The sequence below is a fragment of the Bubalus bubalis genome, chromosome 14, assembly GCF_019923935.1.
Source record: "Bubalus bubalis isolate 160015118507 breed Murrah chromosome 14, NDDB_SH_1, whole genome shotgun sequence".
NCBI lineage: Eukaryota > Metazoa > Chordata > Mammalia > Artiodactyla > Bovidae > Bubalus > Bubalus bubalis.
Window position 1 is genome coordinate 71,070,512 of NC_059170.1, and position 144,179 is coordinate 71,214,690.

Here is a 144,179-nt window from a genome sequence, read left to right on the forward strand (position 1 = left end):
TGTGCAGGCTGGGCTGGGGGAGCTCCCAGCCAAGTGTGTGCCTCAACCCGACCCTCATGGAAAAGTTCCATCACAGCTTTGCATCCTCTGCTGAGATAATGACTATTCAGACCTTACTGCACGTTTTGCAAACGTTAAGTATGAGTTCCAAAATTCTGGCCCCTTCCATCGATCAGTTCCTCTTGATGACTGTAATCTGGTATTTGGAACGACCTTAGGACAAGTCAAGCTAAGAGCAGCCTGAGCCAGGCTTCTCTTTTTATGCTGATGACCTATCTCCAAATTCCAAGGTCATGAAAAAAAACTCACCACGTTTGCTCTCTCTTGCCATCCAGAAGTGCCAGGTTCCCTACCAGGGCAAGTGTGTACCCAGGTCATGGGGTCCTGCACCTGGGCTCCTTCCACTAGCCTTGGGCCTGGGTGGCTGTCACTGGTGAATGGAAGGTATCCATTGGTACCTTCCATTGTTCCTTACACAGTCTGGATTTATATGGAAATCGCTACCACAAATGCTGCAGGAATATTCACTTCCATAGATGTAAGAATCGGTAGGAAATCTAAGAGAAAAAAAATTCAGTACATTAAATAATGTTTAAATAAAAGAATAACTCATTTATTGCCCAATGAGAATTCTCAGGAACATCGATACACTTGGGTTTGTGGCTCTGAGAGTAAGTTTTGGTAGCTTAGATAATGGTGTCGCGATAACCATCACACAATTACAAAATCCAGTTTTATTTCTACCGTTGTGAAAGAGTATACTTTTAAAAGTCTAAAGTTAAAAGGTGATATACCTTACAAATAGCTGTATCCGATCCTTACCTGCTTGTTCAGATGGGGTGTGATATGGACCAGGTCTGCTTTCTACACGTCTTTGAACTTAGATGCCTTTTTTAATGATAGTCAGGTTAAGATATTTTGCATTAGGTTCTTCAAGGATTATTTTTCTTAAGTTTCTCAAGATGCTACTATATCATTCTGTCAGGTCTTTTTTCTTCTCAAAAAATACACCCATCTGAATGCAGAGTTCAAAGAATAGCAAGGAGAGATAAGAAAGCCTTCCTAAGTGAATAATGCAAAGAAATAGAGGAAAACAATAGAATGGGAAAGCCTAGAGATCTCTTCAAGAAAATTAGAGATACCTAGAGAATATTTTATGCAAAGATGGGCACAATGAAGGGCAGAAGAAGAAGATATTATGAAGCGGTGGCAAGAATACACAGAAGAACTCTACAAAAAAGATCTTAATGGCCCAGATAACCACTATGGTATGAACACTCACCTAGAGCCAGACATCCTGGAGTGCGAAGTCAAGTGGGCCTTAGGAAGCATCACTAAGGATAACAAAGCTGGTGGAGGGGACGGAACTCCAGCTGAGCTCTTTCAAATCCTGAAAGATGATGCTGTGAAAGTGCTGCACTCAATATGCCAGCAAATTTGGAAAACTCAGCAGTGGCCATAGGACTGGAAAAGGTCAGTTTCCATTCCAATCCCAAAGGAAAGGCAAAGCCAAAGAATGTTCAAACTACCACAACAATTGCACTCATCTCACACACTAGCAAAATAATGCTCAAAATTCTCCAAGCAAGGCTTCAACAGTACATGAACTGAGAACTTTCGGATGTTCAACCTGGATTTAGAAAAGGCAGAGGAACCAGAGATCAAATTGCCAACACCTGTTGGATCATAGAAAAAGCAAGAGAATTCCAGAAGAACATCTATTGCTTCTTTATCGACTATGCTAAAGCCTTTGACTGTGTGGATCATAACTGTGAAAAAATCTTAAAGAGATGGGAATACCAGACCTCCTTACCTGCCTCCTGAGAAACCTGTATCCAGGTCAAGAAGTAACAGTTAGAACTGGACTTGGAATAACAGACTGGTTCTAAATTGAGAAAGGAGTGTGTCAAAGCTGTATACTGTCACCCTGCTTATTTAACTTATATGAAGAATACATTATGCAAAATGCCAGGCTGAATGAAGCACAAGCTGGAATCAAGATTGCTGCAGTCCCTGGGGTCGCAAAGAGTCATACACGACTGAGCGACTGAACAACAACAAGCCTAAGTGTGGGTTACTGTAATTTGGGGACAGAACATAAATTTCAGAAGAAAAATGTTAGAAATTGATAGAGCTTGCATGAGCCAAAAATACAAAGTTAGAGTGTGTGACGCGTCATACTTAAAAATTTTTTTAATTTTATATTGGAGTATAGTTGATTTACAGTGTTGTGCTGTTCAGTTGCTCAGTCCTGTCCAGCTCTTTGCAACCCCATGGACTGCAGCATGCCAGGCTTCCCTGTCCTTCACCATCTCCTGGAGTTTGCTCAAACTCATGTCCATTGAGTCAGTGATGCCATCCAACCATCTCATCCTCTGTCGTCCCCTTCTCCTCCTGCCTTCAATCTTTCTCAGCATCAGGGTCTTTTCCAATGAGCCAGTTCTTGGCATCAGGTGGCCAAAGTATTGGAGCTTCAGCTTCAGCATAAGTCCTTCCAATGAACATTCAGAGTTGATTTCCTTTAGGACGGACTGGTTTGATCTCCTTGCAGGCCAAGGATTTCTCAAGAGTCTTCTCCAACACCACAGTTCAAAAGCATCAGTTCTTCGGTGCTCAACCTTCTTTATGGTCCAACTCTCACACAATGATGTTGTGTTAGTTGGAGGTACACAGCAGAAGGATTCAGTTATCTGATTCTTTTTCAGATTCTTTCCCCATAAAGTTATTACAGAGTACTGAGTAGAGTTCCCTGTGCTATACAGTAGGAATAAATCAAGAGATCCCAACACCAAAATGGACCTTTAAAACTATGTCTGGGGGACTTCGCTAGTGGTTCACTGGTTAAGACTCTGTGCTTCTGATGCAGGAGGCTCAGGTTCAATCCCTGGTTAGGGAACTAAGATCCCACATGCTGCACTCCCCTCTCCCCTAAAAATTAGTCTTTGTTTAAAAAGTAAAATCAAATAAAAATAAAACGATGTCTGGAGCACATGGGAAAAAATGAAGAACACTAGGCCTGAAGCCAGGGAAAATAGAGTAAAGTCAACTAGGAGTTTATTTACCTTGGCTTTTCCTTAGAATGGGACCATCAACCAGGAGGAGCACAAGCAATGGATTAAGAGGGAAATAAACCCGGGAGGAATGTGGTGGTAATAAGGCTGCACTGCACTAATTCAAATTAACCATGTCTTGGCCCAGACTAAGGGCCAAGGGAACCAAAAGAAGTTTCAGAGAAACAGCTTGTAAAGGATTCCCATTGGGTTCCCTCCATTTCCAAAAAAGAAGACGTTTAGATGCTATACATTATAGGTTTCGGAGCTTGAGGTTGATTTTATTTTTATTTATTTATTTTATTAAAGTTTTTTTCAGTGTGGACCATTTTCAATGTCTTTGCTGAATTTGTTACAATACTCTTTCTGTTTTATGTTTTGGTTTTTTGAGGTATGTGGGATCTTAGTTCCCCAGCCAGGGATCAAACCTGCAACCCCAGGATTGGAAGATGAAGTCTCAACCACTGGACCACCAGGGAAGCCCCTTGAGGTTGATTTTATTTTGGGAAAAAAAAAAAAAGCCTGAGTGAATGAAACCATTCAAACAAGGGTTTAATAACTAGAAAAGGGAGCAGTCTGACAAGGTTCTATGTGTGTGGAAGAGGTTTGATGACTAAGGCTCCCTAGATTCTGCAGGGCAGGAATAGGGCGGGAGGCACACGGGGTGATGAATCAGAGTGGGATTCAGGGGGTGGATGGACGAGAGAAGGCAAAGCAGGCCAGCCTGAGGTCCGAAGTCCTACGAGGCGGGTGCACAGGAGGCAGAAGGGGATCTGAAGACCACGGGAAGTTATGAGTGCTGTAAAGACCTTCTCAAGGGTCAGGAAGCAGGAGGGACCAAGCCACCTTCAGGTGAGTGCTGGCGTTGGCTGGAGGCCAAACCAGAGGCGAGGGCCCAAGCCTGGCCAAGCACTGAAGGGCCATCCCTCCTGTCAGCAGAGCCAGGGGCTGGTAACACACACATAATCCATTAACACGATCATGTATCATAGCCTAACCGTCCCCCTTGATTTGTGAGTTCGTGGAAGGCAAAGAGCCATTTTCTGCCCTGCCTAAAGGATTGCTGATGATACAGTGCTTGACTGAACTAACTTCAGATCTTTTTATCCCAATGTTTCTACACTGGAGACCCAGAGTTCTTATAAGCACAAATGGATTCTAACATGCTTATCATGGACGAAGTGGAAAATGAAAACGAATGAGCTTTCCAAGCCTTCATTACGGAACCTGTTGTCTGAACAAACCCAAGCAGAAAAGCTCTGATGAGTAGATTCATGTTAACATGAAGGAATAGATTTTGTGGCGAGAAAAAGAATTGTAAAACTCACGGAACCTGTTCAAATAAAAGAAACTTGACGTAGAAGGGGATTAGCAGCAAAGGGGGTGCTAACTTTACGACATGGAAACATCATGACTATGTCATGACCGTGGTATGATTATACAACTCTATATATTTGTTAAAATTTATCCAACTACACACTTAAAATTCGTGAATTGTATTGTATACACACTGTTGTTCTTTAGTCTCTCAGTCATTTCCGACTCTCTGCGACCCCATGGACTGTAGCCCAACAGGCTCCTTCATCCATGAGAGTTCCCAGGCAAGAACACTGGAGTGGGTTGCCATTTCCTTCTCCTGTGTATACGTTATATCTCAGTAATAACGCTGATTGAAAAAACAAAACAAACAAATACACAATTGAAGTAGACTTGAATGAAATGCTGGACGAAATTTCAGACAACAAGTTGTTGGAAAGGGTGCCTAATATTTTGGAAGACAGGTTGAGAATTCAAAGACATCTTGACAGGCAAAAGTAAATTGCAGTAAATCAGGGCATTCTCCAGTGTAGACTCTACCTGGAAAATTGCATTCAATTCTGAACAAGATAGCATGATGGACTCTAAGAAATTAGAGATAAACTACTGGACGGTAGTCAGGATTGTTAGAGATTTGAAAACTGGGTCATATGAAGCATAATGCTATACATAATTTAGGAAAAGAGCTGCACAAAAATGATAAGTGGAATGGGTATGACAGCATCCAAGTTTGAAGCCCCCTGGCCAAAGAGGAGGTTCATTATGGGGTTATAGTTCTACGTAGATACCAAAGCACAACAGAGGGAAAATTCAGAAGCCAGACAAAGAATCTGTAAGCTGGATGGAGCCGGGCAGGCAGCCAGTCTCTGTGGCAGGAAAATGAACAAGACCAACCCTGCTGGGAGGCTGTGGTGGAGAGAATGGAAAAGTGAGGAAGAGTACATTATTTAGATGTTTATGTCTGGAAATGACATATGTCATTTCCGTCCACAGTTCACTGGCCAGATGTAGGCACACAGCCAGGCTTCATTTCAGTGGGGCTGGGAAAGGCAGTCTTTCTCAAGCCTCAGATGGTAAAGAATATGCCTGCAATGCAGGAGATCTGGGTTCAGTCCCTGGGTTGGGGAGATCCCCTGGAGAAGGGAATGGCTACCACTCCAGTATTCTTGCCTGGAAAATTCCACGGACAGCGGACCCCAGTCCGTAGAGTCACAGAGATCTGGGCACCACTGAGTGACTAATACTTTCACTTTCTATGCCAGGAAGTAGGAGGAAGCTGCGTTTTGGTACCAAAAAAACCAGCAGAGGAAAGGTAGAACCGAGACTGGGGGTTCAGCAAGATGAAAAGCAGATGCTACCATAAGAATGAGACATAGAATTTGCAGAAATTTGGGGAGGCTCTTGTACCACACATGGAACCACACATTCCAACAGCATTTACGTCAACAGCAAAGTGTGCGGCGGACAAGAGGAGAGCAGGCCTCAGGAATCTGCATTTTCCATCATGCCCTGCAGCTGCCCTTAGGCAGCCAGCAGCCCTGCTGACTTTGCCAGAAGCCGCTGCATCACATAGTGAAGGAAGGAAATCTCTGAGATCCTATGATAAGCAGGGTGGTCTCTTCTAGGACACATGGTGGGGGCGCAGTATTTTCAATACAAAGCTGCTGTACAGAATCGGGGACACCAGGCTGGGAGAGTCTGAAAGAATGATTTTAGAGCTGTTGCTTAGTGGGGGAAAGATTCTGATTTTATTCAAAGTTTCTGTCTTTACTGTGATTCCTAAGTCTATCCAAAGTGGCTTTTAGATGGTGTGGGTCTGCAAATCCAGGTCAGTAAATCACTGGAAAAGCCCCTGCTGCTGGGAAAGATTGAAGGCAAAAGGAGAAGGGAGCGGCTGAGGATTAGATGGTTAGAGAGCATCACCGACTCAATGGACATGAATTTGATCAAACTCCAGGAGATAGTGGAGGACAGGGAAGGCTGGCATGCTGTAGCCCATGGGGTCCTAAGGAGTCAGACTCTGCTAAGCGATTGAACAAATCACTGGAAATTTTTTTTGTGTAACTCCACTAGATGGCGCAAGGTGCTCACCTATTTTGAGCTGATACACCCATCCTTGTTGGAGAAGACTCTTGAGATTCCCCTGGACTGCAAGGAGATCAAACCAGTCAATCCTAAAGGAAATCGATCCTGAATATTCATCGGAAGGACTGATGCTGAAGCTGAAGCTCCAATACTTTGGCCACCTGATGTGAAGTGCTGACTTGTAAGAAAAGACCCTGATGCTGGGAGTTTCAGCTTCAGCATCAGTCCTTCCGACGAATATTCAGGACTGATTTCCATTAGGATTGACTGGATGGATCTCCTTGCAGTTCAAAGGACTCTCAAGAGTTTTCTTCAATACCACAGTTCAAAAGCATCAATTCTTCAGCATTCAGCTTTCTTTATAGTCCAACTCTCACATCCATATTGATTAGACGGACCTTTGTTGGCAAAGTAATAATCTCTGCTTTTTAATATGCTGTCTAGGTTGGTCATAGCTTTACTTCCAAGGAGCAAGTGTCTTTTAATTTCATGGCTGAAGTCACCATCTGCAGTGATTTTGGAGCCTCCCAAAATAAAGTCTCTCACTGTTTCCATTGTTTTCCCATCTATTTGCCATGAAGTGATGAGACCAGATGCCAAGATCTTAGTTTTCTGAATGTTGAGCTTTAAGCCAACTTTTTCACTTTCATCAAGAGGTTCTTTAACTCTTCACTTTCTGCCACAAGGGTGGTGTCATCTGCATATCTGAGGTTATTGATATTTCTCCTGACAATCTTGATTCCAGCTTGTGCTTCATCCAGCCCGGCATTTCACATGATATAAGTTAAATAGGCAGGATGACAATATACAACCTTGACGTACTCCTTTCCCCATTTGGAATCAGTCTGTTGTTCCATGTCCAGTTCTAACTGTTGCTTCTTGATCTACATACAGATTTCTCAGGAGGCAGGTCAGGTGGTCTGGTATTCCCATCTCTTTAAGAATTTTTCACTGTTTGTTGTGATCCACAGAGTCAAAGGCTTTGGCGTAGTCAATAAAGCAGAAGTGGCTGTTTTTCTGGAACTCTCTCGCTTTTTTCGATGATCCAGTGGATGTTGGCAATTTGATCTCTGGTTCCTCTGCCTTTTCTAAATCCAGCTTGAACATCTGGAAGTTCATGGTTCACGCACTGTTGAAGCCTTGCTTGGAGAATTTTGAGCATTACTTTGCTAGTATGTGAGATGAGTGCAATTGTGTGGTAGTTTGAACATTCTTTGGCATTGGCTGAAACTCCAGGACTTTGGCTGAAACTCCAATAATTTGGCCACCTGATGCGAAGAACTGACTCATTGGAAAAGACCCTGATGCTGGGAAAGATTGAAGGCGAGAGAAGGGGACGACAGAAAATGAGATGGTTGGATAGCATCATCGACTTGATGGACATGAGTTTGAACAAGCTTTAGGACTTGGTGATGGACAGGGAAGCCTGGCGTGCTGCTGTCCATGGGGTCACAAAGAATTGGAAATGACTGAGACTGAACTGATGCTGGGGAAGATTGAAGGCAGGAAGATAAGAGGATGACAGAGGACAGGATGGTTGGATGGCATCACCGACTCAGTGCACATGAGTTTGAGCAAGCTCTGGGAGATGGTGAAGAGTCGTGTGAGATGAGTCAAACATGACTGAGTGACTGAACAACAACAATGGTCTTTGTGGGTTTCCTTGATGGCCCAGCGGTAAGGAATCTGCCTGCAATGCAACAGACACAAGTTCGATCCCTGGGCCAGGAAGATCCCCTGGAGAAGGAAATGGCAACCCTTCCAGTATTCTTGCCTGGGAAATCCCATGGACAGAAAATCCTGGTGGGTCCCTGTCCATGAGGTCAAAAAAGAGTCAGACATGACCTAGCAACTAAATGAGAACAACAAAATGGTCCTCGTGCAAAATAGGGGACCAAGAACTTTAAAGTAAAACATTGACCAGGCAGTAGGTAGACAGGAACTCCTGTATCATTCTAGAATAATCACAGGAGCTCTACTTTAGTGGCATTGCATAGCCACACACCTAATATCACCAGAGTCAACGATGCAGCGTTCCCTTCAAAAACACTGGCTTCACCACACATTAAAACTACTGATTCCGACATACAACACATAAAACTCATGAATACAGAGGACAGATTCACTTCTAAGTCTTATTCAGAAGCTGCTCTTATGAAACGGAAACAGTGGATAAGTACGTACTATAAATAATCAGCCAGTCGAGCAAGCGGCATTCACGAAAATACCTTCTATACACCAGTATCCTGACTGAGGCAGGGGTGGGGGGAGAACTCTGGGAGGGGGCTGGTTTGGTTTCCCTTCTGAATAGGCTGCTGGCATGCTTTCCCAGGGCTTCCCAGGTGGCACTAATGGTAAAGAACTCGCCTGCCAATGCAGGAGACATAAGAGACTGAGGTTTAATCCCTGGATCAGGAAGATCCCCTGGAAGAGTAAATGGCTACCCACTCCAGTCTCCTCTTGCCTGGAGAAGCCCAAGGACAGGGGAGCCTGGCGGGCTACAGTCCATGGGGTCACAAAGAGTCAAGAGTACTGAAGTGACTTAGCATGCACTCCGCTGGGGTTACCTCCAGGTGCAAGTGCCTTGGCAGAGGCCTGTCTGTCTGAAGATGCTCAGTGGCTGGCTCAACTGCTGGCCTCCTGCCTTGTGGTCCCTCCACTGGGTCCTGTTGCGTGTCTCTCCGTGCATGGAAAGCAAGTGATCCCAGGCCAGCCGCCTCCAAGGGATGCCCACACCTCCTGAGAATGTGCCCACGTGCACGGACCACATATAGCTGACCCCTCAGTCTGCCCTCTCCCCTCATAGATGGCTTCAGCCAGTCTCTTGGGGTGGGGAGGTGCCAGAGACCCCCAGCAACCTTCCCCAAAGAGGTCCCTGACCTCAGTCTTCCCAGCATCGGCCCTGGAGGAGGTGATGGCTGAGGGGGCACAGAAGTGGGGTGGGGATGCATCTCCCTAAGACCCGCCCGGGGGCAGCACACGTCTTGCAGCATGGTACGATGTATCATTTTGTTCTTGATCTTGGGGTGTCTGCAGAAAGAGCCTTTGTAGAAGACACATCTCTCCTCTCTCCTTGGAAGTGAAAAGCACAGGCTTTGGGTTGTTGTTGTTCTTCAGTCACTCAGTTGTGTCCAACTCTTTGTGATCTCATGGACTGGAGCTTGCCAGTCCTCTGTCCATGAGATTCTCCAGGCAAGAATACTGGAGTGGGTCGCCATTTACTTCTCCAGGGGATCTTCTGACCCATGGATCAAATCTCTGTCGCCTGCACTGGCAGATGGATTCTTTACTGCTGAGCCACCAGGGAGAGTACCAAGGAAGCCTTCTGATGGTGTGGTAGGATAAATAAGAGCCCCAAAGATCTTCAGATCTGAATCCCCAGGACCTGTGAATGTGTAACTTACCTGGCAAAAGGGATTTTGCAGCCGAGATTAAGTGATCTTGAGATGAGGACATTATCCCAGGTTATCTGAGTAGACCCAAGGTGATCACTGGGATCCCTGTAAGACAAAGTGGAGGATGATGGGTCAGGGTCAGAGAGGAGGTGTGAGGCTGGGAGCAGAGGCTGGAGGGATGTGGGCCCGTGAGTCAGGGCAGCCCCGTGTACCCCCGGAATCTGGAGAAGACAAGGAAACAATTCTCCCCCGCAGCCCCAGGAGAAATACAGCCCTGTCCACCCTGTTCAGACTCTCAGAGCTTTAAGAGACTGCATTTGCGCCATTAAAGCCACTAAGTTTGTGGTCATCTATCACAGCAGCCACAGGAAACCAGTCCAGATGCTCACGGAGCATCCATCAGGGATAAACATCATCGATGCGTAATATAAATGCATGCGTTGGTCACTCAGTCATGTCTGACTCTTTGTGACCCCATGGACTCCTCTGTCCATAGGATTCTCAAGGCAAGAATACCGGAGTGGATTGCCATTTCCTTCTCCAGTAATACAAATCCATCATAGCAAATGATACTTCCCTGTGGTGATGACATTATCTCAACAAGAGTCTTGGTACAAGGGGGATAATAATGGTATTCCTATTGAAAAAATGGTAAAATCATGGCAATATAAGTTGGTGGGAATGCAAACTAGTACAGCCACTATGGAGAACAGTGTGGAGATTCCTTAAAAAACTGGAAATAGACCTGCCTTATGATCCAGCAATCCCACTGCTGGGCATACACACTGAGGAAACCAGAAGGGAAAGAGACACGTGTACCCCAATGTTCATCACAGCACTGTTTATAATAGCCAGGACATGGAAGCAACCTAGATGTCCATCAGCAGATGAATGGATAAGAAAGCTGTGGTACATATACACAATGGAGTATTACTCAGCCATTAAAAAGAATACATTTGAATCAGTTCTAATGAGGTGGATGAAACTGGAGCCTATTATACAGAGTGAAGTAAGCCAGAAAGAAAAACACCAATACAGTATACTAACGCATATATATGGAATTTAGAAAGATGGTAACAATAACCCTGTGTACGAGACAGCAAAAGAGACACTGATGTATAGAACAGTCTTATGGACTCTGTGGGAGAGGGAGAGGGTGGGAAGATTTGGGAGAATGGCATTGAAACATGTAAAATATCATGTATGAAACGAGTCGCCAGTCCAGGTTCGATGCACGACACTGGATGCTTGGGGCTGGTGCACTGGGATGACCCAGAGGGATGGAATGGGGAGGGAGGAGGGAGGAGGGTTCAGGATGGGGAACACATGTATACCTGTGGCGGATTCATTTTGATATTTGGCAAAACTAATACAGTTATGTAAAGTTTAAAAATAAAATAAAATTAAAAAAAAAACAACAGTTATGCCCCCCCAAAAAAATAAAAATAAAAATAAAAGGAGAGTCCATTCCAAGATCATACTACATAATTGGTGGCATTTTCAATGATGTATTTCATGACTTTAAAATTTTAGAGTGTAGCAAAGATGGCTTTCCTTGTGGCTCAGCTGGTTAAGAATCTGCCTGCCATTTGGGAGACCTGGGTTCGATCCCTGGGTTGGGAAGATCCCCTGGAGAAGGGAACAGCTGCCCACACCAGTATTCTGGCCTGGAGAATTCCACAGACTGTGTAGTCCATGGGATCTCAAAGAGTAGGACACGACTGACCGACTTTCACTTTCACTTCCAAGGTGGAATAGTCAACAAAAGCACAGAAGCCTTGTGAGGAAATACCAGCTATGGAGCTGTTCTGAGGGTCAGATGGTCATGGATTTATGACTTCTTAGCTCCACCATTTCCAACTCTGTCACCTGGCAAAGGACCTCGCCATCCTGAAGTCACTTTTTTATCTGTGTGTTAGAGATTGCCCTGAGGAAGAAAGAAGCCATGTACAACACTCAGCGTCAACTGGCAAGTGGCTGCATTAAGTGAGACAAGTTGGCTGTACCTCTTGAATTCAGTTACAAAGTTATCTTAGCAAGACTCATGATAGAATCATGATAGAATCATGAGTCTTAGCATGACACTGGTATTTCATTTAAATGATGGTAAAAGCATGACTATATATATATATATATATATATATATATATTTTTAAAGATACTCCACTAGAAAGATAAATGACATAATCAGTGGCAGAGCTGAGAAATGACCCCGTATAGTAGGATTCCATTGGCCAACAGTGTTCTCTATTAGATATGATGTCATGCCTCATTGATAAGAGTAAGCCAAGAAAGAATTATTTTGTTCATTTTTGATAACGAAGATCAAAAATAAAGGTGGTGACTACGGCCAGAGAGGAGCATCCCTGGTGGCTCAGAGGTAAAGAATCTGCCCGCAATGCAGCAGACCTGTGTTCTTTCCCTTGGTCGGGAAGATCCTCTGGAGAAGGAAATGGGTACCCACTCCAATATTCTTACTTGGAGAATCCCATGGACAGAGGAGTCTGGCTGGCTACAGTTCATGGGGTCGCAGAGAGTCTGACATGACTGAGGGAGTTTCACTTTCAATGGTAAAAGGAGGTACAAAATGACCACACCCCCCACACACAGATGAACAGCAGGAAAAAACCTTCCCTTCTCTCCCTACCTCTTCCTCCACCTAGAGTCCCAAAGATGTAGGATACAATAAACTTTCTTTTTAAACTTTTGTTTTGAGATAGTTATGGATTCACAGGAAGTTGTAAAAATAATACATCAGGTCCATGTACCTTCCACTTGACTTCTCTGTTGGTAACATCTCACATAATGATAGCATAAGGTCAAAATCAGGGAAACTGTCATTGGTCCAACCCATAGACTTGCTCAGATTTCACCAGTTTTATATGCATTTGTGTGTGTGTGTGTAGTTAATTCTATGTAATTTTATCACACGTGTAGACTTGTTTAACTACCACCGCAGTCGATAACAGGACAGTTTCATCACCCTAAGGGTGTCCCTGGAATTGTTAGCCTGTATAGTTACTCCCTCCATCCCTCCATCCCTCAGCCCCTCCCTGCATCCCTAAACCCTGGCAATCAGATGGGATGATGCAAGTGCCAACATAAACAGATGTATCAGTCAGCTCAGGTTACTGTAACAAAATTCCACAGATTGGGGGCTTAAACCACAGAAGTTAATTCTCAAATTCTAGAGCCTGGAAGTCCAAGATCAGGGTGCCAGCTGTTTCGGTTCCAGGTATGGGTTCTCTTCCTGGAATGAAGAGTCACTTCTCACTGTGTCCTCAAAAGGTGGAGAGATGGTTCTGGTGTCTCCTCCTCTTCTTATAAGGACACTAATCCCATTATCTGTGAAGAAAGCTGAGCGCCGAAGAATTGAGCTTTTGAACTGTGGTGTTGGAGAAGACTCTTGAGAGTCCCTTGGACTGCAAGGAGATCCAACCAGTCCATTCTAAAGGAAATCAGCCCTGGGTGTTTTTTGGAAGGAATGATGCTAAAGCTGAAACTCCAGTACTTCGGCCACCTCATGCAAAGAATTGACTCATTGGAAAAGACTCTGATGCTGGGAGGGATTGGGGGCAGGAGGAAAAGGGGACGACAGAGGATGAGATGGCTCGATGGCATCACCGATTCGATGGACGTAAGTTTGAGTGAACTCTGGGAGTTGGTGATGGACAGGGAGGCCTGGTGTGCTGCGATTCATGGGGTCGCTAAGAGTCAGACACAACTGAGTGACTGAACTGAATCCCATTATGGAAGCCCCACCCTTAGGACCTCATCTCTCACTGATCACCTCCCAAAGGCCCCAACTCCAAATACCATCTCACTGGGGGTTAGGACTCCAACATATGAATTTTAGGTGGTTGCAAACATTCAATCCATAACACAGGTGATGTCTGAGAACCAGTGGCTCCTCCCTGTCTATTCCCTGATGACTTTATGTAACTTAGGACCCAGCCAACAGAGAGGAAGAAAGGCAAAAAACCCTAAATTGACTAAGAAAACAATGATCATTTTAAAGATCCACATGCATCGTTTAGGGGGCTTCCCAGGTGGCTCTGTGGTAAAGAATCCGCCTGCCAATGCAGGAGACACGGGTTTGATCTCTGGGTGGGGAAGATTCCCTGGAGAAGGAAATGGCAACCCACTCCAGTATTTGTGCCTGGGAAATCCCATGGACAGAGAAGCCTGGTGGGCTACAGTCCAAGGGGGTCACAAAAGAGTCGGACACAACTTAGTGTCTAAACAACAGCAAAGCATGGTTTATCATGAACGGGCAAGAGTGAAGTCCATTCTACACAGGAGAATGGTAACCCTGAGATACGGGGACAGGATTACATATTTGGATCAGCGAGTGTGCACCTGAGGCACGTGTTACACAGATAAGACAGTTTCTCCCTCACCAGCGAGCCTGTGAGCCTCAGAGAAAGAACTCGATGATAGCTCTGTTGTTAAGTCTTGATTTCAAGGAGTGTGATCTATCTCTTGGCATCAACCACAAAACCAACACTGTTTTGCTTGAGTCAAAACCCTTCCAAAGAGACACCTGCAGCTTTCAGTGAAGGTCTCTGGACACCTCCCAAGGTCTGTCTGGAAAGGATCTGGCAGGTCATCAGGGAGAAAACACATGCTGTGGATGAACTCCAAGCTTTGTGGGCTTCTCCATCCTGCATGCCTCAAGACAAAGAAAAAGCCATGCGGGGCACCCACAGTCGGGCACGGAAGTGGGTTGATCCCTCATCTCTGTCACAGGATAGGCAAAGACTCTGTGCTGTTGCAAGTCTTCTGTGGTCCCAGGCTGAACCCCAGAAAAGTAGGACAGCTCTTGTGGTTCTAGGCGTCCTTCCAAAAGGTAAGTTGTTGTTGTTCAGTCGCTCAGTCGTGTCTGACTCTTTGAGACCCCAAGGACTGCAGGAGGCCAGGCTTCCCTGTCCTTCGCTATCTTCTAGACTTTGCTCAAACTCATGTCCATTTGAGTCGGTGATGCCGTCCAACCATCTCATCCTCTGTCACCCCCTTCCCCTCCTGCCCTCAATCTTTCCTAGCATCTGGGTCTTTTCCAAAAGATAAGAGTAATTCCTAAGTTTTCACTGACCTTGTTCAATGTTTAGTGAACACTTCTATAGGTACAGACCATTGCTCAACCAACAAATATTTCTTCAGAACCATTTGCATGGCTTTGACATACGCGTTAATGCAAACGCAGGAAAGGAAAGACAGCATCTACAGATAATGCTGAAGAGTGAGGAGCTGGCTTTGATTTTGTGTGTGTGTGTGCATTTCAGGAATAAGGCAAAACTCATGCTCACTGTGCCTCTGGATGACCTCAGGAATATTAAAAAAATGTATGACTACCTATAATCCTTAACATTTTCAAAAGGTTAAAAAATGATATAAATGAACTTATTTACAAAACAGAAAAAGATTCACAGATTTTGAAAACAAAGTTACAGTTATCAAAAGGGATAAACTCGAAGTTTGGAATTAAGATACCCATACACTTCAGTTCAGTTCAGTTCAGTTGCTCAGTCATGTCCGACTCTCTGCAACCCCATGAATCGCAGCATGCCAGGCCTCCCTGTCCATGACCAACTCCCGGAGTTCACCCAAACTCATGTGCATCGAGTCGGTGATGCCATCCAGCCATCTCATCCTCTGTCGTCCCCTTCTCCTCCTGCCCCCAATCCCTCCCAGCATCAGGGTCTTTTCCAATGAGTCAACTCTTCGCCTCAGGTGGCCAAAGTATTGGAGTTTCAGCCTCAGCATTAGTCCTTCCAATGAACACTCAGGACTGATCTCCTTTACGATGGACTGGTTGGATCTCCTAGCAGTCCAAGAGACTCTCAAGAGTCTTCTCCAGCACCATAGATCAAAAGCATCAATTCTTTGGCACTCAGCTTTCTTCACACTCCAGCTCTCACATCCATACATGACCACTGGAAAAACCATAGCCTTGACTAGATGGACCTTTGTTGGCAAAGTAATGTCTCTGCTTTTTAATATGCTATCTAGGTTGGTCATAACTTTCCTTCCAAGGAAGAAGCGTCTTTTAATTTCATGGATGCAGTCACCATCTGCAGTGATTTTGGAGCCCCCAAAAATAAAGTCTGACACTGTTTCCACTGTTTCCCCATCTATTTCCCATGAAGTGATGGGACCAGATTCCATGATCTTCGTTTTCTGAATGTTGAGCTTTAAGCCAACTTTTTCACTCTCCACTTTCACTTTCATCAAGAGGCTTTTTAGTTCCTCTTCACTTTCTGCCATAAGGGTGGTATCATCTGCATATCTGAGGTTATTGATATTTCTCCCAGCAATCTTGATTCCAGCTTGGGCTTCTTCCAGCCCAGCATTTCTCATGATGTACTCTGCATATAAGTTAAATAAGCAAGGTGACAATACACAGCCTTGACGTACTCCTTTTCCTATTTGTTCCATATCCAGTTCTAACTGTTGCTTCCTGACCTGCATACAAATTTCTCAAGAGGCAGATCAGGTGGTCTGGTATTCCCATCTCTTTCAGAATTTCCCACAGTTTATTGTGATCCACACAGTCAAAGGCTTTGGCATAGTCAATAAAGCAGAAATAGATGTTTTTCTGGAACTCTCTTGCTTTTTCCATGATCCAGCAGATGTTGGCAATTTGATCTCTGGTTCCTCTGCCTTTCCTAAAACCAGCTTGAACACCCATACACTACTATACATCAAATAGATAATCAAGAGGGACCTACTGTATAGCACAGGGAAGTCTACCCAACACTCTGTAATGACCGATATGGGAAAGCAATCTAAAAAAGAATATACGTATAACTGAACCACTTAGCAGAAACTAACACAACATTGTAAATGAACTATATGCCAATAAAAAAAATTTTTTTAAGAGAACAAAACTCAGAAAGATGAAGGTGAGTAGATGAGATGAAACTCAGCCACTGCTGACCCCAAGTCTGAGTTTTAGAAGACACTGTGCTGGTAGTTTTCCTTGCCCATCACACACACCTTGAGAGCATTAAGTTAAAAATGAACTGATCTCACTCTACAGCACCAGGAACTATGCTCAATATCCTGTGGCAAACCAAAACGGAAAAGGACGTGAAAAAGAACACACCTGACTGACTCACTTTGCCGTATGGTAGGAACTGCTGCTGCTAAGTCACTTCTGTCATGTCCAACTCTGTGCGACCCCATAGACCGCAGACCACCAGGCTCCCCGTCCCTGGGATTCTCCAGGCGAGAACACTGGAGTGGGTTGCCATTTCCTTCTCCAATGCATTAAAGTGAAAAGTGAAAGTGAAGTCGCTCAGTCGTGTCCGACTCTTCGCAACCCCATGGACTGCAGACTACCAGGCTCCTCCGTCCATGGGATTTTCCAGGCAAGAGTACTGGAGTGGGGTGCCATCACCTTCTCCAATAGTAGGAACTATCGCACTGTAAATCAACCAGACTTCAATAAAATGCATTTTTAAAAAGTATACGTGTTCTTCTCACATGCGTGCGTGCATCCCATGAAATGTTTATTGAACCCAATTTACACTGAGAATTTTGTGGCTGTGTAAACATTTCCATCAGAATCCTAAACAAGGTAACCAACCGATCAAGACAGCATCTGGCAACAAGCCACTTCATTTAACTCGAATGGTTTCTTAAGAACAACTTACTTGATTTATCACTGCTTGCTCACTTTTACATGGCTGCATTGAAATTTCAAGTTTATTTGATTTGCAGTTGTACTTTTTGCTTGTATTAGGTTAGATCACTTACATTTATCAAGCAAGAATTACTTTTTAAAGTTTTATTAATGGAAAAGACTTGTTCAAAACAGCATATTTAATTACTCTATAGTATTAATAACAGCAGTAAGTATGGGTCACTGAAATAGTAGTAATTTTTATACCACCTAGGCATACGGTACCATGTTTGTGGGGGATGTGGGCAGAATTTTGGAATCACCCGGGCATGTTTTCCTCTCAATGCCTTCCTGAGGCTCTGGTTCACCACCTCCTCCACCCACCCCATTCTCCTCAATGTATATACGGCCCCCCCGGGAACATACTCCTCTCATCCTCCCCCCAGGGACCCAGAGAGACACACCATCACTGGTGGGAGTGACAAAACTCTTGAAGTAAAGGACAGTTCTTTTTAAAAGTTAGCTTGATGGAAAAAGCTGGCAGATTTGCACTTGGGGACTACTCGCTCAAGAACATTCTACAGGTAACTCCCCAAACTTGGACCTTTCCCCCAGCATTTTGTGAATTTTCCACGATGTCTAATGCCTTTTCCATGCTTGCACCCTCTCCTTCTTCTTTCTCCTGAACATCCTGTCTTCTCCATCTGGCTTTCAAGTCTGATTCATGCAAAGAATAACTTTTTCTTCCTCCCCGAAGCCTTCTCTAATTATCCTAGACCACAATCATAATCTCCACCTCCTCTCCACTTAGCATCTCACCCTTGAGCTCAAACTACACTGTAAGTTCCAGCTTCATATCTAAATGGTTAAATTCTTCCAGCATCATGTCTAGAACTCCTGTTATATCATGGCACACAGCTAGCACAGGGGTTCATGACACAGATACAGTCTTCCAATCCATCAAACACACTGCATGCTGACTCTATTCCAGGCAGACTGGAATAGAGATTCCAGGGGATATTTTTATATTCCAGGGGATATAAAAATGAGCCTGAGACAATCCTTGCCCATGAACAAATCAAGTCTAGGGTCTCCAGGCAAGAACACTGGAGTGGGTTGCCATTTCCTTCTCCAATGCATGAAGGTGAAAAGTGAAAGTGAAGTCGCTCAGTCGTGTCCGACTCTTAGCGACCCCATGGACTGCAGCCTACCAGGCTCCTCCGTCCATAGGATTCTCCAGGCAAGAGTACTGGAGTGGGAAATAGAATATGCTGTGCTACACTTTTTGAGTGTTGACATATTTAGCAAATCATCAATCAAAAGAAATAGGAAAACTGTATTCTCTGCTTCCTCTCTCATAAATCTCTCTGGGTAAGAGTCACCATCGGTAAACTAGGTGAAAATTGGCTTTGACCAACTCTGGGAGATAGGGAAGGACAGAGAAGCCTGGCGGGCTGCAGTCCATGGGGTTGCAAAGAATCAGACATGACTTAGCAACTGAGCAACAACCACATGACTCCCAAGGTACCAAGGGCCCCTGAGAAATCGTGGAGGCAAAGCCAGAGGAATCCATTTTCTCTTCCTATCTTTTTGATCAAAAAGAAAAAAAAAGTCACTAAAAAAACGAAACTGTCGTGAGTACACAAAGCTGTCAAGGGTTCAGGAGAAACACAACACCATATAAGCAGATAAAAAGGTGAGTCGGAGGAGGTGGGAAAGAGCTGGCCCAGAATAGAACAGTGGCCTTGCAGATGTTCAGAAAGCAGCTTGGGTAAGGGGGCCTCTGGTGGGGAGGCGCAGAGGAGGAGCTTGAGTATCAGAGCGGCTAGATAGAGGGACCAGAAGGTGACCAAGGGTAAATTCGAGGGAGAAGAAAAGAAACCAACGGCAGAGCCTGCCTTCCCTCTTCAGTCTCTCTGCCCTGGCTACGCTGGCCAGGCCCATCCACTGGTGGTCTCACGTGGGGGACCAGGGGAAAGCCCCTAACTCCAATGAGCCTGATTCTAAAATCTTGGACCCCTTGCCCCATCATTTAGTCACGCACGGGAGCCACTTCCTGGCAAGAGCTGGCACAGGGGCCTCCCTGACCAGCAGATCCTCTTCACTCTTGTACTAAGACACCCTTGTTGCTGAGCCCTGCATCCAGATCCTGTCTTTGAACACATGGGTCCTGACTGGAGCTCTGTGTCTAACTAGAGAATGGGCCCTGCAAACCCCTTACAGGTCTCATTGGAAAAATCAGGACTGGATTTTAGGTCTTTTCCAGCTTTGAGGTTCTTTGAGCTTGGTGGTTTCACACAGCAAAACCAGTAACTCCTGACATCAAAGGACATATGTGTGGGGATACCTCGGCTCCTTTGAAGGGGGATCATTAATTTATTCATTCTGACTAATAAGGCTAATAGAAATAATCACCTATGCTTACGGAGAGTTTTGGAAACCTTTCACTGGGTTTTATTTGTATGACACCTCCCTAGGTTTAAAGACCATCTCCTCTTGGTCACACAGACGCTCTGATGTCACTCAGAAGCTTAGGAAGTTCTGTAAATACTGGTAAGTTCGGAAACTCCCAAGTTGCGTAGCTAGAAAGGGACCAAGTTTAGAATACAGCCCAGCAGTCTTCCTTCAGCACAGCTAGCTCCCTGCCCCACCAGGCCTCTTGTCCCCTAATTCCATTCATCAAATGGTCCTTAAAGGCTAGGCATGCATTGAGCACAATGTTACAATTTGTGGAAGAAAACTTGGGGCCCTCAAGGAAGTTCTGATCCCTTAGGTCAAAGGTGCCATAAAACAAATTTAACCATGAACCAGCACCACCACTTAGAGTAGAATTGGAGAGTCCTAGCAGATGGAGAAAAGAAAACTCATTTCCCTGGACGACTTGACCTCTGCAGAAACCAGCTGGGACACAATGGGACAAAGGGCAGATATAAGGTCAAACAAAACAAGAGTTGAGTAGGAGAGGGGAGAAGAGAAAGACCAAGACAAGGTCCCCAGTGTTGCTGGAGGATTGACAGATTGAAATAACAGTAGCTGTTAATGTTTACTTTCAAATAAACCAGTTTTGTCCAAATTCAACTTTCAGTTTTTAAGCAGGCATTTCCTTTTAGAGGCAAGGAGGTGGTGGGGGCAAAACTCCAGAAGATTTGGGGCTCTCCTCCTTTTTATTTTATTCTATTGTTTTTCTCCCCCTTAGTTTTAAAATGAGGAAGGGACTGCACATACTTGGCATGCTGTGAAGTTTCTAAGTGTGCCCAGGATGCACCTGTAATTCTTGGTTAGTAAAGAACTAAGAATAAAAACCCTCTGATTACTTCAAAGTTCTCCTTTACCGGTGCTTTTGTTGTGGAAACCTTGTTGTACCAGCTACTGTCACTCCATGGTGGGGGCATGTTTTTTAAATTAGCCCATGGATAGGCTATTACATGTTTAATTGCTAATGACAATGATTTTCCTTCCATTTATTTCACCAAAACAACACTCCCCCCGCCCCTTAATGTCTTTGTTTAACAATCAACATTTCAACAAGAGAAAACAAAATATTTTAAAAAGAGATACTGCCATAAGCTAACACACCCACTGTTTTCATTCTTCCCTAGTTCTAATGACCACTCATATGTATTTTTACCTAATTAAACTCATACTTTTGATATGGTTATGTGATCTGATTTTTCCTTTAAATTACGCTGTAAACATTTTTCCTGTTTCCATGCACTTAATGATTGTTATTTAACAACTTCTGTCTTTTGAGTTAACCATTTCCCTGTTTTTGGCCACTGAGATGGATGCCAACTGATTACTCAGTGTATTGGTTTATAAGGAATTTTTACAGAGACATAAAAAATGTCTTAAGGTGAAAAATTCAGGAGATGCATGATGGTAAAAGTTGCATGATAATGTGAACATACTTAGTGTCACCAAACTGTACAGGTAAATAGGGTAAATAGTTAAAATAGTACTTTTTATTTTATGTGATTTTTATCACGACAAGGAGAAGGCAATGGCAACCCACTCCAGTACTCTTGCCTGGAAAATCCCATGGACGGAGGAGCCTGGTAGGCTGCAGTCCATGGGGTCGCTAAGACTCGGACAGGACTGAGCGACTTCACTTTCACTTTTCACTTTCATGCATTGGAGAAGGAAATGGCAACCCACTCCAGTGTTCTTGCCTGGAGAATCCCACGGACGGCGAAGCCTGGTGGGCTGCCATCTATGGGGTCGCACAGAGTTGGACAACTGACGCGACTTAGCAGCAGCAGTATCAAGACAAAAAAAATTTTTTAAGTGTCTTTGAGGTGATTGCCTTTTGGAAACAAGCAGCTCCAGATCACTGTGTATCTGCCAGGTACAAAGATGGATCCCAGACTCTAAAAGGCCCGTGGGTGAATGGTTGGCAGGTTATTAATAATTCTTCCTATGAAAGGACAGAAACATGACCAATAGTCTGTAACTATGATAACAGTGACATTCATTTTTATGATTAATAACCAAAAAAATCAGAAGTACTACGACGTGGTGCCAGCTCTAGCTTCCTCCTTTCTGTTCCCTTATGCCAGAGCCATATAAAAGGGGACCACATTGCTGGTACTTTCTGCGTTAGACCACGTAGCATTCCCTCAACTGGGCTTGTAAGCATCAGTGCTGGATGTCAAGGGGAACGCACTATTTCCCAGAAGAAGGTCTCCTGATGCTTTCAGGTGGCAGGTGTGGGAATGGTGGTGGTGCATATAGCAGGTGGGAGGTGGTATATATTGGAAGTGGGCGGGCGGTATACATGCGGCGCGGGAGCGAGGTCTGTATAGCAGGTGAAGGGGGCGGACTCTACATGGAGGGTCAGGTTGGCCCTTACCGTGTCCTCCTGCGACAAGAATGGTGCGAGTTCACGAAGGAGCGGGAGAGGGGCATGCAGGTGGTGGCAGGTGCCCGCAGCGCTGGTTGGAGAAGGCGAGGGAGGGGCGGGGCAGGAGGGGGGTTGCTGAAGGTACTGGCGGGAAGGCGACGAGCGATGGGGGGCGAACCGTGCGCTCTGGGCTGGGGGCACCCGGCGTGGATGCAGCGGACCTAGAGCGGACCTCGCGGGAGTGAGGAGTCTGAACCCGCGAGGAGTGAGGAGCCGCGACACGGCGCCGGGGGCAGGGCAGGAGGGGCGCAGGGCCCGGAGGGGCTAAGGGGCGGGGCCATAGGGGCGGGACCGAATAGGCGTGGGGGCGGGGCAGAAGGGGCTAAGGGTCGACCGGAGGGTTCGGGGGCGGAGCCGGAAGGACGGGGGCGAGACCCGAATAGGCGTGGGGGCGTGGCCGGAGGGCTAAGGGGCGGGTCGGGAGGGCTCAGTGGGCGGGGCGGGGCGCGAGGCGGGGCAGCGCGCGTCTCCAGTTCGGAGCGCAGCCCTGAGTCCCGCGCTGTATCAGCGCGTCCCGCAGCGTCTTGGTGCAGCCGCCCGGCCTCACCATGCTCCCGCTGCTCGGGCTGTGCTTTTCGCTGCCGCTCTGCGCCGGGTTGCTGGAAGAGGCGAGGAGCTGGGGGGACACATCGGATCAAGTAAGTGGAGTTCTAGGGGGCCCCGGGTGGGCCCCGGGCGCCGGCTTCAGTCTCTTCCCACCGCCGCCTTCGGGCGCGTGGCTGCGGGACAGGCTACTGGACGCGAAGGAGGGTGGGATCACCCCCATGTCCTGGCACACCGTCCCCTCTTCTTCTCTCCGTCCCTGGTCTTCTGCTTGGGAGCTTCCTCATCTACTGTTCCCTCGAGGAGAGAGTCTGGATGACGAAGTTTCTTGCAGAACTGTGTCTGCACTTCAAGGTCCTGCGGAACCAAACCTCTTCGGCTCCTGTTACCTGCGCGGGTTTCTGCTGGTTTTGTTCATTTCTGAGCCAGTACCCTAAGTTAACTGCAAGGTTCTTTCAGATGCGCCTGTGGGGTAGAGTGTTGGCAGGTTGCTGTTGGTTTCCAGTTGTTCGAGAGAGAGAGCACGTCTAGGAAATGTTCTAAACTCGTGGAAGCTTCCACTTTTCTCATCTGAAAACCGGGAGAACACAGTTTTCATATCTTATAGCTTTAGTAGCTTAAAAATGGCCAAATGATGGGCGGAGGACGAAGAACCAAAGGGTCTCAGTTCCCCTGGTTAATACTCTGTGTATCTGCCAGGATTTTTTAAATGTCTTAACCTCACAAGTGAATGAAACCTGCAAATATGAACTCTCAATACAATGTCTGATGGATAGGAAGGCTCTCGAAAGAATATAAAACAGGTTCCCACAAATATCAATGCATAGACCTTATAGGGAAAAAGGGCTCTGTCCTGATAAACGTAGACGGTGCATTTCTGCATCTTCTGGTGCTGTTTGCACACATGTATTTAAATTGTTTAGCTGAAAGCATGCTTTTGCAGGATGAGAAGAAGAGATAAGCAGGTATACTTTCTGACCCCTTTCCCAGCGCCTTGGTTTGAAGGTAGATCTGGAAAACAGAATCTGCCTAAACATCCCATGGTTACTTTCACGTCAACTCTGCCTTAAGGATGTGCTTATCTACAAAATGGAACGATTCTTGTAGGACTGCCATGAGGAATAACCCATAAAAATTCCAGGAGGCTGTGTGGTGGAGGAGGAATGTGCAAGCTTGGCATACAGAGAGCAAGGCTGGTCTCTCCTTTGCCCTTTCCAGCTGTGTGGCCTGGACAAGCTCCTCTGTGCCTATCTATGCCTTCTTTTCCTGTCCCTTACAGCAGGGCACACACCTCCTCCTGAGCATACTACAGGATCCAGCTGCTAGTTTGTGTAAAGGACCTCGTATACTGTGGTATATGAAATGGTAGATGTTTTGGTTAAGGACGGGGGCTTGACGCCGGCTACCGGGGCTCAATTCCTGATTCAGGCACTTTTCAGCTCTGTGATGCTGAACACAGTCCTGAGTGCTTCAGTCTCCAATTTTGTACATAGTGGGAAAGAACAGAGTTATGAGGGTTGGGTAGGTAATACATCTAAAAGTGCTGGGAATGGTCAGTACTTGATGTTGGAGCCTGCTGTTAGGCTTGGGCAGCTGAAGTGCTGAGGGAAGGAATCTAGGGTAAAGATCCGAAAACTTTTAACGGGGCGGAGGGAGAAGATGTGGGAAGCACTGAAACAAAGATTCTGTTTATGAGTTAAGAGGAGGGATTAAAGCTCTGACATCTGCAAGTCCAAGTAGGCTTAACACTGAACTTTCCTGCTTATAAGAACATGGGTTTGGCCCATGTTAGTGATTTCATGCTGTCGTCAGCCCAAGGCACCATTTATTCTTCTGGAAAATGACTAAATCAGGAGAAAACTCTGAATATAAAAGTTTTGTGAAAATTGGTGATTTTACCTTCTTATCCCTATCCTCTTAAAAAAAAATTTTATGTGTATAAGATGTAGGACTTGAGAGCACAGCCTCCAGAACCAGACTTCTGGGTTCGAATCCTGTCTCTGTGCTTACTGGAGCGTTAGTTCACATCTGTGTGAGTGCTAAGTCACTTCAGTCATGTCTGACTCTGCAACCCTATGGGTCGTAGACCACCAGGCTTCTCAGTCCATGGGCTTCTTCAGGTTTGCATAGTGGAGTGAGTTGCCATGCCCTCCGACCCAGGAATCGAACCTGTGTCTCCTGCATTGTCGGGCAGTTTCTTTATCACTAACGCCACCTGGGAAGCCCTAATTCACATCTACGAGCCTCTATTTACTCATCTTGAGGATGGGGGTGACTAGATTACTTAATTAAAGGATTTTGAATATTAATTAATATGCTTTGAACAGTGCCTGGCAATGCAGTTAATGCTGTGGTCTCAATAATTATGGCCTTCAAAATTATATGTGAACCATTTTTTAAAATTTGTTTTTATTGAATTGTAGTTGAATTACAATACAGTTGTAGTTGTATTAGTTTCTGCTGTATAGCAAAGTGATTCAGTTATATATATGTACATTCTTTAATTTGATTGGGTCACTGTACTGTGACTTATTTGTATTTTACTTTTTTTTTTTTTTTTAATCTTTTGGCCACACCACAAGGATCCTAGCTCCCCAACCAGGGGATCAAACCCACACTGCCTGCATTGGCAACACAGTCTTAACCTCTGGACTGCCAAGGAAATCCCGTATTCTTCTTCTGTATTCTTTTCCATTATGGTTTGTCACAGGGTATTGAATACAGTCCCTGTGCTATGCAGTAAGACCCGTTGTGTATCCATTCTATAGCTAATAGTTGGCATCTGCTAACCCCAAACTCCCAATCCAACCCTCTCCCAACCCCCTCCTCCTTGGCAACCATCAGTCTATTCTCTATGTCCCTGACTCTGTTGGTGTTTCATATAGACAGGTGCATTTGTCATATTTTAATTCTACACGTGGTATTTGGTGAACAGCTGTCAGAGCTTTCCAGGTGGCTCGATGGTAAAGAATCTGCCTGCCAAAGTAGGAGATGCAGGAGACTCGGGTTTGATCCCTGAGTTGGGAAGGTCCCCTGGAGTAAGAAATGGTAGGAATGGCAACCCACTCCAGTATTCTTGCCTGAAGAGTCCCATGGACAGAGGAGCCTGTTGAGCTACAGTCCATGGGATCGCAGAGTCAGACATGACTGAGCAACTGAGCACAAACAGTTTTTAGATGTCAGTGAACTTGTAAATTTTAATGTACCTGAATTTTCCTTTTAGCCTGCATTATAATTCCTATTACTTATCTTTAACTGAAAATATTACTAATATATGCTAGATTCAAGATGCTTCTTCCCCCACACCTCATCTATAAACAGTATTACCCATAGTGTAATAAATCCATTATCTGCAGTGGTTTTCAAACTTCATCTTGCAGAAGGACACTCAAGGGCTCTTTAAGAATTCAGATCCCTGAGCCTTTACTCCCATCAATTTCCATCCACTAGGTTTGGATGGGACCCCAGTGGTCCTGATGCGGGCAATGCATGGACCACATTGAGACTGATACAGCTTTGAAAGCATCTTTCAGGAAATTAATATTAAAAAGCAAGTCTTGGTCTTCCCTGGTGACTCAGTGGTAAAGAATCCACCTGCCAATGCAGGAGATGAGGGTTCCACCCTTGATCCGGGAAGATCCCACATGCTTTGGGCCACAACTATTGAGCCTGTGCTCTACAGCCTGAAAGTTACAACTCCTGAGCCCATGTTCTGGAACTAGTGAAGCCCGCACTCCCTAGAGCCCATGCTCTACCACAAGAGAAGCCAGCACAATGAGAAGCCTGCGTACCGCAACTAGAGTCGCCCCTGCTTGCTGAAACTAGAGAAAAAAGCTTGTGCGGCAATGAAGACCCAGCGCAACCATAAATAAATACTTTTTAAAAATAAAATTAACTGCAATTTTTTTTTAAAAAGCAAATGTCTTGTATAAAATCAGTCTGCTTTCAGATTGATATGCTTTCTTTAAATAAGGATGGGGCTGCATTCCCATTATTGCAAAAACAGTTTTTAATTTACAGAGTAATAGTAGCTACCAGGTATTGAGTGTCACAGAGAGTTTTCTAGGAGCTCTATGTAAAAATTATAAGAAGTAATAAAGTATATAGTTAACAATATTCCAAGTGGAACCAGGCTGCTTGGGTTCAAATCTGGATCCCACTGCCTACTGGCTGTGTGTACTTGGGCAAGTAACTTAACATCTCTGGGTCTGTTTCATCATCTGCAAGATAGCATTGTTAATGGTTCCTACCTCATAGGCAGGGGTGGATCTAAATTTTTTTTTTAATTTTATTTTATTTTTAAACTTTACGTAATTGTATTAGTTTTGCCAAATATCAACATGAATCCGCCACAGGTATACATGTGTTCCCCATCCTGAACCCTCTTCCCTCCTCCCTCCCTATTCCATCCCTCTGGGTCGTCCCAGTGCACCAGCCCCAAGCATCCAGTATCGTGCATCGAACCTGGACTGGCAACTCGTTTCATACATGATATTTTACATGTTTCAATGCCATTCTCCCAAATCTTCCCACCCTTTCCCTCTCTCTCAGAGTCCATAAGACTGTTCTATACATCAGTGTCTCTTTTGCTGTCTCGTACACAGGGTTATTGTTACCATCTTTCTAAATTCCATATATATGCGTTAGTATACTGTATTGGTGTTTTTCTTTCTGGCTTACTTCACTCTGTATAATAGGCTCCAGTTTCATCCACCTCATTAGAACTGATTCAAATGTATTCTTTTTAATGGCTGAGTAATACTCCATTGTGTATATGTACCACAGCTTTCTTATCCATTCATCTGCTAATGGACATCTAGGTTGCTTCCATGTCCTGGCTATTATAAACAGTGCTGCGATGAACATTGGGGTACACGTGTCTCTTTCCCTTCTGGTTTCCTCAGTGTGTATGCCCAGCAGTGGGATTGCTGGATCATAAGGCAGTTCTATTTCCAGTTTTTTAAGGAATCTCCACACTGTTCTCCACAGTGGCTGTATTAGTTTGCATTCCCACCAACAGTGTAAGAGGGTTCCCTTTTCTCCACACCCTCTCCAGCATTTATTACTTGTAGACTTTTGGATCACAGCCATTCTGACTGGTGTGAAATGGTACCTCATAGTGGTTTTGATTTGCATTTCTCTGATAATGAGTGATGTTGAGCATCTTTTCACGTGTTTGTTAGCCATCTGTATGTCTTCTTTGGAGAAATGTCTATTTATTTCTTTGGCCCATTTTTTGATTGGGTCATTTATTTTTCTGGAGTTGAGCTGTAGGAGTTGCTTGTATATTCTCGAGATTAGTTGTTTGTCAGTTGCTTCATTTGCTATTATCTTCTCCCATTCTGAAGGCTGTCTTTTCACCTTGCTAATAGTTTCCTTTGATGTGCAGAAGCTTTTAAGGTTAATTAGGTCCCATTTGTTTATTTTTGCTTTTATTTCCAATATTCTGGGAGGTGGGTCATAGAGGATCCTGCTGTGATGTATGTCAGAGAGTGTTTTGCCTATGTTCTCCTCTAGGAGTTTTATAGTTTCTGGTCTTATGTTTAGATCTTTAATCCATTTTGAGTTTATTTTTGTGTATGGTGTTAGAAAGTGTTCTAGTTTCATTCTTTTACAAGCGGTTGACCAGATTTCCCAGCACCACTTCTTAAAGAGATTCTCTTTAATCCATTGTATATTCTTGCCTCCTTTGTCAAAGATAAGGTGTCCATATGTGTGTGGATTTATCTCTGGGCTTTCTATTTTGTTCCATTGATCTATATTTCTGTCTTTGTGCCAGTACCATACTGTCTTGATAACTGTGGCTTTGTAGTAGAGCCTGAAGTCAGGTAGGTTGATTCCTCCAGTTCCATTCTTCTTTCTCAAGATCGCTTTGGCTATTCGAGGTTTTTTGTATTTCCATACAAATTGTGAAATTATTTGTTCTAGCTCTGTGAAGAATGCTGTTGGTAGCTTGACAGGGATTGCATTGAATCTATAGATTGCTTTGGGTAGTATACTCATTTTCACTATATTGATTCTTCCAATCCATGAACATGGTATATTTCTCCATCTGTTAGTGTCCTCTTTGATTTCTTTCACCAGTGTTTTATAGTTTTCTATATATAGGTCTTTAGTTTCTTTAGGTAGATATATTCCTAAGTATTTTATTCTTTCCGTTGCAAGGGTGAATGGAATTGTTTCCTTAATTTCTCTTTCTGTTTTCTCATTATTAGTGTATAGGAATGCAAGGGATTTCTGGGTGTTGATTTTATATCCTGCAACTTTACTATAGTCATTGATTAGTTCTAGTAATTTTCTGGTGGAGTCTTTAGGGTTTTCTATGTAGAGGATCATGTCATCTGCAAACAGTGAGAGCTTTACTTCTTCTTTTCCAATTTGCATTCCTTTTATTTCTTTTTCTGCTCTGATTGCTGTGGCCAAAACTTCCAAAACTATGTTGAATAGTAATGGTGAAAGTGGGCACCCTTGTCTTGTTCCTGACTTTAGAGGAAATGCAATTTTTCACCATTGAGGATAATGTTTGCTGTGGGTTTGTCATATATAGCTTTGATTATGTTGAGGTATGTTCCTTCTATTCCTGCTTTCTGGAGAGTTTTTATCATAAATGGATGTTGAATTTTGTCAAAGGCTTTCTCTGCATCTATTGAGATAATCATATAGTTTTTATTTTTCAATTTGTTAATGTGGTGTATTACATTGATTGATTTGCGGATATTGAAGAATCCTTGCATCCCTGGGATAAAGCCCACTTGGTCATGGTGTATGATCTTTTTAATGTGTTGTTGGATTCTGATTGCTAGAATTTTGTTAAGGATTTTTGCATCTATGTTCATCAGTGATATTGGCCTGTAGTTTTCTTTTTTTGTGGGATCTTTGTCAGGTTTTGGTATTAGGGTGATGGTGGCCTCATAGAATGAGTTTGGAAGTTTACCATCCTCTGCAATTTTCTGGAAGAGTTTGAGCAGGATAGGTGTTAGCTCTTCTCTAAATTTTTGGTAGAATTCAGCTGTGAAACCGTCTGGACCTGGGCTTTAGTTTGCTGGAAGATTTTTGATTACAGTTTCAATTTCCGTGCTTGTGATGGGTCTGTTAAGATTTTCTATTTCTTCCTGATCAAGTTTTGGAAAGTTGTACTTTTCTAAGAATTTGTCCATTTCTTCCACGTTGTCCATTTTATTGGCATATAATTGTTGATAGTAGTCTCTTATGATCCTTTGTATTTCTGTGTTATCTGTTGTGATCTCTCCATTTTCATTTCTAATTTTATTGATTTGATTTTTCTCCCTTTGTTTCTTGATGAGTCTGGCTAATGGTTTGTCAATTTTATTTATCCTTTCAAAAAACCAGCTTTTGGTTTTGTTGATTTTTGCTATGATCTCTTTTGTTTCTTTTGCATTTATTTCTGCTCTAAGTTTTAAGATTTCTTTCCTTCTACTAACCCTGGGGTTCTTCATTTCTTCCTTTTTTAGTTGCTTTAGGTGTAGAGTTAGGTTATTTATTTGACTTTTTTCTTGTTTCTTGAGGTGTGCCTGTATTGCTATGAACTTTCCCCTTAGGACTGCTTTTACCGTGTCCCACAGGTTTTGGGTTGTTGTGTTTTCATTTTCATTCGTTTCTATGCAAATTTTGATTTCTTTTTTGATTTCTTCTGTGATTTGTTGGTTATTCAGCAGCGTGTTGTTCAGCCTCCATATGTTGGAATTTTTTATAGTTTTTCTCTTGTAATTGAGATCTAATCTTACTGCATTGTGGTCAGAAAAGATGCTTGGAATGATTTCTATTTTTTTGAATTTACCAAGGCTAGCTTTATGGCCCAGGATGTGATCTATCCTGGAGAAGGTTCCATGTGCGCTTGAGAAAAAGGTGAAATTCATTGTTTTGGGATGAAATGTCCTATAGATATCAATTAGGTCTAACTGGTCTATTGTATCATTTAAAGTTTGTGTTTCCTTGTTAATTTTCTGTTTAGTTGATCTATCCATAGGTGTGAGTGGGGTATTAAAGTCTCCCACTATTATTGTGTTATTGTTAATTTCTCCTTTCATACTTGTTAGCATTTGTCTTACATACTACGGTGCTCCCGTGTTGGGTGCATATATATTTATAATTGTTATATCTTCTTCTTGGATTGATCCTTTGATCATTATGTAGTGACCATCTTTGTCTCTTTTCACAGTCTTTGTTTTAAAGTCTATTTTATCTGATATGAGTATTGCTACTCCTGCTTTCTTTTGGTCCCTATTTGCATGGAAAATCTTTTTCCAGCCCTTCACTTTCAGTCTGTATGTGTCCCCTGTTTTGAGGTGGGTCTCTTGTAGACAACATATGCAGGGGTCTTGTTTTTGTATCCATTCAGCCAGTCTTTGTCTTTTGGTTGGGGCATTCAACCCATTTACATTTAAGGTAATTACTGATAAGTATGATCCTGTTGCCATTTACTTTATTGTTTTGGGTTCGAATTTATACACCGTTTTTGTGTTTCCTGTCTAGAGAATATCCTTTAGTATTTGTTGGAGAGCTGGTTTGGTGGTGCAGAATTCTCTCAGCTTTTGCTTGTCTGAAAAACTTTTGATTTCTCCTTCATACTTGAATGAGATCCTTGCTGGGTACAATAATCTGGGCTGTAGGTTATTTTCTTTCATCCTTTTAAGTATGTCTTGCCATTCCCTCCTGGCTTGAAGAGTTTCTATTGAAAGATCAGCTGTTATCCTTATGGGTATTCCCTTGTGTGTTATTTGTTGTTTTTCCCTTGCTGCTTTTAATATTTGTTCTTTGTGTTTGATCTTTGTTAATTTGATTAATATGTGTCTTGGGGTGTTTTGCCTTGGGTTTATCCTGTTTGGGACTCTCTGGGTTTCTTGGACTTGGGTGATTATTTCCTTCCCCATTTTAGGGAAGTTTTCAACTATTATCTCCTCAAGTATTTTCTCATGGTCTTTCTTTTTGTCTTCTTCTGGGACCCCTATGATTCGAATGTTGTAGCGTTTAATATTGTCCTGGAGGTCTCTGAGATTGTCCTCATTTCTTTTAATTCGTTTTTCTTTTATCCCCTCTGATTCATTTATTTCTACCATTCTATCTTCTAATTCACTAATCCTATCTTCTGCCTCTGTTATTCTACTATTTGTTGCCTCCAGAGTGTTTTTAATTTCACTTATTGCATTATTCATTATATATTGACTCTTTTTTATTTCTTCTAAGTCCTTGTTAAACCTTTCTTGCATCTAATCCTTGACTCCAGGCTATTTATCTGTGATTCCATTTTAATTTCAAGATTTTGGATCAATTTCACTAGCATTATTCGGAATTCTTTATCAGGTAGATTCCCTATCTCTTCGTCTTTGGTTTGGTTTGGTGGGCATTTATCCTGTTCCTTTATCTGCTGGCTATTCCTCTGTCTCTTCATCTTGTTTAAATTGCTGAGTTTGGGGTGTCCTTTCTGTATTCTGGCAGTTTGTGGAGTTCTCTTTATTGTGGCGTTTCCTCACTGTATGTGGGTTTGTACAGGTGGCTTGTCAAGGTTTCCTGGTTAGGGAAGCTTGTGTCGATGTTCTGGTGGATGGAGCTGTATTTCTTCTCTCTCCTTTCGAAGAGTTGGGTTGCTTTTCTGGGTGCCTGATGTCCTCTGCCGGCATTCAGAAGTTGTTTTGTGGAATTTACTCGAAGTTTAAATGCTCTTTTGATGAATTTGTGGGGGAGAAAGTGTTCTCCCCGTCCTACTCCTCTGCCATCTTGGCTCCTCCCCTCGGATCTAAATTTTTGAGAGGGGAATCAAGTTTACATAATTGGCAAAGCCTTCTGGACAAAATTCTGTGCTAAAATGAACAGTTATTTATTTTTTAATTAATTAATTAATTTTAATTGGAGGCTAATTACTTTACAATATTGTAGTGGTTTTGCCACCCACTGACATGAAGCAGCCATGGATGTACATCTGTCCCCCATCCTAAATGCCCCTCCCACCCCCCTCCCCATCCCGTCCCTCAGGGTTGTCCCAGTGCACCGGCTTTGAGTGACCTTGAACAGTTATTTAGAATGATAAATCACAACAAAGGACACATTCTGACAAGCAACATAATTTTAGAATAATTGTTTTTTCTCAGACTTTTTTTTTGTAATTTATTTATTTATGGGGTCTTCATTGCTGCTCAGGCTTTTCTCTAGTTTGGTGTGAGGGCTTCTCACTGCAGTGGCTTCTCTTGCTGCAGAGCATGGGCTCCAGAGAACAGGCTCAGTAGCAGTGGCGAACTGGCTTAGTTGCCCTGTGGCACATGGGATTTTCCCAGACCAGGAACCGAACCCGTGTCTCCTGCACTGGCAGGCAGATTCTTTACCAATGAGCCACGGCTGCTGCTGCTGCTGCTGCTGCTAAGTTGCATCAGTTGTGTCCAACTCTGTGTGACCCCACAGACGGCAGGCCACCAGGCTCCCCCGTCCCTGGGATTCTCCAGGCAAGAACACTGGAGTGGGTTGCCATTTCCTTCTCCAATGCATGAAAGTGAAAAGTCAAAGTGAAGTCGCTCAGTCGTGTCTGACTCTTCACGATCCCATGGACTGCAGCCTATCAGGCTCCTCCGTCCATGGGATTTTCCAGGCAAGAGCACTAGAGTGGGGTGCCATTGCCTTCTCCACTGAGCCACTAAGGAAGCCCGGTATCATCATTGTTAAGGGACTGTGCAAGTGAGGGATCCTGACACTTACCTTTCATCAGCTTCTAAGTAATAATAAACTATTAAATAAAAAATAATCAACCCACTCTGTCAGGTAAAACACTTACATATAGTAACACTCAGGTCTCATGAGCCATTTTTATTATTTATGAACAGCCTGGTTGAATCCCTACCACTGCAAGGAAAGCCTCATCAAGCTTCCTCTCCAGGAGAAGAACCTTGGAAATCCCCCCAGGGGGAGTGATGCACCCAAGGGGATATTTCAGAGCCTGAATTAGAACCCAAGTGCCCTGAATGCCAAGCTGGGCTCTCAGTGACTCCTCCAAAGACTGCAGCACTTTCATGTTTACAACTCGATGTGGTCTGTTTAAGGATGACTTTAACTTTTATCTCCTGGCACACAGATAGTGTTGAGCCTCTGCTTCCGGTAACACATTCATTGTGGTGATCCGTTTGTAAGTCCCTGAACTGAGCATTTCTGCACTTTTAACTTTTGTAATCTACCACTTTGCATTTGGGAAAACACAGAAAATCAAGATAATTTTTTTAAAAATTCTTTGAAAAATAAAGTCAAGGCAAGATTTTGTGAGCCCCAGACCACTCAATCATATCTCCCTTATGTGCATGGCTGTGATTGTTTCAGTGGAGTTGTAAGGCTGGATGGGGAAGAAGGATATTGTGGGAGAGATTCCAGAGATTGGCTCACTTCTGAACTAGCCGTGTCTGGTTTCTCTGGGGGTGGGACTGGGGAGAAGAGGGGGGAGTCCTAAGACCTGACAATGAGTCCTGTGTGACCTTGTGTTCCTAACACACACTCTCCCAAAGTCCTGGATGCTCTAATGTAAAGGAGCCCTGCCCACATGCTGTCAGAGGTCCAGCTGGAAGTCCTGCAAGCTTTCTCTTTTTAAGTTTTTATTGATTTTATTACCATATTGCTTCTGTTTTATGTTTTGGTTTTTTGGCAATGAGGCACATGGGATCTCAGCCCCCCAACCAGGGATTGAACCCACACCTCCGCATTGGAGGTCTTAACCCCTGGACCACCGGGGAAGTCCCCTGCAAGCTTTCAGTATCTAAGGAACAGATGATCAGTTTAGGAAGATGGAGCCATCGGATGGAGACCTGAGCTTTTTTTTGTTTTCTGCTGGGAGGGTCCCCGACCTCTTCATTATCTTCCCACAAGCCAGGTCCATGTCCCTTGTTTCTCACAGATTGAAAGCAACAGGGTGATTCACCTAAGGCTGGTTGGTTTGGGTTTTGTTATTTTTATCCCAGATGCCTGGAAATTGTTTGAAATTTCAGCCCACCCAACCCCCGACCCAACCCCAGATGAAGTTTCTTCTCCCATTGCTGAGGTTATGGGCAGCCCACATGGCACGTGGCACGTAGCTGAACAACATGTAGCCCCATTTCTCCCAAAGAAAACTTTTGTGCCGGTGATAGAGAATTCCCGGAATGGGGCTCTTTGAAGACTAACTGTCCTGAGCCCAGGTGATGGGTAGCGTCTCCCGTGCTGTCCAGCCTGTTACCCTGGGGTCAGTGTCAGGTCCTGGCCAGGTCTCTGAGGCAGCTGAGGTTCCTGGTCTTGGCTTCAGAATGTCCTCGGGAGATGCAGGCCAATGGTAGATAAATTCCTGGCACAGAGCCCACTAGGAGCTCATGTCTTCAGCCATTTGATGGTGCGTGGCTGAGACTGGCCTCAATGCAGCCACTCCTGGCTCTGTGATGCAACCTAGAGCGACAGAGCTGGTGGCAGAGCTTGGAAGGAATGAGGGCTTGAATCCAGCCTTTCTGTTTCTCGTTCAGTGGACCCAGGTCATGAAAGCACCCATCCCTAAAGGGAATGTGTGTATTGTTCGTATTTCAAATACCCCTCACTCCTCTCCTCCCTTCCCATGCTCTTCCCCATCTGTGGACTTTCTGGAATGCTTTCTCTTCCCTCCTGATCTTGATCCAACCCTGTGATTGATCCTGGGGGGAAAATACCATCTCTTTTATCCAGATGATGAACATTAAGTTGTTTTTCACCTGTGGTTGGACCGTCTGATGGCGGGATAGATGGGGATTCCAGTCCCCCAGCTCTGATGGGGTTATTGCTACATTCTTGGTGCAAAGGCAGTCTTCAGGCACCCATGCACGTTCTGGTAGTAAATGCTGCTTGGTTCATGTGAGTTGAAGAGGCAGATAATGATTGATTTCTCAGCATGGTTCTTACGTTGAACCTGATTCTCTTTAAATTTGTCTTCCCCCTTTATTCCACTCCAACCAACATCCTACACACCAACTTCAAGCCATCCCTCCATCGTAGAGCCTCTTGTGGTCACTTGAGAGTGTAGTGAACTCTTCTTTTTTTCCCCATTTTCTTTGTAACTTATAAAAATTACCTTTTCTGGTAAGTTTCCCTGAGTGCATTTTCTTTGAAGTTAGGTAGTATGGTCGGTCCTTCATGGCAAAGATTGTGGCTGATACTTCTTATTAAATACTGTGGTCTGGACATCTGTTCTGGCGCTGGAGAAGTAAGCTCAGCCTGGAAGGAGTAGAAAGTCTTATCTGAGCCATCTCATAAGTCTGTGATTTGGGGCCCATGCTCTGAGGTTATTTATTATTCAGAACATTCCTTGACTTTAAGCTGGATTCGGTTACCTGTCCTTAACCCCCACTTCCAGGTTCTTATAGGGGAACAGGAAAGCTCTCAAACAATAAAAGGGGTCAGGAATTCCTAACTAAAAACAATGAAGATGACATTAGTGTCATTTCCACTTCTAATCCTAGCTGGCACCAGGAGTCTCTGTGTACCAGGAAGTTTTGATTCTGGTTTGGTCCGTGTCTAAATCTGGACTCAAGTGTTGCCATGGTGATCCCCTGAGCTATCAGATAGCCACCTCAAAAATGAAAAACCAACTTCTCTTGTTCTCCTGAATACTTGTTTATTTTCTTGGAAAACCTATTCTTCAAAGGAGGAGACTTCAAAGAGAATACTTTAGATCAACCAGAGAACATAATACCTGAGCAGGGCCAGGCTTCCCTTCTGACCATGGTTAGTTATTTTAAGTGGTCCCCAGCCGATTCCACAATTTTAGGAAGGGAGAGGCCTGAGACGAACCTGCAGAACTAGTGGAGACCTTGCCCAGGACACTGATTCTGTTTTCCTTTGGACCATTCATATCATTCCACCTCATTTTAGAAATAGAAGCCAGCGGCCTCCTAGTGATTGGTTCTCATTTGGTGTCAGAGCATATGTCAACTGAAATCCTTTACTAATTCTTCCTATTCCATGTTCTGTAGCATAGGAGACTCTACGATGACTTACAATTGTAATTTATAGTAACACATATCTATTTTCAGAAGGGATCAGAAGAGGATCATGATTAAACCAGATTTTTAGTTTACAGAATGGAAATATCTTTATTGTTTTTTCTATTTGCAGGTGATACAAAACTAAGGTACTACAGAAGGGTTTAAAGAAAAAAAATTCAGACATCCAGAGGTAATTGCCATTAAAATTTTGGGTGCATTCTGCACATACAGACACTTATACTTAAAAAATGAGATCGTTAATGACAGCATTTTGTTACCTGATTTAATCATTCAAAGTGTGTCTGACTATATCAGTGAGGCCAGGCCAGGCTGAACTGGGGTAAGAACCCCCAAACTGCAATGATTTAAATGACAAACATGTATTTCTTTTTTAAAAAACTTTGTTTTGTATTGGAGTATAGCCGATTATGGAGAAGGCAATGGCACCCCACTCCAGTACTCTTGCCTGGAAAATCCCATGGATGGAGGAGCCTGGTAGGCTGCAGTCCATGGGGTCTCAAAGAGTCAGACACGACTGAGCGACTTCACTTTGACTTTTCACTTTCATGCATTAGAGAAGGAAATGTCAACCCACTCCAGTGTTCTTGCCTGGAGAATCCCAGGGACAGGGGAGCCTGGTGGGCTGCCATCTATGGGGTCGCACAGAGTCGGACACGACTGAAGCGACTTAGCAGCAGCAGCATGGCTGATGAACAATGTTGTGATAGGTTTAGGTGGACAGCAAAGGGACGCAGCCATGCATATACGTGTATCCATCCTCCCCAAGATCCCCCTCCCATCCAGGCTGCCACGTGACATTGAGCAGAGTCCCCTGTGCTATACAGTAGGTCCTTGTTGGTTCTGCATTGTAAATACAGCAGTGTGTACATATCCATCCCAAAGGCTCTAACCATCCCTTCTCTCCATCCTTGTCCCCACTACCTAGCAACCATAAATTAGACGAACGTTTGTTTCTTGCTTGTATGACGTCCATCCTGGGGTGTCAGTGGACCAAGTGTGACCTTAGGCTTGGTGGAGCAGCAGCCTCTCAAATGTTACTACTTACTGTGCAGGTGAGAAAAGGCAGTTCTGGAGAATCTCATACCTTCCGTCGAGTCCTTGGTGGAGAAGTGACAGAGGCCACTTACATTCATAAGTTATTGGCCAGAACCAGTCATGTGGCTCTGTCTTCCCACCAAGGGCCAGGAAGTGCAATCCTTCCAGCAGACAGCTAGAGAAATATTTAGTGAACAGCTCAGAAGTCAGGTAAAACTAACATTTGATGTCAATAAATATAGGTCCATACCATTATTTGTAATAGCTGTATTCTGATTAATCACTATATCATAATACATTTAACCAAACCACTTTTAAAGGATATGTTAGGCTCTTTCCAAGGATCAACAATTGTTTAAAAGTTGCAAAGAAGTCTTTTCATGCTTTCATTTTTTTGGTATTGATATTCCCCTCCCTCCCAATTGATACTTTTCTGAAAGTAGGATTTCTAAATTAAAAGACCTGCATACTGGTGGGAATGTAAAAATGTTACTTTGCAAACTGATGTATCTATTTCCCAAAAGTTAAATTTACCATATGACCCAGGAATTCCACGTATAAAGGAAATAAAAACACAGAGACATCTATGTGAATATCCATGCAAGTTCCACAGTATAAATAATAGCCAAAAGGTGGAAATAACCTTAGAGTCTGACAACTGGGAAGTGGATAAACACAATGTGATGTATGCACACAATAGACTATTATTCAGACGTAAAAAAGAATGAAGTGCTAATAAATCTACAAGATTATGCTAAGTGGAAAGGGCCAATAAAAAATGACCACATATTGTATGATTCTATTTATACAAAATGCCCAGGATGACTAAATACATAGAGACAAAGTAGATTAACGGGTGCCTAGGACCAGGGAAAGGCTGGGATTGGGAAATGACAGGTAAAGCAGGGTTTCTTTGGGGATAAACATGTTCTAAATTGATTGTGGTGATGGTTTGCCCAGCTCTGTGAATATATTTTAAAAAATTGAATTGTGCACGTTAAAAGAGCAAATTTTATTGTTTGTAAGTTATACCTTACGAAGCTGTTAAAAAAGGTTTGTGTAAAGTCTAAGCATATTTTCCAAGGTTTGGATCGACATTGTCATACTGCCCTCCAGGAACGCCGACTTAATACTCACAGCAGTGGAGTCCACACTTGTGTTCTTTAAACAGTGATTTATCTTGAGAAATGGTTGGCAACCGGCTAGGACTTCTACATGAGTCCGGAGGGGCTGGTTAATTATTAGATGAATTTTAAAACTAAGGATGCTATCACCTCCCCATGCCCCTCCTCTCTGCCTGTGGGAAAGTATAGCAAATCATCCAGAAAAAACACAGTAAGAAAGTTCATGGCAAGTTCAGTTTTGCCTCCAGAACTTCCTGGGGTTTTGAGCGGAATGAATGAACCCATCAGAGGCAAGCGGACATGTTTACTCATTGTAACAGACACAACAGCAAAGAGTTGATTTTCAAGCCAAAAATAAATGGAAACCAAACACAAATACTCTTTTTTTTTTTTTAAGATTTTTCTTTTGATGTGGACCATTTTTTCAGGCCTTTGTTGAATTTGTTACAGTATTGTTTCTGATTTATGTTTTGCTTTTTTGGCTGCAAGGCATATGGAACCCAGCTCCCCGACCCGGGATTGAACCCCAGCTCCCTGCATTGGAAGGTGAAGTCTTGCCCACTGGACGGCCAGGGAAGTCCCTGAATACAGATATTCTAGTGAACTCTGTTCTGATCATTTCATCTGCTCCCCTAACAGATGTAAGAACCCTCAAATGAGAAGGTGATGTGATATTGTGGGTTAAGCAGCCAGCCAGGTCTGAGAAGCATGAATTCTAATCTTGTTCTGGGTGCTTCCTGGTTCAAAGTCAAAACTGCTTTTCAGGTGGTGGATAACCCTTCATGTGCCTTCATGGGCCTTAACCTTCTTTGTTTAACTAAGTCACATGAGAATGACCTCACAATCATATTTCATGTCTCTTTCTTCCTTCTAGGTTGGACTCAGGATCCCAAGGCAAGTCAGGCTGTTGCAAAGGCTGGTACGTATATTCACATAAATTCTCTTAAAAGTCTGTACCCCTCACAAGTCTGTGGATTTGGAACCAGGTAACAGCTATGCTCGCAGCTACTCCAAACCTTACAGTTGCATGTAGAAGAAATTGAACGTGAAACAGCATAGCTTTTTAAAAAATCTTTATTATGATGATATTGTCATGTTCTTTTTTTTTTTTTTTGACTTCACAACATGGGGGATCCTAGTTCTCTGACCAGGGATTGAACCCTCACCCCTTGCATTGGAAGCATGGAGTCTTATCCAATTGACCACCACGAGGTCCTCAGTGTAGCTTTATAAACCTTTCTTTGATAAACTTTTTCTTTAAGTGGATGTTTTTTCTGAAAAGAGACCTGATTATTCCAGTAAAAGTATAAGGACAAAGCATGAAATTTTCAAAGACCTTCTTAGAAAAAAGCTAACAGCTAAGTGAACCTTTCCTTTTTTTTAATAATGTTCTTACACAAGAAATAAAGATGGTGTTAGGAAGTAAACAGTGAAAGCAGAGTATTCCCATTTGTAGACTGAAGCTTTGTGTGATGGAAGTTGGGCCAGGCTCTCGGTGTATGCTGCAGGCTCCCAGATGGAACTTGGGAAGACGTTCAGGATTCTAAGTGTTTATTTGAAATGACCTCAGTCCTTCCTTCCCACGATGTGTACTGTGATGTATCCAAGTGTGGGGACACGTCTTCAGGCTCTGAGGATACGGAATCCTCTGCACACCCTCAGGGATAAGCCATAAGCCCAAGCCGTTTACTCCCTGCTCCTGGCTGGTGTCTGAATTCCTGCTGAATTGCTCATGACCAACGTCACAATCATTCCCACCTTTATTTGGACCGGGACTTTATATTCTCATCATTTTCTGCATGGCTTCCTTTGCCCTGCCCACCCCCATCCTCCCAATCCTGCCTCCCCAAATTTATTACCCTCAGTCTTTTTCTGTTTTTCTGCATGTTCACATAATCATAGGCAGACATATGTGTAAGGTATAGTTCGGGCTGAGGCAGAAAAGAAGGAGAGACGACCTCAACGGAAGTAGGTTACCTTTATTCAGGCAAGGAGGGGCAACAGTCAGCCTAACAACCAGGCTGAGTGCCCAGAGGGATCAGGGAGGCTCCATATTTATAGGGAGGTTTGGGGAAGCGACAAGGAAAACATTAGTCAGGTGGGATGTTTTGGGTATTCTTTAGTTGAGATGGCATTTGTAGTTGGGCAGGGGTGATAAGTCTTCTGGGCAGGTGTAGGGGGTGGAAGGTTTCTGGACAGGGGGTGATAAGTCCCAGATAGATACAATCGGCTTGGAGCCTCAGGGCGGGACCTAAAGTTCGGTTTTGTTTTCTCCAAAGTTAGATGATTCAGCAAGGGCCTTTGAGACTGTTGTTTTCTTTTCTAGGCCCACAGACTCCTTCAATATGTGAACATAAATGGGGGGCCAGGCAACACCTACACACCTGGTACCCGGTTGGTTTGACCACAAGAGGGGTGCTGAATGCTGAGGGGGTCACCAACCTCTAGGATCTAATGTCTGGTGATCTGAGGTGGAGCTGATACAATAATAATAGAAATAAAGTGCACAATAAATATAATGCACTTGAATCATCCTGAAACCATCCCTCAGCCTCCTGGTCCATGGAAGAATTGTCTGCCATGAAACAGGTTCCTGATGCCAAAAAGGTTGGAGACTGCTGCCTTATAGCACAGGAACTCAATACTCTATAATGACCTATATGGGAATAGCATCTAAAAAGGAGTGGATATATGTATGTATATAACAGCACAAACTAGCACATCATTATGAATCAACCATACTTCTGTTCAGCTCAGTCGCTCAGTCACGTCTGACTCTGCAACCCCATGGACTGCAGCACGCCAGGCTTCCCTGTCCATCACCAACTCCCGGAACTTGCTCAAACTCACGTCCATCAAGTCGGTGATGCCATCCAACCATCTCATCCTCTGTCATCACCTTCTCCTCCTGCCTTCAATCTTTCCTAGCATCAGGATCTTTTCAAATGAGTCAGGTCTTTACATCAGGTGGCCAAAGTATTAGAGCTTCAGCATCAGTTCTTCCAATGAGTATTCAGGACTGATTTCCTTTAGGATTGACTGGTTGGATCTCCTTGCAGTCCAAGGGAGTCTGAAGAGTCTTCTCCAACATCACAGTTCAAAAGCATCAATTCTTCAGTAAAAATTCATAAAACAGGGAGGAGCCCTTGCTCCCAGCAAGACATAGATGCACATATTCATTCATTCAAGGATTTTGTTGAGTCCTCACTGTCGGCCCAGCACTGTTCAAGGCATTGGGAATCCAGCAATGGACAAACAGGCAAAAGACACTATCTTTCATAGAGCATGAATTCTAAAGAGGGCAGAGATAGGCAAAGTCTATAAATAAATGGTTAAATGTGTTAGGAATGGAGAAGATACGTACCACTGAGAAAAAAAACCAGCAGAGGAAGGCGGGGACCCTTGTATACATTTTGAGATTTTTCATATTTGCTATCAGACAGTGGGACCATGTAAATACAGCTGCTGTTCCCTGCATGCTAACCACAGGCCAGGTGTTGTCCTGAGTATCTCTTGTGTCCTAGCTCAGCCAAATACAGACACATTTTACGGACAAGAAAATGAGTCACTTATCCAGGATTACGCTTTCCATAAAAGGTGATCGAACAAGGCTTTTGAGTCCCAACAGCCTGGCTTCTGAGTTTGTGCTCATCACTAATACACCCAACTGCCTTCTCACCTGAATGCATTTGTTTCTTCTTATTTTCACTCAGCAGTGCCTCAGCTGGCCTACATCTGTCCCTTCTCTAATGATGAAAAATATACCATGTCGTTGGCACACCATAGCTTATCAAGCATTCTACTATCGAGCTTTCAGTATGGTTTCCATTTTTTTGGCCTCTGTAAATGCTGCTGCAAAAACCTTTTTGCTTTTTCTCGTAAGTAGATGCTTTTAATTCTGTGACCAAGATTTTCAATAGGAGGGTTGCTGGATCAAAGTGCACATACATTTTTAAAAATTTTGATAGATGTAGTCAGACTAGTTTTTGAATACTCCTAGTACTTTCTGTCTTAATTCCATTTCTATCAGCAATGACGAATATGCACATTTCCGCCAGCAATGATAGAATTACTCTCTTTGATTTGTCAGTCTCTGAAATATAAAGTGACATCAGTCCTTCAGTGTGTATTCCCCTGACTTATGAGTTTGGATTTTTCTCCATACAGAGTTGTTCTTCCATGAATTGTTTTTCAGGTCCTGCAGCCATTTTTCTACTGTGATTTCTTTTCAAATTTTTCTTGTTGCTTAGTCCCTAAGTCATGTCCAATTCTTTGTGACCACATGCACTGTAGCCCACCAGGCTCCTCTGTCCATGGGATTTCCTAGGTAAGAATACTGGAATGAGTTGCCATTTCCTTCTCCAAGGGATCTTCCTGCCCAGGAGTAGAACCCGTGTCTCCTGCATTGGTAGGCGTATTCTTTATGGCTAACCCACCAGAGAAGCCCTGTTTTGTGATTTTTATGTCCTGATTGTCAGTATGGGCTTCCCAAATGGTGTTAGTGGTAAAGAACCCATCTGCCAAGGCAGGAGACAAAGAGAAATAGGTTTGATTCTGGGTCGGGAAGATTCCCTGGAGGAGGGCATGGCAACCCATTCCGATATTCTTGCCTGAGAAATCCTGTGGACAGAGGAAGGAGCCTAGCAGGCTACATTCTATAGAGTCGCAAAGAGTTGGACATGACTGAAATAACTTAGCATGCACGCATGCACTTATCAGTATGTGGGCGATCTCCGTGTGTTTGGATACTCTGTATTCTGAATTGGAAGAGTTCTTCCCTAAATCTGTCATTTGTCTATTAACTTTGTTTATGAAATATTTGTCGTTATAAAGGCTTTAAGTTCCTGAGTAATAAATAAGTTTATCTTTTCTTATTTTCATTCGTAGTTACAAAGATTTTCTTGACCTTTTGACTGTTTCATATAATCTCTCAGATTTTTCTCTAGAAATCTAGGAATGTTGAAAGCCTCTCTTTAACAAGTATCATATAAATTTGTTAATGTTGACTTAATTTACCCATCCAGACAGTACCAGAATGATCTTTCCAGCATGGGTCTGGTGCATCACTGTCTTTTACAAATGTCTTCAGTGGCTTTGTGGTTTCCCTGGTGGCTCAGGGGTAAAGAAGCCACCTGCCAATGCAGGAGACTTGGGTTTGATCCCCTGGGTCAGGAACATCCCCTGGAAGAGGAAATGGCAACCCACTCTAGTATTCCTGCCTGGAAAATTCCACGGACAGAGGAACCTGGCAGGCTACAGGCCATGGGGTCGCAAACCAGTTGGACACGACTTAGTGACTAAAATGAAAGCAAAAAAATCAGTGACTTTGTATCATGTGTAGGATTAACTATGAAGACGTCTAAGCCTACCTGGCACCCAACCCCTGCTCCGTGATCTGGCTCCTGCCTGGCTCTGTAGCCTTAGTTTACCCGAAGTTTCCTTGTATTTCACGTTCTAGCTGTGCCACACTAATCCGAACGTTCTCTACTCTGATTAATGAAGAGGATGTGGTGGCAACAGCTGGGAATGTCCTATCACTCCCAGCTCATGGACCCCCCACCCCCCTGGGACACGCTTTGATTTTATTCTGAATTAATTAGATACCCTTTTAAGGAAGCGCTCTGCTATCACAGATACCAACAGTGTTTACCTTTTGAAAAGCAGGAGTATCTTTTTGTTGGAGTCTCCTTGGTGCTTCACAACTACTGGCCTGGTTTTCCTAGAATAATTCGCTGTCATACTTTAACCTCCCAATGGCAGAGTCATGTCTTAGCATCCCCTTTGTAGCAGAGATTCTAAAATTTGCAGCAAAGATTTGTTTTGAGCGGATGTGGTGAGACACGCCGACACAGAATTGACCATCAGGAAGGAGGAGGTTTACATTCACAGGTCCCCAGGGACGAGTGGCACGCAGGGCCACGTGGAGAAGCACCAGGTCACTCGGGGCAGCAGGGTCAGAGGGGAGAGCATGGCCAGGAGCCTTTATTGAGGTTTTTGCAGGAAGGAATTGATGAATCAGGTTAGGTGTGCCGAGTAACCGTAGGACTGGGTGCTGGTTTAGTCACTCATTGTGTCCAACTCTTTGTGACCCCATGGACTGTAGGACTGGGTAGCTGAAATAATTTTGGCAAGCTCTGGGCTACAGCATCTGGCCATGGGGTGATTTGGCACAGGGGGAATATTGGCTGGTGTGCAAGGGCTTGGCAAAGTAGGTGGCTGGGTTGGGGGTGGTGCTGTTACTGATTGGTTGTATCTTGAAGCTGTGCTCACAGGGCAACGTTGGCTATCTCCAGGAATCAGCTGACCCTGGGAGGGGCGGAGTAACCTCTCCAAGATCAAATCCCCAAATGCCGGAGCATCAAGAATATAGCAAATACTATAACAACGTAAAAGTGATGTCCTGTGAATCAGGCACACAATCCCTACTGCTACCCCAGAAGACAAATGGAAAGGACATACAAAGGGCCCACCCCACCCCTACTGCCACCAGCATAACTCAATTGCATACTCAGCAGAAACCTACCTCTTCTATTGTATTAAGTTTTTTAAAAAATATTTATTTATTTGACTGTGTTGGCACCTGGGATTTTTCATTGCAGTACACAGGCTCAGTTGCCCCTTGGCATGTGGGGTCTTAGTTCCCTGACCAGGGATTGAACCCACATGCCCTGCGTTGGAAGTCAGATTCTTAACCACTGGACCACCAGGGAAGTCCTTGTCTTATTAATCTTTAAAATTACACTCAGCCTAAACATTCACTTTTTTTCTTTAGAAGGTAATGTCAATATAGGGCTTCCCTGATGGCCAAGTGGTAAGAATCTGCCTGCAATGCAGGCGATGTGGATTTGATCCCTGGGCCAACAAGCTCCCTTGGAGAAGGAGATGGCAACCCACTCCAGTATTCTTGCCTGGAGAATCCCATGGACAGAGGAGCCTAGTGGGCTATAGTCCACGGGGTCGCGAAGAGTCAGACACAACTTAGTGACTAAACAACAACAGCAACTATGTCAGTATACACAGCTAATAAAATGTAGTAACAAGCACTTTATAATCTATAAAAATGACCTATATACTAATATTTGTGTGCTGACTACAATCCCAGTTTTCAGTAATTTAATTTTTCTGTGGTATTTCTAAGTATTAAAACATTACTGTTTTTCTTGGTGTTAAAAAAAGGGATATAGAAAAGAAGAAAATACAGTCAATTGAGCAGGTAGCATGGTTCTGGCACTTTTACTTCGCTGAAAGCTAGTAATGTATGTATCTGTCTCCCTACTCCCAACACTGGCCATCTTGGTTCATCTTTAAAATTTTTTTTTTTTATTTTTTGGCCACAAAAACATGAGTGAGTCGTTTATGTTTTTAAACGACTCACGTGGGCATGCAGAATCTTAGTCCCCGATCAGGGACTGAAACGTCATCCCCTGCACCGGAAGGTCAGAGTCTTAACCGCCAGACCGCCAGGGGAACTCCATCATGGTTTATCTTAAGAGATTATAGAATTTTTTTTTTTCTGAACAAAGGTGGTAATTGCCTGTTGTGTTTCCTCTCTAAACAAAATGAAATATCACGCCATAGAATGTATTACTGCAAATAGGCAATTCAGAGCTGATGACACCCTCTGTCTACAGAGGGGAAATTATTTCCCCAAGGTGGTAAATATAGTCCTCAGGGAGGTGCCGTGTCTGGAGGTCTTCTGCTTCATGTAATAGCAGCATGAATTTTTTCTAGATAAGAAGAAGCATTAAAAAAAAGAAGCAGCAGCATTGAGGTTTATTAATAGTTAAGATCTCTGGACTTGGGGATTCCCTGGTGGCTCAGATGGTAAAGAGTCTGCCTGCAATGCGGGAGACCCAGATTCAATTCCTGGTCTGGGAAGATCCCCTGGAGAAGGAACTGGCAACCCACTCCAGTATTCTTGCCTGGAGAATTCCATGGACAGAGGAGCCTGGCAGGCTACAGTCCACGGGGTTGAAAAGAGTCAAAAACGGCTGAGCAACTTCAGTTTCCTCTCTGGACTTGGAGTCAACCAACTGCCAACCTCCATCAAGTGAGGGGAGCGGATGAGGTGGTTTCTGAGCTTCTCTTCCACCTCTGAGATGATTTATTCTAGTGGTTGAGGAAGAATTGTTAGCCCAGAATAAAACAGCAGGAGGATAACCCTCTGGGAAGCGGCCTGGCTTCTGGCACTGCCCGTGGCAGACACTCCCGGTCACCTTTCCAATTGGCATCGTGGGTGATTTGGGATGTCTTCTGTGTGGCTTGATCTTAAACGGCTCACATGAGTCACACGGAAACCTCTGATCCCTGACTAATTAAGACCCTCCCTGCCTCAAAACACTTTTCCATCTGTTTAGCTTTTGTAGGAAAAAATAATGAAGAAATAATTATGTCACAGGAAGGCTTGGTTTCTGCCCACATTCCTAAAGAAAATACTGAGTCGAATACAAATATGGAAAGCATGTTGGATTTTTAAGCACTGTGCTTTGGCAGAGGTTGAGGCCACTGTTTTATATCCTTTCTTCTACGACACATTTTTGTAAACCTCTGCCATTCCAGGTTCTGTGCTTGTCCTTGGGGTGGTTCACCCCCTCACAATTTTATGTACCTGGCCAATATTCTTCACCCCACGCGCCCTCCTCTCTAACTAAACTGCTCTATTCTCATGCCAGGAATGGGCTCTGGTTTATTCTTGTTTCTATGTCTTTTACGTTTCTAGAATTTCTTCTTGTTCTCTTTCACTCCATACAAATTCTATATCTCTTTAAAAAGCTTTTTCTTACTCCTACGGTCTTCACCGTTTTTCTCTTCCTTCTGGACTGTGGAAAGTCTTCTAACCAATAAATAAATACATATGCCTCCTTGTATCTTCCTGTGTTTCTTCCTATTGTTTTGCGCTTTCTTCCCCCCTGTGCCTTGAGAGAACAGATTGTATGTTAATATTTCTTCCTGATCCATCCTAGAATGTAGAGTTGCACTTAAGTAAATACTACTTCTTACCATTTCCTGTTGGGGGGATATATATTTTTCTTTAATTGTTCGAGATTCAGAAAATTCAGTTTTGTAATTGGTTTTGATTTTGACTCCATGCTGAGAGCTGTGCATGAAAAAAAAAAAGAAAAAGGTCACGAGCCCTCTTTTCCATGTGTTTGCAGTCCAAGAGGGGCAGGGAAAGCTTTCGGGGATGGGGATACAGGAGTGCATAATTGATGTTAATGGATTTTCAGCAGACAGTGCCATCACGGCCAGACAAGGGGTATTCGTGTCAATAACACAGCCTCCTGTGGGAAACCAGTAACAAGGCAGGTGCAGAAACACTAAAATAGTTTCTTGAAACTTTTTTCAGCTCATCTTTTGGGGCCATGAGCCATGAACTGTGCTTTGTCACATTTTAGTCGCAGTGAAATTCTAACTGATCATTATCTCATAAATGAGAACAAATCAGTGTGACATCAAAGATAGTCTCAAGGGTACCGAGTGTAACCGATCTTTCATTACATCAGAAACAGTACAGGGCAGAGACCCTCTACAAAAGAAGCTCAGCTTTGTTTGGAATGCTAGAATTGTCCTCTGCTTATCAAAGACGTAAACTTAACAAGATTTTTTTCTATGTTAGTACTCAACTTTTGTGTAAAGAAGTGATAAATTGATAAGAAAAAAATGGGGGGGGGGATGTCAGAAGATGCCACCACTGCAGAAGGCATTCAGCTCCCTGCTCTGTCTGGAGTGCTCATGATCTGATGGGGTGATAACAATGAGGTTCACAGGTAACTTTTAAATCAGCGTTGTATTTACGATGTTTTGGCAGTTTTGTATTTTACTGGCTGTCTAACAGTGACCACTGTGAAAGCCTTGAGCGGCCAGCTTCTGCAATCCTTTAGCAGAAGAGGCAGGATTGGAAGTTAGGGACTCCCGATACTTTCGCTGGGTTTTGTTTAAAGTATCGTTAAGACTCTGACTATTTTTTAGAGCAGTTTTAGGTTTAAACCAAAGTTGAGAGAAAAGTGCAGATTTCCTATATACACCTACCCTGACACAGGCATCACCTCTCCTATCGTCACCATCATTCTCTAGAATGGGACATTTTTAACCAAGATGAACCTGTATTCGCCCATCATAATCACTCAAAGTTTATAGTTTACCTTAGGGTTCACTCTTGGTGGTGTACATTCTATGGGATTGAGCAAGTGTTTAATGACATATATCCATCATTATTGGAGCTTCCCAAGTGGCACTAGTGGTAAAGAACCCACCTGCCAATGCAGGAGACGAGGGAGATGTAGGTTCGATCCCTGGGTTGGGAAGATCCCCTGGAGGAGGGCACGGCAACCCACTCTGGTATTCTTGCCTGGAGTATCCCATGGACAGAGGAGACTGGTGGTCTACAGTCCATAGGGTCGAACAGAGTCGGACACAACTTAAACGACTTAGCATGCATCCATCGTTATCATATCAAAGGAGAAGGGGGCTGTAGAGGATGAGATGGTTAGATAGCATCACTGATTCAATGGACATGAATTTGAGATTCCCTGGTGGCTCAGATGGTAAAGAATCCTCCTGCAATGAAGGAGACCAGGGTTCGATCCCTGGCTTGGGAAGATTCCCTGGAGAAGGGAGTGGCTCCCCATTCCAGTGTTCTTACCTGGAGAGTTCCATGGACAGAGGAGACGGGTGGGCTCTAATCCACAGGGTCACAAAGAGTTGGGACATGACATAGCAACTGAACAACAACAACAAAACTGAGTGTCTTCACTGCCCTAGAAATCCTGAACTCGAGTGTTCACAGACTGCCCCTCCCTGCAATAGTTGTACTTTTGCCGTTTCCAGAACGTTGTAGGGTTGGAGTCATATAGTATGTAGCCTTTTCATATGGACTTCTTTCATTTAGGAATATGCATTTATGGTTCTTCTGTGTTTTTTTATGGCTTGATAGCTCATTTCTTTTTACTCTGGATTTCTTAGGTCCCCCTGTGTGACTGGAGGCAAGTACCCTATCCTGATCTTACATTGATTAAGTGATGGGATTGGACTTGAGTTTCTTCTTTTTTTCTTCATATTTGTCTTTGCAGCTTACACTATAACTTCTTCATTTTAGGGGTGTTTCTAATATGCAGAAGTCTAGTTCCCAAAACAAAACCAGTAAAATGTGTCATGATGAGACAGAGCGTAGAGTTTGGAATAATTAACCCAATATCTAAATGCAGCTCAAGGGCAACTCCCAACTAAAGCAGGGTTGTAAACTCAAACATCTAAAGAGACAAAGAGGGTGTGCAGTTTTTACTGTTGTATCAAATTCTCTCCAGACACCGTGGCATCATGCAGCAGATTTTGTCCTAAAGAGACCAGATGTACATAAAGAATATTTTGTTGTCAGTTATTCCTGATTTCAGGAATAATTTCTTAAAATCCAAAGCTTTATTCCTTACTTTTGGCTTTGCTTTATATTCTTGGATCTCAAAAGAAGACATAATTTTGGTGATTTATTCAAGCCCTCTCAATTTATATTGTTGTTTAGTTGCTAGGTCGTGTCCGACTCTTTGCAACCCCATGGACTATAGCCCACCAGGCTCCTCCGTCATGGGATTTCCCAGGCAAGACTACTGGAGTGGGTTGCCATTTCCTTCTCCAGGGGATCTTCCCGACCCAGTGGTCAAACCCATGTCTCATTCTTGACAGGCAGTTTTTTTACTATGGAGCCACCTGGGAAGCCCTCTCAATTTAGAGATATTATAAAACTATAACAGAAATACATGAAGTGTCATCTAGCAATATTACTTTTAAAAAGTGTTTCTCAAACATCAGAGTCCCTTAGAGGGCATGTTGAAACATAGATTGCTGGCCTGGCCCCTGAGATTCTTGCTCTGAGTTTGGGGTGGAGTCCGAGAAACTACATTTCTTCTTCTAAAATTTTTTATATTTTAATCAGAGGATAATTGCTTTACAGTGTTAGTTTCTGCTGTACAAGAACATGAATCAGCTGTATGTATACATATATCCCCTCCCTCTTGAGACTCCCTCTGACCCTCCCGGCCCACCCCTCTACTCATCACAGAGCACCAAGCCGAGCATCCTGTGCTATTCAGCAGCTTCCCACTAGCTGTCTGTTTCATGCATGGTAGTGTATATGTGCAGGCTAAGTCGCTTCAGTCGTGTCCGACTCTTTGGGACCCTATGGACTATAGCCCACCGGGCTCTTCTGTCCAAGGGGAATCGCCAGGCAAGAATACTGGAGTCGACTGCCATTTCCTCCTCCAAGGGATCTTCCCAACCCAGGGATCAAACTTGCTTCTCCTGGGTCTCCTGCATTGACAGGTGGATTCTTTACAGCTGAGCCACCAGGGAAGCCCAGTACAGTATATAGGTCAAGGCTAATCTCTCAATTCGTTCCACCTTCCCCTTTACCCACTATGTCCACAAGTCCCTTCTCTGTGTCTGCGTCTCCATTCCTGCCCTGCAGATAGGTCATCAGTACCATTTTTATAGATTCCACATATATGTGTTAAAGTTTCTGCATTTTTAACAAAAGTTTCTGGGTAATACTGTTGTTGCTGATCTGTGGACCACATCTTGAGAACCATTGTTTTGAAATAATTCCTTCTCAGACCAAATGAGAGAACTTCTTTTCTTTTTAGGTGTAAATCTTTCAAATGCAGTTAGATTTTTTTTTTCTACTTTAAGTTCAGCCACCGGATGCATAGTCTCCAAAACTCTGCCTTCAACCCTGCCCCTACTCTGGCTTGGCTCAATGCTTGTGATGAAGACACTTTGCTGAAATTATAATACAATGAGATAGAAGCATATACACATATTATGGATGCACAGAGAACAGTGAATAATTTTAACCAGCTTTTAAATTTGCACTTTATAGCCACTGGCCTTTATCAGAAGCTTTAGGGATAAATGTAATTAGCATACACTTTCCTTTTGGGGGGTTCTAATTCCCCAAATACTTTCTTGAGCTCAGTGTTGATTCTCATTGTATAATAGTGGGATTGTCATCTGAATGGAAAAACCCCACAGTATAGTTTCTGTAAGTGGATATTGAAATTAATTTGGAAGTATGAGAATTTCTTTAGGCATGCTGTGATCTTGTGATCAATTCAGTGATCCTAGAAATGTGATCTAAAAATTTATAAAAGTGTTATGTGCTTCACATATTTATAAAATTCCAATAATTTATTAAATTCTTTAAGCAAAGTTAACTCTGTTAAATTGGAAAACTTGCATGTGTCTGTTTTTTTTTTTTACAGTTAAAAAAGTTTTTTTTTGAAGTAGATTTACAATGTTGTGTTAGTTACAGGTGTACAGCAAAGTGATTCAGGTATATACATGCATATATCCGTTCTTTCTCAGATTCTTTTCCCATATAGATTATTAGAGAGTATTGAGTAGAGTTCCCTGTACTCTGCAGTAGGTCCTTGTTGATTATCTGTTTTATACATGTGTGTGTGTGCTAAGGCGCTCAGTCGTGTCTGACTCTTTTGTGACCCCATGGACTGTAGCCCTTCAGGCTCCTCTGTCCATGGGATTCTCTAGGCAAAAATACTGGAGTGGGTTGCATGCCCTCCTCCAAGAAAATCTTCCCGACCCCGGGATCAAACCCAGGTCTCCTGCATTGGCCAGCAGGTTCCTTACCATTAGTGCCACCTGGGAATCCCTATTTTATACATAGTAGTGTGTATATGTTGGGTTTCCCTGGTGGCTCAGCTGGTAAAGAATCTGCCTGCAATGCGGGAGACCTGGATCCAATCCCTGGAGAAGGGAAAGGCTGCCCACTTCAGAATGCTGGCCTGGAGAGTTCCATGGACTGTATAGTTCATGGGTTCGCAAAGAGTCGGAAACGGCTGAGCAACGTTCACTTTCATTTTCATGTATATGTTAATCCCAGTCTCTAATTTATGCATCCTACTGGGTTCATTTCTTAAAGCTGGGCTAAGCAGGTTGTTTCTCTGTCATGTGCTTGTTGTTCAGCTGTGGTTTTCTTACAAGTGAAGGGGGAAATCACAGGAACTCAGGACAAGACAAAGAAAGAAATCAATCACAAGTTCAAGGACTCCCAAATTGAAGATGATTTTCTCTTACAGAAAAAAAAGACCACCCCTACCCCCAAATGGTTGACTCATGCTTTTGTGGGCTATGTGTGTGGAAAATACTGTGTTTTTTAAAAACTGAAGTATAGTTGATTTACAGTGTTGTGATTCTTTCAAGTGCACAGCATACTGTGTGTTTTGATTCCAACAGAAAACCAAACCCTTGATGACGGAGTTCTCAGTGAAGTCGACCATCATCTCCCGTTACGCCTTCACCACAGCTGCCTGCAGGATGCTCAACAGAGGCTCTGAGGACCAGCAAGTCACGTTTCAGATGCAGATTCCAGCTGCAGCTTTCATCACTAACTTCACTGTGTAGGTGAACCCTGGAATGAAGATTTCTCTGTAGAGTGGTCAGGGGGAGCCTGAGATGCTGTGAGGACCACAGCCTTTGACCCAGAGAATATATAAATTCTCAACCCAAAGGACTGTCCATGGGAAAGAAGGTTGATTCCCTCCCCTCTGCCTTCTTCTTTCCATCCCCATTTCCCCCTTCCTCTTTTTTATTATCTCTTCTTCCGTCCCCTTCATTTCCTCTTTCTTTCCCTCCAACAAATGGCTCCCCACCCCGGGCCAGGCACACTTCAAGGTGATCAGTCTACTTCTTTGAAAAAGATGAGTGTTGCTCTGCTCTAGAAATTCCTCTGGGGAGAACAAATAAGCAAACAGATGAATAATGAGATTGCCTTCAGACAGTAGTGAGTGCTATAGAGACGACAAGTAGGATTGAGGGGGCTCTTTTTGGTCGGGAAGTTGGAGAGGTGGCTCAGAGGAGTCAGTGTTGAAGCTGACATCTGAAGGACCAGCCAGCATGATAAACCTTTGATAACTAAATACCATATATTTCTTCTTTTCACCTGAACTAAGAGGTAAAGAGATGCAAAATAGGTGTGTGGGTTTAATTTTAGGTCTGGGCAGGATTCTAGTTGGTGCATCTTCTTGGAAGTTTGTTTGAGCAGGTCTTCTGTGTCCCTCCTGGAGAATCAGAAACACCATGGGTTGGCTTTTAACACGTAGACCTGTTGAAATTTGCCCTAGAACGAAATGAGTGGTGCAAGGGTAGTGCCCTAGTCTGGAATGCATTCTCAGTGCCTACCCAAGAGGTAAACAAAAATATTTTCTAGGGTTGTCATGGTTATGAGCTCCATGCTTGAGTTTGTCTTGGCAATCTGGCAGCACAGCTGTCTCTCTTTTTTTCTTTTCAATTAAACATTTTACTTTGTATTGCGGTATAGCCAATAAACAATGCTGTGATAGTTTCAGGAGAACAGTGAGGGGACTCAGCCATACATATACAAGTATCCATTCTCCCCCAGACTCTCCTCCCTTCCAGGCTGTGACATAACATGGAGCAGAGTCCGCTGTTCTATACACTAGGTCCTTGTTGGTTCTCCAGTTTAAATACAGCAGCATGTACATGTCCCCTCCAAACTCAACTATTCCTCCTCCCATCCCTCCCCCCGACATCCATAAGTTCGTTCTCTTAAGTCAACACAGCTGTCTCTTGTGTTTCAGGCTTATTGGAGACAAGGTGTATCAGGGAGAAATTACAGAGAGAGAAAAGAGAAATGGTGATAAGGTAAAAGAGAAGAGGAATAAAACCATAGAAGATAATGGGTAAGTACCATTGAATTCAAGAATTAAAAGTCCACTACAGCCAAGTGTCAAGTTTTCTACCTCTTTGACTTCTCATCTTGTTTTCACCCTGTTTCAAGGATTTATCTTTTTATTTTTACCATATTAATAATATATAATATAACTGGTTAACAATATAGTAGCTGAGGGTTTATGATCAAAAACCCACTCACCCCCATTTCCCAGTTCTCCTGTCCTAGAAAGATCCACTTCTGATATTTCTGTAGTTGTATTGTAGTTACCTCCCTTATTCTAAATATTATGATTGTTGTTCTTGTTCAGTCACTTAAGTCATGTCCAGCTCTTTGCGACCTCATGAAGTTCAGCACACCAAGCTTCCCTGTCCTTCACTACCTCCCAGAGTTTGCTCAGACTCATGTTCATTGAGTTGGTGGTGCCATTCAACCATCTCATCCTCTGCTGCCCCCTTCTCCTCTTGCCCTCAATCTTTGCCAGCATCAGGGTTTTTCCAGTGAGTCAGCTCTTCTCATCAGGTGACCAAAGTATTGGAGCTTTATCTTCAGCATAAAAGTCTTTTCAATGAGTATTTCCTTTAGTATTGTCTATTTTGATCTCCCTGCTCTCTGAGGGATTCTCAAAATTCTTCCCCAGCACCACAATTTGAAAGCATCAATTCTTGGGCACTCAGCCGTCTTTATGGTCCAACTCTCACATCTGTACATGACTATTGGAAAAACCATAACTTTGACTATCTTCTTTTTAAAAAAATTTCTTGATAAAAATCAGATGTTGATTGTTGATTCTCTGCTGTGAAGAAAGAGGATTCAGCAGATTTATAATACTCCCACTTCCTCTCTGCATTCCAAATTTTTGTATTATTTCTTTTTATTCTTCAGCATAAGCAGAGTTATACCATCCTAGATGAGCCCTGTTATCTTCAATGGTAGTATTCTCTCTCCTGAATGTCACCCGACCTTTTCTTTTCCTACTTAATCATTTACTTTTGCATTGTCAGAATTATCAACATTTAAATTCTGATCACAGGATCTAGAGAAAATGGTGTGGGCTTTATGAGGATTATTATTAATTTTTTTTACACTTCACAAATTGTTCAGAAGCATGCCACAGTTCTGTTTAGTTGGATCACAGCATGTATCTGCTTTCCTTTTTTAAAAAATGTTACTTTATTCATTAATTTATTTTGGCCACGCCTCATGTGGTATGTGGGATCTCAGTTCCCGGACCAGGGATCAAACCGGCAGCCCTGCGTTGGCAGTGTGGAGTATTAACCACTGGACCACCAGGGAAGGCCCTGTGTGTTTTTCCTTGACGTCACCTGTGTCAGTCATCTTCCCCTTTGCCCCCTCAGGTCTGCGTCAGGGAGAAAGAAGTAGAAGGGTTCCATGGTCTTTGAACTCTCTGCTCTTCAGGATTCCTCGAACCCTGTATAACATTCCTCTAGTGCAGGCGTTTGCTTCTCCTCCCAAAGCTAAATTCTAGTTTTTCTTTCTAATGTTGACTGAAAAAGTTACGTGCAACCTGGAAGTCAAGGATTATGTTTTCTTGGAGGCATTTTTGAGGACCATAGCCCTGGAGACCATATCTCAGGTAGCTCTGAGGGACTGTCCCAGAGAGGTAAGGGAAGACTAGGATATGGAGGAGGTTCTCCTGAAAAAATAAATGTAGTCGAACATCAGAACATGCCTGCTAATCAGAAAAAAATCCAGGTGAATGGTTTTAGTGCTTTTCTGTGTATGGGAAGGTGCAGGAGTCTGGGCTCATTGAAACAAGTCCTTAGTAAGTATGCACCTTAGCGACCTATAACTATAACCTATAACTAACTATAGGTCAGGCTCCTATTTCCCTCCATCCTTAAGCCCTTCAGGGTGCATCGTGGGGACGGCTGCAGTGGCTGGTGGCTTGTTGGTAGGGAATGCTGAGGGTTCTCACTGAGACCGCTTTGCTGGGACCGTCTTGGACCCGAGGGCTCCTGGCTTTCTCCGATCCCCTGTCGCCTTTTCTCTTCCTTCCAGGGAGAAGGGGACGGAGACATTCAGAGCTTCTGTGGTGCTTCCCAGCAAGGACAAGGCTGCCTTCCTCCTGAGTTACGAGGAGCTCCTACAGAGACGGCTGGGGAAGTACGAGCACGTGGTCAGCGTGCGACCCCAGCAGCTGGTGGGGCGGCTGACGGTGGAGGTGACCGTGCTGGAGAGGCCGGGCATCGCAGAGCTGGAGGTGCTGGGGCTGCAGAACAGCCGGCAGAGGGGCAGCGGCCGGGGGCCAGGTGAGAGGTGCCGGCAGGTGTGTTCAGGGGTCCCGGTGTTAAAGCCGATGGCGCCCCTGCCATCCAGGCCCAGGGTGAAGCAAGGATCTGAAAGCAACAGCCAAGCAAAGACAGTGCCCTGTGCATTTTTAAAGAAGATTTATTTATTTGGCTGCATCAGGTCTGGATTACAGTTCAGGGGATCTTTTGCTGTGGCATAGACTCTCTAGTTGTCCCGAGGCATGTGGGATCTTAGTTCCCTGACCAGGCAGATACTTTACCATTGGACTACCAGTAAAGTTCCAATAATGCCTTTTTTTAAAGCCATGCTCTATCAGGAGGTTTTACAATGTTCTAATCATCTCTCACTGTTGTGTCACTTCTGGGACTCTACCCTTGGTGAGACATCTAAAATGTTGGGATGATTATATATACGAATGTGTTTGATAATGTTTGTAGTAGCAAAAGCATTCCTTCATCCTAAATATTCAAGTACATGGATGTGATTAGTAAATTGGGGTTGTAAAAACAATTCGTCATATGATAAAGAAAAAAGAGACACATTTGTATGTACACTTTAATGTTAAATATTGTAACTGTGAAGCTGACCAAAGACTAGGAAGTCATATAAAATAATCATTTATGGGTGAGGGATGATGGGGTCATTTTCTAATACTGTTTTATTTTACCTTATTTTTAAATACTGTGTTATCAAAACAAACATTTAACATTAACAGAAACATCTAAATAATGTGCTATATTCTTTCTAAAATTAGAGAAAGATATGTACTGGAAATTTGATTTAGACACAGATATTTGTGTTCATCAGCAGGATCACTTAATTTGAGTTTTTCTCAGATTTTAATTTTTTTAAAGTTAACTAATTAATTAATTTTGGACTGTGCTAGGTCTTCATTGCTTCGTGTGGGCTTTATCTAGTTGTGATACTTGGATTTCTCTTGTAGATGGTAAACTCTAGGGCGAGCAGACTTCAGTAGTTGCTCCTTGAGGGTTTAGTTGCCCCAGAGAAGATAGAATCTTCATTCCGGGTCCAGGCGTTGAACCCATGTCCTCTGGGTTGGCAGGCGGGTTCTTAACCACTGGACCACCAAGGAAGTCCCCTTATATTTTAATTTTTTAAGTAGCACTCTTTGCTGAGATGATCATGAAAAATTCAATCTAATTGCTATATTAACGTCAACTAATAGTTTATATTTAATATTCACTTGCATTCAGCCTTATCCTAAATATATCTGTAAGGATTTTTATATATCCTGAATATATCTAACATCAAGTTGGATAATGAAACAGATGTGCCCCCAAAATTGCACCAGGGTTAAAATGACAAGACTTTGGGTACCTGTGATACTGAGGTCAGGGAAAGGCTGAGTGATAAGAGATCGCAGAAAATGCAGAACCTGAATTCAACCCCTGTGACTGCAGGAGGGTGCAGAGTCGCCCAAGAAGCCTTCTCGTACGAGAATATTTAGGGATGAGTTTGCAAGGAGACGAGAGAAATGCCTTGACACGAGGAATAAGAGAATGTCGTTAATCTTACTTGAGGGGAAAATAGTGAAGACCTGGAGCTGTTAGTGGGAAAAGTAAATGGAATGGAACCTGGTTGCGCCCCCAGCACGCAGTTCAGTGAACGACTCTGGATAAGAGAGGTAGTTTGCTCTCAAAGACTGGAGCGTGGATGCAGGTCTTTGTTAGAAGTTAACTCCAAGCATTGAGTTTGCAGTCTGTCCTGATCTCATCAAAAGTTAAAGATATTGTCAAGAGACCTGACATTCAGAAATGATATGAGATAAAAGACATCATTCTTAGATCATTGAGGTCACCATAGGTAGGGTTAATGGATTTGTGATCAGTTAAGAGTTAATATCCTTGAAAAAAATGACTTGGGCCTTGTGAGATCAGCTTACACATCTGTAAATAGGGATTATAACCGTCTCTCAGGGTCATTGAGAAGCTTTTGTGCCAAGTAAAATCTTAATCATCATCATTATTACAATTACCTTCTATTTAGTTTTTCCTCTCCAAATCTTATCTCTCCTATTAGATCATAAATGATTTTGAAACAAGACTTTGTCAGATTAACCTTTGTCGTCTTGTAATAGTTTTTTAAAAAATATTTATCATTTATTTATTTAGCTTCATCCAGTCTTAATTGTGGCATGTGGGATCTTAGTTCCCTGACCAGGGATGGAACCGAGACCCCCTATATTGGGAGCATGGAGTCTTAGCCACTGGACCACCAGGAAAGTCCCTCCGTACGGTATCAAACACTATGCCTTTTAAAGAGTAGATAGCTGATTAGGTGTCTGCAAAGTAGAGAAGAAAAGCGAAAAAAGAAATGAAAAAAATACACACCTAAACTAATAACAAAGAATGTTTTAAAATTTCATTTTTTCCTAATCATAATTTATCAGGAAATTATCCCACATGGGAAGGATGGTTATCCTGCTCTAGAAATGAAGTGCCTGTGTGCCCTGCTGGGTTCAGAACCACCATGACTCTTCCAAGATGTGTCTGTGTGGTGGTGTGTGGGTCATCCTGCAAGGGGTAGGTCTGAATCCTGATGGTTGTTTGTTAAGTTGCTCACTGCTTATCAGCAGGGCCTGTGGGAATCTCTGAGGAATGTTTCCAGACCATTGATCTCCTGGGAATTTGTTTATTTTTAAGAAAATTGTTTTCCTGGCTCTTTGCACCAGACCAGATATCTGGCCTTGCAGAGCGAGAGATCTCACGGGCCGTTCCCTGGACCAGGTGCGGTGGACTGGGGCCCTTTTTGCTCTTCAGTCCGGTCCAGAGCTCAGCTGCTGCTGTTCCTGCAAAACAGCCGCTGCAGGAAGGAGCCAGAGGCACAGGATACTGTGATTGTGCCTGGATGTTGTTGCATGTGTTCCAAAAGCACCCGGGCAGAGATGCAGCTAGAATAGAACTGAGACCAGGACGTGGGCTGCGAGCGTGTGAATGTGGACTGGAGCCAGTGCGGGCCGCTGAGGTCAGACTTCTGGATGTTCTCTGAGCAAATCTCTAGCCACTGGACCCTCTGATATCGTTAGGGAAGCAGTTCTAGATAAGAATGACTGTGTGCTAGCTACTAGACTCGGCTTGTGCACACCAGACTTCTAGGACAGCCCTCCCTGGGAGCTTTTGTAAAATACTTAGGGTGTGAGTTCAGATTCCATGTCTCCCCCTAGGTCCATAAAAAGAAGAGAAAGCCTAAAAGCTGTGGAACCTACTTTTGCCTCAGTTTCCTTGTCTGATGTGTTCGGCCCATGGCTATTGAACCATAAATGAATGAACTTTGTCTCAATGTGAAAGCCAATGCTGTGAGACGTAATTTGCAAGTCAAAGCATTCTACTTTCTGGATTATTAAAACAGTTAACTTGTGTGTGTGGTTCAAACTCTAACAGGTTACAAATTGGTGTTCAGTGCAAGACCACACTCCCTCTCTCTTCCTTCACCCTGCTTCCTTCTCCCTCAGTAACTTGATGATTTGGGGGCTCAATGGAACAAGAGTATTTGAAATTCATTCTTTTCTGGAGCATCCCTGGATGTCTGACGATCTTAAGTTATAACCTGGATAAATATTCCATCTATGTGATTGGTTTAAAGCTGGTTACTTCACTCTCTAGGTTAAAATCTCAAACTTCTTGTGGTCCTGTGGCACCTATTGCCCTTTCCATGATTCAAAAAAAAAAAAAAAAAAAACAAAGCAAAACAAAAAACTGGTTGGGGCCGTAAAATTTTCTTTTATGATCAGATCCCTGATGGCTCAGAGTAAAATAAAATGAGATAAACAATATTAGAAATAAGGTACCTTGCCTTTTTCATCTCCTTTGGCTTTGTATCAGTGATGCTCAAACCTGGCTATACCCTAGAGTCACCTGGAGAGGTTAAAAAAAAAAACAAAAAAACAGATGACTGAGTCCTCATTCAAACACTTGAATTAGAATTTACCCAGGTTAAGGCCTCGATAACTGTATTTTGAGGTGTGATATTCTGAGTCTATTCTATGAGAAACTGAAAATTTAATGAGTGCTTTTAATTTATTTATTTGTAATGCTCAAGAATAATGCTCAAAATTTTTCCCACCACTAAACAGATATGGCTCTGTGACTTGCATAGTTTATCCTTTATATTCTTTGCTTATTTCCTTTTAAAATTTTTATTTATTTACTTTTGGCTTTGCTAGATCTTCATTGCTGCGTCTGGCTTTCTCTAGTTGCGGTGGATGGGGTCTGCTCCCTAGTGGGGGTGTCCGGGTTTCTCGTTGCTGTGCTTCTCTTGTTGTGGAGCACGGGCTTTAGGCATGCGGTCTTCAGTAGCTGCGGCTCACCGGCTTAGTCGTTCCGGGGCATGTGGGATCTTCCCAAACCAGGGATTGAACCTTTGTTCCCTGCATTGGCAGGCAAATTCTTAACCACTGGACCACCAGGGAAGTCCTGTGCTTTGCTTTTTTTTAAAAAAGCAGTTTTATTGAGGCTAAGTTTGCATAGCATAAAATTTACTCATTTTAAGTCTTCTAACTCAGTGATTTTTGTACACTTGCAAAGTTGCGCAACCATCAGCCCAATCCAAGTTTAGAACATTCCTATCACCCCGAAAAGCTGTTTGTGCGTCTTTGCAGTCACTCCCTGTTCCAGCCTCAGCCCCAGGCAAACACTAATCCACTTTCTGTCTCTCTTTTCAGACAGCTGCATTTTTCAAAGCACCCCAGGTGGTTTTGACAGTTGGTAAATGTTAGGAGCCTTATTTTGGACCTCCCAGCAGAATGTATGGACATGAACTCTATTAGGATCCTGACCCATAGAAGCAGCTTTTTTTAGATGAATTATTTTATTCATTTATCTTTAACCATTTTAAAAGTTGAAGTACAGTTAATTTACAGTGTCGTGTCACTTCCAGGTGTACAACAAAGCGATTCAGTTATACGTACACGTGTATCTTTTTCTTCAGATCCTTTCCCCTTATGTACTGTCTGTGCTTAGCCGCTTACTCGTGTCTGACTCTTTGTGACCCCAGACTTTAGCCAGCCAGGCTCCTCTGTCCATTGAATTCTCCAGGAGATAACACTGGAATGGGTTGCCATTCCCTTCTCCAGGAGATCTCCCTGGCCCAGGGATCAAACTGGGGTCTCCTGTATTGCTGGCAAATTTTTTACTGTCTGAGCCACCAGGGAAGCCCATATATAGTAGTATATGTTAATCCCAAACTCTAATTTATTTCTTCCCTTACCCCACCTTCCCCCGTTTGGTAACCCTAAATTTGTTTTCCATGTCTGTGGGTGTATTTCTGGTTTGTATGTAAGTTAACTTGTATCTTTTCTGGAAAAAAAAGGTTTTTAGAACCCATACCCGCACTGCCGCCCCCGCCCCCACCAAGTGCTCTGCAAGGAATGTGTGCTCATTACCCTTTAACTGCCCAGGAACTCAGCCTACAGCGTGCTTTCTAATTGTATCACTTCTAGGTCAGCTTCCCATAAAATAATCCTAAGAACCAAGAAAGCTTCATTAGAAAGAAGAGAAGCACTCAAAATACAGTTTCATTACCTTTGATGTTGGAAGATGAGATTGTCAACTCTGCCGGGGTCTTTGAGGATGAATTTAATGACCAGTCTTGAGTCCTGCAAGCTCAAGTCACCTTTGACTGCAGGCTAGACTTGTGTGTATCTGCAGTGTCTTGTGTATCCGTAGACACCAGTGAGGAGTTGGTTGAATCTGTTTAAAGATCATATTTTTCTTTTCCTTTGCTTGGTCTGGTAACCTCCTGACCCTGCCATTTGATGGCTCTCGGGATTGTAATGGAGGCAACTAGCATGGTGCCTGCCATAGAATGGGTGGTCAGCAAGTATTTGTTAAAAGAATTTAAGAATAAATAACTGTCAGCAATGAAGATGCCATTGGGGTTTCAGCACCTTCCTGGTTTGTTGTTGCTCAGTTGCTAAGTTATGTCCGACTCCTTGCAACCCCATGGACTGACTGTATACAGCATGCCAAGCTTCTCTGTCCTTCACTACCTCTTGGAGATTGCTCAGACTCATGTTCCTTGGGTCAGTGATGCCATCCAACCACCTCATCCTCTGTCACTCCCTGCCTGGTTTAAGTTGGTTAAGTTCTCCAGATCTTGGGTGTGGCTCTTATTCTGTTGTGAAGGAGGGATTCGGAGGCAGAGTTTGGTTCCAGAAGACTTGTTACAAGAATATAGATCCCTCCCTTTTCCAGAATTGTCAGATAAAAGAGGGGATGCTGGGTTTAAATTTGAAACTCCAGGTAAACAACGGGTCCCATGCAGTATCTGAGACATGCTTATCCTAGAAAGTCACTGGTGGTGTATCTGAAATTCAGATGTGACAGGGCATCCTTTTTCTTTGCTAAATCTGGCTACCCTGCGCTATTAAAGGCTGCATTGTGACTAACGGTTCACTCCCAGCTCTGGTTCCCCGCTGCGTGTGTCCCTCCCCGGGATCCAGTCTCCAGGCTGCAGCTGGAAGGGTATGGCCCCACTTGGCCTCTGTACCTTTGCCAGGAAGCAATCTGGCTGTTACGTGAGGGTTTCCAACATTGTTCGGTGCAGAAATCACTGATGTATGAATCATTTGGCTCCACAGTCAGGTCTGTTTTGTTTTGTTTTTAATGCTAATAGGTGGACCCACGCTATCTCGTCTGGTCGTTGGCTGTAGCTGGGTGGGGGTCAGCTGTGAACAGGATGGCTCGGAGCCACCCGGGAGGGTGACCGTCTCTCTTTCACTTAATACTGGTGAGCATCGTCCTCTTCTTCAGGATGCCTCACTCTGCTTCTTCCTTTTCCCTGCTGTGTTAGTTTGCTATACGAGGTGGGATGTTGTCCGGGCAAATGGCACTGTCTGCCACAGGTGTGACTGAAACCAGGGGTGGAAGCATGTGCCATGTTTCGACTAGAGCACTGCCACACCCATCAAAACACTTTCAAGATGATCCTCTTGAAGGGCCCCTCCGTTCACCTGCCCGAGTGTGTGCCGATGTGTTGAGCCATGTCCACGTTAAACGTTCCAAGAGCTCACAGCGAGTCCTCACCGTGTTCCTGCTCTGTGCTACGATGTCCACCGCCCTTGTCACGGCCCTTGAAGAATTTAGAGTGGACAGTTTTAAAAAATTAACAAAAGTGTTTTTCTTTAATTGACATGCATTTGATTTGCAACGCTGTGTTAGTTTCAGGTGTACGACAAAGTGATTCAGTTTACGTCTACACATATCTGTTCTTTTTCAGGGACTTCCCCAGAGGCTCAGTGGTGAAGAATCCACCTGTCATGCAGGAAGCATAGGAGATATGGGTTTGATCCCCGAGTTGGGAAGATCCCCTGGAGGAGGACATGGCAACCCACTCCAGTATCCTTGCCGTGGACAGAGGAGCCTGGCAGGCTGTGGTCCATGGGGTCACAAAGAATCGGACATAACTGAAGTGACTTAGCATGCACGCAACCTTCTTTTCCAGATTCTTTTCCAGATAGTTTATTACCGAATATTAAGCAGAGATCCTTTTTGATTATTTATTTTATATATATTGTTGCTATTTAGTCATTAAGTCGCATTCAACTCTTTTGCAACCCTGTGGACTGTAGCCTGCCAGGCTCCTCTGTCTGTGGGATTTCCCAGGCAAGAATACTGGAGTGGGTTGCTATTTCCTCCTCCAGGGGAAGCTTCCTGAACCAGGGATCAAACTCACATCTCCTGCATTGCAAGCAAATTCTTTACTATTGAGCTGTCGGAGACACCCCATTTTATAGTATATATGTTAATCTCAAACGCCTGATTTATCCCTCTCCCCTTTCCTCTTTGGTAACCATAAGTTTGTTTTCTGTGTCTGATTTGATATTTGTGTATGATGCAAAATGATGATCACAGTAAACCTAGGTGACATCCCTCACAGTTACAGAATTTGTGTGTATGTGTGAGATGAGAACTTTTAAGATTGGCTCCCTTAGCAACTCCTAAATATGCACTGCTGCTGCTGCTGCTGCTGCTGCTGCTAAGTCACTTCAGTCATGTCCGACTCTGTGCGACCCCACGACAGCAGCCCATCAGGCTCCCCCGTCCCTGGGATTCTCCAGGCAAGAACACTGGAGTGGGTTGCCGTTTCCTTCTCCAATGCATGAAAGTGAAAAGTCAAAGTGAAGTCGCTCAGTCGTGCCCGATTCTTAGCGACCCCATGGACTGCAGCCTACCAGGCTCCTCCGTCCATGGGATTTTCCAGGCAAGAGTATGACTGTATTATTAACCTTAGTCACCATGGCGTAATTATATCCCCATCACTTTTTCCGTTAACACTCTGCCGATTGGCCTGAATTTGTCTTTTTGTCGATGACAGGAGGGTGGTTGCCCAATTATTCATTCCCTCTGTTGAAGAAATCTCCCCACTGGAGCCCAGGTGAGCAGGTGACATAAACAAACACAGGCAATTTGACCTCTTTTCCAAGGGGAAATGAGATGTTTGGAAATGCTTGTGTAAAATCCCCGGGTGTTGGCTGCTTTTCCCTGACAGTGGGCAAACCCAAGGCCCACAGGAAACAGAGGCCAGGAAATCCCCCATCAGTTGATCGAAAGGGGAGTAGTGTTCAACTGATGACCTTGACTGTGGTTCTTTGCTCTTAAATTGTTTCACCTTTAGATACTGTACATAGCAACTGGCTTTCCTTTCCCCCCATGTGGTTGTCTAGGAGGGGAATGTTTGTCTGTAAATAACATCCTGTTCTTTTCACCCTTTATGCAAAATAAACAATGTCTTATCATTACAAGATAGAATCGGTGGGGAAAATAGGAGTTTTTAAAGATTATTTGTTTATGTGGCAGTGCTGGGTCTTAGTTGTGTCGCATGGAATCTTTAGCTGCAGCTCTCAGACTCTTCGCTGTGGCGTGTGGGATCCAGTTTTCCGACCAGGACTCGAACCCCAGGCCCCATGTGTTGGGAGTCTTCGTCACTGGACCGCCAGGGAAGTCCCAAGAATAGGAATACTTCATACCACTTGTATGTGTGGTTCTTAACCTTAAGAGGGCTCCTTGGAGAATCTGGTGAAAGCTACAGACATCTGTCCCGAAAAAAGTATACAAGTACCGTTTCATGCCAAATTCTGTATATAATTTCAGGGAACTCTTGAGAAACCACTACCTCCACAACCTTTATAAAGGTTATTCCCTGTATGTGAAGTGAAAGTGAAAGTCGCTCAGTCGTGTATGTGTCCATGGAATTTTCCAGGCCAGAATACTGGGGTGGGCGGCCTTTCCCTTCTCCAGGGGATCTTTCCAACCCAGGGGTCAAACCCAGGGTCTCCTGCATTGCAGGCAGATTCTTTACCAACGGAGCCAGACATTGTTGAATTCCCTGTTATGAATGTTCTACATGATGTGCCTTTTTTTCCTCCCAATAATGAATATTTTTTTACTAAGTTTTCAGTGGTATAGAGAAACCCGCTATTGGAAAATGTAAACTATATGTTACCAAAATGTCTTTTTTTTCTCATGAGTTGCCTTTCATCCTAGACAGAATAACAAAGTGCTTCTTGAGGGAAAGAGGCTGGGGGCTAGTATGTATTAAGCATTTATTGTGTGTCTGGTGGGACTTCCTTGGTGGCTCAGACAGTAAAGAATTCACCTGCAATGCAGGAGCCACGGATTCAATCCGTGAGTCAGGAAGATCCCCTGGAGAAGGGAATGGCAACTGGCTCCAGTATTCTTGCCTGGGAAACCCTATGGACAGAAACCCCCTGGCAGGCTACAGTCCAGGGGGTCGCAAAGAGTCTGACACGACTTAGCAACAGCACCATCCTTAGTTCCTTTTAGATGTGATGTCATTTGATTCTGACCATGATTCTATGATGTGGATTTGAAAGACATGGAACTAAGGCTCAGAGATGTTAAGTCAGTCTTTTGAGTCTATCAAACTCTGGAGCCCACTTCCCTTGATATTGTATGGGTTCTAAAAAACACATATTTTCCAGTTAAAAAATATGGGACTTCAGACAAGAAGAAGGCCTTGTGGGGATGCTGATGACCTGAGAAGCAGGGCAGAGTGGGTGGAGACAGACCAGTTGGTGCATCTTCAGGGGCTGCCCTCGAGGCAGTCCTGTGCCCGTGAAGGTCACCTTGCAGGAGACCACTCTTGCTTGGCTGAAAACAGGGAGATGGCATGAGAAGACACAGCTTCCTCCAATTCAAAGTAATCACGAAGTTCACTGCTAGCCCTGACCAAGTGGGTGTGAAGAAGGGCAAGCCAGGATATGTGGGTTCTCATGAGAAAAGTGGGTCAGATTCTCATTCTCTTGGTCTGCTCCCAACCTGTTCCCTTGCACTCTTCATTATGTTTAGGACACATCCCATGATTGCTGAGGGCCCTGCTAATAAATTAGCTCATTGTGCTTCCGATTTTGCGGCAGGCAGCAGGACCCCTGTTCACGCGGAAGAAAAGCTAAATAGTTCTATTCTGCTTTTCGATCTTGGTCAGTCATTAGGGCAGCCTCATTGATTTTTTTCTCTCTCTAATAAAAAGAGGATTTTATGTTCTAGAAATACTTCTCTGGAAGTTTTCCCAGTGGGCCTTTATATTTTTTTTGATAGGTAGTGGAAAATTCTCTGGGTCACATTGACTGTCTGATACTTAGTGGGTGGAGGTCAACCTCAGGAACTGGGCTTCTTGGTGAATAACCCAGTTGGGAATCAACCCACTCTTTGAGCACATAAAAGAAGCCCATTTATAGGAATCTCATGAATTTTCATCACGCACTAGCAAACATCAGAGGTCAGTAGGAAACTAAAATAATAATACACTATCCTTTCTCATGGCTTATATCAAAGAGGCTAGTCAAATTGATTATGAAGAGAGAAATTATACTTTTTAATCCTTGGTGCTTTCATTCAACTATGAATGGTATTAATTCAGGGTAATTGTAAAGACCATTTCAACAAGAAAGACTTGGAACATGAAATGGTAGGTACGTCCTGGCAGCGTTGTTGTTCAGTCACTCAGTCGTGTCCAACTCTTTGCCACCCCATGGACTGTGCATGCCAGGCTTCCCTGTCCTTCACTGTCTCCTGGAGCTTGCTCAAACTCATGTGCATCGAGTCAATGATACCATCTAACTATCTCATCCTCTATCGCCCCCTTCTTCTGCCTTCAGTGTTTCCCAGCATCAGGGTCTTTTCTAATGAGTTGGCTCTTTGCATCAGGTGGCCAAAGTATTGGAGCTTCAGCTTCAGCATCAGTCCTTCCAGTGAACATTCAGGGTTGATTCCTTTACGATTGATTGGTTTGTTCCCCTTCACAGTGTAAAGATAATGAAATCTCATTTGTGTCAACTTGGAAGGTTAGAGAGAATCTAATGCTGCCCGCTCACATACGTCAAAGGCACACCACCATTGTCCGTGCAGGGGCCAGCATCACCTGGGAAGCCTTGTGAAAATACGCATCCCTGGGTCCCACCTGCAGGGTTTCTGGGATGAGCCCAAGAACTTGTATTTCTAGCAAGTTCCCAGGTGATGGCTGCTGGTCCAAAACCACAGTAGAGCTGGTCTGTATCACCTGGCAGATGATGAACTCATCTAGGGTTTGCTGGAGCACTGCTAGAGAGACGAGTTGTGAAACTGCCTCTGCCAACAGGACATCTTTCTTAGAGCTGAGGGATGCGGAGGTCTTCCCTGGTGGCTCAGTTGGTAAAGAATCTGCCTGCCAAGCAGCAGACTGCCTGCAGTGCAGGAGACCTGGGTTCAGATCCCTGCGTCAGGAAGATTCCCTGGAGAAGAAAATTCCATGGGCTGAGGAGCCTGGTGGCTACAGTCCATGGGGTCACAAAGTCGGACACAACTGAGCCTGCACACTTAGGGACGCTACACAGGAAATGTGCCCCTGTACCTCTGTCCCTGGTCCTCGTTCTGCCGGCTAGTACACTGTGTAATACCACCAAGTATTACCCTGAATGTATAAATGGCCACACAAAAAGATTTACCCTAAGGCAGAGGTCCACTTGACAAATAATACTATGTTCCATCCTGGGAGTTACTTATTTAGTCTCTTGTGCTATGCAACTTTCAACAAGTTTAAATTTTTTTAAAAAAAAATTGGGGTATGCATAGAATAAAGTGTATAAACCTTATGTGTGTAGCTTAAGGAAGTTTTACATATATGTATGTATATATATATATATATATATACACACACACAGACATATATATACACACACACCCAGCAGTTACTTTCAAGTCGAGATGTAGAGTATTTTCAGCACCCCACAATGTCCCCTTATCCTCTTTCCCAGTCAGTGTTTTCCTCTTTCCTCCCCAAAGGAACCAGTATGCGCTTCCCTTTTTTTTTTTTTCCTCCAACAGATGTATTTCTTTCAAGGAATGGATTTTGAAAAGAAAAACCATTGGGCAGACAGGCATGAAATAGATGTAAGCTATTTTGCCCATTGCTTTATAATCCCAGCACACTAGTACAGAGAATGCCTGGTACAAAACACAATAAAGGGTCAGAGATGGAGGAGTTCCCTTAAGCAGAGCTGAAGACTTCAGTCTCTGGAATTTGGAGTTGAGGCTGCAGTCCCGGTTTTTGGATGGACCACTGGGTGTGTGGCACAGTCCATGCTTTTAACCAGATTTGAACAGAATGGCCACTCGGCCTGGGTAGAAGTGGATGCAGTGTTCGGTGTCATGTGTCATGTAACTCGTTCCTCCCACGAAGCAGCGCCAGGTGGGGGTGGGCTTCTTGCCACACTCCTTCCTGATACGGGCCGCGATGCCCTTCTGCATATTATGTGTCTCCAGTGCCTGAGTAGCAAGTCCTCCGAGTCCTGTCACATCTCCTCTGACATGTCAGCATTCTTGATCACGGCCTTTGGGTCACCAAGAAGCAGGGGCTGACCGGCTGCGATGGTCCCTGCGGGAGGGGTTGGTGAGGCTCCCACCCGCGGAGAGGGGCCCCAGTATGCTCTTTCGACTGCTGTGAGTTTTGCCTGCTCCTGAGCTTCGTGTAAGTGGAAATAGTGAATACTTTCTTCTGTATCTTATATTTTCACTCAAAATGACTCTGATTCAACCATGTTGCCAATAGCAGTTGTCCTTTCCTCCTCCTTGCATAGAGTGTCCCAAGTTTGACACGATGTATTGTTTCATGTCTATTCATGTCTATTCACTGGCACTTCGATTTTGTACCTGTTTCTGGTTGATGATAATGTTCGCAAGCATGACTGCTCCCCATGAATCAGAATGGTGCTAAGTACATCATATCACCACCATGTCAAGAGTATGTTTGGTAGACCACTAATCCATTTTACAGATGAGATAACTAGGGCTCAGTAACCTGCCCCAAATCTCATAGATAACAGGTGGACCCGGTATCAAGTGCAGGTCCTTGTGATTCACCTGTGATCTCAAGTTCTTAGCGAGGGTATTTTCATACCTCTCACTCTTGGTGCTTGACCAGTGATCATCAGTGAGAGACGACTCCAGAGAACACAGGCTGGTACTCTTCATGGTCCCCTGGAGATTTTCCCAGCACCTTTTTCTCATGAGCAGTTCTGTTGGAAGTATTCTCTTACCTACAACTGACTTTCTGCAAGAACAGACTTCCCTGTTTACTACCTCTCTGGTCAGTCCTGAAATTCCTGCCCTTGGTAAGTATAAAAAACAGAAGAATCAGTTCTGCCTTGTGGTTCCTGTTAAGGTTACACCTAAATGGTGTCTTAAAATTAATTGTCTCTTTTGGTGAAGGAAATGTTTAAAGTTCCTTTGACTTTTGTCTAATAAGTCCTTAGCAGAAGGAAGTTTATTCTTAGACACAAATTACCGTGGGCAAATGATGCCTCATTTCCTTTTTTGTTTTGCTAATTAAGGATGGAAAATTGTTGGTCAGTTTACTCCATGGTATCAACTTGAATAGATTTAAAAAGAGAATCTGATGCTTTGCAGCAATTTCAAGCCAGCCTTTGATTCAGTATCTGGATTAAAAGTCTCCACATACTGATGTTTAGGAATTCCTCATTTTCCTATTCTTCATAATGCATGAAAATCTCAAAAAGCTAGTTGCTTAACACATAGACACAGTTTTGATTGGATTTACAAAGGTGGGTAGTCTGTGAAATAATTCTCCATAGTGTGTCTTACTGAAGGAAATGAAAGTTAGGAGGAAAACGAGATTGTTCTTTACTTAGTGTATCATCTCACTCATTTTTCTTAAATCACAGAAAAAAATCATTTATCTCTTCCTCTTTCTGGAATTTTAATTTACATCCTAAGTTTCGTGCTGGGGAAGGCTTTGGGTAGTGTTTTTTAAAGAATCATAAACCTTCTGGACAAGCAGCACGTGAAGAGCACCAAATGACTGATGGAGGAAAAGCACTCCTTATGGAAGAATTGCGTATGAAAGGAATGAGAGAATCAGAAACTGCCCTTTTGCTACTCTGATGAAACATTGAACAAACATCATCAGTGACTGATAAATCTGTTAAGGGAAAGACTGATGAGGAATTTCATCATGGGTGATCAGAACCGTCCAGCGCTCTTACTGAAACTAAAAGCAGACAACTAGATATTGCGTACTACCTGATGTGGTAAAGAAGTAAGGACTCAGCATCACCAGGAGTGTTCTTGTCCACAGCACTGAACCTGAATCTAACCAGCCTCCAGCTCTACCCTCCGAACACAAGGAGATGCAGGGGACTGAGCTTGAGCCTCAAGCTTGACTGAGCATTAGATCATGGGGGGAATTGGAAAGACCCGACACCCGGACTGTGTCCCAGAACAGTTAAATGAGCTCTTGGCCTGGGCATTGGTATGTTTTCTGCTCCCTGTGACGCTACGTTCAAGCCAGAGTTGGGGACCAGGAGAGCAGGGGAGCAAAAGACAGGACAGAAAAACCATCATGACATCCAGAATGTGAGAAGCTCCATGGAAGAGAGAACCGGCGTTTTACAAGATGTGTGTGTAGCACTAGTAAAAGTGTAGAGAGAGGACATTTGTGGATTAAGAGAGATTTCAGAAATGTCAGTCAAATGTGATGTGGGGACTTTGTTATGATCCTGAGTCAAACAAAGCTGCCGTTCTAGGACATTTTCCAGAGAATCAGGAAACTTTAAATACAAGCTGAGTATCTGATGATGTTAAAGCACAAAGCATTAACTTTGTTACATTTGATACCAGTTTTGTGGTTAGGCTGAAAAAAGTTCTTGCAGAGATACATAAAGAAGTATTTTGGGCTTCCCAGGTGGCCCTCGTGGTAAAGAACCCATCTGCCAATGCAGGAGATTTAAGAGATGTGGGTTCAGTCCCTGGGTCAGGAAGACCCCCTGGAGGAGGAAATGGCAACCCGCTCCAGTATTCTTGCCTGGAGAATCCCATGGACAGAGGAGCCTGGTGGGCTACAGTCCATTGGGTCACAAAGAGTCTGACATGGCTGAAGTATTTTTGTGCTTCACAAATGCACTCACGCACAAAGAAGCATTTATGGATGAAGTATGATGCCTCATATTTGTTTTTAAAATTCTAGCAAAAAAATAGTGAGAGGGAGATTTCCCTGGTAGTCCACTGACTTAAGACTCTGTGTTGCCAATACAGAGGGCACAGGTTCGATCCCTGGTCAGGGAACTAAGATCCCACATGCCATGTGGCATATCCAAAGGATTAAAAACAAATGGTGAGAGGATCCATAAAAACAGATAAAATAAAACTGGTGAAATGTTGATAATTGTTGGGTCAGATGATGGTTCCATGACAGTTCACTTTACTATTTTCTCTCCTTTTGTGTGTTTTTAAAATTCTTGTAAGAAAGGATTTAGAAGAAGACATAGAGATGAAATGCAAGCTAATATATCTCATGCATTGAGATATATTATCAGTACAAAGTTTTGGGAGTTCATCTGAAATGCAGACCTGAAATAAAGGCTAACTTTCTGTGTCCACGCAAAATAGATCTTGTTTCTTTTAAGAAAAAGTTATAGGTTCAGTTATTCATTATGTTTCTATCTTGCCTACAGATGATTCTGGGCCACCTCCTTCTACTGTTATCAACCAAAATGAAACTTTTGCCAAAGTTGTTTTTAAGCCTAGTGTGGTCCAGCAAGCCAAGATTGCCCAGAATGGCATTTTGGGAGATTTCATCGTTAGATATGATGTCAATAGGGAACAGAGCGTTGGGGACATCCAGGTAATGGGTTTGTTGTTGCTGTTTCTCATTAGTTCCATGACACTTTTAGTTAGACCCAGAATGAGGGATTTCAGTACTCACCTGAGAGAGTGAGAAGTACCGACTCTTAGGAAATCTGTTTTAACACAAAATGTGTCTCTGAGTCCACCAGTGATGTTCCCTTGCTAGAGGCTGGGGATATCTATTTCCTGCTTCAGTAATCTAGAGGCAAATTAAACGTATAACCTAATTTTCCCTGAGGTGCTTTAGATGAAATTAGAACTTAGTCTATCTTTTTAATTTAGAGAAACTGGCCCATGACTCAATTTCCTGTAAGTCATATTTGTCCAGAGACAGGGTAGGATTTTCAAAATGTATTAATGTGCATCCAGCATGTAGGCAATCTTTATGTCGGAACATGAAAGATGCTTAGGAAAAAAACATAATGCAGGAAGCAGGATTCTCAAGTGACAAGGGTCGAGAAGAGATGAATGATTTAAGTTGAGTCAGTGTAATTGATACACTTTTAAGGAATGATTTTACCCTTATCCAAATTAAATTAGCAAGTAGTTGGAGGAGTCAGGACCATGGATGCTTTTGCTCTGGCATCTGGCCCGAGACTCTGTTTCATGCTGTCTTTGACTTTTAGACGTTCCGTGGAATCTCCATTTTGGTTTGTTTTGCTGCCTAACCTGGGCACTACCCGTTTTGCTTTCTCTTCCCTCCACCAGGTTCTAGACGGCTATTTTGTGCACTATTTTGCCCCCAAAGACCTTCCGCCTTTGCCTAAGAACGTGGTGTTTGTGCTTGACAGCAGCGCCTCCATGGTGGGAACCAAACTCCGCCAGGTGAGTCCAGGCTTCTTTTTCCTCTTTCACGTTCGTCCAGGACAGCGATGTTCTCGGTGAGCAGGATTCAACTGACGCGAAATGTCTGCTTTACCATTCATCTGTCCCTGCCTGTGGGGAACATTCCTGAACAGATTCAGGGAAGCCACTGACATGAACTGTCATTTCAGCATGGGGGTTTTAGGAGAGCAGAAGGCTGCAGAAACACCTTGAAATAAAGAGAACTGGGGGATAATGCGAGTGAGATAAGAATACAATGAGGAGGCCACTGAATAGCACCGTTGTGGATGGAATAATTCTGTTCACTGATGGTGTCCATTGAGAATAACAGAATAAAGTCATTGGCAGCCCCTTGGCCTGTGATTAGAACCAAAGACCTGTATCTCAATAATTCAGGACTCCCTGGTAGCTTAGCTGGTAAAGAATCCTCCTGCAATGCAGGAGACCCCGGTTTGATTCCTGGGTCGGGAAGATCCTTGGAGAAGGGATAGGCTACCCACTCCAGTATTCTTGGGTTTTCCTGGTGGCTCAGACAGTAAAAGAATCCACCTGCAATGTGGAAGACCTGGGTTTGATCCCTGGGTTGGGAAGATCCCCTGGAGGAGGGCATGACAACCCACTCCAGTATTCTTACCTGGAGAATCCCCATGGACAGAGGAGCCTGGCAGGCTACAGTCCACGGGGTCGCAAAGAGTTGGACACGACTGAGTGACTAAGTACAGCATAGCACAATTCAGGACTCATATTCTCACAGTACTTAGGAAGAATCTTAACATTCTAGGGATGGGGGACATTAAGGGGACATGTAATCTATGCTGAAAAATTAAGTTATCACCCGAATGTAGCCATTTACATTTTTTTTTTTTTCACAAACCACAGGAAAAGGCTATTCCTTGTCTTACTCTGATATCAGAAATGTCATAAATCTGCATTTATATTTCCAGCTTACAGAGTGGAAAACAGAAAGAACTGCAGGTTGCCATACCAACAAATATCTCAATGGTCAACAAAAAATTAGGCCTCTTAGATTTTCTTTCTCAATTCATTATCCGTTTTTATCAATTAACAATAAATATGTGGTCTGATGAGTAAAATAGCATCTCATACCTCCTACAGACCCTCTGTCCCCCCTGTTTTCCCCTTTAAGTGCTCCTCCACATAGAATTGAACTTGATCTTAGCTCATAAACCCTTGCAAATATTTTCTCTCAGTTATCACTTTGTAGTTACTTTGGCCATTCATATGTAAATATTTAGTTTACACATTTTTTAACGTGTCATATATGTATATATATGTACTTTGTTTCAACGTGCTGCATGGTTGTTCAGATCTTAGTTCTCCATACACAGATTGAACCTGGGTCCCCTGAATTGGAAGCCCAGAGTCTTAACCACTGGACCACCAAGGAATTCCCACTATAACATACTGATCTTTTTCCCATGATGTCTGATTTTGCCCTACCCCAATATAGTGAATGAAGAAGGCAATGGCACCCCACTCCAGTGTTCTTGCCTGGAGAATCCCAGGGATGGAGGAGCCTGGTGGGCTGCCATCTATGGGGCTGCATAGAGTCGGACACGACTGAAGTGACTTAGCAGCAGCAATATAGTGAAAACTACATTCCAAAATCTGATACAAGGATTTGCTTTAGCCCTTTTATTTGAAGGGTAGATAAGTATAATTTCTAACTGGCAGCGGAGGATACTCTCTAAGCCAGATTCTCGTCATTCTTTAGCATTGCATTCTTGTAGTCAGCCTGCCAACTCCTTCATCTCCTTTTTTTTTTTTTTTTTGCCTGTGCTGGGTCTTCGTTGTTACGCTCAGGTTTTCTCTAGACGCGGTGATGGAGGCTGCTCTTTGTGGTGTGTGGGCTTCTCATTGCAGCGGCTTCTCTTGTTGCAGAGCACAGGCTCAGCAGTTGTGACCCGTGGTCTTCGTTGCTCTGCAGCATATGCTGTCTTCCCGGAGCAGGGACCACAGCTGTGTCCCCTGCACTGGCGGGCAGATGTTTCTCCACTGAACCACCAGGGAAGTCCCTAGAGCATCTTCAGTATGCTGAGGCATTTCACTAAGGGTATTACATGGATTGTTGAATTAAGGGATATTTAATCTTTATAATAATTTGGTTGTCATCCGCATTTTACTGATGGAGAGACTGGGGCTTTGCAGGGGCAGATAACACAGCTGGTACATGGCAGGGCCAGGCTTTCAAGCCAGGTCTGACCCTGAAGGCCATGAATCAAACCAAGATACTGTGGGGTCGCAGGGCGAGTAACATAGTGATGAGGTAGCATCCTCGTGTGCAGTCAGAGGCGTGCAGGTGCCTACAAGGTCAATGCCTTGATGTTTCAAGACTCCATGGCAAAGGCTACATCTCAGGAGGAGGGATTTCCTTGCCAAGAGCAGAGCAAGGATAGATGTCACCCTGTTTGTTATCCTCCCCTCTCCCTTCGTTCTTGGATTCGTCGTTGTTTAGTCACTAAGTCATGTCTGACTCTTTGTGACCCAGGGGACTGTAGCCTACCAGGCTCCTCTGTCCATGGCATTTTCCAGGCAAGAACACTGCAGTGGGGCTTTATTCTGGGGTAGGAAACTCCATTCCTTGCGAGGCACTGAGCATCTGGCCTGCACTCTTGCTGGCTTTTAAACCACAGCATGGCCTCTTTCCAGGGAGAACCACCCTAGACCAGCAAACACATGTCAGAAGCCTCCAGGAAATTTCTAAAGCCTGTGGCTACCTTAAGTGGTTTTGAAAACCATTGAGTCTTTGAGCAGCTCTCAGCTTCTCTAAGGCCACAGCCCTGAGTGAGCAGCTTAGCTGGCTCTCAGTGGAGTCTGTACACAGTATCACGTTCCCTGGAAGAGGAAAATTTGCCCCAAGCAAAGGGCTTTCATGATGTGTCTACGGGCTTGGCAACACCAGACATTTGGAATGGGTCCCTTGAATGCTGTGAAGACCATGAAGCGTCTTTCTTGCATTCTTATCCAAATGTTCTTGGCTCCCTTCATCTTTGATGGGCCTGAGATGTTTCACTGTGATTATCACAATCTCAGGCACATAGTTGCTACTGAGTAAGTCCTTGAACAATTGATCTGTAAGGAATTGTAAGGATCATTTGAGTTGAAAATGTGTTCTTTTTTTTTTTTTTTTTTTTTTCAATTTTTTAAAAAATTTATTTGGTTGCGTCAGGCTTAGTTGTGACACAGGGGGTTAGTTGCCCCATGGCTTGTGGGATCTTAGTTCCCCGAACAGGGATTGAACCAGCATCCTCTAGAATAGGAGGCAGATTCTTTACCACTGGACTATCTGGGGAGTCCCCTGAAAATGTGTTCTTAATCAAGGGTCTGTCAGTACCTGGGAGCAACCAAAGCAACCATTTGGCATCTTCCGGTTCTGTCCTGATCCTGGTAGGAGTGTGAGCCTGGAAGGCAGGACTTCACCAGCCTGGGGGCAGCTTCAGCATACGCTGCAGCCGTCGATGCTGGGCTCGGCTCCGTGTTCTCTCCACGTGCTCTTCTGCTGAGTCAGGCAGGGTTTCTGCCTCCCAGCTTGAGTTTGTAAAACTTAGTGAGACAGGGGATCTGAAGAGAAACAAAAAAACGGTGAGCGGGGTAAATCTTTTTTCATTCTTTCTAGTTGCCTGCTAAAGGCACTGACACAAGCAAACATACGTGTGCTTGGGAGTGTGAAGGCTTGCTGTTCAGTCTCTCAGTCACTTCTGACTCTCTGTGACCCCATGGACTACAGCACGCCAGGCCTCCCTGTCCATCACCAAATCCCAGAGCTTGCTCAAACTCATGTCCCTTGACTCGGCAGTGCCATCCAACCATCTCATCCCCTGTCGTCCCCTTCTCCTCCTGCCTTCAATCTTTCCCAGCATCAGGGTCTTTTCCAGTGACTCAGTTCTTTGCATCAGGTGGCCAAAGTATTGAAACTTCAGCTTCAGCATCAGTCCTTCCAATGAATATTCAGGGTTGATTTCCTTTAGGATTGACTGGTTTGATCTCCTTGTAGTCCAAGGGACTCTCAAGAGCCTTCTCCAATGCTACAATTTGAAAGCATCAATTCTTTGGCGCTCAGCTTTCTTTATGGTCCAACTTTCACATCCATACATGACTACTGGAAAACTATAGCTTTGACTAGATGGACCTATAAGTGATGTCTCTGCTTTTTAATACGCTGCCCAGGTTTGTCATAGGTTTTCTTCCAAGGAACAAGTGTCTTTTAATTTCATGGCTTCAGTCACCGTCAGCCCAAGAAAATAAAATCTGTCACTGTTTCCTTTTTTTCCCCATCTATTTGCCATGAAGTGATGGAACCAGATGCCATGATCTTAGTTTTTTGAATGTTGAGTTTTAAGCTAACTTTTTCACTCTCCTCTTTCACATTCATCAAGAGGCACTTTATTTCTTCTTTGTTTTCTGCCATTGAGGAAGGGGGGTATCATCTGCATATCTGAGGTTATTGAAATTTCTCACAGCTAATAGATGTCTATTAAATACAGTTTCCATTGACAGGGTCTATACATTCTTTCCTTTCTTTCCCCTAATCTATATAATTTCCCCAATGGCTCAGCAGGTAAAGAATCCACCTGTAATACAGGAGACACAAGAGATGCAGCTTCAATCGCTGGATTGGGAAGATCCCCTGGGGTAGGAAATGACAACCCACTCCAGTATTCTTGCCTGGGAAATCCCATGGACAGAGAAGCCTGGTGGGCTACAGTCCACAGGGTTGCAAAGAGGCGGACGGAACTGAGCACTTGGGACATTCAGTATAATTCCTATCACTTTTGCCCTCACATTTGCCGTTGGCTAAGGGACCCACCTTGGTGACCAAGCAGTGGCTAATATATCAGTTTCCAGATGTCTTTCATGATGCAACTTTCTGCGGACCTGTTCCCGGGTTTATTCCCGTAATCGGTGCCATTCTGTGCCAATCCTCGACTCCAGTGTGGCTTTGGAAGCTTGTCATCCTTTTTCTGCTTAATGTAGTCAACAGTTTTAGAGGGTAAAGAACAAGCATAGGGATTCTTTTTTTATTGAAGCGTAGTTGATTTACAATGTGTGCCGATCTCTGCTGTACCGCAAAGCAACTCCGTTATACACATGTAGACATTTCTTATACTCTTTTCCATCATGGTTTATCACAGGATATTGACGATAGCTCCCTGTGCTACACAGTAGGACCGTGTTGTTTATCCCTTCTCAATGTAATAGTCTGCATCTACCAACCCCAAACTCCCAGGACAAGCACAGTGTTTCTTATCTGTAATTCTCAAAGTAAAATGAGGGCAAATGTGAGCTAGTGGATTGGAGAACCAGCATCTGAATTTCATTTGCACTTCCTTCATGGGCTTACTTCACCCTCCAAAACCTCACTTTCTTCTTCTCTGTGCAAAATTGGGCTTCCAAGTGCTGTTTGAACATTTTATGTGTAACCTTACAGGCAAGTAGTCCATGAGCTCCATGAATTTGGGAACCATCTTGGTTTTGATCATTAAAGTACACATTTCCAGCTCCTAGCACTGTACCCGGTAATGATTTTTGCCAAAAAACCCACGAGCCCATAAATTATGAACTGTAACTTTTTAAAGGCACAGTAGCTTTAGCCCCTGAGTGACCAGCACATACCCAGCACTCTAAGGATTTTGCATACAAATCTGTTCATTTCAGCTGCCAGCCAGCAGAATAGTCATGTTTATCCCTGCTTAATAGATGAGATGGTGAGAGGCAGGAAGGTAATAATCAGTTCAGTTCAGTTGCTCAGATGTGTCCGACTCTTTGTGACCCCACGAACTGCAGCACGCCAGGCCTCCCTGTCCATCACAAACTCCTGGAGTTCACTCAGACTCATGTCCATCCAGTCAGTGATGCCATCCAGCCATCTCATCCTCTGTCGTCCCCTTCTCCTCCTGCCCCCAATCCCTCCCAGCATCAGAGTCTTTTCCAATGAGTCAACTCTTCGCATGAGGTGGCCAAAGTATTGGAGTTTCAGCTTCAGCATCATTTCCTCCAAAGAAATCCCAGGGCTGATCTCCTTCAGAATGGACTGGTTGGATCTCCTTGCAGTCCAAGGGACTCTCAAGAGTCTTCTCCAACACCACAGTTCAAAAGCATCAATTCTTCGGCGCTGGGTCTTCTTCACAGTCCAACTCTCACATCCATACATGACCACTGGAAAAACCATAGCCTTGACTAGATGGACCTTTGTTGGCAAAGCAATGTCTCTGCCTTTGAATATGCTGTCTAGGTTGGTCATAACTTTCCTTCCAAGGAGTAAGCGTCTTTTAATTTCATGGCTGAAATCACCATCTGCAATGATAATAGTGCACCAAAATACATCAAGTTTCAAGTAGAAAAGTTTGGAGTCGAGCTCAGTCCACCCCACTCTGAAGCTCTTCACCAAACATTCTTCACTGCATCATCAGATATAACCTCAGGCCAGCTCTCAAGCTTTTAAGCTTTACCTGTTCTCTTCCTTTCTTCTTTTTATAAATTATAGTTCATTTGCAATGTTGTGTTAGTTTCAGGTGTACAGCAAAGTAATTCAGTTACACCCACACATACACTGGAGAAGGGAATGGCAACCCACTCCAGTATTCTTGCCTGGAGAATCCCATGGACAGAGGAGCCTGGTGAACTACGACCCATGGGGTTGCAAAGAGTTGGACATGACTGAGCTACTGAGCACACGTGCATGCACAAATACACATATACACATATATATTTATTTTTCCTCAGATTCTTTTGCCTTTAAGGTTATTACAAAATACTGAGTGTAGTTCCCTGTCCTTATTGATTATTTTATTTATAGTACCTGTTCCTTTTATTTGTTGATTTGGCTGTGCTGAATCTTAGTTGTGGCACATGGATCTTTAGTTGCGGTATGTGAACTCTTAGTTGCGGCATGTAGGGTCTAGTTCCCTGACCAGGGATCAAACTCGAGCCCCCTGCATTGGGAGCACAGAGTCGTAGCCACTGGACCACCAGGGAAGTCCCTATAGTACCTGTTCTTATGCCAAGTGAGGAGATCTCTTGAATGCTGCGCACCGCCGGTGACACGGTTGGAAGAGAGAACTCCCTGCACAAAAGGAGGGAGGCAAGCACACGCGCCAAAGGAGATCTCGTCTAAGAAACTTGTAGAGTCTCAGGAGCAGGCACTGTGTGGCTGTCTTGCAAATGAAAAATGGACGATATAAGGTTTGGATCCTCCTGCCTCTGAAAGCATAGCTTCAGTTCCTAACACAGTGTCCAGCTTCCCTCTTTCCAGTTTTCCAGGACAGGGGTCAGCAAACATTTTCTAAAAAATGACAGGTCAGTGAATATGTTAAGCTTTGCAGCCTGTCGTGATGACTCAACCCTGCTGTTGTAGCACAAAGGCAGCTGCTGCAACGTGCAAAGACACGGGTGTGTCCTGTTCCCATAAAACAACACTTATTAAAAACAGAGAGCAGCCTGGATTTGGCCCCCAGGCCGTGGCTGGTGGACTCCTGGCTATAGTGACGGCTAATTGGTGCTGGCTAGAAATACTGTTTCAGTTTATAAATACTATTTATTCTCATCCCCTGAGCTTCTCTTGTCCAAACAGTACCTCTAGCAAGCATGTGACTTAGAAATATATTGCAAAACAGAAGTCTGAGCCTTGGGGCCATGGACAGAAGGCAGCGAGGGAATCTGGTGTCTTTTGGCTCAAACTCAGAAAAATGAGAAAATAAATGATGGACAAAGGGCAAAATATTTTTACCCTGGGCCACTCATGAAAACTTGGACTTCTTGTTTCAAAAAACAATTTTGCTCTTCAACAAAATCATAAAGAAAATTTTAAATAAATTGGAGGTACCCATTTTTAAAAAGGGCTTCCCTGGTAGCTGGTAAAGAATCCACCTGCAATGTAGGAGACCCTGGTTCGATTCCTGGGTTGGGAAGATCTCCTGGAGAAGGGAACAGCTATCCACTCCAATATTCTTGGGCTTCCCTCGTGGCTCAGCTGGTAAAGAATCTGCCTGCAATGCGGGAGACCTGGGTTCAATCCCTGGGTTGGGAAGATCCCCTGGAGAAGGGAACAGCTATCCACTCCAGTATTCTGACTTGGAGAATCCCCATGGATAGAGGAGCCTGGTAGGCTACAGTCCATGGATCACAAAGAGTTGGACAAGACTGAGCAACTAAGCACATTTTTTAAAAATGTTGAAACAGTGAAGATTGAGCCAAATGAGGTCATGTTTAAAAACTTTTGAGGGGCACTTCCCTGGTGGCCCAGTGGTAAAGAATCTGCCTGCCAGTGCAGGGGACACGGGTTCAATCCCTGGTCGGGGAGGAACCCACATTTGTGGAGCAACTAAGCCCATGAGCCACAACTATTGAGCCAAGCTCTAGAGCCTGTGCTCTGCAACAAGAGAAGCCACAGCAGTGAGAAGCCCGTGCATCTCAAGTAGAGAGTAGCCCCCTCTGCCTGCAACTAGAGAAAGCCCACGCACAGCAGCAAACCCAGCGCAGTTAAAAATAAAAATGAGTTTTGAGGATCTCTAAATGAAGGTACTGTGTGGTTATCGAGGGAAGGAAAAATGAACAATACAGAGCTTTGAGTTCTCTTGCATTGTCTGTTCAGAGTGCAGGCCTGGCAGACGGCATCTGGAAGCATGGTCATCCCATAACCAAGAGCCTTACTTGCCCTTCCTGGTGTCCTGATCTTGCCCGTAAGTTTCTCCAGTGGGCATTGCCATCAGCCAACTTTCTCAATAAAAGGCTAGAAGTTTATGCTACAGTCAAAATGAGATAACCTCTGTCGGTCAAAGAGGATTAAATGAGATGAGAAATGTGGAAGGGGTTATCAGAATGCCTGCGAGTGTTGTTATTGTTGGATTGCATCTGTTTGGTGGCTGCTGGAAGCTGCAGAGGGTGCAGTTCCTAAGAGCTGCCTGGGCCTGACGTCACAGCCACCTCGCTCTCTTGCTTAGGACCCCACGCTCCCCCAGGCTGGCATCCTGGCTTTGACTCCAGACTTCAGTTCTCCAAAGTTGAACATCACGTTGATTATGTACTGTGGGAGAGGTACAAAGCGTGGGGGATACAAAGATAAGCAAGACAGAGCCTTTTTTCCCAAGCGGTCCAGAGGAAAAGAAAAAGTCATGGAGAAAACTGTATGCAAGGTGCTCCCTGGGATAGATGTGAATGTAGGATCCGGTCACAGAGTAACCGGGGTGCTGGTCAGATTTCTCAGGGTGGAGCAGGGGCAACCAGGGCTTCCTAGGGGAGGGGAGAGTGAGTGAGTCTTTCAGAAGTTAATTCAATGGATGGGACAAGAAGGGAGGCCAAGAACATTCTTGCTTTGGCCACCCTTCAGCGTGTGGGATCTTAGTAGGGAACGAACCTGTGTCTCCTGCAGTGAAAGCAGGAGAATATATTTTTAATATTTTTATAATAAGCAGGTTAGAGGTGGACCCCTAGCCTCCGCACCACCAAGGAAGCCCTTCTCTTTTCCTGTATGTATGATCCTCCCATGCTGACGTGCCATGTGTTGTTCTTCCGTAACCGTTCCATTGTTTCACTCTGACCGTGGCTCATTCAGAGCCTCCCCACATCCTTCTGTCTCATCCTTTATGTTCGTCAAGGCACTCCCTGGGGGTTTGCAATGAGTAGCCTAGGTGGACCTCTGCCAGGGACACAGGAGTCATGAGAACTCACATGTAAGGGAAAGTTGAATGGGGCAAAGGGCGGTCAGAGAGTCAGATACCCCAAAAATCTGTAGACTGAAACGGGCAGGGCTCCAGAATCCAGGCATGCAGTTAGGCGATGTAGATTTCAGACCCTGGACAGCACTGGGAACCAAGCTCAATAATGTCAGGCAGCAGCGTGTGAGCATGCGGGTGAAGCACACCAGCTGCAAGGGTCTGTGGCCTGAGGGGACCTTGTCTTGATCAGCATCCTCTTGTCCACTGACTGTTGTGAGCAGGAAGCTGCACCTGGGGATGACTACCTGTAGCCCATGACCACCTGGATGCAGGTGGTGAGACTAAGTTCTTTCCCAGAATAAGAGATTTGGCATCAGCCTTGTGAGCAGGTCCTGATAACTGCAAACCTTCCATGTGAAGAGAAGTGGAAAATATCATCTCTTTCGAGTCTTGAGTTATTTCTACATCAAGCAAGAGAAATCGATGTCCTTAATCCATGATAAAGAATCAAAGAAATATTGTTGGCAAAGAACTTTTTACAAACATGTACCATGACATTATTAGGTAAATACTTGGTACATTTGTCAGAGCAAAGTCAAAACATTTGGTGATGGATTGTAACAATAACCAGAGCCTTCATATGAGAGAGACTTTGCTTCTCAAGTTAGAATAACATTAATCCAAACACAGACTAATAAAATATAGTTATGTTTATATTGCAGAAGATGCTCTAACATCTAAATATATTCAGACTTTTTTTATTTAGCCAGAATTTAGTTAGAAATTATTCTCTTTTAGAACCAGTCCTAACAGAGAAGGCAATGGCACCCCACTCCAGTACTCTTGCCTGGAAAATCCCATGGATGGAGGAGCCTGGTAGGCTGCAGTCCATGTGGTCACTAAGAGTCAGACACGACTGAGCGACTTCACTTTCACTTTTCACTTTCCTGCATTGGAGAAGGAAATGGCAACCCACTCCAGTGTTCTTGCCTGGAGAATCCCAGGGACGGGGGAGCCTGGTGGGCTGCCGTCTATGGGGTCACACAGAGTCGGACACAACTGAAGCGACTTCGCAGCAGCAGCAGCAGCGCTTTTCTCTCGCTATGAAGCAGCACCCATTTAATAATATTTTTGCACAGATTGGGTAATCAGAACTAGAGTTATAATCTAGTGCTGCATTGAAGGAGCATTTGAAATTAGAATTCAAACAATAAATAAAATTATAATAGCTTATAATAATGTATTTTAAAATACAGGAGCCCTATGATTTTGTTTTTCAAAAATAATGCTCTTCGTGATAGTTTGAACAGTGTAGAGACCTAAGAAATACTATTACTTTCTATTTCCTTCTAGGTAAAATTTGAAATTAATGTTTAGTATTTACTAAACTGTTTTAGGGCTTACCAGGTGGCACTAGCGGTAAAGAACCCTTCTGCAAACGCAGAAGATGTAAGAAACACAGGTTCGATCCCTGGGTCAGGAAGATCCCCGGAGAAGGGCATGGCAACCCACTCCAGTATTCTTGCCTGAAGAATCCCATGGACAGAGGAGCCTGGTAGGTTACAGTCCATGGAATCGCAAACAGTTGGACACAACTGAAGCAACTTAGCACACACACACACACACGCACAGTTCATTTCAGTTCAGTGGCTCAGTTGTGTCTGACTCTTTGCGACCCCATGGATTGCAGCATGCCAGGCTTCCCTGTCCATCACCAACTCCCAGAGCCTGCTCAAACCCATGTCCATAGAGTCGGTGGACATCCAACAATCCAATCATCTCATCCTCTGTCTTCCCCTTCTCCTCCCATCTTCAATCTTTCCCAGAATCATGGTCTTTTCTAAGGAGTCAGTTCTTCGCATCAGGTGGCCAAAGTATTGAAGTTTCAGCTTCAGCATCAGTCCTTCCGATGAATATTCAGGACTGATTTCCTTTAGGATGGACTGGTTTGATCTCCTTGCAGTCCAAGGGACTCTCAAGAGTCTTCAACACCACAGTTCAAAAGCATCAATTCTTCAGCACTCAGCTTTCTTTATAGTCCAACTCTCACATCCATAAATGACTACTGGAAAAACCATGGCTTTGACTAGATGGACCTTTGTTGGCAAAGTTATGTCTCTGCTTTTTAATATGCTGTCTAGGTTGGTCATACCTTTTCTTTCATGAAACAAGTGTCTTTTAATTTCATGGCTGTAGTCACAATCTACAGTGATTTGGGAGCCCTCAAAAATAAAATCTGTTACGGTTTCCATTGTTTCCCCAATTTGCCAAGAAGTGATGGGATGGGATGCCACGATCTTAGTGTTTTGAACGTTGAGTTTTAAGTCAGCTTTTTCACTCTCCTCTTTCACTTTCATCAAGAGGCTCTTTAGTTCTTCTTCACTTTCTTCCATAAGGGTGCACGCAAACTGTTTTAAAATATTGGAAGATCTGATGACGTCTAGCCCCAGTTTTCCAATGATGCAAAGAAAGCTTCTGAATTTCTGCTCTTTCTCTAAAAAGAAGACTTTGGCCAGTAGAAAACTAGTTTTTGTTTTTTTTCAACCAGTTCCTTGTATTGGACAGAGACACCTTTTGATGTTTTATGTTTCTTGCATTACAGGTTCCATTTTTTATTTTTAATGTGAATTACATAATGTGTTTCACTTTGGGAGTCACGACAGAGGCGACAGCACGCACCAGGCCTCGTGTGACCAGCGTTTTCCTTTATGAGTCTGTATAACCTCTTGGACTGTGCTTACTTTGTCATCACTAGGGTGATGTTTTTTAATGTTTGAGGTTCTTCTTTGAAACCAATCTGTTGCTAGATTTTTCTGGAAAACATAATGATAGAGACACGAATATATTATGGAGAAATGGTCTTTCTCACTCAATGTATTGCCTTGCTGGTAAAGATGGGATTTTTAAAAAAATTACTTGGTGGGTCCATCTGGATATGATTTCAAAAAACTTCAAACCGTTGAAAGGCCTGTAGCGTGTCCAAGTACGGTTACGCTGGCTTTTATGGAATCCATGCTTGTGCCCTTGAAATGCCAGTCTTGGAATACTCCCACTGAAGCATCATCGGTGCCCAGGGCCCCGCAGCAACTGGCTGGCTCAGCATGGCTGCCCTGGTTTTAGCCGTGACGGTGACTGCAGGGTGACGTGGGTGGATGTCTGTGGAGGGTGCAGAGAGACGCCGAGGCGCTGGACATCTCCATCCTTCTCAGTGACGGCTTAGACGGGTAGTTTGAGGTTGCAAGGAGGGCCTGACATTGCAGACTTTGATGGGATCACTGACTCTTTTTTTTTTTTTTTTTTAAATTTTATTTTATTTTTAAACTTTACATAACTGTATTAGATTTGCCAAATATCAAAATGAATCCGCCACAGGTTTACATGTGTTCCCCATCCTGAACCCTCCTCCCTCCTCCCTCCCCATTCCATCCCTCTGGGTCGTCCCAGTGCACCAGCCCCAAGCATCCAGTATCATGCATCGGACCTGGACTGGCAACTCATTTCATACATGATATTTTACATGTTTCAATGCCATTCTCCCAAATCTTCCCACCCTCTCCCTCTCCCACAGAGTCCATAAGACTGTTCTATACATCAGTGTCTCTTTTGCTGTCTCGTACACAGGGTTATTGTTACCATCTTTCTAAATTCCATATATATGCGTTAGTATACTGTATTGGTGTTTTTCTTTCTGGCTTACTTCACTCTGTATAATAGGCTCCAGTTTCATCCACCTCATTAGAACTGATTCAAATGTATTCTTTTTAATGGCTGAATAATACTCCATTGTGTATATGTACCACAGCTTGCTTATCCATTCATCTGCTGATGGACATCTAGGTTGCTTCCATGTCCTGGCTATTATAAACAGTGCTGCGATGAACATTGGGGTACTCGTGTCTCTTTCCCTTCAGGTTTTCTCAGTGTGTATGCCCAGCAGTGGGATTGCTGGATCATAAGGTATGTCTATTTCCAGTTTTTTAAGGAATCTCCACACTGTTCTCCATAGTGGCTGTACTAGTTTGCGTTCCCACCAACAGTGTAAGAGGGTTCCCTTTTCTCCACACCCTCTCCAGCATTTATTACTTGTAGACTTTTGGATTGCAGCCATTCTGACTGGTGTGAAATGGTACCTCATAGTGGTTTTGATTTGCATTTCTCTGATAATGAGTGATGTTGAGCATCTTTTCATGTGTTTGTTAGCCATCTGGATGTCTTCTTTGGAGAAATGTCTATTTAGTTCTTTGGCCCATTTTTTGATTGGGTCATTTATTTTTCTGGAGTTGAGCTGTAGGAGTTGCTTGTATATTCTCGAGATTAGTTGTTTGTCAGTTGCTTCATTTGCTATTATCTTCTCCCATTCTGAAGGCTGTCTTTTCACCTTGCTAATAGTTTCCTTTGATGTGCAGAAGCTTTTAAGGTTAATTAGGTCCCATTTGTTTATTTTTGCCTTTATTTCCAATATTCTGGGAGGTGGGTCATAGAGGATCCTGCTGTGATGTATGTCAGAGAGTGTTTTGCCTATGTTCTCCTCTAGGAGTTTTATAGTTTCTGGTCTTATGTTTAGATCTTTAATCCATTTTGAGTTTATTTTTGTGTATGGTGTTAGAAAGTGTTCTAGTTTCATTCTTTTACAAGTGGTTGACCAGAGTTCCCAGCACCACTTGTTAAAGAGATTGTCTTTAATCCATTGTATATTCTTGCCTCCTTTGTCGAAGATAAGGTGTCCATATGTGCGTGGATTTATCTCTGGGCTTTCTATTTTGTTCCATTGATCTATATTTCTGTCTTTGTGCCAGTACCATACTGTCTTGATAACTGTGGCTTTGTAGTAGAGCCTGAAGTCAGGTAGGTTGATTCCTCCCGTTCCATTCTTCTTTCTCAAGATCGCTTTGGCTATTCGAGGTTTTTTGTTTTTCCATACAAATTGTGAAATTATTTGTTCTAGCTCTGTGAAGAATGCTGTTGGTAGCTTGATAGGGATTGCATTGAATCTATAGATTGCTTTGGGTAGTATACTCATTTTCACTACATTGATTCTTCCAATCCATGAACATGGTATATTTCTCCATCTGTTAGTGTCCTCTTTGGGATCACTGACTCTTGTCTGTCCTTCCAGTCGCGGGACTCCATTGCCAGTCCTGGGGATGGAGCGCTCCCCCTGCTGGCCACAAGAGGGACTGCACCGCACAGGGGGACAGTCACACACCTCTTTCTGGTCCCCGCCCGGGTCCCTTATCTCCACCCACCTGCGAAGGGAGAAGGCCCACTTGTGTCCAGTTGCCGATGGGTGTATTCCCCTTCCCGATATTACCTCTCAGAAACTTAGGGGGTTCTAGGGTACTTCTCTGTTGAGCACAATTCTGTCGTGGCTCAAGCCGGACTTGTAGGAGTTCTTAGCTTGCTTTTGTTTTTTGATGAGAAGACTCACAGAGGATTTTCTCTTGGGTTCATCCAGAAGGAATGTGTGGAAAGGGAAAATGTCAGCTCCTCAGCAAACATTTTAGAATGGGGTGAGCAAGAGGACTGCTTCAGAGCACAGCAGGGCCGTTCTGCTGAAAGCTTGGCATGTCTGGTGTCTAAGACCCTTGACCTTGGATTTCCTCTATGATGCCATGGGCTCGTAACCACCCAGGGACTGGGGTACAAAAACCTTTTGTGTCAGATTTGGTTCCTGGTGCGGGTGGTTCAGCGGGGACACAGAAAGATTTGAGGAGAGTCAGCAGGTACCCCGATGGAGTGGGTGGGCAGCTGGGTTTTCCATGGGCTCCACTGATGGGTCACCCTAAGGGTCTTCTCTCCTCGGGGAATGTCTCAGAGTGAGTGATTCAAAGCGTGTGTAGTTGGAACACTCACCCCCTCGAGGGCTGAGCCAAGAGCCTGCAGCTGCTCGGGCTCAGTTTTGTAGGGAAGGGAAAGGAAGGTCCATCTTGTCTCTAGGCTGGCTTAACACAGGGGCTCTGAGCCCACCAGACAGAGCAGTTCCCAGAAACTGCCCGCCCCGGGAGCAGCCCTAACAAGGAGACAGACAGTAAGCGTGTAAAAGGGGCTGCACATCCCGGGGCCCAGCCCTGCCCCTTCCCTGACAGACACCGCCAGGAAGGTTGCACAGTTCCTTTTCCTGAAGACCCACTAGACCAAGAGGGACCATCGCCAGCCAAGTTGGATGAACAGAGAATCTGAAACCGAGAGCTCCTCTTTATTTATTTACGTTCTCCTTGCTCCTGAAAGAACTTAAGTGGACAGAGATGAAAAGGCTTACGTAATAATAAACCAGAGGCAGAGCTGGAATTAACTTCTAAGACATTGTTTTCAGAGGAAATACTTTCCCCCCTCCTTTCAACCCGAGGGACATACCTACAAGCAGAAGGATTCCTCACTAGCAAGCTGTTTCAAGGAGCCAGTCATCCCGATTCTCTTTGTTTCTACGAGGCTCGGATTAAAGGGAATCTTGTCTGAATGCTTCATGCAGGCCAGGGTGCTTCTTTACTATTTGAATAATGAGAAGAATTTCCTTTTCCTCTCTCCATTGTATTTGTGTGCCTTTCGTATCTCCCTTCAGTTCAGACACAACTTGGAACATCGTAAGGAGCCCTTCTGGTGATGTGTAGAGGCTGGTGTTTGCCGAGTGCCCTTTGGGGCCACCAAGGAGTGGATATGACCAGTCAGTGCCTCCAGGGTAGCTCAGGCCTTTGAACCAGCTTGCACCGTCCATTCTTATCTTTCTGGGCTTCCTCTGATCATTCTTGAGGCTTCCCTGGTGGCTCAGATGGTAAAGCGTCTGCCTGCAATGCGGGAGACCCGGGTTCGATTTCTGGATCGGGAAGATCCCCTGGAGAAAGAAATGGCAATCCACTCCAGCAATCTTGCCTGGAAAATCCCATGGACGGAGGAACCTGATAGGCTACAGTCTATGGAGTCGCAAAGAGTCCGACACGACTGAGCAACTTCACTTTCCTTTCCTTTCCTTTCTGATCTTTCTAGAATATGCTTACCTTGGTCTCTAGGGTGTACTCTTGGGAAAACCCTGCCCAGGTTTCTGTCTGTCTTCAGCATATAAACACAGGGTGCAGAAACACCAGCTGAAGCCACCTCACATTCCCTCTTCTATCTGGGCAACCACCTTCCTCCTGCCTGTTCAGCCTTCTGCAGAACGCAGAGCGCCCCAGACCTCGCTGGTCGGAGCTCAGGAAGGGTTAATGGGTGGTGGTGGCTCCAGGCAGTGTCCGCCCCCGCCCCTGGGAATAAGGACCCAGAGACCAGCACAAAGGTCCCGAGGCAACTGGAAGTGGAACTCCCGGGAGCCAGCGGGTCTGCCTGCCCCAGTGCTCCTGAGGACAAGTCAGAGCTGTGCCCTTACAAGGTCATCAGAAGCCCTTCATCGCTGAGCTCAGGGGAGGAGGGTGGAGAGACTTGAAGGACTGCTCCTAAAGCAGAGAATCCTTCACGATGGGGAAAACAGCAGCCAAGAAGCCAGGCCAGCCCCTCTCGAGGGCTTGAGCTCACTATTTAAGGATCCCTAGGGATGCCAGCTGCTAAACAAACAGCAGCCTTCTGAGGAGATTCCCCAGGCCCCAGCCTGCACCCTGGGGGGCCCTGCCAGCTCTGAGCCCCAGCAGCGGGAACATGTCCGGGTGGCTGCCTTAGCATCGGGCCCCCGACTGTACCGTCCCAGGGACTGCCTCGGCTTGTGGGTCCTGTCTGTCACCACCCAGCTGTGGACCTGCAGGCTTCCCAGAGGTCCAGCCTCTCGGATGGGGAACAATGCCGAGCCCATCTTTGCTCACACTGGGGTCTTGCTGGCTCTGAGCGGGTGGAAGGGTGAGGGGTCAAGAGGGGTCAAGGTGGGGCCAGCTTCCCGGAGTTCCATCAGCAGCGCGCTCAGGACCCTCCACCCACATCTGTTTATTGTCGCGATCTGATCTATTCATTCGTGCTTTAATGCTGTCCGTCCTTTCAGCCGTGTTTCCTGCACGTCACCCTTCTCAATGTTCTGTCTTAGCTTCTCAAGGATGGGGGCTGTGTCTCTCCTCCTCCCTTTGTATTCACTCAGTAGAATTCTCCCTCTCTCTCTCCCTCTTTTTCTCTCAATTACTCATTCAGCAGCTATTTACTGACAGCCCATAATGTGCCAACTGTTCTGTTGGGAGGGCAGGGAGGAAACAAGGGGGCAGCTGTTTTGAGGAGTCTGGTGTCACAGATGGACAGTCTTCCCAGCACTCACTTGTTTCTGCAAGCCTGTTTCAAGAATCTGCCACGCAGGCAGGCTCAGCTGGGTATGACCCAAGAGTGACGGAACAGAAAAAGCTCCTGCACTCGGAGACGTGGGGCTGAGTTGGACCGTCCAGTAAATGCTCAAATATGTCATCACATTCTATCGACGCTGGGAAGGCAGGGGCCAGGGTGCCGGCTTGAGGAGCAGCAGAGGAGCGAGTGAACCCAGGACGGAAGGACGAGGAGGGGGCAGCAGGCACGCTGACGGTGGGACATAGCATCCATCAAGGGAACGGCAGATGCAGGGGTCCTGGCAAGGGCAAGGGCTGGAAGAAATAACGACACTGCCATGTCATGAGTGCCAGAAAAGTGTGTGTGTGTCACGTGAATGAGGATCTCAGAGAAGGGGGCTGTTGTGTCTTTTTTTTTTTGTCACTTGCTTTCCCCCGAGTTGTATTGAGGTACAGTTGATATACAGCACTGTAGGTTTAAGGTGTGCAGTGTAATGTTTTTTAAATATTTATTTACATTTTATTTTGTTTTAAATCGGAGGGTGATTGCAATATTGTGATGGTTTCTGCCGTGCATCCACATGGATGGGCCGGAGGCATGTCCCCTCCCTCTAGAGCCCACCTCCTACCCCATCCCACCCTTCTCGATTGTCCCAGGGGACCGGCTTTGGGTTTCCTGTGTTGGACACAGCAAATTCCCACTGGCGATCTGTGTTACACATAGTAACATATGACCTTCTTGGCTTCTTTCCAGGATGTTCTCCCTTGTATTTCAAGTTACCCAGGTCCTTCGGGCCTCATCCTCCGATCCCCTCTGTTCTCTGAAATGCCTTCTCACATCACTGCAGCCCACGGTGCTTCATTCTCTCTTAAAACCCAGCGGTAGTTCTGATTCGTACCCTTCCTCTGTGATTCATGAATCGTCCTTGTGTTCTTTCATCTTCTGAACTTCTCTCTAGGATGTGTCAGGAGTTCTCTGCTCTGGGTGATAAGAAAATAGACGGAGGGACGTCCCTGGTGGTCCAGTGGATAAGAGTCCGCCTGCCAATGCAGGGGCACATGTTCAATCCCTGTTCAGGGAACTGGGATCCCACGTGCTTCAGGGCAACCAGGTCCTTGCTCCTCAACTATAGAAAGCCCAAGTGCCTCAACGAAGACCCAGCACAACCAAAAAAAAAAAAAAAAAAAAATAGATGGAACCTGCCTTCACTGGAGGAAGGGAAAGAGACATGGAGCAGACTGTAGTTGAGACGGGTGATGCACTTACTCTATAAGTACGTTGAGGGCACTGCTAGCCTAGAGGACAGAAGGTCCACTCTATTTAGAGGAGCTAGAAAATGTTTCAAATACAGAATATAGCGCATTAGCTGGGTTTTGAAGAATGACTAAGGACTTGTCAGATGAAACAGGGGCATAAGGCAGCAGGGAAGAACACCTCAGGTCTCGAGAACAGCAGTTGTGAAGTTCCAGAGGCTTGAGGCTTGATGTATGTGGATCAGAGCAGACAGGACATTTCGTATATGAAAAACATTCGTGTCTTATATAAAGTTGTAAAACGTGTTGTTGTTTAGTTGCTCAGTCTTGTCCGACTCATTTGTGACCCAGTGAATCGTAGCCCGCCAGGCTCCTCTGTCCATGGGATTCTCGAGGCAAGAGTACTGGAGTGGGTTGCCATTTCTTCTTTCAGGGGATCTTCCCGATCCAGGGATCAGACTCAAGTCTCCTGTATTGCAGGCAAATTCATTCCCACTGAGCCATTCTTTTTTTTTTTTTTTTCTGGCAAGGTGATAAAGTTCCTTGACATTTATCCAAGTCCCTTTACAGAGCAGGCACTCCATTATAACCCTGGGATTGTCCCCAGCGTGCAGTTTCCAAGCCAGGAGATGCGTAGACTCATGCAATGGGACATGACTGGCCTTGCTTTTGTGTTGCCTAGACCAAGGATGCCCTTTTCACGATTCTGCATGACCTGCGACCCCAGGACCATTTCAATATCGTTGGGTTTTCCAACCGGATCAAAGTGTGGAAGGACCATTTGGTGTCAGTTACTCCCAACAGCATCAGAGATGGCAAAGTCTACATCCACCACATGTCGCCGAGCGGAGGTAAGTACGTCCTGCTTGGCCTGTTTGCTGAGACATGATACAGGGATTTGAAAGTTGACGCTGATCACAGGAAAGGAGATAACAGGTGAGCACTTTCCCCAGGAGCTTGCTTCTCCTTTTCTGGGCACCGAACTAAGATGGTCAAATAAGTTACGGGGGAAATACCTGATAGGTTTTGGAGCCTTTCCTGGTTTATCTCACGGATCCCAAACAATGCAGCTCTTTTTGTAAACTGATTTTCAGGGCCAGGAGTGAAAGCCAAGTGGCTGATTCAGTGTTTTGTGTGCTTGAGTGTGAGAACCTTAAGGCAGCAGATGGAGCCGCCCCCCTGAACTGTCGGTCCTCCTGGACTATGGATGGCCTGGGAGATGCTCTAGGTGGAAAGGCGATGGAGCCTTTGCACCCTCGCCTGGGGGGCAGTGACTAGGTAAGGACGCAGATGAGGGGAAAGGCCAGAAAGAGCTCTGAGATGATCTGAGACTCAGGACAGCGTGTTACCACCTGTGCTGGCTGTCAGTCCCGTCAACCCTGGGCCCAGAGCTTACTCCCGCTGTCAACTTGTCCCGAGGACAGTGTGCGCCTGGTGGAAGCTCAGTATCGGCATGTGGACTGGACCTTTACCATCCTTCCTAAAGGCCCGTAGAGACACTGTCTCCTGGGGGATTCAGGTGATTCTGCTTTCGAGATCTGGAGACAGAAAACACCCAGTTCTGTCCATCCTCTTCCGTCTGAGTTTCTCATCACTCATATTGGTTACTTTCCCTCCAAGGCAAAGCTCTGGTTTCCCAAATGAAATTTGTTTGGAACTTGATCTTGTGTGAATGGAATTTTGATTTATGGATACAATGGGATTTCCTACCAGTTTCCACAACAGTGTGATCTAGGAATTGTTTTACTGGTTGAAGCGAGAAATGAAAGTTTAGAGTTAATATTTTAGTGATGATCCTTGGAAGGAAGTTGGGAAGTCTCTGAGGAAAGAGACTTCCCTTAATCTTTGTTTAGCCTGTAGTTCCTGGAGCCAACTCAATGGAAAAGACCCTGATGCTGGGAAACATTGAAGGTGGGAGGAGAAGGGGACGACAGGATCATATGGTGGATGGCATCACCGACTCAAAGGACATGAGTCTGGGCAAACTCCAGGAGATGGTGAAGGACAGGGAAGCCTGGCATGCTGCAGTCCTTGGGATTGCAAGGAGCTAGACACGACTTAGTGACTGAGCAACAACTTGGCATAGCTCCTGACATACAGTACCCACTTAAAGACTATGCATTAAAAGGAGTTTATTTTAAAGATGCTGCTTACTATTAGAATGCTATGTGTGTGCTGGGGGGAGCAGGATAAAGCTTTAGAAAACAGGTAATGCGTGTTATGCCCTTTTGGAATCTAAACCTTAGAAACCACACTGGTTTCCTTTTTTTTTTTTTTTTTGTCTCAGCATTTCATTGACCCAACCCTCTGCAGATGAACAGAAAATTAGTGTCCTCTCCTCATCAGGAGATGAGCATGGATTCTGAAGCCAGACTGCCTGGATTTAAATCCAGCCCCACCAGCTATGAGGCATTTAATCTCTCTCTACCTCCTTTTCTTCATCTGTAAAATGAGCATATAATGGACTTTTTTTAGGATGAGTTAAAATATTTAAAGTACTTAGAACAGTGGCCTCACACAGGAGATCTTCTCTAGCTGTCAGATATGGCCATTTTGGGGCTTCCCTGGTAGCTCAGCTGGTAAAGGATCTGCCTGCAATATGGGGGACCTGAGTTCGATCCCTGGGTTGGGAAGATCCCCCTGAGGAGGGCATGGCAACCCACTCCAGCATTCCTGCCTGGAGAATCCCCATGGACAGTCTGGCAGGTTTTGCAAAGAGCTGGACACGACTGAGCAACTAAGCGCACACACACATGGCCATTTTTACCCAGATAGTCCCTCTTGCTGGTGCACTGTGGTCCTTTAACATCCCTGGGGGAGCTCTCAGTGGGATGGTTGGGCGGCTCCATGGGAACTCTCCCGTTGTTTTTTCACTTTTTGTTTTTATTTGGCTGCACCAGGACTTACTTGCATCACGAGGCATCGTTTAGTTGTGGTATGCCAACTCTCAGTGTGGGCATGTCGGATCTAGTTCACCAACCGGAGATTAAAGTGGGCCTCCTGCCTTGGGAGCCTGGAGCCTTAGCCTCTGGACCACCGGGGAAGTCCCAGCCCCCACTGCCCACCCCCGTTGTTAAGCGTGCAGGAGATGCCTCGACTTAACAGAGATTCGATGCCAAGCCCTGCTGTGCCTGGGGTGAGAAAAGCTAAGCACATCCTTTGCCTGGGGCTGTCCCTGGCTTTAAAGTGCAATGAGAGATTTAGCATCATCGCTTAAGTTCTGGATCAAAGAGGAAATAAACACCTGCCTTCTGGTCCATGTCCACACCTTCAGAGGCAGTGAAGCTAGGTGAGGCATCCAGAGAGGCAAGTGGGCGAACCCAGAGAAGTGCTGCGTGCTGTCTCAGCTGTAAGTTTCCCTTACATGTGGACCATGTGTGCATCTTAGAACGAATTAGTGATGTGTTTGCACAGTCACAGACATCTATATTTTCAGCCACAAATTCTGGAGGATGTGAAGCAATGGGGGAAATTTTCTGTTCAATCAAATATGGTAGATTTTGCAGAGAGATTAAAAAGCATGCCAGTCAGGTGGCAGGATGGTGGTAATGGGTACACAGCTTTATACATTGACTAAAAATCATTAACTGTGTACTTAAAATGAGTGAAATATTTGGTCTGTCAAGAAGACCACTTAAAAAACTAACCCCTGGGGTCAGAAAAAGGAAATGGGTGTTCATGTCTGCTGTCAGAACTCTCGGCTTTTCTTGGTAATAATAGAGCAGCTGCAGCAGAGTTGAACGAAACTCTTAGGACCTAGAAGCTTCGTGTTGGCTGGGAGATTTAACTTCCACCCGCCATCCATCTCACCTTACCCCAAGCAAAAAACCTGTCCAGCACCCGTGGCAGGCAGTGTCCCCTGACTTTAATCAGAGCTGCTAGTGACAAGCGTGTCTGAATTAGAAATGGCAGCGGTGGCGGGAGGTGTAAACTGGAAAGCCTTCGCTTGGTGGGGTCCTTGTGGACAGGGGAGACCCTGAAGAGGCAGGAAGCCAGAAAGGCGATGCCAGCAATAAGAAAAAAATGAGTGAGTTCTCTAATCCTCATCCTCCAGCCCCAGGCCATACGTGACATCCCCGCGAAGGTCTCCACATTCCCACCTCCACACTCGGTGCTCCCTGCTTCCCTCTGGGGTGCGTTCTTTCTCCAAGTCCCTGCACCCAGCACCCTCCTGCCTTTGCAAAACAATTCTCCGAAAGAGGTGCAGGTCGGCCATGCTAAGGGAATGGAGACCCCTAAGCTGAGGCACCATCAGAGACCCCCTCACGTGTGCTCAGTCGCTCAGTCTTTGTCCTGCTCTGTGACCCCGTGGACTGTAGCCCACCAGGCCCCTCTGTCCACGGAATTGTCCAGGCAAGAATACTGGAGTGGGTTGCCATTTCCTCCTTTAGGGGATCTTCCTGACTCAGGGATCGAACCCATGTCTCCTGCATTGCAGGCAGATTCTTTTTTTTTAAATTGGAGGCTAATTACTCTACAATATTGTAGTGGTTTTGCCATACACCGACATGAATCAGCCATGGGTGTACATGTGTTCCCCATCCTGAACCCCCCTCCCACCTCCCTCCCCATCCCACCCCTCAGGGTAATCTCAGTGCACCGGCCCTGAGCACCCTGTCTCATGCATCGAACCTGGACTGGCGATCTGTTTCACATATTATAATATACATGCTACAATGCCACTCTCTCAAATCATCCCACCCTCGCTTTCTCCCACAGAGTCCAAAAGTCTGTTCTTTACATCTGTGTCTCTTTTGCTGTTTCATGTATAGAGTCATCGTTACCATCTTTCTAAATTCCATATATGTGCTTTAATATACTGTCTTGGTATTTTTCTTTCTGACTTCCTTCACTCTGTATAATAGGCTCCAGTTTCATCCACCTCATTAGAACTGATTCAAATGCATTCTTTTTAATAGCTGAGTAATATTCCATGGTGTATATGTACCACAGCTTTCTTATCCATTTGTCTGCTGATGGACATCTAGGTTGCTTCCATGTCCCGGCTATTATAAAGAGTGTGCAGGCGGATTCTTTACCCACTGAGCCACCTGGGACGCCCATCAGACACCTTCAGGACGAGGTTATATAGCTCTGCACCTTTCCTGTGCATCTGCGGAGTTTCTAGGCTGCCTGGGTGGCCTGGAGTGAGTGCAGGGGCTGCTCTCCCCACCTGTCACCCCTGCAGGTGCATGGGAGGGGTGTGAAGTCCAGGTGAGGGAGGCAGCGAGCCTCCAGCATCGTGTTCTGTGTCCCGCAGGCACGGACATCAACGGGGCCCTGCTGAGGGGCATCCAGCTGCTCAATGACTACGTGGCCCACAACGACATCGAGGACCGCAGCGTGTCCCTCGTGGTCTTCCTGACGGACGGGAAGCCCACCGTCGGGGAGACCCACACCCTCAAGATCCTCAACAACACCCGGGAGGCCGCCCGGGGCCGAGTCTGCATCTTCACCGTGGGCATCGGGGCCGACGTGGACTTCAAGCTGCTGGAGAAGCTGTCCCTGGAGAACTGCGGGCTCACACGGCGAGTCCACGAAGACCACGACGCCCGCGCCCAGCTCATCGGGTCTGTGGTCTGCCTGTGTCCTCAGGGCAAGGGGAGGGCAGGGGGTGCTCAGCGGGAGACCTGGACGTGAGGCTGGACCCCAAGTCTGCCTGTGTCCTTGGGGTGGGGAAGGCAGGCTCAGCAGGAGGCCTGGACGTGAGGCTGGACCCCGAATCTGATCTATGCATCTTAAAATCAGGCTGATCTGGGTTCACATTCTGGCCCTGCCTCATGACTTCAGGCCTTAAGACCCTCTGTGCCTCAGCCTTCTCTCCTGTGACAGGAGGATTCTGGCTGGATGATAGAATTTAATGAGAAAAACCACGTGATGTATTGGCAGGACTGTTAGGGATTCTTGATATTATATTCTGTGAAGACTCGTTAAGATGGATTAGGCTAGGTAAGGAGTATGCATATTCACGGAATATGCAGCAGTGTCTATACCCGTCTGAAGGTCAGTGTCTTCCAGCATCTAAATACTGAAGGTGGATTACCCTCATTCACACTGTGTTACTCCAGAAGCAAAACTGAGACCAGTGGGTGGAACTTGCAGGAAGGAGAATCGTGATTTACTGCCAGAAGCTCCCTGGTCCTCCTCAGAGCAGTGGACAAGAGACGAGGGAGCTTGTGGGGTAGTGAGTTCCCCATCACCAGTGGTATTCAAGCCTCTGCTGCATGGCTTCCTGTCTGAGATGTTCTGGGTGGAATGTTGGACTTGGCTGCTTCTAAGATCAGAACTGCCTCCCCAACAGCCCATGGTTTCCTCTAAGCCCTGTCCTGCTTGCCGCCCAGGCAGGCCCTGATTCTCCCCCTGCATTCCTCCTCTCCAGGTTCTATGATGAGATCAGGACCCCGCTCCTCTCCGACATCCGCGTGGATTATCCTCCCAGCTTGGTGGAGCGTGCCACCAGGACCCTGTTCCCCAACTACTTCAATGGCTCGGAGATCATAATCGCAGGGAAGCTGGTGGACAGGGCAATGGACAAGCTGCACGTGGAGGTCACGGCCAGCAACAGTAAGAAGTTTGTGGTGCTCAAGAAGGACGTGCCCGTGGAGCCCCGGAAGGTGGGGATCGACGTCTCACAGAGCCCCAGGCCCCGGGGACATGGCCAGGAGGAGCCCAACCACCTGGAACGTCTCTGGAGCTACCTGACCCTGAAGGAGCTGCTGAGTGCCTGGCTGCAGAGCATCGAGGAGCCGGAAAGGGAGAGGCTGAGGCAGGAGGCCCAGGCTCTGGCCGTGAACCACCACTTCCTCACCCCTTTCACATCCATGACACTTAAGTCAGCACCGCGGACAGAGGCCCCAGAGGCCGCCTACGGCATGTCCAGCACGTCCATGGCCACTGGACCCGAAACGGTGATGCAGAGCCTGCGGGGCACACACCTGCAGCCAGGTGAGCGCATATGGGGCTCAGTGTGGGGACCCGCATGGCACTTTCTGGCTGCTTTTTCAGGCCAAGGTCATCTCTTTTATTTTATTGTGTCGTAATTTTTACAAACAATGTTCTATTCCTGCAGCTCCTAGCCAACAGTGGGTTAGCCTGTGTTTGTGTTGTTATAAACCATGGATCCCTATAGAGTTCAAGAAGGTAAAGTCAGTCTATCGATAAATCATAAATATTGAGTGCCTACAGGAATGAACAGACAAGTAAACAAATATTCATTTTTAAGTGCCTTTCTATATATTTTTTAAAGATTTATTTATTTTATTTTTTGGGCTGTGGTGGGTCTTCCCACCACAACTTCTTCTGGGTTTTCCCAGAAAACCCATTGCTGCACGTGGGTTTTCTCTAGTTGGGGAGAGTGGGGGCTCCTCTCCAGTTGCAGCGTGCAGGCTTGTTTGCAGTGGTTTCTCTCGTGGAGCACAGGCTCTAGGGCACACAGCCTTCAGTACTTGCCACACGTGGGCTCAGTAGCCGTGGCTCCTTGGCTCTGGAGCACAAGCTCAGTAGTTTGGCACACGAACTTAGTTGCTCCACGGCCTGTGGGATCCTTCCCAATCAGGTCTCAAAGCGGTTTCCCCTGCATTTCAAGTCTAATTTTTATCCAGGGGACCACCAGGGAAGCCCACCTTTCTAAATTTTTAAATACTTCAGTTATGTCATTTGATGCGTATGCTTGATTTTATATAGATAAAAATAAAAGTTATATGATAAAATTTTATAGGTAAAATAAAATGAAATTTTACTGTATATTGTATTTTATTGTTTAGTCACTCAGTTGTACCCAGCTCTTTGAGCCCATAAGACTGCCAGGCTTCCCTGTCCTTCACTATCTCCCAGAGTTTGCTCAAACTCATGTTCCTTGAGCCGATGATGCCAGCCAACCATCTCATCCTCTGCCACCCCTTCTCCTCCTGCCCTCAATCTTTCCCAGCATCAGGGTCTTTTCCAATGAATCAGCTCTTCTTATCAGGTGGCCAAAGTATTGGAGCTTCAGCATCAGTCCTTCCAATGAATGTTTAGGGTTGATTTCCTTTAGGATTGACTGGTTTGATCTCTTTGCTGTCCAGGGAACTCTCAAGAGTCTTCTCCAACACCACAGTTTGAAAGCATCAGTTCTTTGGCACTCAGCCTTCTTCATTGTCCAACTCTCTCACCTGTACATGACTACTGGAAAAACAATAGCTTTGACTATACAGACCTTTTTCAACAAAGTGATGTCTGCTTTTTAATACACTGTCTAGGTCTGTTATAGCCCATGTCTTATATATTTTATGAATTTTACTCCTCATGTTTTTATTAAAATTGTATTTTTAAAATTTTAATGATTTTGTTTACAATGAAATAAATGAAATTTTATTTTATTATAGATATTATTTAAATTATATAGGAGACATTAAGTTCTTCTATATAAGAGAATCCAGAGTTGAAACAGAAATTTTTTATTATCTGTCCCAGTGCTATTTTTCAGGGGGAATTAGTAGAAACAAGAATGAGAGGGACTTCCCTGGTGCTCCAGTGATTAAAAATCCACTTTCCAATGCGAAGAGCACAGGTTCAATCCCTGGTCAGAAAACTAAGATTTCCACATGCCTCGAGGTGCAGCCAAAAAAAAAAAGGGAAAACGGCAGGAAAAGTAATTCAACCAAAGCAAAGGGTTATATTCTCAGTAATATCTGCTTGTGGAAAACAGCACTTTTTTCATATGTGACGTTTTTATTAGCTTCCTGCCAGGTTCACGTGTCCTGAGGTGAGGGAACTGACGTGAACCCAGGTCTTGCGTGATCCTCAGATTCTAAACTCGGAGAATCACCTGGGCGTGTTGGAGAGAGCACAACCTTAGGATCCAGCTTTCAGCTCGTGGCTCCTCCTCGCCAGCTGTGGCCTGGGGCAGGCTTCTGAACCTCTCTGAGCTTCTGTTCTCTCACCTGTAAAATGTAGATAGTGGTGTCTTTCCTGAAGGGCTGTTGCAAGGATTAATGTGCAGCATCTTAAGTACAGAATGAGTGTTCTACACATGTTAGGTACCCTCTCCCATGAGGAGTGCAGAACTAGAAATTTATCGAAAAGTGCAGAGCCTGATGTAGAGGTGAAAAATGCTACATCGCGTTTTTAGAAAGAGTGGAGCTTGTCTTGGCGAACCTAGGACAATATTCGTTCTGGTGAAAAGGATGAAGAATAAGTAAGTCGCATGGTGCTGTGAGTTCACGCCTCAAGATCTGTGCCACGTTCAGGGAAAATGGTTTTGAGTAATATCTTGATTTGATGTTAGTAACTCAAATTTCTGCAGCTTCAGGAGATAGCAAACTCATAAACGACACAGGACTCAGAGAGCCAAGAACACAGATGGGGAATAACCAACTGATTGAGCAAAAGGCTCGTTAGATGTAAAATTTTCCTGAAGCATCAGTTAGTACTCAGGACAATTTCCTCCTTTTGTTTAAAGCTCTGATGATTTTTTAATTTTAAGATTTTTTGAGTGTCTGTGATAGTTTAAGGCTCCCAAAACAGGCATCCAGACTGAGATGTCACTTCTCCCGTGTGGTTGACCTGATTCTGTCCATGTCCTGCTTGTGAGGGACCAGTTAGAGAAGGGGGCACTTAAAAACATTCAGATACTATGATCTTCATTTTCTGGGTGCAAAGATCAATGAAACACAAGCATCAGAGGAGCATAATCTTGTTAATACAGACAGCTTGAAACAAGATATTAATTTTATTTTATTGACAGAAAGTAATTTACTTTGGGGTTATTTTTTAATATTTATTTTTGCTGCTGCTTTGCGAATTGTGTTTACACTCACGGCTCTAAACCTGGATTGCCATGATATCTTTTTCTTTTACATTTTTGTAGCCTTTTGGTTGTTGTAAAGTGCTATTTTATTAAAAAAATGTTAAATAAAATTTACCATCATAACCATTTTTCCATTCTTTTTTTAAAATTGAGTGTAGTTGATTTACAATGTGGTGTTGCTTTCTGCTGAACAGCAAAGTGATTCGGTTACACATAGTTCAGCCCAGTTCAGTTCAGTCGCACCTGTACATTCTTTATTTTTAGTCTTTTCCGTGATGGTTTATCATAGGATATTGAATGTAGTTCTCTGTGCTATTCGGTAGGGCCTTGTTGTTTTTCCATTTTATTTGTAAAAGCTTACATCTGCTGACCCCAACCTCCCACTATCCCTCCCCCGACCCCCTCCCTCTTGGCAACCCCCATTCTGGCCTCTACATTGTAACCATTTTTAAGTGTACAGCTCAGTAGTGTGGAGTATATTCACATCATTGTGAGACAGATCTCCAGAACTTTTTCATCTTGCAAATCTAAAACGCTGTCCCCATTAAACAATTCTACTTTCCCCTTCCCCCATAACTATAGAATATTTTCTGCATTTTCTCCTATCATATGCACAGAAATCACAGGCAAGAAGAATATTATTTAATTTATAAAGAAATAAAATAGTTTCCCCTCCTTATGTTACACCCTCACTCTGTGTTAGGAGGCCAAGCTCCTCCTGTAAAACCAATGTTTTTAAATGGTCACAAAGGTATCTGAAAGCTGTATTTGACTCATCTCAACTCTCTATACCTCTCACTTCCTCCTCTTTAATAAATAACAATGGTGGGTCTCTTCTTTCTCCTCTCTAGGACCTGCTGTCAAGAAACCATACAACCCAAGGATTAAAATCTCCAAAACATCAGGTAAAGGAAAGAATATGCTTGTGTGTGATTGACAGTTGAGATATTTAGGACTAAGATGACCAGGAATTCCCTGAAGCCAGTTAGATCAGCTCGTAGAACAAGATGTGAGGACCTATATTTATTTAGCTCAAGTCTGCAGCCTGGGGGCAGTTCTCAAAACCCCGATAGTCATTACACCATCACCTAAACTCCACAGATAACACAGTCCTTAGGACCCTAGCAGGAGCCCTGGTAGAAGGATGGATTGAACAGAGGCACACGTTCATTATGACTGAGTTGAAAAGACATTTGTTTTTAGAGATCTGAAGTATGCTCACTTCCAGCTTCTGGTGTTACAGTTATCTGCCACAGCGCACACTTTTTAAACATTATTATTCTATTATTTTCATAATCCTTGGCTTTAGAAGGGAAGAGCCGATAACGATACCATAAAATTTCCCTTGGCCAGCTTTCTGGGATTATAATAAAAATCTGGATGGAATAATGACCCACCGGCTGGGTTTTATTCTTCAAATGAACACATCTGCCTTTGTAAGCCTTCCTTATTGCCTTGCTGCTGATGTACTGGGCATGCAGGTTCGCAGAGCCAGGGAGTCTGGAGATTAGCTCTGGGTACAGGAAACACATCGTCCCCAGTGGGTAGGGTGTCATTCCTTTGAGCACACACGCATTATGGAATGCAAGAAAACTTTCCTCTTGGATACTGAGCAGAGTAATGACTTCCAGACCTCTCCTCTCTTCTTTTGGAGCAAGCAACATCTTCCCTTGTAAAGGAATTTGGAAGATTTGAGTACAAATGATGTGGTGTGAGCACAAGACGCTCTCAGAGAACTGTCACATAATTATATGCGTGCCCACAGAGCACCAAAAATATGCACTTTTATCTCCAGTGGTTGTCATTTTCTCATCTACAAAAGACCAGTACCTTGTATGTCTTTATTACATTGTCCTTCACTGGATGCTTGAGGCAGTTTACAGTGAGATCAACCAGATTCTTCCAGAGGCCCCTCTGAGTCAGGCTAGGGACAGAAGGGGTTTCTCAGCATCTCCTCCAAGACCCTTAACTGGCTCATAGCTTGAAAACACTGAACTCCTGGTCCACCACCCCTCACCATATATGAATGGTGGAATATATACGTATACAGGAAACTCAGTCCTGTACATGCATATGCGTGTACACATGAAGTAGAGGGGAATTCTGAAACATGTTGTGTTTGGTGTAGAGAGAGAAACGAACCCTCCAATCTTGTGGGAAAAGAGAACTGATGTAGACTCTCGGGAAATATTTTGTACAGTGAGAGGCAAGACCGTCCATCTTTAGCAGAGGTGAAAATGAGGGGAACAGGCGAGGAGCAGGGGCCAGCCAAGCTTTGTGGTCTTATCTGCGGACAGAATTTTGAAAGCAGTAAAGTCAGTGGGACCCAGAGGAGGAGTTGCCGTGGTCACTGCTGACTGGCCTCCTGCTGACTGTGTCCTTCACTTGTCACCAGCTCTAAACTGGGCTCAGTCATTGCCACTCACGCGAGGGCTGTGTCTGACTGGCGCTGGGAACGTCTCTAGGGCCGTGGCTCTCCAGAGACAGGACAGGAAGTTCTCATCCACATCACTTAACTAGGCTGGCCCAAGCGTGACAGAAGGGTTAGGAGCAGCCGCAGAGGGAATTGAAGAACGTGGACTCAGTCGTCGTGGGCGTGTAGGGCGAGGCCCCCTCACCCCTGCAGCTGACTGCAGTGTCCTCACAGGAGCACTGGATTTGAGTTTAGGGGCCCTGCATTCAAATACTGACTTTCCACAAGCTACCTGTGTGACCGCTGCATCGCTGCATCTCCCAGGCATCTTCCTCGTGTTGACACGGAGGACCTGCCGTTGACAGGATTAAGTCAACAACGCAAGAGAAAATACGAAAAGAGTGCTTACACAGGGAAGGTGCCCAATAAATGTCTCTTCTTTCTTTTTCTCTCCTGTTCTTGCCCTGGCCTGGCAGCGGATGGAGACCCCCACTTTGTCGTGGATTTCCCCTTGAGCAACCTCACCGTCTGTTTCAACATCGATGGAGAACCCGGGCACATCCTGAGGCTGGTCTCTGATCACGCGGACTCTGGTGAGTTCTGCCTAGAAAGTAGAAGATCTTGCGTTTGTGGACTAGAAATACATAAATCCTAATCTTTGCATTTTACCCCACTCTTCATGGTGTCATGGCATCTGGTCCCATCACTTCATGGCAAATAGATGGGGAGACAGTGGAAACAGTGACAAACTTTGTTTGGGGGCTCCCAAATCACTGCAGATGGTGACTGCAGCCATGAAATTAAAAGACGCTTGCTCCTTGGAAGAAAAGCTACGACCAACCTAGACAGTATATTAAAAAGCAGAGACGTTATTTTGCCAACAAAAGTCTGTCTAGTCAAAGCTATGGTTTTTCCAGTAGTCACATATGGATGCGAGAGTTGGACTATAAAGAAAGCTGAGTGCCGAAGAATTGATGCTTTTGAACTGTGGTGTTGGAGAAGACTCTTGAGAGTCCCTGGGACTGCAAGGAGATCCAACCAGTCCATTCTGAAGGAAATCAGTCTTGAATCTTCATTGGAAGGACTGATGCTGAAGCTGAAACTCCAATACTTTGGCCACCTGATGGGAAAAATTGACTCATTTGAAAAGACCCTGATGCTGGGAAAGACTGAGGGCAGAAGGAGAAGGGGACGACAGAGGATGAGATGGCTGGATGGCATCACCGACTCAATGAACATGAATTTGAGTAAACTCTGGGAGTTGGTGATGGACAGGGAGGCCTGGCATGCTGCAGTCCATGGAGTCGCAAAGAGTCAGACGCGACTGAGTGACTGAACTGAACCGAATCTTTGTATTTTACCCCACTGCTCATGGTGTCCTGGGGTCTTCAGATCAGGAGTAGTGGAAACTAGTGGATCAGAAATACTGTGTCAGGGCCACATGAGAGTTTTTGGAACAAAAGCAGACAAACATGTCAACCCCCTTTTATCTTCTATTTTTTAACTTTTTTTTCACTTTTAAATTTTTATCCGAGTATAGTTGATTTACAGTGCTGTTTTAGTTTCAAGTGTACAGCAATGTGAATCAGTTCTACATATACATATATCCACTCTTTTTCTTTTTTAGATGCTTTTCCCATATGTTGTTGTTCAGTCACTAAGTCGTGCCTGACTCCTTGCGACCCCATAGAGTGCAGCACGCCAGGCTTCCCTGTCCTTCATTATCTCCCGGAGCTTGCTCAAACTCATATTCACTGAGTTGGTAACGCCATCCAACCATCTCAACCTCTGTCATCCCCTTCTCCTCCTGCCCTCAATCTTTCCCAGCATCAGGGCCTTTTCCAATGAGTCGGCTCTTCCCATCAGGTGGCCAAAGTATCAGAGCTTCAGCTTTAGCAGCAGTCCTTCCGATGAATATTCAGGGTTGATTTGCTTTCTGATTGACTGGTTGGATCTCCTTGCCATCCAAGGGACTCTCAAGAGTCTTCTCCAGCACCACAGTTCAAAAGCATCAATTCTTCGGTGCCTAGCCTACTTTGGGCTTCTTTTTCCCGTATAGGTCATTACAGATTATTGAGCAGAGTTCCCTGTCCCTGTGCTCTACAATAGGTCCTTGTTGATTATCTGTTTTATATATAGTAGTGTGTATATTTTACATCAGCTTCTTCTACCCAGGACATTGGTCAAAAATCACTTACACCTTCATGCATGCATTGATTCATTCACTACGCACTGAGTGGTCCCTGCATGACAGCGGAAGTTCTTGGTTCTAGAAACACAGGAGAAGAAGGAAATTCTAATGAGATCCCTTCATGTGGCAGTGGGGGCAGTTTGTCTAACCGCTGCTCTCTTCCCCTCCGCCTTTGAGGTGTGACGGTGAACGGAGAGTTGATTGGGGCCCCTGCTCCTCCAAACGGCCACAAGAAACAGCGCACGTACTTCCATACCATCACCATTCTCGTCAACAAGCCGGAGAGATATTACCTGGAGATCACACCCAGCAGGGTCATCATGGATGGTGGGGACAGGCTGGTCCTCCCCTGCAACCAGAGCGCGGTCGCGGGGCGCCGGGGGCTGGAGGTGTCCGTGTCCGCCAATGCCAGTGTCACCGTGAGCGTCCACGGCACCGTGGCCTTTGTCGTCCTCCTCCACCTCTACAAAAAGCCAGCCCCTTACCAGCGCAACCACCTGGGCTTCTACGTCGCCAATGGCCAAGGCCTCTCCGGCAACTGCCACGGCCTGTTAGGTGGGTGGCTGATCCCCATGCCCGTCACAGCACAGAGCTCAAGTTTCCCCAGGTGAACCTGATGCTGTCCCTGCCTTGACTTGGCTGAGAAATTCCACAGAAATGTGGTCTCCTTTTTAAATTTATATTTTGGCTGTGCTGGGTCTTTGGGCTTTTCTCTAGTTGTGGCAAGCGGATGCTGCTCTCCAGTTGCGGCGTTGCTCAGGCTTCTCGCTGTGGTGACTTCCCTCGCTGTGGAGCACGGGCCCTGGGCACGCGGGCTTCGGTAGTTGTCGCACGTGGACTTGGTTGCACCGAGGCGTGTGGGATCTTCCCAGACCACGGATCAAACCCGTGTCGCCTGCGTTGGCAGGAGGATTTTTAACCGCTGGAGCACTAGGGAAGTCCAGGAATGTGGTCTTTATGTAGCTTATGAAAAGTCTATTTCTTTCTCTCTCTTTTTTTTTTCTCTTTTTAACAACTTTTTTGTGACTTGCCTGGTGGCTCAGACAGTAAAGGATCTGCCTGCAATGCAGGAGACCCAGGTTCAGTCCCTGGATCGGGAAGATCCCCTGGAGAAGGCAGTGGCTTCCCACTCCAGTAGTCTCACCTGGAGAATTCCATGGACAGAGTTGCCGCAAATGGCAAAATTTCGTTCTTTTTCATGGCTGAGTAGTATTCCATTGTATATACACCCCATTCTATTATATATACATCTTCTTTATCCATTCATCAGGTGATGGACACTCAGGTTGCTTCTCTATCTTGGCAGTTGTAAATAGTACTGCTGTGAACTTTGGGGTGCACATATCTCTTCAAATTAGTGTGAAAAGTGCATTTCTTGCTTCATGACTACTTTCTAGAGTAGGAATGAACTTTACTAATTTTCACACACCTTCGGGGAAAAGGAGCAAAGAAATGGGGCATCCTTCTCTTCATCCTTTTCTGATTCTTTACTCTCAGGGAGACCATGCAAACACAGGGCAGCCCACGGCCCAGCACCCCGTGGGCCCGCTCTGCCTGGCTTCCCTCCACATGCCATTTCATGTGGGCCCTTTGTCCACAAGTAAGGAGGGAGCCGCTGCCAGGGCTAGGTTTAGAAAGCAGGATTTCCTGGCGCTCAAGCTGGATGTCTCAGTGCAGCCTGCCTGCCAAGTGTGAGCTCCTCTTGTGGGCGCAGAGCTCGGGTCCCTCAGCCTTTGTGATGTCCTAGCTTAACCTGGAGAATTCTGACACTGCTTCCCACACCCACTAAGTGCACGCACGGACGAGGTCCCCAGGTGGGAGGAGGGCGGGGAAGACCGGACCCTCCTTCTCTATTTGTTCACCCCCATCTTGTCCTCCTGCCTCAGTAGGAGACTGGGTATCTGTGTTTTTATTTTATAATTTTTAAATGTTTATTTTTGGCTGTGTTAGGTCTTCGTTGCTGCTTGGGCTTTTCTCTAGTTGCAGTGAGCAGGGGCTACTCACTAGTTGCAGTGCTCAGGCTTCTGATTGCAATGGTTTCCCTTGTGGCCGAGCACAGGCTGTAGGGAGAGTGAGCTACAGGAGTTGCGGCTCCCGGGCTTTAGAGCACAGGCTCGATAGTTGTGGAGCACAGGCTTACTTGGTCTGAGGTATGCAGGATCTTCCTGGATCCGGGATTAAACCAATGTCTCCTGCATCGGCAGGCGGATTCTTTACCACTGAGCCACCAGGAAAGCCCCTGGTTTTGTTTATTTAAATATTTATTTAGCTGCACCAGGTCTTAATGGCAGCATTTGGGATCTAGTTCCCTGACCAGGGATCGAACCCAGGCTTCCTGCATTGGGAGCGCGGAGTCTTAGCTGCTGGACCACCAGGGATGCCCCCCCCGGGGAATCTCTGTTTGCAGGCGGGGCATCTTTCCTGTGTTGGCTCCCAGAAGTGGAGGCTGAGATGAACATAGCCTCAGGTCTCTCCTCCCTACACCCCTCTGGACCCTGGTGCAGGTGCCTCTGGGGGGGTCCAGCCCAGGATCGCAGGCATCACCTTGACAATGATGTCATAATCTCCTTCCTCTGGGTCACACCTGGGCATATGTCGGTCACCAGCCCCCAAATTGAAATTAGATGTTGTTCAACCGCATTGCTTGCGCTTGACCTAGACCTGATATCTTTTGTGCCCTCTCAGGTCAATTCCTGAACCAGGAGGCCAGACTCATAGGGCTCAGCAAGAGCCCTGCCCATCCTCCGGTTCCCGAGGCAGGAGAGAGGTCTGAGGCCGTCCTTGAGGTGAAAGGTCGCCAGGTCCCGGTGGTCTGGAAGCAGAGGAGGATCTACAACGGGGAGGAGCAGGTGGACTGCTGGTTTGCCCGGAACAACGCTGCCGGCCTGATCGACGGGGAGTACAAGGGCTACCTGGCGGCCCATCCTTTCGACTCGGAGACCGCCTTCGGCCCGGGCCTCTCCCGGGGACTCTGACAGCAGCAGCCGTGACACAGGAGTGCATGGCAGGGGACCCCGTGGTCTGGTTCTTGGGTGGTAGCCAGCACCCTGACCTCAGCCCTAGTGGCAGGGAGGTCTGCCGTCTGCTTGAAACGAGAGTGGGGTCAGGACCTTGAAGGGAGGATGGGATTTTCCCCCTCTCCTCCCTCTCCCTCATCTCCAGTAGTGAAAGATGGTGGCACCAAGGGACCAGTCACAGCTAAAAGCAAGTCTCTATCTTGTCCCAGCTGGCTTGTCCATCTCACCGCTGACCCTAAGGTGACTGATGAAGGAAGGTCTGGTCTGTTTTCTCTGTGGAAATGGCCAAGTTCGGGCACTCTTCTCTGCGCCTCATACTAATGCTTAGGGATCTCTCCTCCTAGCCTGGCTGCGTCCACCAGACATGTGGCCAACCTCTGCCTCAGGGGAGCCTTTCCCTGGCCTCACCACCCCCTGGTATTGCACACAGCACACAGACTGGATCATTGTAAACCACTTGACCTGGCTTTAGCAGAGGATTTTATTCTGCCATGATGTCTTGCCCTTGAAAATTTGTTTTCATTTAAAAAAAAAAATCGATTCAAAATAGAAACGCTGCATTCCAGATACCAACATTCTTCTAACAGGCTCTGTAAACCCCTTATCTTTTGCTGGTGAGATTCTATTTATTCCGGAAAGCTGATAATACACAGCGCGGCCCACGTGGGAGTGTTTCACTGGCCCGTCTCAGAGCTGGAGTGCCGGCCAGCTGCATGATGAATCTTCCACTTGGCTCTTCCAGCCTGGTCCTGCTTCCAGCCTGGTTCGCTCGAGGTCCCCAGGAGGTGATGAGGCAGGCTCCGGCAGAACTGGGAGGGGGAGGGATTGGATCAGCACAGAGCCGACCTACAGGGATCAAACTCTCAGCAGGAAGCATGGACGATGGACTTACAGATCTAAGGGGCCCACATCCCAGACACAGAGGCCGGAAGTCAGTATGAGCGAGGGGCTGGCGACAGATCTGATTCTGTCAGGACAGGTTACAGTCAGGGGTCGGGGGTGATCTCAGAAGTCAGTGACATCACCCTCCTCACGGGAGCTGTGAAGCCTGCTGCGTCATCAAGGGGCTGGGAGGTGGGTAGTGGTCTCGGGATCTCTTTTCTTGCCCCCAGCTTGTGCTCTGCTTGGTCTTCTCTGGACCACAGAGGTCATCCTGTAAGTCTGACCCTCACAGCAGTTGGAGCGCACATGGACACAGAGGGCCCGCCAGCCAACAGCGAGGGAGGAAAGACTTGGGTCAGAGAAATGGAATATTTTAATGGCAGACTGAATAGAATAAAGGCTTTTGTGCTGGTTTCATGGAGGTCCCGTCCAGGAGGGAGTGACTCTAGAACTTCCGTGCCATGTGGAAGCCGGAAACACTTGGAGAGAAAGCAGAGTTAAGAAAATTGTTCATCATCTTGGCCCTCCCGTGGGAAACATGTGAGCAGCAAATCGACCTGCCCGTGTTTCTGTGGACCAGGCGACTGCAGGAGGTGAAGGCAGTGCCGGGCTGAGCCGGGGGCTGGGGGCTGGAGGCGGTGGTCGGTTGTGTCTCAGAGTCTCCGTGCCTCTCCACTCTGGGAACCCACCAAACCAGAGCAGGCAGCTGTTATTTTTGACTCAACTCAGCTGCCTATTGTCGTGCCCGCAGTGTGAGCGCACCAGTCCAGGCCGCCGACAGCTGATTCCATATTTCAGAAGGAGAGGAGGAGCAGGAGGCAGGCCGGCAGGGGCCTGGGCAGGCTCTGCAGGGTCCTTCCTGTTCTGTAGACCTCAGCCCCAGCTGGGCAGACGACCCTGCGGCCCCGGGGTTGTGTTCCAGGCTCTGTGTTCCAGGCGTGGCCTCAGCTGCAGACAAGACGAGAAGCTATTCCTACAGGACTAGCTACTACAATGAGACGCCCCTCCCTTACTCTCCTATTCAGGGGGGAAAAAAATCCATTTTGCAAAAGTATTAGGTTAAACTTTCATTTTAACATTTTTACTTTAGACACATCCCACTTTTCTTTCTTCTCTTCCATTGTATATCTTTTTTTTATTTTTTTTTGCAAAAAGTATGTACCAGGACATTTTCTGTTTCAGCCAGAGACTATGAGATTTGTGGGCCACAAACTCCACACCAAAGTCATACTTCAGGTTTTTTTTTCTTTTAAACTTGATTGAAAAAATGTCATATTTTCTGTTGGTCAGGTGTGTCGTGAAGAGCAAGATCTTTTCAAATAAACTTAAGCCCCCTATGTGCAAACGAGTTCCATCCTGAGAGGGCATTTGTAAGTCCAGTTTGTTCATCAGTCCAGGTGAGTCCAACAAAGTTAGCCCAGGTACCCAACCTACATAGTCGGCTGTATAGGACTGTACTGTAATAGATTTATAATGCTTTTCATGCAAATAATACATAAAAAACAAACACAAAAAATAAAGCAACTATACTCCAATAAAATTAATTTTAAAACTAATTTTTAAAGAAATGAGACATTTTTCATCTTACAGAATAGTACCTTGAAAAGCACAGTAGTACAGCTGACATACAGAAGCACGTGTGAATCTTTGAAGGCGCACAAGCTCACAACTTGAAGGTCTGTATGTAGAGGACTTACTGTAAATGCAGTGGCAAGGAGGGATTCTGTTCTGGGGGGACATGGAGGCAGGTGGGCGGTTTCCCCCACATCATACGAGACCTAGAGCAGGACCAGGCTGAGTCTCCAGAATGCATTCATTAGCTTTGACACAATGTTGTCGTCTGGACAGTCATTTATTGTCCTTGAGCATGTAAAAATAAGTTGGGATCAGGGATACTCAATGAGCAGTTCAATAAGCTTGAGAAGTCTGTTGTGATAATGAGGGTTTAAACCTCAAGTTACGACATCACTAATGTCAATGAGTCCTCACTGTTGCTAGGCTGGGCTCTCTAGAAAGTATCCACCCCTGGGTTCCTAATCCCCACCCTCATCTGAAAAAGAGAGGCATCTCCATGTGTTGTCTTTAAGGGTCTCCAGTACTGTTGCCCAGAAAATCCCATGGATGGAGGAGCCTGGTAGGCTGCAGTCCATGGGGTCGCTAAGAGTCGGACACGACTGAGCGACTTCACTTTCACTTTCCACTTTCATGCATTGGAGAAGGAAATGGCAACCCACTCCAGTGTTCTTGCCTGGAGAATCTCATGGATGGAGAAGCCTGGTAGGCTGCAGTCCGTGGGGTCACACAGAGTCGGACATGACTGAAGCGACTTAGTAGTAGTAGATGTAGTTTCACATTCCCTGAATAAAACGGGCTGAAGTTCTGTACTCATTAGATGCTTTATCTTCTGTTTGCCTTTTCGCTGGTTTACTAGTTTAGGATCCAGGGCGTATGTGTCAGGAGGACAACCCTTCCTGAACCTCCATCACCCTGGGGAGCGTTCAGTGCTGGTCTCTGGAATGGGAGAGATCATCTCTGTTTCTATCAGATGAAACATTAGATCCTTAGTTGAATCGTGTCCCCGCAGGTGGACTAGGGACAGGTTTTGTTTTCTTTACATTTGTATCTTGGCTGTGCTGAATGCTATGGGCAGAAAGTCTGTGTCCCTCCAAATTCATATGCTGAAGCCTAAATCAAACCCCAAGGTGATGGCACTAGGAGGTGGGGCGCTGGGGAAGGAAGGCGGGATGCTGGAGGGCATGAGGACGGGGCCCTTGTGATGGGATTGGTGGCTGGTGGTTTAGTTGCTCAGTCGCGCCCGACCCTTGTGATCCCATGGACTGTAGCCCACCAGGCTCCTCTGTCCATGGGATTCTCCAGCCAAGGATACTGGAGTGGGTTGCCATTTCCTTCTCCAGGGGATCTTCCCAAGCCAGGGATTGAACCTGAGTCTCTTGCATTGAAGACAGATTTTTTACCAGAGCCACCAGGGAAGCCCTTTGTGATGGGATTAGTGAGACGTGAGATGATTTTTCTGTTCTCCACCCTGTGAGCACTAGAAGGAACACCTTCTAAAATCAAGAACTGGGCTCCTATCAGACACCCAAGTCAGCTGGCACCTTGATCTTGGATTTCCCATCCTCCAAAATTGGGAGAAATAAATGTCAGTTGTCTAAGCCACATTGTCTAAGGCATTCTTTCTTTTTTTTTTTTTTTTAAGATATATTTGTTTATTTTTGGCTGTGCATGTTCTTCATTGCTGCGAGCAGGCTTTCTCTAGTTGTGGCAAGCGGGGTCTCCTTTCACTGTGGTGTGCGGGCTTCTCGCCGTGGTGGTTTCTCTTGTTGTGGAGCACAGGGTCTGGGGCATGTGGGCTTCAGTAGCTGCAGCTTGAGAGCTCTAGAGCACAGGCTCAGTAGTTGCGGTGCATGGGCTTCGTTGCTGCGAGGCATGTGGGATCTTCCCAGCTTGAGGATCGGACCCGTGTCACCTGCATTGGCAGGTGGATCTTCAACCACTAGGGAAGCCTCTATGGTGTTCTTGATAGAGCAACCTGAGCTGACTGAGACTCTGACTCATTTAAGATGCGAATTCCTTTTCTTTCCTTCAAGCTGCCCCGAATGTATACAAACAATGTTATTACTAAATCCACAGGACTCTTGGATCCATTCATGCATGATCCAACTAAAGTAAACAGCAAATAAAATAACACAGCTAAGCAAACACTTAGAATTGTGACTTTAAATATTTATTCTGTTCAGTTTGAAATAACAAGTAGGGCACGAGCTAGTTCACCTTCAAGAAGCATTTTCCTTCCACAAAAAATTTGTAAAATAATAACATCTAAAAACAAACAACACCCTGGTGTATTTGTTTTGAGGGGAAATGACTAGAGAGAATAAAACTTGTTGATTCTAACCACACTGTTTGTAAGAATTTCTGAATTCCATAGAAATATATGGAAATCGAGCAAGTGACTTGATGCTGGAAGAATCATGTGGAAACAGGGCAAACTGCTATATGAAACAGCCAATGTATATCAGCCATCTCTGACCTTTTATAAAACAGTCAAATTCATAGAGAAGTGCCTTAAGCGTCAGTCCCTTACCTTCCAGGGGTGTGGGCATCCCAACCCTTTTATCGCCTTCTTCTTGGGTCATTCGCCTGCCCAAACTGCCCATCACCTTGCTCAGTACTTCTTCCACTGGCTCAGGGCATTTGTCGATTGTGGTTCTGGCATTGCTACCTCCAGTTCCTGAGGTCCTGCCAGATCTTGCTTAGATGTTAGATTCTGAATCAGAACCAGAGCAGACCTACCGAAGGAGTGAGACATCACTGGGAGGCTGTGTTAAACAGAAAACCAGCCAACTCCTTATCTCAAGGGCATGAACTCAACCTCTCCCGGCTTTGGCTCTGGCTTCGTCTCTAATGAAGGGACTGAACAAGGTAACGTACTCACATCCCATGATCTTTATCTTCTGATGGCATGGAAATCCTGCCAAAGAACTCTGCAGAGGCCCAGCTGTGAAGGGAGGAAGGAGGTGGGGAAAACATTCCAAAGATGGAGTGTATTCAGCTGCAAGGAAGAAGTGCATATTCAGAGGCTCCCACAGGAAATATCTTTTCTGTAATGTTAAGCAGCTGGGGACGGCTTATGACTCTTCCTATTCCGTTCAGTTTCAGTTTTGACCAGTGCCCTGTAGATTCGGGGGTTACTGAGACCCCACAGTGGATGATGCTGGGTGAACCTGCAGACTCCTCTCTCCCTGCACCCCAGCTGGGTCTGTCTCCAGCCCCGCATCCTTCACTTATGCCCCCAGGTATGGATGCACGGGGAAATCACAGAGTTCTGCCATAGGTCACTTCAACCAGCTGGTTCCTGCTGGATTTTAGCAAAACTTAATCTGTTTTCCTTGAAGCGCATCGGCCTCCATGGCGTCTGTGTTCTGCTTCAGCTTTCTAGACTTCCTCACTCCACAGCTCTCCACAGAAATTTGCCCCCTTTTATGCCAAGGAAACTGTAGTGGGCGTTCCCTCCATTATTGCTGTGTCTCATCACATCTCCATCTCCCCGTGTAATGGTCCGCCTTCTTCTGGGCTCCATTCTTCTCGCTCCCTCCACGCACTTGTCTCAGTGACTCCTTGTCTTTCTAGAATCTCTAGACTCTTACTCCCCAGAGGCTCTTCCCTCTTGGGTATCCTTCCAGAAGTCTCCTCCAGTGCTTGTCGCTGGCCGGGCTCCACAGGGCTTCCTGCTGGTCTCTTATTTCACTGTCAAGCTTGTGCTAACGGTCGATGTTTGAACCCTCTTTTATTAAGATTTTTTTTTTTACAGGGATCATTTTTAAAGTCTTTATTTAATTTGTTACAATATTACTTCTGTTTTGTGTTTTGGTTTTTTGGCCATGAGGCATGTGGGATCTTAGCCCTCTGAGCAGGGATCCAACCCACACCCCCTGCGTTGGAAGACGAGGTCTTAACCACTGGACCACCGGGAAGTCCTGAACCCTTGTTTTTTCACCTCCTAGTTGCTTAAGTCATCAAATTTAGCTTCTGTCTTCACCACATTCATTAAACCTTGTCTTACATGTCACGTTACCGCTTCTGATGTCCAGTTCCTGTGATGGGTATCTCCAGCCTCTACCACGTGACCATGTCGACCTCTTCCTCTTTTTTAAAATGTTAGATCCCATTGTTTCTCTTAGCTGATTAGGATTTCTTCCTAGTCTCCTTTGCTACTTGTCTTTCCTCCTATCAACCTGTGGATGTTCCCCAAGGTCATACTGGCCCTTTTTAATTTTTTTTTCTGTTTTTTGGCCAAGCCATGTGGCTTTCTCTGACCAGCAATCAGACCCTTTGCAGTGGCCCTGCAGTGGATGTGTGGAGCCCTAACCCCAGGACCACCAGGCAAGTCCCCATACTGGTCCTTTATAGTCCCCACTCCCTTTTCACAGTCTCACTTCTTGGTCTCAGCATCTGACTTGACGTGGACTTGAGAACACTTCCCTTCTGTTATTCTGGCATCAGCTCAAATTCAGGAGTAAAAACAAACTTTCCATGTTCAAAGTGGTTGGTGGTTTAGTCACTAAGTCGTATCTGACTCTTTTCAACATGATGGACTGTAGCCCACCAGGCTCCTCCGTCCATGGGATTTCCCAGGCAAGAATACTTGAGTGGGTTGCCATTTCCTCCTCCAAGGGAGTTTCCCAATCCAGAGATTGAACCCACATCTGCATTGCAGGCGGATTCTTTACCAACTGGGCCATCAAGGAAGCCATATTCAAAGTGTCTGTATATATATTAGAGAGATTTGAGATTTGGGAGGACGGGAAGAAGTTCTGGCACAATATTTTAAAATTTTGATTGTTGCAAATAAAGGTGGAAATGTCTATGTGTGTGTGTGCATGCGTGTGTGTGTGTGTGTGTGTGTGTGTCTTTGGTACATTTCCTAGACCAATTCAACATTTATTTTTATTGACACAGAGTTCTTCCTGAAAATTCTCTGTTAACCATATTATTTTTTCAAAACAACAGCTGTGTTTGTGTAAGTGAAGACTCCATGTCCTGATTGCTCACTGGGAATGTCTACTTATAAAAAGATGAAAATCGCAGGTCCTAAGTTTATCAGTGCATCAATTAAGTCACTTCATTGTAGTATAAGTACGAAATGCATCCTAAATGTGTGTGATTTTTTGAAATGAATACACTTTGTTTGAAATGTATGGGGTGATGTAGAAAATACAGCATTGCAGATAACTTGAGTGTGAATAAATGTCTGTATGGTAGACACACACTGCTCCATCTGGGACATTTCCTACCCAAAGTCTTCTCAGGCCCTAGGATCCTTCCTCCTGAAGATAACATAACCCATCTACCTGTTATGGAATGTTATAAAGGAAACAAACTTTCCAGGGGAAAGCAGAAACAGTATGTCTGAAGGCTCAGCTCCAACCTGAAGTGTATTTGCTTTTGGAAAAGGCTGGATTCTAGGAATATTCTATAAACTAAACGTTCTCCTAAGTTGGAAGTAATTATTTATCCTTTTGATCTCTTCATTGTCCTGGCCTGGAAAATTTAATAAGACTTTAAGACCTTGTGATGAAAATATAGGATAAAATTGTGTATATTATTGAAAGACAATAACACTTTAAATTGTTCCTGCAAATTTCCCAGAAGAGAAAATGCTTCAAAGCAAGTACATTCACTTATTCATTCGTTGGACTCATGGAAGTGGGCGCTAACCATGTGGAGGGGACAGAGGGCCCTCCCTAACCTGCCCTAGAGATAACTTTGTATGTAATTAGTTACGGACACAGGCAGCAGTCTGTCCTTAAAATATTCAGGGAAAAAATGCGGGTGGGAAGGGGTTTTAAAAAGAAGACACCTGAGTAGAAGAGGTGCTGGCATTCGATCTGGGTTGCACAGAACAGGTGAGGAAAGAAGGGCGAAATGTCTAGGAGTATTTTATACAATAACATTCATAATAAAAACATTATAAAGGCAAGGAAATAAATTGTGTAAAGGAACTAAAATTTCAGGGAGATGGCCTGACCAGCCCTCATCACAGCGCTAATATCTGGGCTTAGCCTGGATGCAGGAACTCTGCTCTTCTCATGATCCTGAGATGTTCTGGACCAATCGGGAGCAGCTTCCACAGACGGCCAGGATGCTGGACCACGGGAGCAGGATCCCACCTGTGTGTATCGGCTGAGCATCACAGGGCAAGAAGTAAGGCTGGGGAAGGGGGGCTCTTTTACATGTCTCTGAATGCACTGGTTTCAAGATTGCTTTTTCTCTCTAAAAGCCGGTGTCCCTTTCATGGAAAGGGCTTTTCATGGCTTTTGCCACCAGTCTGGGCTTGAAGTGGGCTGGGAATTATATGGGCTGGAGATACAGGGTTGCTCCAAGTTCATCTTTCTCTCTGTTCTTTAGAAACAACATCTTAGAAAACATCTCGCAGTCAAGTAGCTCCCTGAAACAAATTGCCCTCCGTGCGAAGGTCATAGGCACACATCTGGGGAGTTGGGGCAAGGAGAGCCCTCTGGAGAAGGGGGTCCCACCCCACCCCCCAGCCACTTAAATTCACAGAAATGGAGACAGGACTCGTGTACATCCGGTGGCTGTTAAATGTCACTCGTCTTCCTTGGGAGAGGCGCAGACAATGCAGCCCTTGACGTGATTAATGAGCCTCTGGCCGCACCTGGCGGAGAGAGACTCGGGCTGAGGCGGTGGAAGCACCGGGAACCTCCCTTTTCTCTGTCAGACACTCGGCGGCGTGCCCACAGAGGCGATAAGCGAGGCTGACATGCAGAGAGGAAGAAACCAAAGAGCCGACACAGACTCAGATCAGAGTCTGTGGGCTGGAGAAGCGGACTGTGGGAGGTGCTCTGCTGGGAGTACTCCCCTGGCCCGGAGGTCAAAGACCTGGGAAAGAAGTCTCCCGGGTCCCTGCCCAACCTCACGTGCACATCCTTCATCGGGCGGATCACGTGGGCCACGCACAACTGGATGAGGCTCTCCGCAGGTCCTGCTGGCAAGCGCTGGCTTCTCTTTCCACCTCGCCCCCTCTTGCTTCCCTGCCCTTTGCCTGGGTTACTCCCCCCCACCCCCACCACACGGCCTGAGACCCATGAGGGCATTTAGGTCCTATCGCCACTGCCTGATCCGCTTGCCCGTGCCCATCGTCACCCACAGCTGTTTCTGCTACAGACACGTCCGTCCTAGAGTCCGGAGGACGAGTGGGGAAAGGCTGGAGAAGTGCGGCTGCAACTTGCCACTCATTAGAGAACCAAAAGCCTCTTGACAGGTCACAACGGCTAGATTTTTCTTTCATTTTACTTTTATGAATTTAAGGAAATGGCAACCCACTCCAGTGTTCTTGCCTGGAGAATCCCAGGGACGGGGGAGCCTGGTGGGCTGCCGTCTATGGGGTCGCACAGAGTCGGACACGAGTAATGCGACTTAGCAGCAGCAGCAGCATTCACAGAAATTCGAAGTTGCATGTACAGGATGTTACCGCTTTCTATTAACAATAAAGATACTAAGAAACAATAGATAATTAGTAACAATATATTGTTACTAATAACAATAGATAATTAGTAACAATAGATAATACATAGTACAATAGATAATTAGTAACAATAACAATAGATACTAAGAACTGGCCATCTTTTCTTTAGATACTTCTAAAGGACCATCATGGACAGAGGAGCCTGGTGGGCTGCAGTCCATGGGGTTGCACAGAGTCGGACACAACTGAAGCGACTTAGCAGTAGCAGCAGCAAAGGACCATCAGAGGACTTTCAGTGGCTTGAGACTTTGCTTTTCAGTGCAGGGGGTACGGATTCAATCCCTGGTCGGGAAGCTAAGATCCCACATGCCTCGAGGCCAAAAACCAAAACATGAAACAAGCAATATTGTAAGAAATTCAATAAAGACTTTTAAAATGGTCCACATTGGGGGAAAAAAAAAAAAAGACCTAAAAAAAGAAAACAGCCACCAAGGGCATATTAATTAATACCTCAGTTTACAGCTGTTATTAATGAAACGAGCGATGTATTATGTCATGTATATTCACATAGAAAGCTGTCTAACATACATGCAATTAAAAACCAAATGGATCAATAGCCTGTACAGAATAAGCCAACAGTTCACAACACCTTCATGTTTAACATCTTTGGAGTCAAGGGCACTTCTGAGCATGTGATCAAATAGGAAAGCTAAAATATGAAATCTGTTTCCCTCCCCCTCTCCAAAAAAAAAAGAAGCTCACTTCTGGGTTAACATTTTACTAAAGCTCTTCAAAGCAGAAGGCCGCTTGCAGTCACGTTCAAGTGTCAAACTCCAGTCAAGCCTGAGTACCTGGTGCTCTGATTTCACTCTGATTCATCCAGGACGGGTCCTTAAATGACCCTCCCTACCCTGGTCTGCTCCTAACTGCCGGTCCCTTTGAGGGAGCAGAGCCTAATTCTAGAGAAAAAAAAGTATCAAATATAACTACTGATGCTCAAAGGAGACAATATAAGTTTTGAATCACAAAATCCAATTTTTATATTATGAAAAGTCTTTCATTGTCCTGGTTAACAGCAGTTACTGTTTATTAGTCGGAGGTAATATTGAGCCAAGATGCGCCAGTATGACAAAACCCCTGCTGTGTGGGGGAGGAGGGCACTTAAGAGATTGATAAATAATGGATATTAAGGATTTTGAATGTCAAATTGTACTTACAGACCCTTTTGTTGTATTCTCTTTTATCTACAATGTTAAGTTGTTGTTCAGTCGCTAAGTCATCTCCGACTCTTTGCCACCCCATGAACTGCAGCACACCAAGCTTCCCTGTCCTTCACTACCTCCCAGAGTTTGCTCAAACTCATGTCCACTGAGTCACTGATGCCATCCAACTATCTCATCCTCTGTTGCCCCCTTCTCCTCCTGCCTTCAATCTTTCCCAGCATCAGGGCCTTTTCCAATGAGTTGGATCTTCGCATCAGGTGGCCCAACTATTGGAGCTTCAGCTTCAGCATCAGTCCTTCCAGCGAATATTCAGGGTTGATTTCCTTTAGGACGGACTGATTTGATCTCCTTGCTGTCCAAGGGACCATTACAATGTCATAACTGGCTAAAAATAAATTGAATAAATAAAAATATCAAAGAAAAAAAAACAAAAACAAAGAAAAATACTTAGAATTGTGTTTTCCCACCAGCTCTGCAACTCCTTTTCTCCGTGGGATTTTCACATTTAGACTAAAGGTTCCCAAGCCCTCTCTGCAAGGTCAAGAGAGGGGAGCCTGTTCTTTCTTGCTTCTGGGGTCACGGTGGAAGCTGAGACTCGCCGACCCGCCCTTGGCCACAGAGTCTGGGAGGCCCGGCGGCGTTCTCAGCCCCGGCAGGAGCCAGGCTGGGCTCCCCTGCCCGACAGCTCGGGTTTCCGCTGAACCGACTGCAGAAAGGCGAGAAGAGCCGCGAGCAGGTCCCGCAGAGCCGGGGTCCCCGCGCGGGAGGTCCCGGGGGCCGCTGCTGTGGAAATAATGAGGCTTATTATGCGCGGAGACGAGGGGGCGGCGAGGTGTCCAGCGGAGCAAACGGTTGAAACCCAAGTCGCGCGGATGCTGGCAGCGCGGCGCCTGCTGTGAGACAGTCAGATGAACCCTGATAAACCCCGGGCACTTTCCCCACCCCCGCCTGCTCCCCGCCTGGCCCGGAAACTTTAGCGTCACACGGAGAGCAGACAGCCCGGAGGGGTGGGCGAGGCAGGCTGCTGGGGGTCCAGGGAGGGGCTTTCTGCACTTCCAGAGGGGCAGCGAGAGGCTGACTGTGCTCAGGTCAGGCTGCTCAGCGCTGGTCTGGTGACAAATGGGGTCTGCGGGGCTAGTGGGAGTGGGGGGAGAGCGCATGGCCAGGAGGGACCCCGCTGGAGGGGGAGCAGAAGGGCCGGAGTACAGAAGGGCTGCGCTGGAACCACAGTGGGTGACCAGAGGCTGGAAGGGAGGCCAGTGAGAAGCCCACCTAAGAAACACCCCAGGGTTCTTTTTCTAGGCCTGGAGGTGGGGCGGCTGCCCTGCTGGGTAAAACCAGTACTCGTGTGCTTGATCCACAAATCTTCAGTATCCATGCACAAAAAGGTGACTGTACCTAATACCACTGAATTATACATTTAAAAAGGGGCAAATGTAGAAGAACTACCAAGTTATCCAGAAATCCCACTTCCGGATTTGTAGGGGTGAGTGGATAAAGAAAATGTGGTACTCACATACACACACACACACACAGGATTATTCTTCTGCCCTGAACAAGAAGGAAATCTTGTATTTGCAACAACATGGTCAAACCTGGAGAGCTAAGTGAAATGAGCCAGGCAAAGAAAGACAAATACTGCATGGTATCATTTACATGTGGAATCGAAAAAAAAAGTTTTCATAGAAACAGAAAGTAGAAAAGTGGTTGCCAGGGACAGAGGTAGCTGGGGGCCGGAGGCAGGAAATTGGGAAAGTTTGGTAAAGGTACAAATTTTCAGCTATAAGATGAATAAAGTCTGAGGATCTAATGTGTAAAATGGTGACTATAGTTGATAACATTGTATCATATAATTGAAATTTGCTGAAAAGTAAAATTTGTGCTAAAAAGTGATCAAAACAGAGACTTGAAGAGAGATTAGTACTCTAAAGCATTATTTACAATAAGCCAGAGATGGAAGCCACCCGAGTGTTCATTGATGGATGAATGGATGAGCAAAGTGTGGCCCGCCCATTTCCTAGAATAAGATTCAGCCTTTGAAAGGGACGTCCTGATACTGGCTGCAACAGGGATGAACCTTGAGGACCTTGCTGCTGCTGCTGCTGTAAGTCGCCTCAGTCGTGACCGACTCTGTGCGACCCCCATAGACGGCAGCCCACCAGGCTCCCCGGTCCCTGGGATTCTCCAGGCAAGATCACTGGAGTGGTTGCCATTTCCTTCTCCAATGCAGGAAAGTGAAAAGTGAAAGTGAAGTCGCTCAGTCCTGTCCGACTCTTTGTGACCCCATGGACGGCAGCCCACCCGGCTCCTCCGTCCATGGGATTTTCCAGGCAAGAGTACTGGAGTGGGGTGCCATTGGGGACCTTAGGCCGAGTGAAATAAAACAGCCATGAGAAGACAAATACTGTAGAGTCCACTTATATGACGTATGGAAAATAAAATCACAGGAAGAGAAAGTAGCTTGGTGGTTACCAGGGTCTGGGAAAGGGGAAGAGGGGCGGGGACTGCTGTTTAATGTGTCCAGAGTGTCCTAGTGTGTACAGAGAGCCCTGGAGATAGGCATCACAACACTGTACATGTATTCAACGCCGCGGAACTGCACACTTAAAGGTGACTAAGGTGGCCAATTTCATGTCATGTGTTTTTTTAATAGGCTAGACTTAGAGCAATTTTAGGTTCACAGCCAAGTGGAGAGAAGGTTCAGGGATTCCCCACAGACTTGCTGCCCCCTATACCCTTGCCTCCCCCACGATCAGCGCCCCCACCAGAGCGGGACACTTGTTACAACTGATGACCCCTCACCAATATATCGTCACCCAAAGTGCTGCGTGGTTTTTGCTGCAATTAAAAAAAAAATAGTGAGCACAACATTGATAGAAAAACCTGACAAATTGCCCAATGAGAGAATTGTAGACAAAACATTTGTAGACATGGATGTAAAACTTTTCAATAATGTTAGCTTAGAGACTCTAACTACGTTAAAAGAATAACATACAAACTAAACGGTAAATGTTATGTTCTCTGTACTTTACCACAATTAAAAAAAAAAAAAAACAGCCTTGAGTGGTTTCCAAGCTGAAGAACAAAACCCTATGGGGCTCCAAAGCAAAGAGGGGAGGCCGGCTGGGCATCAAGGCCAGGCCACGACTGTGGGACGTCCCAGACTGGCGCCAGGATGCGCTGGATCCTGGTCAGCGGCACAGCCGGCTGGGGACGGGGTGAGGCCCGGGGGCTCACAGGCTCCTAGATGTCTGTGACTCGGGGTTTAGCTCGGCCAATCACTGGCGAATATCTGCAGATGAAAGGGTAGCCCAGGTCCCTCAGGAGAGGGGCCTTGGGTACCAACAAGAGGGTTGGGTACCAACGAAAAGATTCTTAAGAAGAAGGAAGCAAAGAGAAAAAGCACAAGTGGAATACAGAGCCCAAAATATGTTAGTTTTAATTATCAAAAGAAATGCCTAGCTTCTCTGTAGGGTGGGATAGGGTTAACTGATTCCTCTCTCTTCCCTCCTTTTTTCTTCCCTCTTCTTCCTTCTTCTCTCTCTTCTTCTTCTCCTCCTGCTATTTACCACATGCATCCTTTATATCTGCTCCCATGTTTCTTCATGTCACAAAAGTGTTTATACATAAGCCATACAGCATATATATAAATTAAATATATACACACATATATTTAATTTCCTACCTGAAGACATGCTCAGGTTGACACACTCCAGGGATCATGTGACTGATTGCAGGATGGTCTGTGTTGACGCAAGGCAGGCACTGTGTCCATCACCTCCTTTTCCCATCTACACACCCAGGACACCTACTGGCCTCTCTCACAGCAAGAAGGTAAACCCTGAAGACAGAAACCTTTTTAAAATGACCAGAATTTATTGTAATTCAAAGTAATCAAAATGGACCACTGTTCATACCATTGCTTCAACAATTTTACACCTTTTTTTTTTTTTCAAAGAAGGAGGAAGTTACTAGGTTGAGGTGGGTTTGTGAGATGAGTAGTAGAACACTCCAAAATTACTTCTAAAATTATTGCAAGGGACATCCCTGGTTGTCCAGTGGTTAAGACTCCAAGCTTCCAGTGCAGAGGGCACAAGTTAGATTCCTAGTCAAGGAACTAAGATCCTACATGCTGCATGATATGGCCCATAAACAAAATAAAATAAATGCAAATATATTCAGCTTTCTAGTCTTTTATTAAAGTTGCCAACTGTTGAGAAGGACTTTGCTTCACTTGTGGGTAGCTGGCAATAGATAATGAGTGTAAAAGTGCTTTGTTCTTTGGGAGACATTGCATTAACCTCCTCACTGGAAGAGCGTCGAAAGGAACATTCCATGAAACAAGTTCTCCAAGAGAAGGAGTGGGATGGGAGAGAGATTTGAGAGGACATAGTGCAAAATGCCCCTCTGTGCTCCCGTTGGCCTTTGGGCTGGAAGTCCTCCATTTTCAATTACAAACAAAGCACAACTGTTATCTGATTGCAAAATAATACACATTCACTGTTAAAAAAAAAAAGAAGAGAGAATACCTTGGAAAATAAGACCACAAAGGATCCATTTCTTTTTGATTTTTAAAATCTTTTTGGGGTCCTTTAAGGGGAAAATGTTTTCAAAAGAGATTTTTTCCCAGGAGTTTATCTAGAAGGAATGAAACACCTCTTCTGACAGTTTAGGTAAGCCATGCCCGTAAACAACAGGAAAGTGTATTCTTTGAAGCAAGATTCAGGCTCTTTAGCCAAAATTGAGAAAAAGGATTGGGTCTCCATAGTCCTGTATTATTGGATTTTTTTTGGTTGTGACGAAGTGTGGGAGGGATCCTGTCCCTCTCCTATGAATGTCTCTCTGACCCTCAAGAAAGACAAGGTGACAAATTGAGAAGAGCAATCAGTAAGCACCAAAAGACCTGGTCCTCTGGGCTGTAACTGACCACGTGGCCTCAGGAAGATCCACAAAGACCCTCTAAAGTTCCCTCCTGTGTAAAATGGAGATCATAGTGACTGCCTCCCAGTGGTTGAGAAGAGTCAAGGAGCTGATGCACAGAGAGAATCTGGGGCTGTAGGCGGCATATACTAATATTAAAAAAAGATAGTTACATATCCAATAAATAGCCAAGCAACTGGATTCTTCTACAAAGCAACCCCCCTTGAAATTATGACGATGAAGCTCTGATATTTTGGCCACCTGATGCAAAGCACCAACTCATCGGAAAAGACCCATATGCTGGGAAAGATTGAGGGCGGGAGGACAAGGGGACGACAGAGGATGAAATGGTTAGAATATCATCCCTGACTCAATAAACATGAATTTGAACAAACTCTGGGAGATAATGAAGGACATGGGAGCCTGGCATGCTGCAGTTCATGGGGTTGCAAAGAGTCAGACACGACTTAGTGACTGAACAATGACAACAAAATTAGAATACTGGTTCTGACACTAGTTTTTATAAATAAGACAAGAAAGACTTGGATTTACCCAAGAAGTGGCCTTAGGACAGTTAGGACTTCTCTGTAGCTCAAATGGTAAAAAATCTGCCTGCGATTCAGGAGACCAGAGTTCAGTCCCTAGGTTGGGAAGATCCTCTGGAGAAGGGAATGGCAATCCACTCCAGTATTCTTGCCTGGAGAATCCCATGGACAGAGGAGCCTGGCAGACTACAGTTCATGAGGTTGCAAAGAGTTGGACATGACTGAGCAACTAATACACACACAGAGTGGCCAGCTCTCTCCTATACTATACTATACTATACTAAGTCACTTCAGTCGTGTCCGACTCTGTGTGACCCCATAGACAGCAGCCCACCAGGCTTCCCCGTCCCTGGGATTCTCCAGGCAAGAACACTGGAGTGGATTGCCATTTCCTTCTCCAATACATGAAAGTGAAAAGTGAAAAGTGAAAGTGAAGTCGCTCAGTCATGTCCGACCCTCAGCGACCCCATGGACTGCAGCCCACCAGGCTCCTCCGTCCATGGGATTTTCCAGGCAGGAGTACTGGAGTGGGGTGCCATTGCCTTCTCTGGCTCTCTCCTAAGTGATCTTTTTTTTCCTGTTTACTTGGCTTCTGATGCCATGAGCCTGCCTGGTTGCCATGAGACTCTTGGGCTTTGCAGGGTGTGCGGGAAATCTCATCATGTTTCTATCTTTCTGCTCTGCTGGGAGTAAAAAGTGTGCAATGCCCTGGACTATATGCCAGAGAGTTAGAAGGCTCCTCTCCAAGGATGAGAGTGAATGCTGCACTCCTGCCCTGAATTCTAGGGCAGACACTTTATCCCCACACATTGTTCAAAAGGCGACTCCTGCCAGCGGGAGAAAACAAGAGTGCGGTTAACAGGACTGAGCTGACCCTTTGTCTGCTAATCGGCGGCTGAAACCAATCCCCTCTGGTGCTGTAATTGACAAGAGTGGAATGGATAGGACCCCTGCCACCTGCGCTGAACTTGCCATTGACCTCACCCTTTCTATCCCTTTCTATCATATAAGCAACGACACTGAACCCCTGTCTCGGTTTTGTTCTTATGGTGGTGGTGATTTAGTCGCTGAGTCGTGTCCGATTCTTTTGAGACCCCCATGGACTGTAGCTTGCCAGGCTCCTCTGTCCATGAGATTTCCCAGGTAAGAATATTGGGGTGGAATTCTTTACCCCTGAACCACCAAGGAAGCCCCTGTTCTTATAGTTGTAATGCCTCCATGAAACCCCTGCTTATTTCTCATATGCAGCATTGAGACTTCCTGATTTTGTTGTATGGTGTCTTTGTCAGCTCTGGCCATCATTACAAACTACAGAAGACTAAGGGGCTTAACCAGCAGGCACTTATTTCTCACAGTTCTGGAGGCTGGGGCTCCCAGATCGAGGTGCTGGCCAATTTGGACCCTAGCAAACACCCACTTCCTGGCTTGCAGACTGCAACCTCTTTGCTATATCTTCATATGAAGGATAGAGAGCGAGAGAGAGCTCTCTGGTGTCACCCCTTTTTAGGGTGTTAATCCAATTAAATCAGGGCTCCAGCCTCATGACATTAAATCCTTCTTTACTTTAAAGGCTGGAGGTGAGGGCTTCAGCATTGGAAATCTGTGCAGACACAATTCAGTCTATTGCATATCATTATAACTTAGTCTCTACATTCCTAGATCCATGCCATTCATGGAAAAAGTAATCAGACAACATTCTAGGCAACTAACCATGGGAAGAAAGTCTTCAGGAAAGAATGAGGAAGCTTGGGTTCCTGTCTTATCCACCAAAACTAGAAAACCTTTAGGCAGGTCTCAGACACAGGGTCTGGAGAAGGCAATGGCACCCCACTCCAGTACTCTTGCCTGGAAAATCCCATGGATGGAGGAGCCTGGTAGGCTGCAGTCCATGGGGTCGCTAAGAGTCGGACACGACTGAGAGACTTCACTTTCACTTTTCCCTTTCATGCATTGGAGAAGGAAATGGCAACCCACTCCAGTGTTCTTGCCTGGAGAATCCCAGGGGCGGGGGAGCCTGGTGGGCTGCCATCTCTGGGGTCACATATAGCCAGACACGACTGAAGTGACTTAGCAGTAGACACAGGGTCCACTAGATTTCCTTAACCTTGGATGGAGACCACTAGTGCGGCAATTAATGTTTTAAGAGTTCTACAAGATGGCAACACTATTAAGGTTTGACCCTGTTTGTTAAGAGGGATGCGTACATGCTCAGTCATAACTGACTCTTTACAACCCCATGGACTGTAGCCCACCAGTCTCCTTTGCCCATGGAAGTTCCCAGGCAAGAATATTGGAGTGGGTTGCCATTTCCTACTCCAGGGATCTTCCCAACCCAGGGATCAAACCCACATCTTCTTCGTTTCTTGCATTGGACTCTAGCACTGAGTCACCTGGGGAGGAATGTACCTTATGAAGTGGTCAGAACTCTAAGCAAGCCTTGGTCAAGAGCCAGGAAATGAGCATCAAGGTGACCTGGCTTTTCCCGCAGAGCTGTGAACTTAGTTTGGGCATCTCCTGAACACTGGAGACCCACTTGTGTTTCCTCACTATTAGGAAACATGAAGGAAAAATCATTATTAGCATATGGTTGACAATTATATGGGCTTCCCTGGTAGCTCAGATGGTAAAGAGTCAGCCTGGAATGCAGGAGACCCCGCTTTGATTCCTGGGTTGGGAAGATCCCCTGGAGGAGGGCATGGCAACCCACTCCAGTGTCCTTGCCTGGAGAATCCCCATGGACAGAGGAGCCTGGCTACAGGCTACAGTTCATGGGGTCGCAAATAATTGGACATGACTGAGCACACATGCACAATTATATATGGCCAAGGGAGGAGGGACACTTTGGGGACAGTTGCTTGAAATCAACTCTCGATTTTTCAAGTGGAGATCACAGAGCTAAGTCATGAATCTGTAAAATCCTCCCAGCCTCAAGGGGACTCTGCTGAGGTTTATTTTCTGCCCAATAAGTGTTTGGCCAAAGCTGCTTTAAGATGCAAGCAGAGGGCCAGGTTCTGTTCCCCTGGAAGACCAGAGAAATGGCTCAGGTGTGAGAGGCAGGTTGGACAACTATCATCAGTTCTTGAACAGCTCAGAGTCGGCCAGACCGAAACCTGACCCTGGCTCCTGACCTCGCCACTCCTGTGAACAACACCCCACAGAACTACCAGGAATGTCCCCTGAATTCTTACCTTGGTCCAGCCCAGGAAGAGTAGAACCAGGCTGGTGGCCACCTGCTCAGACACCACGGTCAGCAAGCCTGGCTCAGAGAGAGTCACCTGAAGGCCAGGATGAGCCCAATAGGAGCCACTAATACCCACCCAGGAGACATCCGTGGGAATCACACTGGGCAGGCTGTTCAGCAAAACTTTTGGTGAGTCCTAAGCTCGACTTTTTCTTTTTTAAATTGGAGGACAGTTGCTTTTCAATACTGTGTTAGTTTCTGCTGTTCAGTGACGTGAATTAGCTATTAATATATGTGCACATATATTCCCTATAACTCCCTCTTTTTTGGGTGTCCTTCCCATGTAGATCACCACAAAGTGTTGAGGAGAGTTCCCTGTGTTACACACTATGTTCTCATTAGTTATCTATTTTATACCTAGTGTCTGTAGTGTCATATCTTTTTGCCTTTTCATACTGTTCATGGCGTTCGCAAGGCAAGAATGCTGAAGTGGTTTGCCATTCCCTTCTCCAGTGGACCACATGTTGTCAAAAGACTGAACGCTGAAGAATTGAGCTTTTGAGCTGTGGTGTTGGAGAAGACTCTTGAGAGTCCCTTGGACTGCAAGGAGATCCAACCAGTCCATCCTAAAGGAGATCAGACCTGGGTGTTCATTGGAAGGACTGATGCTGGAGCTGAACCTCCAATACTTTGGCCATCTGATGCAAAGAGCTGACTCACTGGACAAGACCCTGATTCTGGAAAAGATTGAAGGCAGGAGGAGAAGGGGATGACAGAGGATGAGATGGATGGATGGCATCACCGACTCAATGGATGTGAGTTTGAGTGAACTCCAGGAGTTGGTGATGGACAGGGAGGCCTGGCGTGCTGCGATTCATGGGGTCGCAAAGAGTCGGACATGACTGAGCTACTGAACAATAACAAGTATGTGTCAATCCCAGTCTCCCAGTTCATCCCACCCCTCCCCTGTTGTTGTCCATTCATTTGTTCTCTGTGTCTCTATTTCTGCTTTGCAAATAGGTTCATCTATACCATTTTTTAGTTTCAATTCAGTTCAGTTCAGTCGCTCAGTCGTGTCCGACTCTATGCGCTAATATATGAATTTGTTTTTGTCTTCTTGACTTACTTCATTCTGGATGACAGTTTCTAAGCCCATCCACATCTCTGCAGATGACTGAGCCATCACTGCTTCTGAGCTTTGGAAATTTAATGGCCAGTGCCACCTGGTGTCCAACACTGATATTCCCCCTTCTACAGTCAGCAAACCACAGTGCAGCAGGAACAATACCTTCCCACTGACCCAGAAAGTCAGGAGGCCTAAGCGGCCGTGGCATTGCGTTCTATTTTCCCAAATGCTCTGGTTTGGCTGGGATTACTTTCTCTTCCCCTCGATGTTAGAATACTCCATCAGGGCGACACGCCAGGGACCTCCTTCTCTCCGTTGCTGTTGCTGGTCCCCAGAATCTGAGGCAGGTGGCTTCCTAGTAGCTGCCACAGCTCTGCACGCACCTGTTTTCTGCGGAACTGAATCCTGCATGACACCGGGTTTTGTCCTCATGGCTCCAGAGTACACGGCATGGTGACTGGTATGTGGGAGGTGATTAATACACATGGATTGAGTGAAAGAACACAGAGAGACTTGGCTAAGACTGATGTTAAATCTGATCATTTTTCTTTTCATCACTATGTTTCTCTATTAGTGGAAAGAAGCCAGAGCCTGCTTGCTTTTGCTTTTTTTTTGTCTCCTTTCTTCCGCCCTTCCTCCAGTTTCCCTCTGCATCATCTTCCTACCTGATCTGCACATAATCATGAATGCATTCTACCATCATTTCCCAAACAGACGGACACATGCCACCATTCTTTTAGGTCTTATACACATAAAGCAATAATGCAGTGTTGAAGGGTGAGAAAGTTACTCCCCATCCAATTCTCTTCCAATCTTTTTGATTCTGACAATGAAAAAGAGAAGGAACTAGATCACATTACTCTGCCATTAACACCTCTCAAATATCCATGTTAACAAAGAAATCACAAGCAAACATCACAAGGAAAACCAACAGCAGGCAATAATATCCTTTTGTAACTGAAAAGGTTCTATTGCCAAACGCGGAAGACTAATCTGTTTTCAATGTTGATGTTCTTTGCAAATTAAGTCCATAAAGTTTTCTGAGTCAACTTAAGGGAAAACATTAAGTAAATCATTGTAAAGACAGTACCAGTTTATGGCAAGAAGAACAGGACGGTGGTAGACGGTATGGGCATGACTTAGGTTTGGGAACCAGATAACCAGGTATCTCGTCCTTCCTCTCGCTGCCTTTCTGCACATCCTCCTGGTGTGCCTTTCAGGGCTTGCTCAGCCATTTCAGAAAAGGTTAGGATACCAGTGCGAAGGTCTATGCAGAGGTAGGCCTCACTCAGACGAACGGGTTCTCCATCAATACATGATTTCTGCCCAGCATCTTGCATCAGCGAGGCCAGCCTGTGGACCACAGTGAAAAATTCAACCCCTCTTTAGTTTTCCCTGGGGCTCACTCACTTTGCAGCAAGACTCGTGAGCCAGGCTCAGCTTTGTAGAATCTCATTCATCAGAATCACTTTAAGGCTAACAAGCTGGCCCCTCTGCCCGGGCCCCATGTGGGCAGATCAGATGTCTAGGGGCTGGCGATGCCGGCGAGATCGACGAAGGAACATGTGGTGACTAAAGGTCTCAGGAAAGAACCAGGGGTTTCCATTATCCTTGGCTTTCAGGGTAATGCAATCTGAAAATCAATTCTCATTAAAAACAAGTGATACTAAGACCTCTGACAGGTTACATCTTAAGTGATAATTAAAAGCATATTTCCTGACGCTTAGCTGCGATGAAATGCATCCCTATTTATGCCACAGAGGGGGTCTCAGGCTAAGACCCTATGGACAGTCACTCGCTGCCCCAGGAAGCCTCACAGTTCCTGGAGTGTCATTCATTATTTTAATCTGATTTTCTTTGCTTAAGTGAAATGGAATCTGGCACTGGAACTTTCTCTCCAGTTTCACCAACAATCCTTAAAAAGCAATTGAGTGCTAAACCAAGGAAGGAAGACTTATTTTGCACAAATGAAGTCTTCAGTGCAATGAGTGGATGGACTTTATGAATTACCAACAGCACTCCGCTAAGCTTTATTCTTGTTGTTGCTCAGTTGCTAAGTCAAGACCGACTATTTGCAACCCCATGGACTGCAGCATACCAGGCTTTCCTGTCCTTCACCATCTCCCAGAGCTTGCTCAAACTCGTGTCCATTGAGTCGGTGATGCCATCCAACCATCTCATTCTCTGTTGCCCCCTTCTCCTCTTGCCTTCAACTTTTCCTGGCATCAGGGTCTTTTCCGAAGGGCTGGCTCTTCTCATCAGATGGTCAAAGTATTGGAGCTTCAGCTTCAGCATCAGGCCTTCCAGTGAATATTCAGGGCTGATTTCCTTTAAGCTTTATAAACCTTCCTCAATTAATAAAAGGCAACACGGCAACTGAAATGAAAACTCTTTATTTGTAAGATCTCAGCGTCGAAGGCCCTGAAGTGAGCAGTGGGGTGACAGGGGGCTCAGACTTTCAGGAAAGTAGGAGAATACTTACTGCCGATAATAGTTACTGACTTGGCCCTTTTGGTATCAAGATATTGAATTTTATCTCAAAAACTATTGTGAAAAATGGGAATGTTCACAATCTATTTCTTCTGAATTGGATTTTCAGGTTATCAAAACATATTGTGAAGGCACAGGAATAAGCCACCATGTCAAAAGAACAAAAATATGTCCATCATACATGGTTGCAAATCAAGGGACTTCCTGGCAGTCCTGTGGTTAAGACTTTGCCTTCCGATGCAGGGGGTGCGGGTTTGTTCCCTGGTCAAGGAGCTATAAGATCCCAAATGCCTCACAGCCAAAAAACCAAAACATAAAACAGAAGCAGTATCGCAATAAATTCATTAAAGACTTTGGAAAAGGATCCAAATTAAAAAAGTATCTTAAACAGAACCACAGTGAGAGACTGTCTCACACCTATTGGGATGGCTATTAGCAAAACAACAACCCCCACCACAACAAAAAGCAAGTGTTGGCAGGGGCGTGGAGGATTTGGAACCCTCACACACAGTGGGAACGCAATATGGTATCAGATCAGATCAGTCGCTCAGTCGTGTCTGACTCTTTGCGACCCCATGAATCGCAGCACGCCAGGCGTCCCTGTCCATCACCAACTCCCGGAGTTGTATGGCAATATGGTGTAGCCTCTACGAAAAGCAGTATGGAGGCTCCTCAAAAACAGCCTGAGAAGGGGTGCCTGTCCCTGGTGGCTCAGGTGGTAAAGAATCCACCTGCAATGTGGGAGACCTGGGTTTGATCCCTGGGTCGGGAAGATCCCCTGGAGGAGGCCATGGCAACCCACTCAGTATTCTGGCCTGGAGAATCCCATGGACAGAGGAGCCTGGTGCCCTGCAGTCCATGAGGTCACAAAGAGTCGGACAGGACTGAGCGACTAAGCACAGCCCGTGACAGCAGCGGTGGAAGTGGCCGTGGGGTGACCTGTCTTCACAGACGCCCCTTGGTCTGCTGAGTCACCAGCAGGAGGACCCCTCTCAGCCCAAGGCAATGTTGTTTCTGGTTCTGAGTATATGCAGTTAGTGAGTTTTGTTGCCTGGATACTTGCTACTCTGATAAAACTGGTGATTTAAGTAAGGTCTGAGCCCACATGCAGATTCCAAGCTGCCTCACCATGCTCCAATTACGACGGGAGGAATCCTCTTTTCAGTGACATAGACAAGCCCCAGATGGCGGTGTTTTGCCATTGCCGAGAAGCAGAAAGCTCTCCTTAAACTTGAGTTTGGATTACGTTCCCTTATACCTCCCTGTGTAGAACAGATAGCTAGTGGGACAGCTTGGTGCCCTGTGATGACTTAGAAAGGTGGGATCAGGGTGGGTGGGAGGGAGGCTCAAGCTGGAGGGGATATATGTATACATATAGCTGATTCCTGTGGCTGTACAGCAGTCATTAACACAACACTGTAAAGCAATTATCCTCCAATTAAACGAATAGAAATAGTAATAAAATTTATGAACAAATCATGTTCCTGAAATCTTTTTTGTTCTTTGGTAGAAAAGCCTCAAACCTTGAGCTGTGGAAGTTAGCCATTGCCTGCCGTCTAGTCATCAGCTCCCTGCCTGCTTCTCATCTTTCGTTTTCTCACCCTGCTCTCTGCAGCTGCCTGGATCTCACGGACACGCAAACCCTGCAGCTGAGACACTCAGCCCTCCCCACAAAGAAAAGGAAAGAAGGGAGAGAGTCAATGCATTCAATACCTTCCGTTCAACCCCGTGTCTGTCTCCATGATCATCTCCTTTCGATCTTGAGCCTGTGCTTCTGTACAAGCCTGGCTTGAGCCGGAGTTAAACTTTCACACACAAAGATCAGCATAGCAATCCCCAAGGGCCCTTGAGCCCTTTCCAGCCTGACTAGCATCATGCAGGGAAAACCATCCAAATCGGCTTGCCCAGAAAGCAGGAAGACTGTGTTTTGGAAACACTGCCTGGTGTCATGGTAACGGAATGGACAGCATCCTCCACGCCTGCCTCCGTGGCCGGCAGGATGTGTGTCTAAGACAGGAGGGCAGAGGACCAGCCATATCCAGAATTAATCTTATTTTAGGGAGGAATGAAGTCTCCATGTCCTTTGGATGATGAATGACTGCAACCCCAAGGGGCATATCTACAGAGATAATCATGGGCCACAAAGAAACAAGACTTGATTCAGTTCAGCCTGCATCTGAATATAATAAACAGTTTTATCCTTACACAAGGGGGAGAATTTATGTCAGACTTTCATCCTGTTCTTTCTATATGGTCTTATTGAGTGCTCACCACCAGCTACCCACACACACACACTATTTGCACGGGGTCATAGGACACGCCATGTGGGTCTCTCCCAAGAGAGCAACTGTCTCAGCACTCAGGTGTTATCCTCAAAAGTGAACTTCAATATTTGCTTTAAAAAATATAGAGGGAGTGAAATGGTTGTCTAGCCTACTAGCATAAACAGTTTCTCACTGTTTAATCAATCACATAGCTGTTAATTGTCAACTAAGGATGCAAGAAAAAAAAAATGCTATCCATGAATAGATAGTTGGTATAAACTTGCATCATCTGTGGACCTAATGTGCTTCCAGGACAAATTTCCCTGCCGCAAACTGGCATATGCTTCAGGCAATACAGAGACATTGTGGAATTAAACAAATGCTTGTCCCGATTAAACAAGTGATCGGGACAGTGAAACGACACAAAAGCAACGCAGGATATTCCAAGCCAGAAAGAGCTGAGTTGTGGACGATCCACTGTTGGGTAAGTAGCGTGATCATTCCATTGCTATAGAACTCATTCGAGACCCCCCGTCCCCGCCACTTCTTGCCTCCAGGGTGCCCATCATGGGAGAAACAGACACATCTCACTTCTAACCAGGACACACCCTCCGGGTCCCAAGGAGGGCGGTCCTGCCTGCCCCTCTGCCAAGAATGTTACTGAAGACAGCTGGGAGCAGGGTTATTAAGCAAAGAGATGGGAGGAGAACAAACATAAATTCTCTCCCCTTGGGCTTTCAGATTAAGAATGATGCATAGCCTCCCATTGGTAGAAAAAACTAAGCCTCAATAAGTCCTTGGAAATTACTTGTGAAAGTTCATAGGCTTGGCCTCAGGTGGAGCTGGAGGATGTTGCTGGAAGAATTTTAAACTTCCAAGGAGAAGGCTCTTTAGAATGCCGAGGCTCACGTCACTGACTTCCCCAAGTCCAACCAGCACACACGTGACCTGACAGTGACTCGAATCCCACCCACTCCCAGTTTTGGGAGCAACTTGAAGTAGTCATTTCTTCCACCCTTTCGCCATCTGGTCTCCTCCTGCACAAAGGGACTCAGTGAGGAGCGCTGCCCCCCCCCAACCCGCCCCCAGATTCCATTAATTCTGACCCCTCCCAGCTTCTTTCTACCACCCCCAGAATTACACACCTAGCGCTTTTCATGCTTAATTCTAAGCAGTCGTGAAACATCAGACTTCTCAGCCCCCAAAGTACAAAGCCAGGACAACACGAAAATCAGAGAAGCTAGAAGACAAATTTGACATTTGTTTTCTTTCTTTGAAGGGACAACCCAGCACTCAGACAAGATGTCACATTTTTCAATAGGTCATGGGGCTGCGGTTTTCTTCCATGTCGTGTGTAGCCCACGGAGACCAACTTTGGAGTGAGCTAATAAATGTATAATCTAACCAAGGACCAATTGTTGCCTGCCCGCTCTGTGTTCCTCAGTGTAAGAGGTGCCACAGTGCGCGTATGCAGTTGAGAGGTACGTGCACACACGGGGTATCAGCTCATCACAGCACAGAAGCAAGTCTGTGCAGGGGTCTGTCGGTGATTGAGAGGGTACACAAGCTTTCAGAAAGGCAGGGGAGGTGGTGTGGCATTTTCCCAAGTCTTTATAACTTTCTAGAAGGCCACTTTCACAGCCAGTTGAACCAGTGTGACAAAGACTGAGTGGGTATCCATTGAGCTCAGGGAGACGACCACAAATCAGCCAAGCTCTGGTCAGGGATAAAGCTGGAAATGCTGTCTAAAAAGTGCTCCCTTCATAGGGAGTAAAATTAAAAATAGATTCGTCTCTCTTAGTGCAAATCTTATCACAAAGAAGGACCAGACTGACGTAGGGGGAGAGCAGGGTGCAACGCACGCCTCGTGCTGTGGTGGACAGAGCTGAACTCGTGGGCTCCCCGCCGAGATGGCAGGGGGCTTTCTGATGATGACGACCCTGCAGTGCCTCGGTGGTCATTTCTGCACTGTGGCTTTGGGAGAAGTTCCTGGAGTTTCTTCAGTGTCAGCTCAGCCTAGAACTTCTTCAATTTCTTCAGTCCCACTGAGGATGCTGGGAGTCATGTAACCTAGGTGATAAATCCTCTGCTTAAACTCACCAGAGCAGACTTTGCTCTTTGCCAGGGAACCCCGTCCGATGTGGAAACTCTCCAAACCCCTGTTGTTAATGGGACGCTGGAGTCTCAGGGATCCCACAGAGAACTTTCTGTGAAGACCCACAGTAAGAGGGAAAAGAAGCTCTGAGCAAAGAGCAAGCTGACCCCAGTGTCTCTTTCTCTGTTGCAGGGACTAAACCCTCCTTGAGCTGGATTTCTTCTGTTTCTTATTGTGTTCTCCAAACGTCAGTAGGAATAATCCTGACATCCCACTAGCCAGAGCACTAATTTCACTCTAGCCCCTATGAGTTGCATTCCCACAGTGGCCCCTAAGACAAAATTTACTGGGTAATTAAGCAAAGAGGAAAGGAAAGGAAACAGGAGAAGCTAAAGCCCACTCTGTGGGTGCTGACCATCATGAAAGGCCCATATGTGGGAAACACAGCTTTGCTTTCACTGGCCTAAAAAAAAAATCCAAGGTTTTATATCCACGGCCAGTTCTGCTATGGCAATCCCATTTTATTGAAATGATCCTGTTTTTTCCCACAGTTCTTTGGCTAAAAAACTCAAACACCACCCTTTCCAGGCGACAGAAGCTTGGTCTCTGCCCTTGTGGACGATTCTTTGCTGGACATTTTTCTTCCCTGATGAGGTGTGAGCTCCACCAACAGGAATCAGGGCGGGCATTGCAGCTTGTTCTATGGCAACCCACTCCAGTACTCTTGCCTAGAGAATCCGTGGACAGAGGAGCCTGGTGCAGGCTACTGTCCATGGGGTCGCAAAGAGTTGGACACGACTGAGCGACTTCACTTTCTTTCTTTCTTTTCTTTTCCCAGGACCCGGCGCAGTGCCTGCACGTGGTAGAGACTAGGCAGAGATGTGTCGAAATAACAAGCGAATGAATGAATGCACTTAAAAAGAGAGAGGGCCAAGCCAGTGATACGCTTAGGGACAAACAGAAAAGGAGGGGAGCCTGCGTCCAACACGGCAGGAGATCCAGCTGTCTGTGTTTCTCAGAAATCCGTCAGCCAAGGGCAGAGACTAAAGAACATCTGTTCGGCTCCGGCCCCAGCACAGGGTCTTGTGGGCAGTGATAGACACCAGGCAGTGATCAGTCCAATCAAGGGCTGCTGTGCTACCCTGTCTCATTTCTGACAACCACCGTCTCTCCAACAGTTTTCAAAGAAACTGACCAACCCACTGTCATAGATCAGAGGCAAAATGCGATGCAGCCTATCCAGTAAAAATGAACTAAACTGTTTTCCCAAAGACGTGCTCATTGAATATGAAATGCGATCAGTAGAAGAAACAAGGATGGAAGAAAAGGAGATGCTCATCACCATGACATCAGGTTTTCCTGCTGAAAAAGTGCCCTGATTGGCTCAGAAAGACTGAATGTCCATCCTAGAGTCACTCAGCATGGCTCATTGCCAACCAGAGCCCATTTTCAGGTGTGCAGCAATTTGTGATGATTACATGTGTTATGCATATTTATTTGTAGACAAAATTCAGTTAATTATGGTTGCAAAGACAATGGCACATTTTAGAGCACCCTGTATGGGCACAGAGATTAGGGTCTTGTTCTACAAGATGTCACAGGGAGATGTTGGTGAGGTACACGAAAAAGGCTCCTATTATTTGTTTTCATGTTTCACAGAACAGAGGCACAGGTTTCTTTGTGTGTTACCATTTATTGTATGATTATAGTCTACTCTGTACTGTTTCTCTGTACTTTGCAAATGTATTTGCTTCTACACTATTCACGTGGGTGAATTTTAGAAATGAATGAGATGGACATGAAATACAAATATTTACAGTTCTTTATACATTATAATGTTTGCCCCAATTACTTCAATGAAAGAATTAAGTGACAGCATTAATATTTTATTTATGTTTACAATAACTCTGACCATAAGTCATCCACTTGATTTTTGCATAAGGAGGAAATTATGGAGACTTTAAGAAACATCCTCAGACTAATCAATTGGATAAACAAGAAATCCAGAAAACATCCATATACCCAAACCCATGGCGTTTTCGAAATAAGCTGAAGTTAAAGAAAGTCAAATGTACTTCTGAAGTAATTTTGTGCTTTTTGGGTAAATGTTTAGGTTTATCTCATTTGACTCTCATGTGTGGTAGGTAAAAGGAATAACAACATTTTGTGCAGGAGGTTATTATATAAACTGAGAAAAAATACCCCCAAATGGGTCCTGTTTGGAATATCCAGGAGAAAAAAGCAGCATGATGACAAGTTAACACTAGGGAAAACTCTCTGGGCACTGGGAGCTTCCACGTTCTTTAGATCGACATTAAAAGTGGTCAGATCAGACCAGAATCTCCAAGAGTGTCTTTCATCCTTTGGTTCCTTAAAGTGTTCCACTAGAAGTGAAGGCAGAAGAAAAATCAGAATTCCACCACAATATTTTCAGATTCACTGAGATGGGAAAAGTTGTAAACAAGGATATAAAAAAGAGAGACCTGAGCCTACCCTATAACTGTGTGAAGTCTTTTTTCTTATTGCTATCAATCACGAGACCTAAACCTTTGAAGCCATCTCCACATCTCCCCCGAGGGGCATTTGCATAAACCTCCCCGGGCACTGAGGGTCCCCCTGGGGCCTGATCAGTTTCAGCAAAAATATTTGAAGCATGTGGCATTGTAATCAAGCGAGCCCATTGTATGTACAGCGGTCCATAAAACAACAAAGCTGTTGTTTGGCGAAATCTTTTTTAAAAGCAGAAGCACTAGATGGACCTGGTCTTAATTAATCATTCTCATTTTTAAAGTGGCTTCTCCAGGGCACTTAGGCAGACTTGAGGCTTGCATAAATCACTGACTATATATCTAAGACCTCTAGAGAAGACAAGAGCATTTTCTACTGTGACCTCAAGTTGAATATTTTAATTTCTGGATGGAATGGCCAAAACACTATCAGTTATGCCCTCCCATCAAAGTAGCCTGTCTTCCTCCAAGAGTTCACCCTGCAGAGCATGCTTGGGTCAGAGAACAGTGCTCACAGGACCACACCAGCTCCGCACCCTGAAGAAGTGCCCTTACAGTGGGGACACGCACCGCACCCCAAGGAAGTGCCCCAAGACCTCGGCCATTTCCAGGCAGGATAAGCGCTGTGTTTATTCTTGTGCTTCTGAATTCTTACTCGGCTCTTTTGTTGCAGAGAAAGGCCCTCCTGCTCCCCCAACGCTGCCTACCTTCTCTGTGGACGGAGCTCACAGCTGTCCCAACTCTGACGTGTTCTTGTAGTATCCAGCCAGGGCATGCCAAACCAGAGGAGGATCCAAACATCTCACTTCACCAAAAATATGCAAATAGGATTTCTCTATGATGTCAATTAAAAAATTACTTGTGCCTTTCCTTTGGATTACCTTTGTAATAAGGTAAAGTAAACTGAAGTATAAAATCTGTCTAACCGTCTTCCCGGAGAAGGCAATGGCACTCCACTCCAGTACTCTCGCCTGGAAAATCCCATGGACGGAGGAGCCTGGTAGGCTGCAGTCCATGGGGTCGCTATGACTCGGACACGACTGAGCGACTTCCTTTTCACTTTTCACTTTCATGCATTGGAGAAGGAAATGGCAACCCGCTCCAGTGTTCTTGCCTGGAGAATCCCAGGGACGGGGGAGCCTGGTGGGCTGCCGTCGATGGGGTTGCACAGAGTCGGACACGACTGAGGCGACTTAGCAGCTTAGCAGCAGCAACCATCTTCCGCTTATCTATCCACACACCAGTCGTATCTATCATCTCTCTACTGATCTCTGTGTCCCTAGCCCGTCCGTCCATCCATCCATCTAATCTGCTGTGTGTGTGTGCCCACTTGTTTCCTACTCTTTTGCAACCCTGTGGATTGTAGCCCCTCAGGCTCTCCTGTCCGTGGGATTCTCCAGGCAAGAATACTGCAGTGGGGTGCCTTGCCCTCCTCCAGGGATCCTCCCTGATCTATTAATATCAATCATCTCTCTCTCTCCCTGTCTCTTTTTCACCTCTTTGGTTAAATAAAATGGACACTGTCAACTCTTCCACTGATGCCACAGAGGGTAGAAATCTCACCCCCACCTCCCCACACCCTTCCTCCTCCTTCAACTTCAAAAATAAAATCAGTTTTGGAAAGCACCCTGGATGAGTGCGTTTAGACAGCTTGGACCAAGTCTGCCCAAAAATAACAAATAACAAATACGGTAAAGGCACCTCGGATGGAGGAAGGCGGGGAGCAGAGAAGGGAGCCCCAGGCAGCGGACTAACACTGTGAGTCTGAACCGGACGAGGGCAGCAGCCTGTTTGTCCGAATTCTTCCCCAAACGTGTCCCAGGCGCCTTTCTGAGAAGCTAAGAGGTGACGGGTCGCAATGTTGATGTTAATGCAAGTGGACGCACACGGGGTGGTCTGGGCAGGGCTGTCGCCCCGCATCTCATCAGCCCGGTGGTCCAGTAGCAGGGAGCCCCCCTCCCCACCTCGGGGACCCCCGCCCCCACCTCCAGGTGGAGAGGTGGTCCTGAGCTCGGAGGCAATCACAGCCTACCAAGGACAAGTCTGGTTCTTTGTGAATCTGGAATAATCAGATCATTATTTTAATAATAAACTTTTAGGCAGAAATCAAACCAACATAGTAAAGCAATTATCCTTCAATTAAAAATAAATTTAAAAAAAACTGTGAGATGAAACTTTGAAAAGAAAAAAAAGAGAAATTAAGTAGCAGACTGTTCTGGTCGGCGGTCACAGAAAAACCAGAGCCTAATTAGAGAAGGGGACAGAAGGAAGCAGAAGAGACTCGAGGCAAGAGCCGGGCAGCCAAGGTCGAGGCGGGGACCGGACAGAAGGCCCAGCTCAGCCTGCTGTTGGAGCTGCCAAGACACCGCCGCGTGGAAATGTCTGTTCCACATGCCAACGTGCCCTCGGAGCTCAAACCCAGCGAAAGACCTGGAAACGTGAGCGCCGTTCACAGGCGAGACATAAAATGTGTCTCAACGTGGTGTGATGACCTCCAGATGAGGACAGGCTCGCATGAGGAGTCACTGCCCTCACCCAGCGTGGGAGCCCAAGCCTCCAGGCCCCGTCGGCAGTCAGGGGAAGTCAACACTAGGCCGCGCTTTCCAGGCAACTGCAATATGTATTGAAAATGAGAGAGAGTGTCCCATGTCCCATGCACTTTCCCCTCCTTGGTGCCTTCTGTCCATTTGCATTGTCTGGGCTTTGTTACAAAATCCCCTCACATCAGTTACTTAGCACATTGAGCCTTGCAGCTAGGAGATTGGGACCTTCATAGGCACTTTATAGTCAAAGTGATCTTCATTTAATTTACTTTTTAATGAATACGGTGTTTCTAAGGAAATCTTGCCCTCTAGCTTTCTAGTCTCAAAACTGGATTCAACCCCTGGAAGGGCTGCAGGCTGTTGGATAAACAGACGGATGGGGCCATCTAGTGGATGATTGTCATGAGGCTCCCTGACTCCAAGGAAAAATGTAGTATAAGAGGAGGAAGTAGCGACAGACTATTTTCTTCAGCTCCAAGATCACTGCTGATGGTGACCGCAGCCATGAAATTAAAAGATGCTTGCTCCTTAGAAGAAAGTTTATGACAAACCTAGACAGCGTATTAAAAAGCAGAGACATCACTTTGCCAACAAAGGTCCATATAGTCAAAGCTACGGTTTTTCCAGCAGTCGTGTACGGATATGTGAGTTGGATCATAAAGAAGGTTGAGCACCGAAGAACTGATACTTTTGAACTGTGGTGTTGGAGAAGATTCTTGAGAGTTCCTTGGACTGCAAGGAGATCAAACCAGTCAATCCAAAAATAAATCAACCCTGAATATTTATTGGAAGGAATGATGCTGAAGTTGAAGCTGTACTCC

At 45.3% G+C, this 144,179-nt stretch overlaps 1 protein-coding gene and 1 pseudogene across 1 annotated transcript; one reads left to right on the plus strand and one right to left on the minus strand.

Moving 5' to 3' along the window:
* Nucleotides 1-22,813: 22,813 nt before the first annotated feature.
* ITIH5 (inter-alpha-trypsin inhibitor heavy chain 5) lies at nt 22,814-113,013 on the plus strand. Its single transcript, XM_006078065.4, has 14 exons — nt 22,814-23,009; nt 39,939-39,983; nt 53,306-53,469; nt 54,670-54,771; nt 56,784-57,034; nt 73,021-73,190; nt 73,901-74,017; nt 93,850-94,018; nt 98,428-98,737; nt 99,547-100,112; nt 103,806-103,859; nt 105,844-105,960; nt 107,736-108,113; nt 110,244-113,013. Exons 1-14 carry the CDS (start codon nt 22,920-22,922, stop codon nt 110,531-110,533), a joined length of 2,823 nt encoding a protein of 940 aa, XP_006078127.3. The 5' UTR covers nt 22,814-22,919; the 3' UTR covers nt 110,534-113,013.
* Nucleotides 69,638-70,522, minus strand: LOC123329101 (annotated as a pseudogene).
* Nucleotides 113,014-144,179: the final 31,166 nt, after the last annotated feature.

Bases quoted from the DNA above. Each gene is read 5' to 3' on its own strand.
- ITIH5 (XM_006078065.4), top strand. From the start codon at position 22,920: ATGCTCCCGCTGCTCGGGCTGTGCTTTTCGCTGCCGCTCTGCGCCGGG. The intron at 53,470-54,669 runs GTAGGTGAACCC...CTTGTGTTTCAG, and splicing joins TTCATCACTAACTTCACTGT to GCTTATTGGAGACAAGGTGT. The intron at 57,035-73,020 runs GTGAGAGGTGCC...TCTTGCCTACAG, and splicing joins GGGCAGCGGCCGGGGGCCAG to ATGATTCTGGGCCACCTCCT.